This window comes from Cryptomeria japonica, chromosome 7 (genome assembly GCF_030272615.1).
Source record: "Cryptomeria japonica chromosome 7, Sugi_1.0, whole genome shotgun sequence".
Lineage (NCBI taxonomy): Eukaryota > Viridiplantae > Streptophyta > Pinopsida > Cupressales > Cupressaceae > Cryptomeria > Cryptomeria japonica.
The window spans coordinates 831,576,236-831,714,170 of NC_081411.1; the positions used below are offsets into that span (position 1 = coordinate 831,576,236).

Sequence of the window (137,935 nt, forward strand, 5' to 3'; positions counted from 1 at the left end):
ATATAGGCAAGGTACGCGAGGCCCAAATCCATAGATGAAAGATAACAATGCCAAAAAATTGAGGAGAGACGATAATTCGATCTCCACCTTCACTTCCCAAAGTTATAAAGTTCTTTGGGGCTTAACCAAGATTGACAAGATTCTACATCCAAGAGGGGTGTCTTTTGATTCACCCCACTCTTTATACTTCATCAAAACACAAAGGTTGAGATCATCCCTCGGGGTGATCAAATCCCCAAACATGCCTCCTAAAAAAAAGAAAACAAGACCACTTATTTCTGGTGCACTTGAGGTCACCCTAAGGCATGAGAGGAGAGCATACATAAGTGGGTATTGGTTTTAAAATATGCTTGTTCATTTTAGATCCAAATCCAAATGTGAGACGTTAAAATTTTAAGCCTAATTTTTAATGTGAGAAAAACACATAAAATAGATATTATAAATAAATGTTGGATAGTAAAAATGAATTCCTTACAATTTTCTAATAAATTTTTAAAAAAATCGTTGAAAAATGATTTCATATGACCAAGTTGTGTGTATTTTAAGTTTGCAAAGAGGCACTTATTATCTGGAATAGAATCTAGAAAGTTCATTTATACCAGTGCAATGTAGAGATCCAAGTCAAATTCCAACACATTTAAAAAATAAAAAATCTAAGTTGATGTGCAAAATATATGTTCATTTTAGTAAAATAGCTACTTTATGGCTTGCAAAGGAAGGAGAGGACTAATTTGATCCTCTAAGCACCTAGATTTGGCCCCCACATGACTAGAAGATGGTAGAGGAAGTTGGGTGTTGATTTAGGTCTGCCCTTGATCCTCCATATGACTAGGGGCTTACTCATGAGGTTTTGTTTGTGATTTGGTGCTACTATAAAAAGTTGACCTCTGAGACCTTCCTCAAAGAGGCATTTATCCTGCATGATTAAACTCTAAAAAACTCAAAAACACACATGTTAGAAGTATCAATTCACGTTGGGTTCACCAAAATGAATGCATGCAAATGTAATAAACGAAATATGCATATAAACTTAGCCCGCTCAAATAAACACATGCAAACCTTAAAATGATAAGTAGGTTGATATGTTGATTGGTTGGATGTAGTTTCTCATTTATCCAGTAGGATGACAATGTTATGAAGGTGATTAACTGGTGAAATGGACAACATAATGATAACATATGAAGAGATGATTAAAATGAGAGGACCTCAATTTATAGATATTTCAAGAGGGCAATCAATGACCAAGGTTAAAAGGTAATTAGATGGCTAGGATTAAATGGGAGTGTCACAAGGAGAAGTGATGTGTAAGGGATAAGTGTTCTCACACATGGAGAAGCTCATGAAAGGGACATGTTTATGCCATGTGTGGGAGGTAGGGTGGCTTGTGAAACTCACATGTGTAAGAGGTAGGGAGGTATGCATTGACCTTTCATGCTCACACATGTGTGAGAAAGAGGAGGGTAGGGACACTTGTCACATGATGGAAAGTTTAGATCTTGATCATTGTAGATGGATTCAGAGGCTAGGATCAAGTGTCATCTAGAATTAAATAGGAAACAAAATGGTAATGAGGGTTAATTAGCCTAAATCAATTAATTAAGTATGTAGTAATTAATTAATTTAATTGGAGGGTATGTGGGATAAGGTTTAGACTTAATTAAATAAATGCAAATTTATTTAATTAATGGTGAATGATAAGGTTGAAGGTTTAACTTAATTAAATAAGTAAAGATAAAGTATTAATTGAATAAATAGCAAATATGTATTTAATTGGCTAGAATGAGATAAGGTCAAGTGTGATCAAGTATGGACAAATTTGGGTGTGTACAATAGGGTCTCATGTGTCTCTTATTATACCAAAGCCTTAGGATACTTAGTTTAATATTATTGGTCATCATATTGGTGTTGCTATGCCTATGGTGTTGGTTCATATGGTGGATACAAGTCCTACAATTGATCCTCTATTTGGTAATACTATTCCAAGCATTAACGTCTCTTAGACTCCCTTGGGGTATACTGGTCCTACTTCTAGTTTTGTTGCTGCTATTTTAAAATTGAAGAAGAAGGCCAAAGTTCTAAGTGCAACCAATGACCCACTCTTGCTATTCCTCTAGGGGTATTTCAAAACCTACAAGAAAGTTAGAGTGATTCAATTGGAAATGGATCAAAGGATTTTTGTCAAACATGTTATGGAATGTTTCATTTTCTAGCAAAACATGACAAAGCGATCATTCTAAACACAAAAAATGTGTGTGTGTGTGTGTGTGTGTGTATGCACACACATGTGTAGAATAACACACCAAGTATGCACTGTTGAACACATAGTACCACAGAGAGGGGGAGTGAATCAGTGGTTCCTAAAGCTCTTTTCCTTTTTAAAGCAACTTCAGAATACCAGTTGTTATCTTAAGCACTAAACAGTCAAATCGATAAAGCAAATGTGGAGACCAAAGAAGACAATCAAACAAATGCACTCTACAACACCAGATGTACGAGGAAAACCCAATATGGGAAAAACCTCTGTGAGAAATGTTGCTAGAGACTACTGGTTCAATCCAGCCTCACAAATGAAACATTGAATTACAAAGATTTAGGGCACCAACCCAAGGAGCACCAACCCCTACTGATTTAGGGCCAATTTGGTGATGTATATTGAAAATTAAATTTTGATACAGTTATGGCTTCTTGTTGCAAATGAATTATACAACACTTGGTCAAATAACTTACTATCGGTTGACAATCTTTTCTTCTCCACAGGATCTCACACTATCAGTTGTGAGATCTCTCTCTCTCTCTCTCCCCCAACTTACTGTGTTACGCTTGGATGTTGTCTTGCTCTAACACACCCCACCGGTTTGCTTAACTGTTGGACCTGCTACGGTTATACCGATACTCAATCACTGTCGGTTAAACCCTCTCACCAGTTTGCTTCCTCACTCACTCTGCAACTTTCTTAGAATAAATTCTAAGGCAAAAATATCCTTCTCTGCACTTAAGCTCTCTTTTCTCCTTTTCTTCTCTACAACGATCGACCCTTTATGCTTTGAGCTCATGTATTTATATTTATGGTTTCCCGCCAAGAATGCATTTAAACATTGTCGTATTAGGTTTTCCTCTTCCAACTCAATCTGAATCCCCTCTGATATGATCTTCTTTTCAAGGATATGATCTTTATGACAACGTTCAATCACTAACTGAACTCCACATTCCAATGTGCATTTTCTAAATCTGGAGTTCTGCACCATGCTTTTCTGCTTTCCTCTGTCACTTGCCATTAATGAATTTGTTGTTTCCTTCACCTAACGGGTACGAAGATCAAATATTCTTGCAAGATCAATGTGATTTCTTTTCCAGCTTACCTTCCTCGAGCTGTAATCTTTTGGCATCCTCTGTGACTTGCGAGTTTCTCATAAAAACCGACCTGCCTGCAGATTTGTTACCTCGATGCACACTCCACCGACCTGTGCGGTACCTCCACCTAGCATCCAGCTGTCATGCTTGTCAACATCCACCTTTGCTTGAATTCCTATGTTGGTTTGACATATTTTGTCGACCCAGGTCGATTACCAGTATGACCATCAACCTCTTCTATGTTTTGTATACCGGTTTTTGCGCCTTCATAATACACACACAACCATCATCCCAGTTTATGCCTTATCAATAAGCCTTCATTTTGTCTGCTCACTCTCATGTGTATTGCCATCATATCAGTCACCACTTTGTCAGTAACCTTTCAAACCAATTGACATCAATGACAACTTAATGCCAAATTGCCAACAATCTCCCCCTTTGACATTGATGTCAACTTACCGCATGACACTTCATACCGTTATATTTCTCCCCCTTGACACAATGACAAAGGGAGTATATTGTACACTCCCCCTTTGATCCATACCGAGCTCCCCCTTTGACTGCTATGAACTCCCCCTAAACCATATAAATGCTTCCATGTTCAAGTGCATAAGGCAGATGACACAACTCCCAACTCGTGTCAGAGGTACTCAAAGGTGCTTACCAGTAATGGTTTGGTGAAAATGTCTGCTACTTATTCTTTGATAGGGACATAATCCATCCTTACCTCTTGTCCTTCAACCTTCTCTCTAAGAAAATGATACTTGATAGCAATGTGCTTTGTTCTGGAATGCATCACAAGATTCTTTGCTATGTTGATTGCACTCAAGTCATCACATTGGATGAGGATAGGATCAGTGATGTCCACTTGGATGTCCTTGAGGGTCTGCTTCATCTAAAGTACTTGAGAGCAACATGTAGCATCAACAATGTATTCTGCTTCAATAGTTGATAGAGAGACTGAGTCTTGTTTCTTTCTATGCCATGAGACCAACCGGTCACCTAGGAATAATGCACCACCACTTGTTCTCTTCCGATCATCAATACAACCTGCCCAATCACCATCAATGTATGCTTCCAAGATGAATTCCCCTTGTTTAGGGTACCACAATCCACAACTAAGTGTCCCTTGTAGGTACCTAAAGATTCTGCTTACAACATTCATATGTGACTTCTTAGGTGCAGCTTGGAATCTGTCCACCATGCATATTGCCTATACTACATCTGATCTAGAAGCGGTTAGATACAATAGACTGTCTATCATGGATCTATACAAAGTTTGATCCACCACCGGTGATTCATCATTCTTGCTCAATTTACTTCCGATCACCATGGGGGTACTTACCGGTTTACAATCCTCCAGTTAGAATTTCTTCAACATTTCCTTTGCATACTTGATTTGTGAGATAAAGATTCCCTTATCTTGGTGTAATATCTGCAAACCAAGGAAGTATGTCAATTCACCAAGCATTGACATCTCAAATTCTGACAACATCTGATTAGCAAATTCCTTGCAAAGGTTGTCCTTGTTTCCTCCAAATATAATGTCATCTACATACATAACCACAATGATCACGTGGTTCCCATATTTTTTTATGTACAACTTGTTGTCAACACTCCCCTTTTTGAATCCTTGCTTCTTTGGGTACTGATATAATCTTGAATACCATGCTCTAGGAGTTTTTTTTAGATCATACATGGCCTTCTTCAATCGGCACACAAATGTTTCATCATCATGCAACATAAATCCTTTCGGTTGCTCCATGTACACTTCTTCTTCCAAATTTCCATTTAGGAAGGCAAATTTTACATCCATTTGATATCCTTTATAACCCTTGTAGGCAGAGAAGGCTAGAAACATTCTAATTGCTTATAATCTAGCTACCAGTGCAAATGTTTCTTCAAAGTCAATTCCCTCTATCTGAGAGTATCCTTTGCACACTAGTCTAGCTTTATGCCTAACAATTTTACCTTCTTCATTCATCTTATTTTGGTAGACCCATTTTGTGCCAATGATGTTCTTGTCTTCCGGTCTAGGGACTAATTCCCAAGTCTTGTTCTTCTCAATCTGTTGTAGTTCTTCTTCCATGGCATCCATCCATTCTTGTCTTTTGCTGGCCTCATTGAATGTTTTAGGTTCAACTTCAGTCATGAGGCAAAAGTTGACTTGTTCATCATTTCGGGCAAGTCTTCTTCTAGTCTGCACACCATCATTCTTATTTTTCCCAAAATTTGCTCTTCCGAATTATTCAATTGCACATACCGGTTGGGAGTCTTCTTGGATGCTTATTCTAGTTCATTTTTTGATTGAGCTTCATCATCTTCATCACCAGAATCATCATACCAGTTAACCTGAGGTTGACTTCCTTTGTGCATATCCTCATCAAATTTTACATGCACACTCTCAATGAATCTTCTTAGTCTTTTGTTGTAGCATTTGTCGGCCTTGTTGTTAGATGAGTAACCAAGGAAGATTCCTTCATCGCTTCTAGAGTCAAAACTTCCTAGACCATCCATATCTCTCTTGATAAAGCACTTGCTTCCAAATATTTTGAATTATTTGACTGATGGATTTTGGTCATACCACAACTCATAAGGTGTCATTCTGTTGTTTGTTCTTAATTAAACTTGGTTCAAAGTATATGTAGCAGTATGAACAACTTCCTTCCAATATGTGTTTGACAGACTGGCCTCATTTAACATGGTTATGTCCATCTCCTTAACTGTCGTGTTCTTTCTTTCTACCACACCATTCTGTTGTGGTGTCCTAGGGGCTAAATATTGCCTTCTAATTCCATGTTTTTCACAATAATCTTCAAACTCATTTGATGTGAACTTTCCACCCTGGCTTGATCTCAGACATTTTAACTTGCACCTACTTTCTTTCTCCACCATTTTCTTAAAGATCTTGAATATGTTAAATGCTCGTGACTTATCTTGCAGGAAGGTGACCCAAGTCATTCTTGAGTAATCATCAATAAAGAGCATAAAATATATTTCACCGGCAAGAGCTCTTGTCCAAGTTGGACCACACAGATCTATATGGACAATCTCAAGTGGTTTGGAGGTGTTGTGCTCTTTTGTCCTAAAACTCACTTTAGTTTGCTTCCCTTTCACACATTCATCACAAAATGTGCTTACCAGTTTGATGATGGGTGGAATATTCCAAACACAATCCTTTTCGTTCACTGCAACTAAGTTATCAAACTTCGTGTGGCCTAATCTTCGGTGCCATAGCCAACTTTCATCAACCTATCCTAACATGTATTGGGATTCATAACATTCCTTCAGATTGTAAACATTGCCATCTGTTCTCTTTCCTTCTGCCACAACCTGATCGGTGTTGTCTTTCTTTATTTGGCAATTGGTTGAGTCAAAGATGAATTTATAACCTTTGTCACACATCTGACTCACACTCAACTGTTTGTGTTTTAGGCCTTCCACATAATATACATCACGTGACTTCAATTTTCCATCGATACTTAGAGTACCTTTTCCCTTTATTTTGATGGATGAGTTGTCTCCAAATCTTACTGAACCACCATTCCAGTCTTCAAGTTTGATGAATTTCTTTTTGTCACCTGTCAAGTGGTTGGAGCAACCACTATCTACAACCCATAGATTTTTCCTTTCAACATGTAAGGCAGTCTGCACTATCAGACTTGATTCAACCTTTTCCTTTTCTTTCTCAACCCATACTAGTTTGGTTTCCTTCTTTTTGTCAGCTGCAATTTTGTGCTCAGATTCAACTACCAGTTTTTGATCAAGATTTGTCTTCTTTTGCTTGATTTTCTTGTTTTTACAAAGCCTTGCTATGTGTCCAAACTCTTGACAGTTATGGCATTTCACATTTTCATTTAAAGATAAATCCTTAACATTATTGTGGGGCACCAGTTTATTCTTCCTACATTCAAAACTCCTATGACCATATCCATTGCACTTATAACATACAACATTCATATCCCAGAGTGCATTAAATGGATTTCTACTTTCATAACTCATGGAGGGCTTATCGTTTAATCTACAGTTAGCTATTCTATGCCCCAAATTTGTTACACTGGCAACAATAACCATGAAAGTTAGAAACATACCGGTTAGGTTGCCCTGGTCCTGCAAAGGACCACCTCATCGAAGGTCTTCCCTTCATATTATTGACTCTGGTGAATCCTTCATGGTCAACTCTTGCGTTTCTCCTTAGATCTGCATGTCGGTATGATGAGTGAGGCCTCCGGTTCATTGCTTGTGTATACCGGTTTGTGTGGCGATTTCCAACAGCATCCGCATATGTATTTTTACCGGTATCCTTGCCTACAGTGAATGTCCTCTTTTCTTCACCTTTATTTGAGGAGGTGAACTTTATTTCTTTATCGGATGTGTCTTTGTTGTTTGAACTTTGACCTTCTTCAAAGCCTAAGCCACTGGTATCTTTGGATTGCTTCTGTTTGCTCAACATCTTGTCTAAGGCTTCAGTGTTGCCTTCATACTTGCTCCTTACTTTTATTTCTTCCTTACTTTCTTCAAGCTCCTTTTTGAGCTTTACTATTTCTTCTTCCAAATCTTGATGCTCCTTTTCCTTCTTCATCAGATTAGAGGATGTAACTTCACATATTCTCTTGGTTTCTTCCAGCTACAGTTTCAAGTCATATATGACTTGACTGGACTCATCTAGAGATTGCTTCAAGAGATCTTGTTCATCTACTGCTACGTGCTTGACCTTCTTGAGTTCTCTTCTTGTTTTACTTAGTTCCTCAAGAGCACTTATAAGTTCTCCTTCTAAATCCACTTCAGCCTCAATATCCTCTTCTTCCTCATCTTCACCAACTGGTTCATCAAGTGTCATAAGGAGGTTAACTTTTCTGTCATTCTCATGGCAGTCATCTTCTGATGCACTTTCTTCATCTGTGGCATCATCTTCAATAGTATAGAGGTTGTTTTTCTTCCGGTAGCCTCTCCTTCCTTGTTGGTAGGCATTTCTTTCTCTATCTTTCTCATCAGATTTGCTAAACTTTATTGACTCATCTCCACCGGTTTCATTGTAAGGACATTTTGCAGCAAAGTGTCCAACCTTACCACAGTTGAAACATTTGAGTGGTAGCTTTCCTTTATACTTTCCAGATCCTCTTTTAAGCTTTTTGACAAAGTTTGCTACATTTGCATCATATTCTTCACTGGATCCTTTATGAGGAACTACTTCTTTGCCCTTTTGGGTGGTGTTGAAAGCTGCTTCTTTTCTTAAGGAAGCATCACCGATTGTTCTCATCTCATAGGTTGTTAGTGAGCCAAATATTTCATCCATTGAAAAGATCTTCAGATCCCTGGCTTCTTCTATGGCAAACACCTTTGTATCGTACTTAGGTGTAAGAGACCTAAGTACCTTCTTTACAAGGATCTCATCTGCAATTTCTTCACCAAGCCCTTTGATGGTATTCATAGTTTCATCAAATCTGTGAAGATAATCTGCAATCTTTTCATCTTAATGCCTTCAAGTTGGCCCCTCAGTGCTTGCAACTTGGCCTCTTTGACTTTTGCATCTCCTTCAAATAATATATGTAATTTATCCCAAGTTTCCTTGGCTGATGCACAGTGCATGACTTTGACAAACTCATTATTAGTTCGCTCAAGATAGCATGTTTGGCCTTTACATTGTTTGCATACTCCTTCTTGGCATCTAGATCAGTGGGAGGAACACTAGGGACAACATACCCATTATTGACACACATCCACACATCAAAACCAAGGGAGGAAATATAGGTCTCCATTCTTCTGCTCCAGAAGGCATAGTTGGATCCATCAAACATGGGGGCTTTTGAGGAAGCAGAATCATTTCTTGCCATTATGTTCAAGTCCAGAAACTACCCAAGGTTTATAAACAACCGAGAACCTAGGCTCTGCTACCAATTGTTGAACACAAAGTACCATTGAGAGGGGGGGTGAATCAGTGGTTCCTAAAACTCTTTTCCTTTTTAAAACAACTTTAGAATGCCAGTTGTTATCTTAAGCACTAAAAAGTCAAACCGGTAAAGCAAATGGGGAGACCAAAGAAGACAATCACACAAATGCACTCCACAACACTAGATGTACGAGGAAAACCCAATATGGGAAAAACCTCGGTGAGAAATGCTGCTAGAGACTACTGCTCCAATCCAACCTCACAAATGAAACTCTGAATTACAAAGATTTAGGGCACCAACCCAAGGAGCACCAACCCCTACTGATTTAGGGCACCAAACCAAGGAGTAACAACCTCTGCACCAAGCTCCAACTTGGTGATGTATATTAAAAATATAATTTTGACACAATTATGGCTTCTTGTTGCAAATGAATTCTGCAACACTTGATCAAATAACATACTGTCGGTTGACAGTCTTTTCTTCTCCATAGGATCTCACACTACTGGTTGTGAGATCACTCTCTCTGATTCTTGGTCTCTCTCTCTCTCTTTCTCTCTCTCTCTCTCTCACACACACACACACACACACACACACACACACACACACACACAGTCTCACAACTTATTATGTCATGCTTGGATGCTGTCTTTCTCTAACACACCTCACCGGTTTGCTTAACTGTTGGACCTACTATAGTTATACTGGCACTCAATCACTGCCGGTTAAACCCTCTCACCGGTTTTCTTTCTCACTCACTCTACAACTTTCTTATAACAAATTCTAAGGCAAAAAGATCCTTCTTTGCACCTAAGCTATCTTTTCTCTTTTTCTTCTCCACAAGCATTGACCCTCTATGTTTCGAGCTCATATATTTATATTTATGGTTTCCCGCCAAGAATGCATTCAAACACTGTCGTGTTAGGTTTTCCTTTTCCAACTCAATCTAAATCTCCTTTGATATGATCTGCTTTTCAGGGATATAATCTTCATGACAACATTCAATCACCAACTGAACTTCACATTCCAATGTGCATTTTCTAAATTCGGAGTTCTGCACCAGGCTTTTCTGCTTTCCTCTGTCACTCACCATTAATGAATTTGCTATTTCCTTCACCTTACAGGTACGAAGATCAAATCTTCTTGCAAGATCAGTGCGATTGCTTTTCTAGCTTGCCTTCCTCGAGCTGTAATCTTCTGGCATCCTCCATGACTTGCAGGTTTCTCATAAAAACCGACCTGCCTACAGATTTGTTACCTTGATGCACCCTCCACCGACCTGTGCGGTACCTCCACCTAGAATGTAGCTGTCATGCTTGTCAACATCCACCTTTGCTTGAATTCCTATGTCTGTTTGACATATTTTGTTGACCCAGGTCGATTACTGGTTTGGTTTATGATATTAGTATGACCATCAACCTCTTCTATGTTATGTATATTGGTTTTTGTGCCTTCATAATACACACACAACCTTCATCCCTGTTTATGCCTTACTATTAAGCCTTCCTTCTGCCTGCTCACTCTCATGTGTATTGCCATCATATCGGTCACCACTTCTGTCGGTAACCTTTCAAACTAGTTGACATCAATGACAACTTAATACCAACTTTCCAATATGCACACTTCTTTAGTGTTTCCTTAGATTATAAGGTGCCACAATTTGTTGAAGTATTTTTCAAGGAAGTGTTTAGGCTTCATGAATTGCCTAAGCGAATTATGAGTGATAAGAACAATTAATTCTTAATACTATTCTAGCAAGAGCTCTTCCAAAATAGTAGGAATAAAAACTCATGCCCAACACTAGCTACCAAGCCCAAACTAATAGACAAAACTAGATAATAAATAAATGGATGAGTAAGAAACTACTTACTTGACAATAGAAATACTCATCATATGTTTATTGGGATGACACCCTTCCTGGCATTGCATTGGTATGAAGCATATTGTGTGCTCTGAACCTTAAGTGTGTCTAAGATTCTAATGAGCATAAATGCATAAACATAAATAAGAGCCCTACTAAAGTGTTTTAGACTGAACCTTGGATGAGATAACCAAAGGTGATGCATATATAAACTCAAGGAATGCATAAATCACATAAATGAACATAGATCAATGATAAAAATTAGATCCAAAGCTAAATTGTAGAAATGTACGAATGACATGAAATCATACCAAACCCTTAGGGCAAGGTACACGCCAATCACCGACCAATAATTCCCTATCATCCTCCAACGTTCCTTGAAGCTTCCATCGTGATGAGAAATGGTTGATGAAGACTTGATGTTGCTAATTATTCCTCAAAATTGCAGACTTGTAGACTCTCTTTTAGCAGTAATTTCACATCATAAGGATATCATATGTGCTAGATAATAGATATCACAAATGAGGAAGTTAACTTGCTTATATTTGAGTTACAAGCTTAGAATTGACAAAAGACCGACTTACAACAATCATATCTCAATTTTGAGACCAGATCCGAAAATGTCAAGTCCAACACGTTCCTCTCCCAAAATTTGAGCCAAAAAGTGTTGGTCACTTTGACAAAATAGGCCCCAATTTTTAGGGAAGCGAGATAATAGGTTGCTAATATTGAATCTAGACTTTAAATTTGGATTAATTCTAAAATTTTATTTAGATCAAAATAAAATTTGTAATCCAATTTTTTTTTAATAAATTTTATAATAAACAAATTATATATTTTATACAATTAACATTACGAACAAGATTAAGACATCTTTTCTAAAATTGAAATTTAAAAAAATTTAATTTTTGACTTGTTATTACATAAGATAAACTCACATACAATAAAATAAAAGAAGATAAATATTATAATTAAAAAGATAAACTAAATGTTTTAAAGATATCATAGAATCCTTAAAGAAGATCCTAATGTGATCTTTTGATATGATCTACCAATCTAATATTTAATTCTTCATTTTAATCTCCCAATCTAATATTTAATTCTTCATTTTAATCTCCCGATCTAATATCTAGATACACCTTGCATTAACGACTCTCATTAATACAATCACGAAATATTTAAAAAATAATAATAAAAATCCCCCCTTTAATTTTGCTTATCAAGCATGAACTCATTCTAAGCTGTATATTAATAAAATTTTAACTTTGGCGACTTTCCCCAGGTAGATTTTTCCCTTTCACAATCTCGAAGTGTAACGAAATAAGTTCCATTTTATACCCTTGGTCGGTTTTTAAAATTACCCCAAAAAAACAAAAAAAAAACAGGAAGTATGCGTATTGGTCCTCTCTCGCCCGCAATTCTGAAGCATTTAAGGAAAACAAAGCAAAACCAGCGGAAAAAGAAAGCGGACGAGATGACGTGGCACATGAGTGCACAAAATATGCGTGAACAGCAGGTTCTTGTATGGCTGCACTCCGGTCCAGTAGCGGACGTTCCTAGGGTCAGCCCGACAGGTGTCTTGACTCCTTTTTGGTTGACTCGCTCTGCCGGTCGGATGGCTAGCGAGGGCGGCTCCGTCAAAAATTCTGCGGAATGTAGGTAGGTAGTCACCATAGAAGTAGAAGTAGAAGTAGAAGTAGAAGTTGAAGTAGAAGCAGAATAAATAATGATAAATGATAATCATAATTAAAGACCTCCGCTGTAAGCCAGGAAGAAAAAGGATAATCCAACACGATGCTCGATAACCGCTATAATTGAAGGCGCTTGCTGCAAAGCTTTCCTTTCCCAGGGTTTGGTAAAAAACTGAACTTATCCCTGCCTTTAAATTTAACTTTTCAATTCAACCAAAAGCACTTTGACATGTATTCAACGGCCAGCTTAAACTTTATTTCCAGCGCAAAGACGTGTAGACAATGAGTATCTGTTTTGAAATAAATGAAATTCGGCTGTCTCTGGAGCTGAAATTCAGTTGTTTTTCTGGTTTGATTTTTTGATGCTGTAAGGAAGGGGGTAGAAGTGAGGAAAGAGAGGAGGGATGGGATCGGCGGCGGTCCTTGTAGATAAGGCCACCAGTGACCTGCTCGTTGGCCCTGATTGGACTATGAACCTTCAAATATGTGACCTTATTAATACCGATCACGGGTAAGCGGAGGTTAAAAGAATTTTAGATTGTTTTTGGCTTTGTTTCTTCAGCTGAAGATAATAAATTGTTTCGTTTTGGCTTTATTCTGTTTTTTCTAAAGAGAACTGTTCATTATTGTTGTGTCCTGTGCTTCTGTGTTACGTGGTTAGGCTCTGATTGCAGAGAATTGTTCACTTGCTCATTCTTGTCGTCCTGTGCTGCTGAGTTAGTTAGTTAGGCTTCGATTATTGAGACTAACGGTGTGGCGGCGTATGGCAAGTTATTTTGAATATTGTTTTTCAATTATGTAATTTAAGTTGACAAATAACAATTATAATTATAATTTTTTTAATGGGTAAATGAGGGTAAAATGAACCCTTGGTCGGAGGTACGGATGGCCCTGTTATTTGGGCGTGGAAGCCCCAGACATATAATACATGCACTTCGCTATTTCTGGATTAACAGTCTACGTCTTTACCACTCAATCTTCCATGCTGGATTGTTATTAGTCTTTTTTGAAAATTGGACGGACATTTTTTACCTTTGAAATTCTTTTTACTTCCGCTGCTTACTCCACCATGACTCCCTATGAAATTATTTTCACTTGTACTGCTTGCTCTCATTGTTTCTCCCATTAAAATTATTTTCACTTCTCTTGCCAGCTTTCACGGTTTCTCCCTTAGAAATTCTTTACACTTCCATTATGCTCATACCGTTTCTTCCTTTCAATTTATTTCCACTTATGCCGCTGTCTCGCACTGCATCTCCCTTTGAAATTCTTTCCACTTCCTTTTTTGAAATTCTTTACACGCATGCTGGTTTCCGCTGTCTCCCTTGTCACCCTTTGAATTCTTTTCATTTCTTCTGCTGGTTTGCACTGTATCTGGCGCCTTCACCCTTTTTTCTACTGTCCAGCAGACACGATGGGGGTATCTGCAGGGTTTTAATCGACCGTTTTTCCATATTGAGGCAGCGCGTTAACCACTGCATCCCTGGCATGAACTTGTATTGTTGTCACAACTTATTATTATGGTCAATAATTAGGTAAATTATTATTTACTTATTAAGATTTATTTGGCTCTTGTTTTACCCATCAATTTTGTTGCTAACAAGTCTGCTATATCTGGTTGCGGCCAGTTAAATTTGGTAAGTTAATTAATATTTCTCTTTAACTGATTTTGTTAATCTAAATCATGTATACAGTTTACTATTATTTTATTGAGAATTTAGCTTCTTTTAATTTATTTTTTATACATCAAATCGTATTTCTCACTTGTGAATTTAGCTTTGGCTTAGATGCCACAACTGAGAGGTATTTATTCTGTCAAAGTCAACCAAGATTATCAACAGATGCCATTTTGTTGGGGCACGTCACACCAGCTGATTGCTTTGGAAACTCCAATTTTTTAAGGGCTTGAGCTCACCCTGTTTGACAATTGTTTACACATTATTTTAACTTATTGTTATCAGTTTGCCCTTTTGAGTTAGTAGCTATCTGAATGACGAGTAGAATGCTTTGTCTCGCTATGGAATTTTAAAAAACAATATTTTCTCTTCTATTAAGCTTGTCAATCTAGATTATTTATTTTGCTTATTCTCATTATATTTTAACTAAATTATTATTTACTTATTATTTCATTTGTTTGTCCTCAAGATTTGCCTTGCTGAGTTAGCAGGGCCTTGATTATCGAGCAGAATGCTATGTCAGTTTATGGCAATATAATTTCAAAATCATTGTTCATCAATTGAGTATTTTAAGCTAAATTAGTTCTTTTAATCATTATTATGCCTGGTGATTACAAAATTCCAATACAAGGTCCTGAAGATCCTGTCTGTCCGCAAACCCATATCTTCTGGCAAACCTATTGATATATAATATTGCATTGTTCTCATTCATTTATTAGTGTATCCTGCATTGAAATGGTGTTCTCATTTTTGCATCCCTACACTCATGTCTGCAAGTGACTATGTTATTATTGTGTTCAGAATCTAGCTTAATTGTTGTTTCTTTCTTATTACTTATTTATGTCCTATTTTTCCATTTTGAGATGCTAGGTATCTGATCGTTGAGTTAAATGTAATGTCTGGTTATTGAAAGCTAAGCTTGGAAAAACATATTTTCTATGATATGCTAAGTGAAATTCAGTAGTCCGGACTCAAATGCTTTCCAATTATTCATGTTAAAGGTGGAATGCACTACAACATGATTCAGCACTGCTGGTTATGTTAAAACTAAATTTCGATTTTAGTTTGTGTTGTAGAACAATTGCTCATGAACATTAATTATGAGCAATTAGTCATTTTTTAAATTTGTGTTGAACTGAACTTGAATGCTAGGTGCCTTGATTCACATGTAAGGCCCAACATAACCAATCTGTAAGCCTTATTTGCGATAACAAGATAAAATTCAAATTCACAGCATGCCCTTATGTGCAGGCTATGGCATATGCGAGCCTTTAAATATCATTCTGGTTTAGCCCATGTGATGGAAAGTGCAGATGATTTTGTTAAACTGAATTTCAGAAATAGACTGGTTGTCTCTTGTTTTCCAAACCAGTGGCTCATTGTCTAGTTTCAAGGCAGGAGAGATTCACATGATGATGAACCCAGTTGAAACTCTACCACATTTGTTATCCTGCTGATTGTATGGCTTTGCTGCATTGCTAGATGAATTTTAATGGAGTAGAAACCCCTCAGACTGCAGCTTCATATCAGAAAGGTTATTCAAGTTTGACATTTAATGCACATAAGAGTGAAGGCAGGTGTACACAAATAAGTTTTAATAACATACTAAAATCTGTAGGCATATTTTACTAGTTTCTTCTGGGAGTGTCTTGTTTCCTCCGAGGATTGTACATCTGGGCCCCATTAGCCCTGGCCATTCTGTTGTACACATTATCAGCTCTTGCATTGTTTATTTCCTATTGGTCAGCAATGATGCCTTTGGTTCTTGTGTCCCAAAGCATGCTGAAATGTTGCAAACATGTGACAACATTGTTTTAAATCATTGGTCGCACGTTTTGATCTTATCCAATTCCATGCTTCACTGGGGGTCCTTCCCTCACTTGGTTAACTGTACTTAGATATTGTGGTTCAAAGATTTTAAATATTTTTGGTTTGCCTTTTCTTGCTTTGTTTCTTTCCTTTCACTTTTTGTATTTTTGGGTTTATTACTTGGATACCTAGGGTATCTGCACCCTAGTTCTCCTCTACTATTTTAGTTATAATTTCTCATTACATTGACCTACTTTTGTCTTTTGTGGACATCGATATAATTTCTTGATTTTTTTCTTCTTTTATATTTAGAATTAATTAATTCTATTCTCAAGTCGATTGCTATGCCTGTACATTGTAAGCTTATTTTAGTAGGACTTTTTATTCTTGAATTTGGCATGTTTAGCCAATTTATTGCTGAAATTCAATTATATCACGTTTCAGCACTGCTGGTTATGGAAAAGCTAAATTTATATGATTCTGTCTGGTTATGTCAATTTCAAACATTGGTGTTGACGAGATATAAATTTCAATTTTATTGTGCTCTGTTCTGCAGACTATTCTAACCTAACTTTCAGGTTTAACTTTGCTTCACCGTCTGGCTATATGCTTAAACTTGATTGTACTATAAATGGTTGAATAGTGAAATTTTTTAAAATAATTTTTTTGAAATAGATTAATAGTCTCTGGTTTCCTTGTTGTTTAAGATTTTAATTTTGAGCTAGTGAAGTACCTGGATCAAGTGCCAATCTGTGCACACGAATATGTCTAAATTCCAAGCTTAGTTGCTGAGTAGTTTGTTAAAATGCACTGGACGCTGACAATCCAAAATGATTACACCTAATATTAAGAGGAAATGCCCCAATCCTGTGATTAAGTTAAGGGTCACTTAATAATGAATTTGATACCCAGAAGAATTATTTTATGCGGGATTTAGCAAAGTGTATATAAATTGCTTCTCAAAGGCTTTAAGGAATTTACTGGAATAACTGGAAATCAATCAATCAAATCCTTTACACAGTAGCTTGACAGAATCCTCATTTGCTAATTACTCAATAGAACATATCTATGTAATAATATGCTGTGACATAGCTGGTTATCCTTAGCCTAGGTTAAGAAATTACATGTTGTAGATGCTTATGTTAAATCCATAGTAGCTTGTGGTTTTCTGTATGGCGTTCTAAAATTAAACTTCAGTACTAGTTTCATGACTCAACTGCTTATGTCAAAATGATTTCAACTAATATCAAGATGGATGAAATATGACGTACTATTATGACATTCACTTCAACATAAACATCTGTTTAGTGCAATATACAGTAAAGAGATCCATCTCAGAAGAAGTCGGTGAAGTAATCTATATGAGCCAAAAGCACTGAAAGGTTCAGGGTAAACTTTGAGTGGAATAAGTGTGATATACATGGTGAATGGTCTAATTTTATAAAACATGAAATGCATTAAATATGCAGAAATATCTATTTAATGAAAATAGGTGTAATCTGTTACTAATCCTCAAAAATTTGCAAATACAGTAAGCTTAGATGTATTTTATTTTAAAACTGGCCAATCTTTTATGAAAGATGCCAGCTTTGAAGACTTATAGGCGCCAGTCCTGTTTTTGTGAGTTCAGACAGGGCTCTCAATTTGTAAGTGTGTAATTCACATTTTTTCACATGTTTTATTGCTGCCACATTATCATAGCAGCAGTTCTCAGGCAGGATTTGATTTTGGATCTCCACCACGGCAGTTGCTCCACCTCACCCCTTAGTCCCCTTAGTCAGGCAAGCTTTGCTTTTGCCATTTTTTGCCATACGAGTTTTCATCTTGTTGAACGGTCAAGGGTTTGCTTTGGGCAAGCCTACACTTCTATTCATTATGATCCAATTGTGACAGGTGAGGAAAGCTGAGACCATGCTTGATGAATTTTTCTGTTTAGTTCAAGCTCTTTTTTAACCTATTAATATTGCTTTTAACGTATAAAGTTGAGAGGCATCTGTAAAATCGGATGAATTATCTCATTTACAATGCCAGCACATCCCCATATATATCAGGGTCCTGTATTTTTGTCAAAAGATGGTGATTGAAATGTCTTTTACTCACACAATAATGCTTTTATTGTGTGGTTTCGGCTTGTTTTGGCTCTGTTGGGCTCCTTCTAGGGCTTTTTGCTCTCTGCTTTGTGGGCTCAGGCCCACATTAGGATCCCTTGAAGGCCTCTCTCTGCATGTGGTTTTTATCATGCATTGGTTGATCACCTCTTCTAAATGCATTTTCATTGATCAATGATCATGAATATGATCTGTGCATACTCGGTATATTTTGTTCATGCGGTAAACAGTAAAGTAGATATTCCTAAGTTAGCCTAAGTTTTCAACTAATCACCTTTACAAGAGAAGACTAGAGAAATGAAACGTATTTACTGTTTCTATAATAGAACTCTGCAATGTGTTTAGCCTTATCAAAGTGTGCTTTAACTATTAAAATGAGTTCAGTTAAGTAAAATACTAAGCTGGGAAATGGAAAAACTGGAATAATGGGAAAACATACAAACCGAAAGTAGATATAAAGAATATAAGAGTAAATTAGAAACTGCATAGAACTTGGACAATGAATTTGGAGGTAGTTTAAAGCAGGTGCTAATGTGCCTGCGTTGTCATTGGTGGTTGCACTGTTGTCCTTGTTTCACGCTATTGCCCCAAAATATCAGAAAATTAAAGTTTTCTGGTAGGACCTGTATGGTCTGCACAAGGAAATGAAAACACACAACAAAATGCGCTGGAAATATATGGAAAGGAACAAAATGACAGTAGATTGATCTTATTAACCAAATTTAACTAAAACACAAAATGACAAGAAGGGATTAGAGATATGATAATGAAAACTTCCTGCAATTTTTTAGCTACAACATACCTGTTATGGAACAAATATGAAGGCCTTGACTGCTTGCCAATTTGGCCAAGCCCCTAGTTTGGTCTTTTGACCTCCACAAGTAGTCAATGAAATGAGGAAATGGAATTTGTGTGTGCTCTTAAATTCTACATGTGCATAGAACTTTAAGTACAAAATGCAATAATCTATGAGTGTTGTGACCTCAGGTATACAAGGATTTAAGACCCTAGTGTGTGTATGGAGAGAAAAGGGGATATGGAATCCCAAGGTGCCATCAAATTACAAGAGAAATTGATAAATACAAGAAAGTTCACGAATCTCTCAAAAGAGTAGAAGTTATGAGAATAATAGTAATGTTATGACAATATCAAAATGTGCTATGAAATGACAATAAGATGAAGGGCTGGAAAGAGACAAGAGAATGAACAAATAACCTTATAGTATCACTTGGACAAAGGAGACTTGCAAGAAAAAAGGGTTCCTTAGGCTGATGAGTAGAAGCTGCAATGGCTGCGAGTAAAGTTTCTCCAATGCATATGCTTAAACATTGAACCAAGAAACAAAAATGCTGAAAAATGCCAATGTCCAAGCTCACTAAAGCTGTTTTCGGAATTTTCTCAAGTAAGCTACAAAAATGCTGTAGAATGCTTGTGTAATTCAAATTGCATGTAAGGATGGTAGAGATTACTTTTGTAGGGAGATCAAAATGCATGCAAGAAGCTAATGTGACCCTTGCAATGTGTTCGAATCACACTGTAATTTTACAAAAAATCTTGGAAGTTGGCTAGCAACCAATTTGGTAGGAAATGATTACCATATTATTGTACTATTGGAGGATGGTAGTGCATCCACATTGTCATCCAAGAACAATACAGTTAAAAACATGACAAAATGGAAAGGTGACATCATAGACACGAGGAACATATACGAACCCAAGGAAAAGACTTAGATACACAAGAACACAAAATTGAGTTGGCACCTAGGATATGGTAAAATCCAAGGTTAGGTTAAATGAACCCTAAAAACATGCTTTGGTGGATGGATGCTAAAAATGAGGTCAACATTGTTAGTGCCCAATTTGCGAGCCTCCTACAATGCATATTATACAAACCCAAGGAAAAGACTTAGACACACAAGAACACAAAATTGAGTTGGCACCTAGGATATGGTAAAATCCAATGTTAGGCCAAATGAACCCTAAAAACATGCTTTGGGGGATAGATGCTAAAAACGAGGTCAACATTGTTAGTGCCTAATTTGCGAGCCTCCTAAGTTGCACATTTGGCTATGTTTATGTTCCCTTGAGTTGTCCTTGCCACATTTACCCATTGTTGATAGTTATTTCATGTGGCTCGCCTTGTTGTGGTAAGGTGTTCAATAAAAGTTTCAAATATGTTGATGGTTTTGGGGCCTTTGTTCTTTACTAGGCTATGAGCTTGTGGGTGGATTTGGGATTTGTGCACTTCTTCGCTAGGTCTTAGGATTCTAGGTTCTCTTTGAAACCTGGACCCCACCTCTCTCCATGGCCTTATTCTTTTGTCTCCATAGGCTCTATGTCCATTGATAGACTTGGGACTGAAGGACTAGGTCCTAAGGTCATTGGTTCCCATGCACCTTCTTCCGTTACTTGGGGTTTCAAAACTCTTTAGAATTTGAGACCCTTGCTCCTCGTATTCCTTTGTCCTTGTCCCCCCAAAAGCTCAAATCTTCGGGAGCGTCTCAGAACTTGGCACCATGTCCTCAATGCTAGGTTTGCCTCATTCCTTGAACTTTGCATCCCTCTTGGTATCTCAACCTTGTCGGTCCTCTCTTCTCCATGACTCCCATAGCTCTTCTCAAACCTCAAACTTTTAGGGGTTTTGAGAGCCTTTGAACTTCCCTAGGTTCTAGGTACTTTTTATCTCCCAAACCTTGTAGTTTCTTCTTGCATCTTGACTTGGCTTTCCTTCTTTCTTCCTTGTCGAACCTCATGTTTGTGTGTAATCTGAGAGTCTATAGTTGGAAAACTTGACAAAAGCTTGCTAGGCCCAAAAAGCTCGACTTGGCAAAAATTCAGCAAAGAACTTGGCAACTTATTATTGACTAGCTCATAGAATGGTAGGGGGGTGGGTGGGAATAGATTTCATTAGAAACACATTTTTTTTGCAAAATTCAAGGATAATATGCATTCAATTAGTCCATAAATGAGTACAAAAGTGTTTTCTATTATATTTGATTGATTTGAATGCAAATTGAGTACAAAATGGAATCCTCATGTGGAATGTTGATGGCTGATAGATTGAAACAAAATGAAAATATTAAATTATATTTTTAAATCTAAAAGTAAATACAACGTTTTACATCTTATCAAAGTAATTATATAATGTTTCTATAATGGTCATTTGATTAGTTAGCTAGTTTAGGATATTTACTTTTCTTAGTTTGTTCTTATTTAGAATGTTTCTTTTCAGTCTTCCATTTCTGTTTTAGAAACTTTGCTTGTAATTGCTTATTTAAGGAGCCTTAGTATCTTTTGTTAATCCAGTATTGAATTATCATTTCATGGTATCAAAGCTTAGGTTCTTTTTTGGCGAATGTTTTTAGCAAAAAAATTCGTGAGTTTTCTGGTGTTTTTTCCACAAAAAATGATGGAATGGTTTTGCTTGATTTTTTCCACAAAAATTAGGGAGTTTTATTTCTGTTTACTACTCGTGATGGTTGCGAGTAAAGTTTTGAACAGACTGTTGGGTTTTATACGATTTTCTCCTCAAAAATTGCGGATGGGTGTTTTGATTTTTCTCCACAAAAAATCATGGATGGGTGTTTTGATTTTTCTCCACAAAAAATCATGGAGGGTTTTGCATGATTTTCTCTTTAAAAATCGTGTTTTCTCTGTTAGTTTTTTGTACGATTTTTTCACACAAAAATCGTGGGTTCTTTCTTTGCTAGAGGGTTTTTTGATTTTTTCCACAATAAATTATGCAAGGTGTTGTTGTTTTCTGGGTTTTCTGATTTTTTTCCAAAAAAATTATGATATGTTTTTTGCGCGAGTTTTGTGAAGCTAATATCAGTGTCTTTGGATAAAGGGAGGGATGGCTTTGTTACACGATATCATGTTGGAAGGATTAAGGTAAATTTGTTCATATCTAGAAATTCTGCAGAACCAAGGAGGGTCTCAGCAGCAGGCTCATGTCGCAGCCTTCTATGCATTCATGGCTAAATAACAATTGAGCCCAAGAGCGTCAAACAAACAACCAAGTCAATCTGATCCCTTGGCCCACAAGCAACCAACTCAACAGGGGGCCACAAGTAACCAACTCAATGGTTGTGTAGTCAATTGAGGGGACCCATACTCCAGCATCTCCCTATTATGTTTCCTTGCTTGTTTCTAATATGATTGCTTTATTAAATTCCAATGAATAATTACTAATCCTAAATCCTTGATGAAATGGTGCAATGTAATCCAATAATAAATAAATTAAAGACTTCATAGGAGATTCCATAATAAACAATAGACTTATCCCTATTGCATACCAATTACTTCAGAAATATAATAGTTTGCTAAATCTCACTGCTTCATAATTTCAGCTTATTACTGCTTAATAATCCTAATTACTCCTTCCCTTCTTATCTAGAACAGACCTCAATTATTGATCCCTTTTCTGCAGATCAGAACTGCCTTATATTTTAAATCAGAACTTATTCTATTTCCTTCCATACCCATCTCTATGAATAAACCCACCCTTTTTATTTTCTTCATGAAGGGATAAAGAGTCACCATTTTTCACAAAGGACACAATTCGCTCAAGTGACGTGTCCCTCAATGCAAATTGCTTTATTTGTCTTTTTCTCATTTTGGTGAGTGCGTTTTGCTGTTTTCCCAGGTGGAAACAATTTTATAAAAATTGAAAATAATCATGCTTAATGTTTTTTGTTGGTCAGCAATTTGAAGTTCATCCCAGATCATATTTCAGCAAATTTTGTACAAGTTCTAAAAGTATCTCTAAGATCAATTTCAGTTGTCTTTTTGATTGCATAAATTGAAAGTATTCAACCAGCTTTGCATCGTTTTTTCAGTATTAGAATTACCTTTCGGCAAAAAAATTAGGAATATGTTTGTGTAAAAAAGGGGAATTATATAATAAACTAAAAAAATAATTTCTATGGAACAGGCAAGCCAAAGATGTTATCAAAGCTGTCAAGAAACGTATGGGACATAAGAGTCCAAGGGTTCAACTACTTGCTTTGACGGTAAGACTGAAATTGCAAGTTTTAAATAAAGTAAACTCATTATAGACTTTTTTTATGGGGAATTTTATTTCTATCCATGGTTGACAAAAAAATAAATGCTCCTGCTGTTAGCTCATTTAAAAAAAAGAAGTAAATTTCATATCTCAAGATGAATCATAATATCTAACTTTTGATGCCAAAAGCTAAACAGTTTTCATGATCAGTCTACATGATAGTTTTTGCATAATTTATGTCCATCATTTTCAAGTTAATGTTTGTCTTTTTCAGTTTCTAAGTTTCCTTGAGTTTGCTTTGTCAAAAATATTTATGCTTATGATTCAAGTACTGTTTTATATTTTTTGATTGTTTGATGTTACTTGCAATACGCATTTTGGGGAAGTTATCATCACCATTAGTTTAATTTTTATTCAAATAGTTGTAAATTTTTAAGCTAGCTAAATAATTTGACAAATGTTGTGCTATAATCGTGGATGCCTAATGATGTTACAAACTTGCAATTACATGACAGCAATAATTTTCATACTGCTAGAAATTATCTTTTTTGGCTAGCTTTATGGATAAGGTAACAGTGGGATTTTACACAAAAGAGCTAAGTTTTATGTTAATATTAAGGAAAGTGTTCTCACTAGGACCAATGTACATAGGTTTTCATCATGACCACCCTCTTATCCTCAATTGTTTGTTGGCTTGAAAGATGAACATTTAACTGTCCACATGCTCAATAGAAATTTCAGGGAACCTTGTGAGCTGCCTGTTGCTGAATTTAATCACTCTGATGCCCTTTAATTTGTTAGTGGGTTTTTGAAACTGAACTAAATGTTTTGAAGGACTGTTACAAGTTCAATCCAGTTACTCGCATTCTTATTTGAAGACTCTTGGTTACTTGAGATTTAACAACTTTTATTAAAAGTTGTAGTCTGTAAGCTCTGTGCTGTAATTTATGTCAAAGGTATTTCGCTGGAGCAGGGTAGTTTTTACACCTGAAAGGACCTCTCACGTCCTCCTTTCCAATAAGTTCTCATGATGTTCTGAAGTTCCATTTCCCATTTCCTGTGGGCTTGGGAAAATAATACTAGAGAAGTGATTTAATAACCTTTAAGTGATTTATGCTTTTTATGTTTTCATAAGTGATCATATGTGTTTTTATAAAGTGGGGTCTTTGTAATTAAAACAAAACTTTATTCAGTACTCCTTAGTAGGATTGGAAGAGGCATTTTGAGAATTTGAAAGGATTTTGTTTTTGGAGGGAAAACTTGGGCGCTCAAGGGTTTATATAAGCAAGGCTTTTGGCCAAAGGATGTATGCTTGTTTATTATCTCGCTCCTTCAAATGGATTGGACATCTTGTTCATCTATTACTGGAGATTGGAGGATGGAGATCCCCTGATTTTTATAGCTGGATTTGTAGATGGAAACTCTTAATTCAGAATTGAGCAATCCTATTTAAAGATTGAGTTTGAGATTCAAAGTTGCAGATTGAAATGAAGTTTATTCATGGCAAAAATAATTGTTTGTAGCCGCTCACATAGGTGCCAATTTCTGATTTTTTTGTGCGGATTTTAGCACCAGATTTCTGAGTTTTAACACATGAAATTAAACATCTATATTAATTTCTTTATTGTATTTTCAGTTTGTCTTGTAATTGTGTAGTCGATATTTTGAATCTTGATTATTAGGGCATGTTTTTGTAATGCACAATGTAAATGAAGGATTCTACACATTTATCTTGTTTGGGAACCCGATTCGTAAATTTGTGTATTGCTTTTATTGAAAAATTGTGATTAAATCTAGTTTATTAATTCTGTTAAATATATTTAAAGCTGCAGTTTATCTTTAATGGTGAACGTGACTTAGGGAAAAATGTTATTTGCACAAATGCGAGGGAAACTTTTTGGGTTTGCTAAAGTCATGTGGAAATTGAGTAGAGTTTGTCATTTCAGGGTAAGGTAGTGAAGGCTAAAGCATAACATGGGGACAATATTGCTGTTGTGTAAACATTAATCTAATCTTGGGTTTTATAAGGTTTTGGTTAAATATTTAGTTTGAAATATATTTGTCCAAGGCAAAGTATATTTGTTGAAGGATTTAAAGGAATATTACCAATGTTTGGCTTGGGACATCACAGTGGTATTAAAGCATATCACTTAAACTATATATCTATAGAGGGCTTTAAGTAATATTTGTGTAAGATATTATTGGGGACATTGTAGTGGCATTAGTGCTGGTTTTCCTAACAGCATGTGAATCATGGGATCATGGTATGTGTAAGATATTATTGGGGACATTGTAGTGGCATTAGTGCTGGTTTTCCTACCAGCATGTGAATCATGGGATCATGGTATGATTTCCTATTGCCAGATTTTCTTTGGAACTACCTACGCGAGCATTCTAGAGCTATGACCATTCTGGAGCATCTTATGAGATATAAGCATCCATTTCCACTTCCTTTGGAATCTCTTTAATGAGTGGAAGTGATTCTAATCCATTTATATTCAATTTGGTCCTGTAGTTGATGCCTTGCAATAACTCACAGTGGTTGTATACTCAGCATTGCAATCCAGGGGGCCCTTATCACCAAGTTTCGCTAAAGAAGATTCACTCATCCTGATATGATGTGGGCATTTTGGCCACAAAAAGACATCACATCACCTTTGGCATTACTTGTGGTGGCCTTTTGTTTAGAACCAAGTTGAGGATTTCATCTGTTAGTGCTCTCTTTGTAGCTAGTCTAAGCTTTCCAATTGAATGCATGGATTATATCAACTGTTACTGGTACTTTTTTGCAGAAGCATTGATGCCCAAGTTGGAAAAGTAGCTATATGATTATCGAGAAATAAAATCCTGGGAGTAAAGAAAGCATGTTGATTCCTGAATATGGAAACCACAGGAGCAAGTCTAGATTTGAAGAGCTCATAAATCATCAATCAAAGACATATGCAAACGAATGAGTCTTCCAAAGTGGAACTTAATCACAGTTTTTGAAATGAAACGATCCTGATGTTCTCATTACATTTTATATTTATTTTAAGCAACAATGAAGAGAGGCCTGACTTTGTTATTGACAGACATAATATCAAGGCACATTTGATATTGAGATCTCATTATTTATAAAACACAAGAACAAAATGTCATCACGTCAAGCTAGGGCTAATACTGATCACATATCTAATAATCCTTGTGTACTTGTACTGTTGTATGTAAATGAGGCACTGTAATGAAAGATTACCATGATGGAGCTCGTTTATTTGACAAAATAATTTTCTTTTGTCCTTGCAAATGTTTTTTTCCTTTCCGAGGTTCTTTGGCAGAAAAGTTTCAATTTGCAAACAATTTCTAGTTTTATTAAGCTCTACATGATTTACTATTTAATCTAACCTAAATACAACGTGTCTATAGGTTTCCATATCATTGTCTTCAGCAGATACTCTTATTATGAATGTAATATGTAACTAACAATATATTTAAAGAATAACTGACATAATAAAATTTCAAATATTATGATATGGTTATTCATTAGAATTTGTTACATAGTTGGATCAAATTTTAGGCACTGTTCATCATGTCTCCTTTTCTTCTTGCAGCTCTTGGAGACAATGATAAAAAATTGTGGGGAAATTGTACATTACCAAGTTGCTGAAAGAAACATTCTTCAAGAGATGGTTAAAATTGTGAGAAAAAAGGTTTGTGTATGATGTAAACCTTTTTTTTGCAATTTTTCTATTATTATGAAGTATATTAAGAAAGACAGAGAGAAGAAATTATATTAATTTCTACAGATGACCTAAGCAGGTCTCCGAAAATTCAAATTACAATAGCTAATCATTTATGCTAAAAGTGAAGTACTTCAAATTAAACTATGGAGTTATTTGCTTTTGTATGTTCTAGCATAAGTATACACATTGGTTCATTGATAAGGCAACATGATAAAGGTTTGAGATATATGTGAGACCGAGCACTACTTTTTGATTCTTATTCATTTTTTAATTGACTCTAAGATTAGGAGAGGTGCATTTTACTTATAATAGCGTACACTTAATCTGTTTTAAACTTATAAGCTGAACTTTGACAGGCAGTTTCAAATCATGAAATAAGTTCTAAGCAATGCATACACAGCTAATTGAGGACAGAAAATAAATTAATGATGATTAATCTATCAAGTTTATTAACTCCTATTAGTGCAACTGCATAAATTTGTGGTACACATCCTTTTGCAGGACACTTCTTTCACTCATGCAAGAAACAGGGTATCCATATCTAAGATGACTGAAATGGTTAGGTTCACTTTGTTAAGTTGAGGACTCACATTATCTCTCATTAAGACACAAAGAATAAAATAATAATTCAAAAACTTCCCCTCACTGTTTTCTTGGTTGAACCGTACCCAGCAACACCTCTGGCATATTCAAATGTTTCACAGTCAAGATGCTTGATGGAAGTATCTTTCATTTATTCTAATATTGGTGCAAAGATCAACTCAATTTGACAGTAGCCCATTGAACCATCTTGTGGTCATGGAACACAATAATTTAGGCAATCTTTAGAATGTTTTTCATTATCACAACAACTGTTGACAACCGAGATACCTTAGAAACTGTCTGAACCAGATAGCTTCAGTCATGGTAGAAGAACACAAATGAGTTATTTGTATTGTCACTCAAGACAATATGTGTCAGACTGTTAACGTGACTTGGTGGTTAAAACGTAAAACTCAGCAATTAATGCTACTGTTGGTTTGACTTGTGAGTCAAAGCAACAGTTTCAGAGATCTCAATGGCCAATAAAATAATCAAGAAAAATAACTGTTCTTTTGTAGATTTCAAAATATTTTCTACTTTCTTTTGATAAATTGAGCTTTTTATGAGTATTACCCAAAATTTCCCCTAGTACTATGATTGTTGTAGGCTGTAGCTATGGTATTATGTGCTATATCAATTGTAGTGTTCGACTCTGTTCAATCAATGAAAGAGTGGCATTGAGTTGCTTTCAACTGCTTCAAGCCCTAAATGTTGAATCAAGTCAAGCAATATCTTGAAGTGGACCTTTTTTATGTCTGCTGCTGGTCAATCTTTGTCTGAAAATCCTTCAAGTCTAGAGTTTTTCTTGTGGACATCTAAAGGTCACATTGCAGTGTGCCTTGCAAGTATTTCAACATGAGGGGATTGGCCATTTATGTGGAAAATATGCCGACAGAATATAATATTCAATCTAGTTGCAGGCATATAAATCAAATTACACCTAGTTATCATTACAAAATGCCATCCGCTATATTATTTCCACATTACGTGACAAAGTAGTGCTTATATCAAATGGGGTAGTTTTGTCTTGTGCTCCTTCATTTTGATCTTGTTAATAATTTTGCATATGCACTTGGGCTGAGAATAAAGACTTTGTAATGAACAAATAATGAACATACAAAACATGTAAATTTGTAATCACTTGGTTTTTCCGAACCTTGATATACTGGTATGAACTTTTTTAAGACTTCTCAAAATCATCCAGAATGAAATATTCATCAATCTTAAGATACCATGCTCTAGAGGCATGCGTCAACTTGCATGTTGTCTTTTTGGGATGACACAAGATGTGCTTGGCTTTATTTAGCATGGCATATAACTGCTTGGTACACCTTTCCTCAATCAAATTTCCCTTGAAGAAAGTATTTTCACATCAAATTGATGGAGATTCCATCTAAATTAGGCACCCAAAACAATGGTGTATTTTGTAGTTGCACTTCTGGCAACAGATGCAAAAGTTTGTTTATGATCCATGTATTCTTTGTGCTTACACCATCTGGCTACCAATATAACTTTTAGCCAGTAAATACCTCATGTAGTTTCTACTCAGTCTTGTTAGACCCATTTGTACCCATTAGCTTCTTTTCCTCCTGTTAACTTTGATAAATGTAGATCTTTCATATGAATGATATTGATTTATTTTTCCTTTGAATCATAGGAGCAAAAATCGTTTGGGGGAAAAATCGGCAAATAAGATTTTTTGAAAAAATTGGATTGTAAAAAATTGTAGAAAAATAGAAAAAATGTACTTTCATTTTTAAAAACTTGAGGGCATTTCCATAGCATAGAGATATAGAGAGCAAATAAAATAGTGTAACCCATGAATTGTAGAAAATAGATTTTTGTTGTTTATATTCATATTGCTGACTACATTGGCAAATATTCAGTTAACTTTATAAAAGGGCAGTCACCAAATACACCAAATAATTGTCCAAGTCTGAGACCAAATATTAGCTAAGTCTATGAAGTAACTGAGATCAAATTTATCAGCCAACAATCCAGCTACTGTTGAGAATTTAGTAAAAGTGGAAGCTATTTTGAAGTGATCCAAGATCTTCATTGTGATTGGAGCAAGGAGTTTTCTAGGGGTAGTTCAATATTCAAGAAAGCTTTTCAAATCATATTCCACAATTGCAATGCTTTATATTCCCTAGTGGCAATTGGTAAGTCCTTTATATGGGGTAGAATTCAACAAAAGGCTTTTATTTAGTTGAAGTAAAAGATTAGCAAGCCATTGGTTTTGGCAATACCTAGCTTGCAACCACTATTGTAGGTGGAGACAAATGTTAATGATTATGTTTTGGAGGCTGTGTTATTACAAGTATGTAAGCTTGTTTGTTGTCATTCAGATTTGTTTCCTGGAGCACTTTGGATATATTGCTCATATAATGAATTGTATGTCTTTGTCTGAGTAAAAATTACTATATCAGTTATAAATTAAAAATCCTATATCCTATATCTATATCTATATATATTATATATGTCTTTGGATGTTTAGTGTTGTGGTAGAAACACTTCATTGGTGAGGTGGCCAGCAAGGTTCAAACACCTGCTGGGCCATTGAGCTTGCAAGCCTTGTGCCTTTGTTGGGCTATTGAGCTTGTGGGTTTGAACAAGTGAAGTGTAAATGATGGCTTCGCAGAAATGGCCTCGTTAGAGGAGATCCTTTGTAAATGGTTTCTTTGGGCTCAGACCAAGCTAAAAATCCGAGTTTCCTCAATCAAAAAAATATGTATTATATATTATATTGAAAAATAAATATATACATTATTTTTAATTTATAGTCTATTATATAACCATTAATACATATTAATAGTCTATAATAGTTTAAATTTTAAAACTATGTTATAGTATTATAATCTAGCTTACCTAGTGATGTGTCTTCGTCCCCTAGCCATTTGAGGGATGGGGGGACGCCCCCTTGCTGTCCCAGCTACACCAAAAAACCTAGGAATCGCTAGGAAATGCTAGGAAACATCCCCAGCTGTTTGGGGATGGCTTGCCTGCTCGGTTTCCTCCATCCCCAAAATAGCTAGCTGTCCCTCGGGCTTGGAATGATTCTAGGCTTTACCGAAAAAAAGAAAGTTTTTTCTTAGTTTTCTTTGCTCCACTGGTCTGTGGATGGTCTGTGGGGGGGCCACAAGAACTTCTAAACCACAAAAGAACCCTAAAATGACATAAACCAAACCAAAACACCAACCCAACAATTATAGCTAGCTGGGCTACCATTGGATGATCCACTTCTGCTAGAGGGTGATAGTGACTCAGATAGCTCGAATGAGGCTTAGTTTCATAGACTATTGTATTTTGATGTTTGAAACTTTTAGATATTGATAGACCATGGTTTTTTGATGTTTGAGACTCCTGTTATAGCATCCCCAAAACACCGTTGAATGTAGATTATAAACTATAGGGGTTTGCTCCTTCCTTGTCAAAGTGCCATCTATAAAAGTGCATATTAGTTATAATTTTAGAGTTAGTGCATGGTATGAATTATATAATTGTTCACATCAGAATTCATGGGGCGAGGGGTGTGCAGAGAGCTGGAGTCATATCAAAGCCGCTATTTAGAGCAGATTTGCCAGCTGCTTCGACCCTATCTCATATGCCCCCCACGATTTAGGATGATTGAGGCCCTTTCAAATTCGGTTGCTGACCGCCATTGCTCCTTCTGCTCTCTCTATTTAGGGATTTTCAGAGGTCGGAAAGAAAACTAAGGGACAAAATAACAATCTATTTTCACGTTGATTCTACTTGGACTTTGATTCCATCTCGGATTGGCCCTATTTTTGATCAATTCAGTAATTTCACAAGTTATTCTAGGGTTTTGCGGGTTTTGGCAAGAACTTTTTTTGCCTTTTTTTTGTTTTTTAACATGATTTAAATGTGAAAAATTGTTGAAAATTGGGTTAACGATTTTTTTTGCGAATCAAGATTTTTTCAGGGAAGAAATCGGCTTGCTACACGATTCGCGATTAATCAATCATAATTGCATTTTTTTGCAGATTATTGCTTCTTTGCTTTGAAGTACTCTACTTTTACTCCTCATCTCAAAAGTGGACTCTTTTGTGCATAATTTATCAAATTCCCATCTTAGACTGCTAGGTCCCTTCATGACCAAGGACTTGTTTCCACACTAAATTTTGGACATTTCAGATTTGTCATTCTCTAATCAAATTTTATTGAACCACTATGGTCAGAAGGCCCCAAAACCCCAAGAACAATTTCCTTTCATTGAAAGCAGACTTCAGATCCAAGCATTTTCATGTTTTGAAGTTGTATGGGTTATATTTTTGGATTTGAAGCCTTGCATCATAAAATATTATTATTATTATTTTTTCCCTATAAGGTTTGTCACTGTATTTTGGTGCAAACATTTAAAAAATAAATAATGGTAATAATATCCATGTTGTATTAGATTGATAGTTGCACTCAAATATCAAAGCAATAACCATGACTAATCACCACATAATGTTAATCAAAATATCACATCATCTCAAGGAGACCAAGAATGGGGGATGTTATAGAAATCCTTTTGGGAAGATCAATGACATAAGAGCTCATTAGTTTAAGAACGATCTCGTTGCCTTGTTTCCTAGTTATTTTCCAAGCATTGAGGATTATCTTTCAAAGGTCAAGTTTCTAAGATTGCAATTATAGGATTTGGAAGCAAATAGAAGGTAAATAGATGATCCATTCTATTCTAGCCAAGATGGAGAGACCTTTTTATGTTATTGTATTCACCTTTTACCCCACCTGAAATGTTTAATGAGCAAAATTCATAATGCCATCTTTTGATAAATTTTGTGAGTTATTTTTGAGGGCTTAGGATAGGCTCATTCAAGTTGTGGCAATTTCTACAAAGCTCTTTAAGAGCCAAGCATTGGTTGCAAATCATTTTGAGGATCCAAAGAATAGTAAGCAATTATTTAAAGGTTGATAAGGACCTCGTTCCAAACCTAGTTAAGATTCTTTTCTGTCCAAGCCTTCGAAATAAAGAATTCTACTAAGCATTGATCATTTTGTGGAAAAGATGGTTTCTTGGATTCAAATTGTTGGGACAAGGTAATAGTTTTGGAAGAAGTGATGAAGAAGGACAAGATTTAGATTGGCAAGCCTTGTCATTTCCATCAATTTCTTCAAAAGATAGAACAAAAGCAATCTTTAAAAATGCTTATACCTTAACACTTAAACAACATTAATCAAGGAGGAGTAAATTCTAATCTCTGAGATTTTAGTTACAGCCAATTCAATAGATGAGTTTTCTAGCATTAATGAATGTAACATGTCACAATGTTTTGTGAGAATTTCTTGTCTTTTAGAAGTCTTAGGATCAAATACAACCGACATGAAAGATGTAATGAGTAGAATGATGTTTTATATTTTCTTGCCTTTTCAACCTAAGTTATCGATTCGGGTACGGATTTAGGTACGGATTCGTGGATTTGGCAAAATTTTTTTTGGTATGGGTACGGGTACGAGTACATTCGTACATATATATATTTTTTAATTTTATATATACATATATATATGTTTCCATGCATTTCATGCATCATAAGGGGCAAAATTAGGGTTTAGATTAAAAAATACTGGAGAAGGTGTTTTTTAATTGTTTTTTGTGTTTTTATGACCCGTGGGCCTTGTTTTTGGGAACCCACGGGCCTTGGTTCTCCCGAGTCTGCTCAAGTTCTCCCTAGGTTCCACTTGGGTCCTGCCCAGGTGGTTGGGTTCTCTATGCCATAGAGAACCCACAGATAACTCAACCACTTGGGCAAGACCTGGGTGGAACCTATAGAGAACCCGGGGAGAACTAGGACCAGGCAAGAACTAGGACCCGGACCTAGCCTATTTTGCCAAGAACCGGTATCTTAATTTTCAACAAATCATGTCACCATCCATCGTATATCTCATATTGATGGAGGTAGGTCTAATGATTTTTTCCCACATAGTGCATTTGATAGAAAATTGCAAGACCTTGAATTGGTTGTTACTTCTAAAAGGGTGACAAAGCTTCTTAATTGTGTAAAGTTTGGTACTTTTGATCTCTCACTCTTCCAATGCAATTATTGCTTATGTTGATGGATTGAGCAAGTTAAAGCACGAGCATAATGGGCATTTTAACTTTTGATACCTATAGCATTTGAGCGCATATAAAATGGTCAAAGATCTTCCTAGAATTTCTTGTTGTGGAAGAGCTTGTCAAGGTTATGTATGTGGGAAAATCACATGGAAGTGTTTCAGGAAGGAAAGGAATGGAGACTCAACTCCACTTCAATTGGTTCGAGGATAATTTTTACTTAAGGGTATCATTTTCAGGAGAAAAGCATGCACTCACTTTTATTGACGAATTCTCAAAGTAAACTTTGTAGTGTAAAAATGAAATCTTTGAGGATAACTTTGTTGTCTTTAAGGCCGTTGGTGAAAAGAAATATGGAATTCTTATTTAGTTGCTCATGAGAGACAATGGATGCATATGTGAACAATACCTTCAAAGATTTTTGCACCACACATGGGAAACAATTGCGACATATAGCTATCAATGTTTCTTTGTAGAATGATGCTATAGAACAAAAGAATCACTCATTGAAAGAAATGACAAATTACATGATTTGGGTCAAAAGATGGCTCCACGTTATTAGGTGAAGGCCATTAATTGTACAAACCATAGTTGAAAAACTTGGACTCAACAATAACTCGGCAAGCCCAAAATTTTTAAAAACTCGGTACTCAGCAAAAGCTCGAGGAAAAACTGGGCAATAACTTAGCAAATTTATCAAACATTTGAAAATATAATTTATGTTTTAAATATTCTTCAAAAACACACATATATGTTGAATTTGTATAACATATTGAAGAGCATAGGATTATATTGAGAATCAGTATAATACGATTCTTTACTTTTTCAAACTTAATACCATAATTATACCAATTGCACAATATCATTCATAAGAACACACGATTTTATGTGGAAACCCTAATGGGAGAAAACCACAGAAAAATATTTTTTTATATAAACTTGTCTTACAAACTTTTTAGGCACCAATCCACAGGAGACACCAATTCCCTCAATTCGTAGGCACCAACCCCCACAGCTAAGCACCAACTTAGCGAGAGACGCCAATCTCCTTTAGGAAGCACCATCTTCCAAATCTTCAATGGATGATAGTCAATTCAATGTCCTTTATAAGAATCTTAATCACATGCGCAAATACTTCCCTTTTAAATCTGCATAAACTCTCTTATCAAATTTGATTATCTTTTTTCACAAATTTGATGCAATCTCTTTCATTTACTTTTCTTCTTTAAATCTGCATGCACGCTATTCCTAATTCTGCTATGAATGATGCTAAAAATCTGCTCTTGAATCTCCTTGAAAGGTTTGCTATAAATCTGTTTTAGGTCTGTTTCAGGTCTGCTATAGATCCTCCATAAATCTTCTGCTCTTACTTTCACCGATTTATCATCTCTTCTGCTTCATGAATCTGCTATGTTCTTCTTAATTTTTTTTTTGCAAATCGTTCACATATCTGCTCAGAGCCCTTTGCACATTTACCTTATTAATTCTGTTTTTAAATGATGTTCATTTATGTTTCTCTTCAAATCTGCATTAGCTGTCATGTTCAAGGTCTGCTCTCAAATGGATTGCATTTACTTACATGTGTCTTGATGATTTTCCTTCTATTTCACACAAACTCTGCTCCAAGTTTGTTGTATATCTGCTTTAAATTCTCATTACAAAACTTCACTATTCCTCCACCTCTCAAATGCATACATATATTATCTTCTTCAGAAATTTGTTATATCATACTTAACACAATTTTTTTTCCTTAATAAAATCTGCTTGCAGCTAAATCGTTTTTGCTCTGAATTTGAATGACTGCTTTTTTTTCCATGCCTGCAACTTCATCTGTTTTGCTTTGAATAATATTACATTTATATCCTTATGTCTCTATGAAGAGAGACAGCCTTTTGAATAGATATAACTCTTTAAAAAGACATCCCTTTTTGTTAACATATGATTGCTGCTTTTTCAAAACTAATTCCCAATCCCTTTTAATCTCTATTCAAATGCTGACTTTTTCTTTGTCTTATTCTATTTCGTCTTGTTCTATTTTTGTCTTAGTTACAAAAAAAGGTGGTCAGCCAAATCTAATTTAAATGTTTATTTTATTCCAGCGCTGACCTTGTATACATATATATGTATGTTACTTGGCCTTTATAAATAATCATGAAGTCAGCCAACATAGGAACTTTGTCTTGCATATGATGAAGGCACTGGCATGAACAGGTTGGCTAGCATTGATAAGGAGTTTAAGTGTTGCCTGTTGTGACGTTTTCACACATCGGCCCATTGCAAATGGGGACCCCCACTTTTTTGCTTGTAGGTTAGTTCTTTTTCTTAGTTTGCTTAGCTGGGCAGTAGTTACTTTATTTGTTAAACTTAACCTTTTGCTTGTGAGGATACGGTGCCTTGTCGTCAGCATGTCATCAAGTCAGCATTTCCATGTCTTGGACTAAGATGAGTAATCAACCTCCATGTTCCCTTCAGTCAAAAAATGCTGAAGTGTGGGATAAGAGTTAGGATTCTCGAGAGGCTAGTTTAGAGCTCAAATAGCTTTTAGTGCTCAAGTGTTAGATGAGAGTCAAGAGCTTCATTGAGCAAGGATTCACCATGCAACCCATAGGTTTAGTCATGAGACAGGTTTTATGAATGATGGGCAACTCTCAAGTAAGTGGAATTGCCTCAAGGGTTGGGTGAGATCGAGATAATTCGATCAAGACTTGATGATGAAGGGTGAATATCAAATTTTTTTTTTATACAAGTGTGGAAGAAAGCAAAAGTGCTCATTTTCCTTGACCTCAAGGAACCCACGACCTCATTTCTCATTTTCCTTGACCTCAAGGAATCCACGACCTCACTTCTCATTTTCCTTGACCCCAAGGAATCCACGACTTTAGGCTCTTGAGTTGCCCAAATCCATGATGATCAATCTTCCAAGTGTTAGGCGAAAGACATATTTTGTTGAAGCTTTAAATGATTTCAACAAGGGAGATCATCTCCTATTAAACTTGCAACAACTACCTTTTACTTGGTGAAATCAATGTTGAAGAAAGAAGTGATCTTGAAGAAAATGAGTAAAGGCGTCCTTGAGTGCTCAAATTCCTTGACCTCAAGGAATCCACTATGTCACTTCTCAATTTCCTTGATCCCAAGGAATCCACGATTTGGGGAGTCTTGAAAGATATGTGAGACGAAAGTTGCCTTGATTGAATCTATCCTTGGATTTTCAAAATTTGCAATCAAAGTGATCTCAAAGATGAAAACAATTTAATGCCTCAATGAAGCAAAATCAAAAAAGATGAAAGTGAAGAATGATTGAAGGAGATGAAGGGCTCATTTTAATTGACCTCAAGGAATCCACAATGCTACTTCTCATTTTCCTTGACCTCAAGGATTTTCAAAAATTGCAAACAAAATATCTTTGATGGAAATAAGAGGAAGCTGGAATTATCATCGAAGTTGAAGGAGGAAGTTGAGTGTTATGCTCAAATTCCTTGACCCCAAGGAATCCACGATCTTAGGGTGGAAGAAGAACATTTTTCCTTGGAGTCAAGGAATCCAAGAAATTGGGAGTGAAAATCAATCTTGCCTTTTCCTTGGCTGAATCAACAACATGAAAATGAAGTGATCAAGTTTATCCATGAATTGTTGGAATCCACAACCAGCAAGCGAGGATTCCTTAACCTTAAGGAATCCATGACCTAGGGCAGGCATGAAAAGTAATAAAATATGAAAGGGAGCAGACCTAATTCGCACAACAGTCCTAAAAGCAGAGCAGAACATTTGATTGAATGTGAATTGTGTGTTGGAAAATTGAAGCGCTTGACCTTTTACTTGTACCCCTAATACTCGCCAAGGTGGAGTTTAGGCCTAAAGTTGACCTTGAAAAAGAGAACTAAACCCTTTAAAACATCAAAGCAAAATCATTATTCTAGGTTGGCCCTAATTCAAGGATAATTCCAAATTTTAAAAAGGGGGCAAAGTAAATGATTTACAATGCAGGTCGGCCAAATAAGGAGGGGTTAATTTCAACGTTGGATTCCTATAAAGGGAGATATAATTTCATTCCAAGAACAACAATTACAATTCATTTCCCAGCTAATTAAAAGCAAAGCGAACATCAGGAGCAGACATCTTTCAGGCCAATTTTTGTCAGACTTTCCCAGCGACTTCCTTCCATATTCAAAGCAAATTCGATCTATAAAAGACCACATCAGAGGTGAATCAGAATTAGGAGCAGATCAGAGCAGCGAACCTAAGACAATTACCTTGCAACTTTAAAAAAGCGAATTTCATCAGCATTCATCAAGAATCAAGGAAAATTTGCAATTAGACCTGACTTTGGCAAATTTATCCAGCTACAACATTCTGATTTGAGCATAATTTGATCAGATTACAAGTCAAGCAATATCAGTTCCAGCTTTGAGATTAATGACCAGATTTGAAAAGATTTTAGGAAGTATAAATTTTGTGTAAAATTGTTTCCAGTTCTGGTGTTTTGATTTTAGGAATGATGAGGAAGGAGACATTGAGGAAGCAAATCAGAGATGAAAGACTTCACCCCCAAAGATGCAAGATCAAGCTATCCAAGGAATTAAATAGAGGAACTCAACATCAGCATGCTCAAAGCAAAGACAAGGAACACTTCAGGAAGGCAAGGAAGATCACCAATGTAAGAAGAGATTAATGAGGATTGCTTCACAAGGAGGGATTCTACATGCAAATACACCACATACATATGGAGATACTTCCCCACATCAAGGTGAGCTATCCAAGCACATCATAAACAAAGGGAGGATCCAACATAGATATCATAGAGTCTACATCGACATCATGAAGGAGAGAGAAGAAGAAGGATTCCCGAGTATGAAGGAGGATAAGTGAAAGTGATCAAATCAGATAAGATGATGCAATTTGCGGATATCTCTCACCATCATCACATTTATCAAGGAACAATTTGAAGTGTAGAGTATCAAGAAATATTGCCCAAACACAAACACTTGTGATGAGTTACAAGGAGTAGGCTGAGGTGGCACCTAGTCATCATCTACCCAATCACATCACTCCAAGTTAAAGTGTCCATATTCAATGTAGTTGACTCATCCAATGAGGAGGATAACTGCCACATGTGGAGGCACAAAGTTCAATGTATCTAACCTCATCACTCATTGGTCGGCATTCAAAGGACATGTGTCCTATCCATTGCAATTTCCTTATTGGTCAAGAAAGAGTTTGTTGTAACAAACCCTAATTAGGGTTTTACTGTTAAATCTTGGCCATTGATTTGAGAATTAATTTGAGCCTTCGAAATGTAAAGAGCTCTCTATATAAGGCTCAGTCTCTTCATTTGTAAAGGTTAATAGTTGATCAATAGATAATAGTTGGTAGTAGAAGCAATCAATAGTTAGCAATTAGTAGTAGAATAGAGTAGCAGAAAAGGGATTGTTGCCAAGACTTTGTTGCAAGAAACACATTATTTTCATTGAAGATATGGTGAATTTCATGTGTTGATTCAATATTTTGCATGGTCTCTACTTCACATTTGTTTTGATGTTGATCAAATGGATGGACGATCTTGTTGCTGATGAATGGTGAACCTATGTGCATACCACTTGGAGTTTGTTGATTGCAAATTGCAATGCATGGTCAAAGTGAACTTAATTAAAAGCTTAACTTCAATCATTGTATGCTCATTGTTCATAATGTTGGTGTGCATGGGTGATTGAAAATCCTTCTCTATCCTTAGAAGATTGCACCTTCTTTGTGTAGTTGTTCTCGTATGGTGAAGCAAACTTGGTTTGATTGCACCTAATCAACAGTCATTTCTTACATTCTTAGAGCAGCGTAGTCTTTCTCAACCCTTTATCCTTTAGCCTTTTTTCCAAGTTAGTTTGAGATTCCACGTTCTAGCAGAGTTCAAGTAAAATGTAAATCCCCTTTGTTTCCAGCAAAATCACATCATATATCAATGAGTCTATCCATGTATAAAGTCAAGACTTGACTATCAAAACCGTGGAGTCGTCTCGTTTGATCACATAGTTTAGCATCTGAGAGGTCTTTGTTCTAGAGAGGATAAGATACTTTGTATTTTATTTTATGTCGCATGAGGTCATAAAAAACACATCAACACTGCCATTTGTAGATATCTTCACACACCTAAATATAGGTGATTAATATATATATACATGCCTTAGTCTTAGGCATCAATAATAGTGGGTTCGTATAGAGTTCATCCCCTTCATAATTGGTTAAATGTTTTTCTATTTGAATGCTGATAAAAGGAGGTTGGCCAGCATGCTTGAGTAATGATTAGTAGCCTTTGGCCAATCCGTTTGACATCCATGACTCCATTCAACTATCTTGTCTATTCACTTTGGCATCCATGACATCAATGACAACATCTTGACATTCTCTCATATTCCTTCGACATCAATGACAATCAATTTCAACACATATTACTAATTTCTATCATATGTAAATCAAAATTTGAATTTAATAAATATGTACCATAGAAAAAAACAAGTTCAACCTTTGAATACATATTAATTCAAGTTTTGATAAATTATAAATTGTCAATTTCATCTACCACTAAAGCTCAATCTGATGGATTTTGGATGTTATGAGTTCCAACTAATTTATTGTTTTGTCTTATCCATTTTTTGGGCTTGGAACGACCTACAAATTTTCCATTTATTTATATTTACCTTGAAACCCTAACAACTAACATAGACAATCCATGGTGTTTTAAATTTGCATGTTCAATATCAGGTAAAGTAAGGGTTAAAAGGTTTAAAAACCTTTGTAATCAACCTTGTAATTGTGTGTGCTGTTGAGACCTAAGTCGTGTTGAAAATGTTAGGATTCGTGAAATGTGAATTCCACAAGCCCAATGATCTTCTGCAAGAATACCTGTCACACATAAAGAGAGAATTGAACAACAAAAAAATGAAGACAAATAACAATAATTGAATTGCTTAAGTTACAATGAAGGATATGAAATCCTTATAAAGAAATCTAACTCTAAAGATAGAAACCCTAAATGGTGGAGTCTACAAGATAGATTGAGAGTTTGAAACACAATGCATGAATCAGTCATGCATGCACAAATAGCATAATAGACTAATTAATGCATGAAACTCTCAAAAATCTAAACATAGTTTGCTTTTCCTAGTTTGCATTATGCATGGAGATAAATATTAATTAATAATTCGTAATAAATTAATTAACTAAATAATAAATTATTTAGTGAATTAATGCAATTAAGTGAATAATTAATATATAAATTATTTATTCCAACACCCCCCTGAATGCACAACTGGGGAGAGAGGCAAAAAAGATGAAGGAAAAAAGCATGCAAAGATGAATGCAAGATGGGTCCCGACATAAAGTCTGATGAGGTACCCATGAACAAACATGGAAGTTTCTCAAAAACGGAGCAAAGGAGAAAACCCTGAATGGGAACAAAACTCCTCTCCAAAAGAGAAATAAAAGAGGAGCATGAAGAAACATTGAAGCATGAAGATACCCATGAACAAACATGGAAGTTTCTCAAAAACGGAGCAAAGGAGAAAACCCTGAATGGGAACAAAACTCCTCTCCAAAAGAGAAATAAAAGAGGAGCATGAAGAAACATTGAAGCATGAAGAAGCTGCAAAACTCTGTCGTAGAATGATTGCTATGATGTTGAAAAAAGAACCTCCAGAAATAGGAATGCAAGAGTGTCGATATAGTAAGTGTTCCATCTCATCGAAATGCATGGGTAAATGGCCGCATCTCCTAGTACATAGGAACAAATATTGAATACATAGCTAACTCCAACGTGAAACCAAGGAAGCATTAGCACCAACAGTAGAACCCCCCCCATAATGTTGACAAGTGAGCAGTATGACAGGTACATTGAATTTGAATGCTATTCTCCATGATGCTAAAAAATGTAGAGATTTAAGACAAGAAAGATGGAGCTCAGATCACAGGAGGGCAGAATAGGACCAGAAAAAACACTGTTGACTTCGGAAGGAAGAGATAGTGGGCTGGTAATCTATCTGCAAAAATGGACCCGAGATTTGGATAGAGCTCTGAATCATCTTTCCAACGATATCTTGTTTGCAAAAACCAGAGTTCGGATGCACAAGATATGCCCCCGGGAGTGCAAACAACAACTTCTGACTTCAACTGGCAAAAAAACTTGCGAAATGAAAAAATCAGAAAAAAGTACTTCCATATCTAGATAGAGCTCGGAAAGAGCTTTCCAACGATATATGGTTTGCCAAAAAACGCCTCCGTATGCTCAAGTTATGGCCAAAACAAAAAACACCTCTTTTAAGCCACAAAGAAGGTTCAAAGGGCCATGCATGCTGACTATACTGCCGACTGTACCGTTGACATCAGCATGACGTCAAGCTGATGTCAGAGCTGATGCAATGTACTTTTTCTGCAAAGGGTTGACTTTTTTTAAAATCTAAGTTAGCGGTTCGGGTTCGAAGAACCTGGTACGCTGGTAAGGCAAAATTTTGAAAAGGGGTTTGGGTTCGTTAGTACAAAAACATGTAAATTTGTTTTATATATTTTGATATTTGTGGAGCCTATAAGCATGAATTAAAATTTGCATGTCACATAGCATCATATAAACAACAAAACAAACATAAGCTTGTAATCATAGCACCATGATGATACCATAATAGCATCATGTACATCAAGTTTAATATCAAAATGACAAAATATTCAAGTATTATTGTTTCAACTTTCAACAATATAAAGTTTAATCATCAAATGGATCATCTAATTCATCCTCCTTGTCCTGCTCTTCCTCTTCTTCCTCCTCCTCCCCATTGACATTGACATTGACATTGACATTGACATTGACATTGACATTGACATTGACATTGACATTGACATTGACATTGACATTGACATTAGATGAGCCAATGCCACTTGCACTTGCACTATAAGTTGGCTCGATATCCGAGTCATCATGCAAGAAGTTGAGAAGCGGGAGCATCCAAATTAGTATGCTCTGGCTTTATATTGTAGTCACGTTGTTTGTGTTAAAGAAGACGTAGGTTGGAATGCACATATACTAAACCACCTCTGGACGAACCACCCGGGTTCGACTTGGGTTCGACTGGGTTCGACCAGGGACGAACCACCTCTGGGTTTTTTGAACCCTGGTCAAACCCAGTCTGAACCGGACCCGAACCAGGAACCCATTCGAACCAGGATCGGTACCAGGGGGGTCCAAGGGCGAACTTGTAACAACATGCACCAGGAATCTTTTTGTAACAACATACACCAACTTGATTTTTTTTAAATTTCTTTTTTTTTATAAACCTAGCAATCAAATTATTTTTTTACCAGCTAGTTGAATTTTTGTTTTTGAAAATATTTCTAATGTAGGTGCAGGTACGACTGTACGGGTTTTCGTGCCTCAAAAAACGTGCCAATAAAAAATATGCCCTAGATGCCCCTGTCACTGAAAATAGGCAAATTATATATCAAAATTCATGGAATCAGCCTTCTGAATCCAACTGTGAGGTCCTTTTGGGGCCAAAAAGCTCCAAATTTTAAGGTACTCTTTGGAACAAAGAAAACCCTTGAACTTTGAACCCTTGCAAAATGGACTTCGTGTATCCGTTTTCAGCGAAACAAAAGGTGATCCTGACTTTCTCGAGCCTTCTGGAACTGATTGTGTAGTCTAAATTAACCCAATATGAACAATTTGCTGTGCATGCAAATAATCTCCAAAAAAAGCGAGCAGGAATCTTCAAATTTGGAGCTCTGATACCATGTTAGGATTCATGAAATGCGAATCCCACAAGCCCAGTGATCTTCTACAAGAATACCTATCACACATAAGAGAGAATTGAACAGCAAAAAAATTGAAGACAAATAACAATTTTTTAATTGCTTGTATTGCTTATTGTTTAAGTTACAATGAAGGATATGAAATCCTTATAAAGAATTCTAACTCTAAAGATAGAAACCCTAAATGGTGGAGTCTACAAGATAGACTGAGAGTTTGAAACACAATGCATGAATCAGTCATGTATGCACAAATAGCATAATAGACTAATTAATGCATGAAACTCCCAAAAATCTAAACATAGTTTGCTTTTCCTAGTTTGTATTATGCATGGAGATAAATATTAATTAATTATTTGTAATTAATTAATTAATTAAATAATAAATTATTTAGTGAAATAATGCAATCAAGTGAATAATTAATATAGAAATTATTTATTCCAATAGAAAATCCTTAAATTGTGTTCCAAAAATGTAAACAAGACTCTTAAAAAATTATGTTTGGCGACACTTGGTTTTTATAAGAATTTTGGTCAGGTTTTTCTCGATTTTTGGTGAAAAAAATGTGTTTTGGAGAGTTATCAAGGCAGAATCTCAATGAGTTGCAAAAAAAATTGGTGCCGAGTTTTACTACAAGTAACTTGCTATCGATTTAGGTGTGTGAGTACTTAGAGTTTTACAAGCATGGTACAAACCATATTGGACAACTTTGGTGAACTTAAGACCTTTGGTGAAGAGCAATATGGATTTCTTATTTAGTCGCTAATGAGAGATAATGGATGCATATGCAAACACTACCTTCCAAAGATTTTTTTCACCAATCATGGGAAATTATTGCAGCATATAGTTTTGTACTCTACTTTGTAGAATTACATAGAATAAAAGAATCACATATTGAAAGAAATGGCAAATTGCATGATTTAGGTCAAAAACAACTCCACAATATTATTAGGCAAAGGCCATCAATTTTGTAAGTTATATCGAAAGCACAATCATTACTAGCTAAAGCAAAACATAAGAACAAAAGAAGCTATGAAAATTGATGTGTCTTTGCTCTTCTTTGTGGGCTTTTGTGAGGATGTAAAGGCCTATTGTATTTTTTGTATGAAGTATTGTTGAAGTATATTACAGGTGGGATGCTTAGGTTGATGAATACATTTCAATTGATGAGCCAACATCGTCACCTTCAATTTTCTTGCAGATGCTTCTACCTTGTCTTCTTTTGAATATGATGACTTATTGCAAGATGAAGTGGAAGGACAACATGTTTCACCACTTTCCTTGCCAGCTCCTATTGTATTGCGTTTTCTAAGAAAGAACCAAAATTACTTAACAAGGATGTAGTCAACAAACTAGAATATGATGAAGCTATGGTAGACAAATATCATTTACCAATGAAGAATGATAATTGGGACTTAAGATTTCTTCTAAAAGGATATAAATTGGTTGATGTAAGTAGGTATATTCAATTGGACCATAGTTACAAGATTCAAACTTGTCTAAAGACTCGACACATTGATTTTTGTCCCAGATTTTTACTTCACCTTCATATTCGATCTAGATTTGACAAATAGAGAAAATGTGAAATATAGAGATTTTTAAGGATCTGAAACTTTAATCATTTACCCTTCAATGAGTAAACTTTAAAGACACTACAAACTAATCAAACAAAAACTACATCGATCACATACACAAGTATACATTGATCACATAAGTATAAAAGCAGATTTTAGTTGAAGGGATCAGCATTTTTAAATATATAAATATTGTCAAATGTATACAAAACTCAATGATTATGAAACCCATGGCATCAAAACAAACATCAAACTAAAAGTTTATGGCATCTAAGACAGGTCCTCAATGATTATGCGGCCATGATATCTACTTGTGTATCAGTGACATCAACATCTATTCTCCTCTGCCATAGCTACTACTTTTGCCACTAGATCAGCTTGATCAACCCATCCAAGTTCCTCTTTGCTGAAGTCAAGATCCTCAATCTTGGTGATTCAATTTGATTGTTAATCAATCTTTTCTAAAGTGATGGGAGATAAGTCAATGCCCATGATTTGTTTGAGATAAAGGTAAATGGTTGTAATGAACATAAACAAAATCATTCAACCTTTGCAATGACAATATGTTGTTCTTCTTGGAGTGTATATGCTCAAATATACTCAAATTGCATTCGTGCATTCACATCGTTTAACGATTGCAATGTACTTATGTGTCTCATATGGGACAATGTTTATCCTTAACATCAACATAAATGGACTTAACAGCTTCTTTGGTCCAATCCCTAATGGCTTCTTTGCTCCAATCCCTAATGGCTTCCGTGGACCAATCTATTCTCATATTTATAATCCATTGCATGCTAAGAACAACTAAAGACTCCTTGAATTGCAATATTATTAAATATGAACATAAATAAGTGTGAAACAAAATAAACAAATAGAATGCAAATATGAACATACCCCTACAATCTCCTTCATCAGAAGCTAGAAGTGGTGCTTATTGACAGCCTAGTCAACCACGTAAACTCTTGCATTGGTCTTTAGGGTCTTAGCATCTAAAGATGTAGATCACCTCTTGCTAACAAACATGTGACTAAAGCAAAGATTGCAACCTGATAAAGTTTGTTGCAAATCGAGTTATTTTGGGGAGAGTCAACTCCTTGTTGTCTGTGTATTTTCTCATTGGGTTGAGAACCTAAGCATGGTTATATATGTATTTGGAAATGTTCTTTCTATGCTCCACACATGCTTGGTCCATGGGATTTTGCCAAGATCCTCCAACATAAGGTCGAGGCAATGGATAACACAAGGAATCCAAATTAATGATGGGTGCCTATCCATGAGAAGACTACTTGTAGAAACATATTTTCCTACATTATTTGTAACTATTTGTGCAACATTCTCTTCACCCACTTGGGCCAAGACTTGTAGGAACATATTTTTCTACATTATTGTAACTATTTGTGCAACATTCTCTTCACCAAAAGTCTTCAATTGCACTCCTTGTCGCATCTTGCTTGTCCTTTTTCCAACTCATGCTCCTAAGTGATGGTTGGAACCTATAGTAGTGCATGGTACAATATATGAATCTAATTTAGATCCATGAACTCTAGCTACCACTATCATTGTGACTACTCAAAGATCGAGAAAATGGAGGAATCAAAGAAGAGTCTCCATGAATGGCTGCCATCTTATTTTTCCATCTTTTTTAGTTCTTTCTATTGGTCAAAGGTTTTTAGTTGGCTTTGTGCTATGCACACAACTTCAAGAGGCTCAAGTGTATCTTGGCATGGTATTTGTATGAGGTGATATTTCAATCAGTTAATGCCTCCCCATTTTTTTGTCTTGCAATGTATACAAACTGACTCCACTTTTGTTTACCTAGGGATGGCATGTTTCCAATAAGGGTCCTTTCTAATTGGGGACAATATTTGAATAATTTATAAATATTAAGTATGCTGCAATAGCAAATAAATGGAAATCAAATTAACATTTAGGGTTTCTAGCTAAATTTAGATAAAAAGAATAAAATCAAAACAGTTAGGGTTCACAGCTATAAAATAGGGAAAACCAAAAAAATAGCTAGGGTTTGTACTTTTTTCCATGAATCTAAAACGAAAAAAAGATGCAGAAGCATGAAATACAAAAAAATTCAAAATATCAAAATACCTCTTCAATTTTGCTTCCACTTGATGATAGGCTGCTCCAAATAAATGGTGGGCTCTTTAAATGCACTAAGGGCTGCTGCAAATTTTCCCAACTATTATTCAATCAATGTTTGTTGCTCAACTTGTCCACAATTTTTTTCTTCTATGACATGTTATTTTGGCACTAGTACTTTTTCTTTTTTTTTCTCTTCCATGTGCTTGCAAATGAAATGAGTGTGCTTTTAGAGGTCATTTTAAGTGATAGGTGTTACCTTTTTTATTTATTTTTCCTCATTTTCTTGTTTTTTTGGCCTGTTATGACCAAGTCTAGCTAGCAAGATTCGCTAGGTTTGGCAAGTCTAGTAGACTGAACAAGTTTAACAAGACTGCTGGGCACCCAGGTCATGAGTCCTTGGGCCTTGTTTGATCCTATTCGACTGCCTTGGGACCTGCTGAGTCTCTACGAGTCCACACATGTCCTACAACTGTGTATTGGACCAACTATGGGGCTGATGGAATTATTGAAAAGTACCATTAGCTTTAGCCACTATATGAGACCAAGGCTTGCCCAGAAGCAAAAAGACTCTGTATACATTCCTTTGTTGCTTCACATGATTGGGTAATTCACCAGATGAACATAGCAAGTGCCTTTTGCTTGAAGATTTGTAGGATCACTGGGGTATGTTTAGGACTCTTCACTTATTTGTAGGCTTTGGAGGTTATTCTATGGCTCCAACCTTACCCTCAATGTTGGTGTCAGAAGATGGACATGATTTTACTTGAGTTAGAATTTTCTTGATGTCATTTAGACACAACAATGTACACAAAGAAGACTTATAGTGAAACACTTGTACTTTATGTTGATGATTTGATCATCAATGGGAGTTATTCCTCTTTGATTCAGGATTTCAAGTCAAGCTCCATGGAGCGTTTATTATGAGAAACTTGGGCCTTCTTCACCACCTGGTCTTCAAGGGATTCAATATGAGATTGGGACTACTATTGCTCAAACTGAGTGCACTTTGGATCTACTCAAATGTTTTTAGATGCTTGATTGTGAGCCAATCCTGATTCCCTTTTAGTGTGGAGTCATAATTTCTACCAAGTTTACTACACCTTAAGTTGATGTCACTTTTTAAAGGAAATTTGTAGGCTACCCTTTTTATTTGAGTCATGGATGCCTTAATTTATCCTTTTTTATTGGACTTGTCCCTTGAATCATGTAAGATCCACAAATTTTTTTTTACCTCACTATATTTGGGGTAAATTCAATATGGCATTGAGTATACTTCCTCTTCATTGGCATGGTTGGTTAGACATGGATTGTGCTGTAGATGTAGATGTTGATTGATCAAGAAGCAAACCAATATTTCATAATCTTCCTGCAGGTCAAAGTTTTGTGGAGCTGTCAGTAGCCAGAAAGCCCTTTGGGCACACCAGAATTTTGACATAGTTTGACATTCCACAAGAACAGCATACTAATCTTTGTGGTGAAAACCAGAGTGATATCCATATTGGTTGCAGTCCAATGGTGCACTAACACACTAAGTATATTAAGATCTATATGCACTTCATAAAATAGCTGATTCAGGATCATGCGATCGACATGCAGTATTATCTCATTAAGCATTTAGTTATGGGTGAATCTGTTTACAGTGACAAAGTATCCTCATCTTTGGATATAAGTGCAGAAGGAAGTGAATATAGATTATTCATTAATTATATTTATCTTTAGACAGGCTAGAAATAGTCTTAGCTGACTTCTATCCTATCTATATCACTTGTCTAGGTGGTTAAGTTCACTAAGCTTATTTGGGTTAATCTTTCTCTTCTGGAAGAAACATGTTGATACTTCCAGTTTTTCTTGAATGTTATTGTATTTATATAGACGATTGCTGGTAAAGATTGTGACATATTAAAATCATCTGTTATTGTGTGTGTGGTGATTGGTTGTGTGTGAGACTGTTTTTTGTGTGTTAGATTTGTTTGGGCGATAGTTGCCCTGGTCAATTAAGGGTTGTCTGTAAAATTTTTCAAAGTTTGCTACATGACAATTTTCACGAAGTTAACTACATGTGAATTTCCAGGCGTTATATGTCACTTCAAAACTCTGCATTTATGCTTAAGGAAGCAGCAGATATATTTTGTTTTGGGGTGTCGGTGATCTTGCTAAACTTAAATAAATAAAAATAGAAGTCCATCCATCTCAATTAAGTCTTAACATTATCCATAAGAATTAGTCATGATTCTTATATTGTGCATGGTTTCACAGCAAACTTTTATTTTTATTTGATTTTATCAACTATCCCATGGTTTAACTTAAATTATTGAACTTGGATTGGAAAGTTGAGCTTCCAAATTTTGTGTATCCCACTTTATTGTTTTTTAAAGGACTTTGTGATAAATTCTTCTCATGTTTGATTCAGGCAGACATGTATGTGAGAGACAAGATCCTGGTACTGTTAGATTCCTGGCAGGAAGCTTTTGGTGGTCCCAGAGGAAAATATCCACAATACTTCTGGGCGTATGATGAACTTAGGGTAAGACTCAAGAGCAAGTTCTACTTACAGTATGTAAAATTTTCTCTGTTTAAACAATTTATAATATTATTGTTATGAATGCACTCCATTATAATAATTCTTTCAGGTGCAACATAAAGTAATTGTTTTGCTTGATTTTCTTCCTCTTAGAAATGTAGAATGTGATATGCTGTTCAATTTTTAAGATTTTGTGGGTTAGCTTCTAAATTTTCCAGTTTTATTTACTGTTGGAATATCAGTCAAAATTAGCCAGCTTACATTTCAATTGATTGCATTTAATAGGCAGTGGTTTTTACTTAATTAATCGTAGCGTATTTGCTTCTGTACTTTTAAAATTTTCTATTGAACAAATTTTTAGTTTTCTTCTTATAATGTTCACAAATCTTAGTTTAAGTTGTCAAATGAGGGTTCTCCTTTGCATTTTTTAACTCGTTATAATATTTGTTTGACACATAAACATTTCCTCTTGTTTCTTCTAGAAATTGATTTGTGAGGCTCTTTGCAAACTATTGCTTTGAGGAAAGAATATCACTATAAATTTTTCTTTTCCTTAGCATATATTGCAAATGGAAAACCATCCTGATTCCTATCCTGTCCTTGTGCAATCGTGTATTATCACCCATGTGTCTCATACTCTCTGGGGAGTATGCCTGTACTATGATACTAAATATGATGGGTTCTTTCCTCCAAAGTTCCATACACTTGAGTCATTATATCCGTTAATGGTAGATTGTGCCATGAATTTCAGTGTTGTTGTTGTCATTATCAAACTGTGAAAGAGTTTTGACTTTGTCTGATTGACTGATAGAAGCCTAGAGATATTTGGATGCCTTTTGGGGTTACTAATATTAATAATCCAAATATTGAATGTATATAGAAAGGAGCAAAACCGTGGAAAACCTTGTAGCTCTCTGGCACACAGCATTGCTGATGCCTCCTTGGTGTCTGACTACCATGATCAACCATTGATACTACACTGATGTCACCCTGCTTGATCCTGGAGTGTTTCTGAGATGTGTTGATAACTGAAGAATGCTAAATACTAAGGAAGAAAGATTCAAATATGTTCATAACGTATAGATATTACATGGATACTATTGTCTATTCCATTAATCATGAATTGGGATATGCAGTAGTGTTTCAGCCTTGAGGTGTGAGATTGAGAAACTATGCATGCTTTAGTTTTAAAAGTGTGAATCTTGTAGTGTATGTAGCACAGTAGCATGAACACTGACTGATAAAGTATATAAGAAAGAAGAGTATGATAATGTAGTTTTGCAATTACTTAAAGAAACAATTATAAAGACTTTTCAGTTTTTATCTTCTCACTTGTGGTTTGCACAAACTGGATCTGTGTGGTGGAACTCTTCACATGTTAGAGTTTGTAGGTGAATATGCACAAATATGTTGAGATACTAAATGTGGCAAGTTGTTGACAGAACAACCGAGGATACATGTCATAAGATTGGGCAATGTCTTCCATGCTCGTGTTCATTAGTAGCACTTAAGAGTTTCTTTTTTAGTGTGAAAGGACTTAATGATGTAAATAGGAAAAACATAAATTGGTTTATGTTTCTTGCGTATGTTGCAAGACAGAAATAGATACTGAGGTACTCACATATACTGATTGTCTTCTTTATGATTGAACTATATAGGAAAGACCAAACTTGGTTCCTTTTATTTGTTAACACAATTAGAAGCAGTTCAGAAGTTTTCTTCTTGCACGTTTGGTATTTATATGCTTAAAATGCAGCAGCTTTATTACAGTTTTCAGATGTATGATAAGTAAATATGTCAAATGCAGCGTACAGGAGTTGAGTTCCCAGATAGGGTTGAACAAAGCGTACCTATATTTACTCCACCTCCAACACACTCAAGAACAGAGCTGTCCCAACCAGGTTATGGTATGCCAAGCCACATTGCATCAAGGCTTGATGAAGCAATGGCCTCTGATGTGCCACAGTTAAGGTAATTCATCTATGCAGTTTTTTATTTTCAAATATGTCAAATTTCATAGTATGAGCATTGGATGTCTTGTTCAATTCTTTGCTCAGAATCAAAGATATAGGTTGTTTTAGTTTGCTCTTTTTATTTGATATTCATTTTTCTTTCCTTTTCATATATTTCCTGGCCTTAAGGTTACTTCGTTTCTGACTTCAACACAATAAACTTGGCAGTTTGTCTGAGATAGAGTCTGCCCGTGGTGGAATGGAGGTTTTAGCTGAAATGCTCCATGCAGTGGATCCAAAAGATAAGAATGTAAAGTATTTCCAACCTACATATGTGGCATAAATATATACAAGTTACCATACATCATGAGGGAAACAAATCACATTATATGCTATTTGTCTCAATTTTCACACATGCACACACACAAACTCACTCACATTCACATACACAAACTCACACACAAGAACAAACATGCTCACACACTTGTACACTTAGTCACCGTGTTCGCCGAATTTTCGGCTTCAAGTTCGAAATTCGCAAAAATTCCTCCAAAAATTCGTAGGATAACAGGCAGAAGTTTTTGCCATTGCCGAATGACCAGTTCAAAGTTGCCGTCGAGAGGTATGAGGGCTGCGGAGGGGCCGTAGGTCAACGTGATGCCTGCCACCCTCGGTAGGGTTTGTAGACAGCTGTGTCAGGAGTCAAGGGATATAGAAGTTGCCCAATATAAACACTTTATCGTGCTTCTTCTCCAAAAGACTTTATAGTTTTATAAACCATACTTTATTGGGATGTAAAAGTTGGGGATATAAAGACTTTATAAAGTTGCCTAATATAAATATTAACTAAAATTAAAAAATTTAAGCAGAACTTAACAGATATAAAATTTAATATATTAACATTTACTATAAAAGGTGTCAGATTTAACATTTAATATATTAAAAATTAAATATTTTAGAATATTTAATTCAAATTTTTAATTATTTATATATAAACTTTGACAAATTAAAACTAAAATATATAAATTAAATTAAACAAATTTAATATTGTTTTTTCTGATATTTTTTAGATATATTATTTATATTTTCTAAAAATTCAAATTTTTATAAAGCTAATTTAATGACGAATTTTTTCCTCTTGCCGAATTTCATCCAAATTTGATTGTTGGCGAATTCGAATTCAAACTTGAACGCGGTGAGTTACCTTGTACACATGCATGCACACACACTTGGACACATACACATAGTCCATATTTGTTTGTAAAGTGCACCCTATATGTATGTTGATACACGTTCATTTCTACTTGTGTGTGCACTTGGACATAATAACATGTAGGGGTGAAATGTTTTGGAAAGAGTATAGATTGTGACATGCGATTGATGGAAGAAGATGGAGTGTGTCAAGATTTGCCGAAATGAGAGGGGGACAGTTATGAGTTTCTTAATGTAGGATGGGTGGTTGGTTTGGAACATTTGAAATTTTGATGCTATAAAATTTGTCATTGTTTTGAAAAAAATCCAAACTTCTAAGAATATTTTTAGAAATATGGGTCTCACTTTCTAGTTGTAGAAATTATCTCACCACCCAACCTTTATGTACGATATTCTTTGGGCTGTTAAATTTGAGTTAGATACAACATTTTTATATATGGCTCAGCATCCAGAATTTAAGATTCCAATGTTTGTACTCCTTAAATTGAAAAAACACTATATTTATTTGCAGACATTATTTCCACAGCCCATAATGTTATTATGCATTGCTTCTGGTTTTGGCTGTGTAAGTTTTTTTCCATGATGTTTAGGATCAAACTCCATGATCCATCATTAGGAAGTAAAGAGCAAGACAAGAGAAGACAAATGGATCATGTTTTGCTCTCTACTTCCTGATGATGAATCATGGAGTTTGATCCTAAATGTCAAGGAAAAAATGCAGAGTCGAATCAGAAGCAATGCACAATGACTTTATTTTCCAATGATGGGAAATATTTGCTGTGATAGTTCTGATGAATCATGAGAACACAAATAGAGTATAATAGTAGCCTTTAGGACAACATGGAGTTGATTAGGTGGAGAGAACTGTGGGACCATGTTATTGATTGGTGGAGGCAGGATGTGAGTATTGGTTGTGTAGGATTTGGAGATGAAGAATTATAAGATAATTGGTTTAATATCTTAATTTTTTAATAAGTTCTGTTATTACCCTTTTGTTGTTAACTAATCTACACAACTTGTCAACTAAATATTTAAGATGATAAATTTCCACACATACCAAGGTGCAAGGATTGTAAATATAGGATAGAGAAACCTCTAGAAAGCTTCCAGCATTCAGTGGCACCAGAAAATTTTAGTGTAAGTTGCAACAGAAACTTCCAAAATAATCGTTCAAGAAGTTTCTAAAAAATGAATTTACATTTCCAGTAATTGCTGATTGTTGACGCATTTGTGACTTGTCTGTTCATACACTCTGAATACTGTGCATAAAAAACATTACGAACTTCATTCATCCATACCAGATTAGGTTATTACAACTCAGTTGACTCTCTTGCTGAATGATCCTGTGTGTCATTATCAATCAAAACCACATATAAAAGTAGATTTTTGTTGCTTAGGCTACACACGTGGAAATAATGTTTTGTAGTCTACTGTCCCCAGCTCTGATCCCACATTCCTGCCCACCCACCCCCTTTTGTGTTCCTGTATCTTCACATCCCCCTTTACAAAGGATTTGATGGTAAAGAAATTTCTGATGTGCTCTTTTTTAAAAGAGCGTGGTAATTGTTTTTGTTTAATTGTCATTCTAGAGCTAAAAACTCTATCTCCATTTCCTCTAGACCTTCAATTGGCTACTTGACCTTTGCAATGGGAAGATCTTCCCTTAAAAGAAAACTTTCAATTAGACTGTGGAAGTGAGCGAACGATCAAGCTGCATTATTCTCATGGTCAAATCAGTAAAATGCATTTGGAAAACAATAGAATCTCCTTTTCAGACGATCTATCTAGATAACATTTAAGTGGATTGAACATAGTGGTATCCATATAGATGGCACAAGATTTAATTCCTGTGGAGATAATCTAAAAAATGTAAACAAATGAATCTATTCTTATCGGCAAGTCAATGATCAAGAACCAATCAATAGTGGTACATTCTGGTAGGGTTTGATCGTCAATTTAGATTCTACCTTCTGGTATAAAGAGATAAACTTTTTGTAGGTTGTCTGATGTCATCAACAATCAAGCCAACTTAGCCATGCAGACTGTCATTTATTTTAGGTTTTACTTTTATACTAAATTATCACTGCTTGATGGAAAGAGAAATCTTTGATTAAAATTTAAATGATGCATATACTTTTGTGCACTATATTAATACAGTGCGAAAACACGCAATGGATTTCAAAGAATTGATTGATTTAACAGGATGAGCAAAACGCTCATAAATAATACAAGTTATTTACAAGAATAGCAAGTTTCTAAAAAGAAACTGCTGAGAAGATCGAAGACGATCTTTCTAAAATAGAATGTACACTGAATGAGCATTAATACTAAAATTAACATATTTTAATATTCTATTACCCTCCCTTAATGCTCAATCTATTAACTACGCCTATAGACCCCCTGAATTTTACAAATTTATCAGGACCAAGGGGCTTGGTGAATATGTCTGCTGGCTGCTCCGAGGTAGGAACATACAGCAACTGGATGGATCCGTCTTCAACCAGCTGTCGAATATAGTGACAATGCGTTTCCACATGCTTGGTTCTTTCATGGAAGACTGGATTCTTGGCGAGTTTGAGCACTCCCTGATTATCACAGAACAAGGGAGTAGGACCTGCCTGGGAGACATGCATATCCGCAAGCATTCGCCGAAGCCAAACCGCCTCACAAGATGCCTTAACTGCTCCCCGATACTCTGCTTCCGTCGAGGAGAGAGCCACTGCCTGCTGCTTCTTACTAGTCCATGTGACAGCACCAGATCCCAAACTAAACACATACCCTGCTGTAGACTTACGGTCATCAACCGAACCTGCCTAGTCAGAATCTGTGTAACCACTGAGTATAGGATTAGAACTCCGAGTGTACAGAAGTCCATAATCAAAAGTGCCACTCACATAATGCAGCACACGCTTCGCTGCTAACCAATGATCAGCCTTGGGAGCTGTCATGAAGCGTGAAATGTAGCTCACTGCAAAACTGATGTCAGGTCTAGTAGCAGTAAGATAGATGAGACTGCCCACTAGTTGCCTGAACAGAGATTCATCCACAACTGGTGAGGATGATTGAGCTGAAAGTTTGAGCCCGGGTTCCATAGGAGTAGAGGCAGGTTTGCAATCCTGCATTCTGAACCTGTCCACAAGACTTCTGGCATACTTGGACTGAGAGAGAAAGATACTGGTCTCAGTCTGCCAAACTTCAACTCCTAAGCAGTAATGTAGAAGTCCCAAATCTGTCATATCAAAAGTGCGGCACAAATCCTGTTTGATCCCAATGATCAAATGTGCTGAACTGCCAGTAATAATTAAGTCATCCACATAGACAACTATAAACAGAATATCATTACTAGTATGCTTGATATACAGGTTTGCATCAGGTGGACTCCGCTAAAAGCCATGATCTGTCAGGTACTTATCAATTTTCATGTACCAAGCTCGAGGAGCTTGTTTCAGACCATAGAGTGCTTTGACTAGTCTACAGACCTTCTGTTCTTGACCAGCAACCTTGAATCCTGGGGGTTGCGTCATGTAGACTTCTTCTTGTAAGTCACCATTCAAAAAAGCACTCTTTACGTCCATCTGATGGACTTTCCAACTGAACTGGGCTGCCAAGGCAAGAACGAGCCGTATGGTACTCATTTTGGCTGTAGGAGCAAAAGTCTCCTCGTAGTCAATGCCTTCTTTCTGTGAAAACCCACGAGCAACAAGACGAGCCTTATACTTGTCTAAGGTTCCATCAACTTTGTATTTTACTTTGTACACCCATTTGCAGCTAATGGGCTTCTTCCCTGAAGGAAGATCAGAAAGGGCCCAAGTGTGATTCTTCTGAAGACTTTGGAACTCAGCTTCCATAGCCTGTTCCCACTCAGGTATACCTTTAGCCTCTGAATATGTCTGAGGTTCAAAAACACTGTGTATGTTAGCCATGAGAGCAAAATTGACTGTATGCTGCTGTTTGCTCTTATTACGGGAGGTTCTACCCTCAATGAGCTCAGTATCCCTGAGATCACCAATCGTTTTGGCCCACCATTTAGGCCGGAGAGTAGAAGTGCTAACATCTGAAGGAGCTGGAAGAGGCTCAGGATCAGGAACAGGAGCAGCAAGAGGAGGATTATTCTCCGGAGGGAACTCAGGTAGTGCATCATCGAAAATAGATTCTGCATCATCCCTCCCATCAGGCGAACCTAATGGGATAAGAACACGGTGAGGCTGATCCTCAGAATTCTGCTCAGAAGAAGGGGACTGAAAGAATCCTCTGTCTTCATCAAATACAACATCACGATTGAAGATAAGACGTTCAGTGTCTATATCTATCAGTCTGTAGGCCTTATGGTGATCACTGTATCCTGTCATCATGAGTTTCTGACTTTTGGAATCCAACTTGGAGCGCTTAGCATCTGGAATCCAAACATAGGCAACAGAGCCAAAAACCTTCAGGTGGCTGATCCGAGGCTTCCGACCAGACCAAACCTCTTCTGGAGTCTTCCCCTTAACAACCTGAGTAGGAGAGCGGTTAAGAAGATAGACAGCAGTAAATACCGCTTCAGCCCAATACTTATTCGGAACACTCCTGTGTTGTAACATAGAACGAGCCATCTCAACAACCGTACGGTTGCGACGCTCGACAACACTGTTTTGCTGAGGAGTGTAGGGTGTAGTCAACTGGCGTTTGATGCCATGGGTATCACAGAAGTTGGAGAATGCAGAAGAACAAAATTCCCCCCCGTTATCTGTCCTAAGAGTAATGATACTTTGTCCAGACTCTTTTTCAACAAAGGACTTAAACTTCTGAAAGATACTAAATACATCTGATTTATGTTTAAGAAAGTACACCCACATCTTTCTACTAAAATCATCTACAATAAGCAAAAAATATTTGCAACCAGTAACAGAAGATGTATTCATAGGACCACAAATATCAGCATGAAGTAATTGAAGTACCTTAGATGCGCGCCAAGACTTTCCATGTGGGAATGAAGTCCGATGCTGTTTGCCAGCTTGACAGGCGCTGCATACTCCAAGATGTTGAGTCTGAATATCAGGTAACCCTGAAACAAGTCCCTCCCAAGACAGCTGAGAGAGATACTGAATGTTGAGATGTCCATATCTCTGATGCCACAAAGTGCTAAGAGGAGAAACACGAGCTGCCGGAGCCACTTCAGGAGAATCACCAGTGTCAAGGAGCCTATATAAGCCATGATCCTCTAGACCAACAGCAACAGTAAGACGAGTCTCCCGATCAATGATGGAGCACTTGTGAGCACTGAACACCACATCTAGTTGAGGAGAATTCCTCATAATCTGGCTGACAGAGAGCAGATTAAGTTCCATTCCAGGAACATAATACACATTCAAAAAAAGGAGAGTCCTGCCACCAGACTGTATCTGAACAGTGCCTCTGCCAACAACTGTATACTCCTCACCTCCGCCAAATACAACGGAATCACTGAAAGGTGAGAAGTCTGTAAACCAGTCACGCCGATGAGAAAAGTGACGTGATGCACCAGAATCGATGTACCAAGCAGAAGACCTGGCATGATCTGAAGACCTCTTAGCCATAAAAGCATAAAAGGCGGACTCCTTCTGCTCGGAATGTTCTGCAACATGCGCCTTCTGGTGTGACCCTCCCTGCTTCTTTTGTTCAGAAGCGAGCCTCTGACGGCAATCTTTCTTCATATGGCCGTACTTGTGACAGTAATTGCACTGCACATTTTTCTTCTTAGCTCCATCCTGAGAAGAGCCTTTCTGCTGAGAAGACTGAGAGGACTGAAATTTGCCTTTATCCTTCTGAAAGGATTGAGCTGTGAAGGCATTTTCCGAGGAGGCTGATGTAGTACTACTACCAAATTGCTGTTTCCAGCGATCCTGCTGTAGAAGTTTGGTGCACAGTTCTGAAAACTTCAGATCAACATTAGTGGAAGTAATATTGAGGGTTTCAATGAAGTGTTCATACGATTTCGGAAGACTTTTCAAAGTGATTACAACCATGTCTTCTTCCTCCATAGTCCGACCAATAGCTTCGAGTTGATCTCGAATGTCTCCATAGTCCGACCAATAGCTTCGAGTTGATCTCGAATGTCCTTAATCCTCGTGAGGTGCTCCTGTAAGGACATACGTTCGTCCATCATAATGGAGAACAACTGATTCTTCAGAAAGAATGCTCGGCTCTTGTCGGATGTCTCATGCAATTCCTTCAGATGCTTCCAGATGTCAGAAGCTGTCTTGCCGGAAGGAATCTGCGGTAACTGATCATCAGTTACTGAGAGTTTGAGAAGCATGACTGCCTCCCGATTGCGTTCATCAAACTTATCTTGATCTGCACCAGGTGTACCAGGACTGAGTTCTTTGCCCAAAACAAGCTGGTCAAGACGCCTATATTCAAAAATGGTCAACATACGCTGTTTCCAGATGTTGTAGTTGTGACCATTAAAGCGTTGACTGCCTTCTAGCATCAGATTGGTGAGAGAAGCCATTTGCACGGTTCCCAAGAAAAATTCCTGGCTGACCCAGAAAAATCCAAGGACAACCCAAAAAAGCGTACAAAAAACCCAGAAGGATTCTCCTGTCAGAATTTGGATTCGCGGGCTCGAAAAATGAGGCACGAAAATCGAGGCACCCAGAAAAAAAGAACAACAACCCAGATTAGGGTTTGAAAAACCCACCACGAATCTGCAAGAAAAAAATATTGTCGATAAAAAAATGGAGGTAAACACCTCAGTCGAAAAATGTAGAATCCGTGGGCAGTTGCAGGTGACTGAAGAAACCTTGGCCCGGAGAAAGAAGGCACCGTCGCGTCACTAGAACCGAGCCCAGAGCTGAAGTCGCGACGCTGTGTGTAGAGAGGTGCAGGTCGTGATCAAAAGTTGCAGGTGCCGAAGCGACGCAGGTCGCGACGCCAGAGGTCACGAACAGTGGAGGTTGCAGGCGGAGGTCACGGGAGCCGAACAGGCATGACGCGAACAGAGCGCGCGAACAGGTGGCGTTGCAGGCGGAGGTCGCGGGAGCCGAAGTCAAAAACTCGCCCAGGTGTTGCACAGAGCCGCGAACACCAAAATTCGACGATTCCACCGCTAATCACAATGCGAACGCCAAACAAATCGATGAAAAAAAATCGACGATTCCGCCCCAGCCAAGAAAAACAATGATAAATTTTTCAAACAAATAATTTCGAAAATTTCCACTAGGATAAAATTTTTTTTCGAAAAAATTCCTGTAGCTCTGATACCATAATACAGTGCGAAAACACGCAATGGATTTCAAAGAATTGATTGATTTAACAGGATGAGCAAAATGCTCATAAATAATACAAGTTATTTACAAGAATAGCAAGTTTCTAAAAAGAAACTGCTGAGAAGATCGAAGACGATCTTTCTAAAATAGAATGTACACTGAATGAGCATTAATACTAAAATTAACATATTTTAATATTCTATTATATATTAGGGTTTTGAGGCTTCATATGTAATGAGTCACACTAATCAATGATACTTTGTAATAAATGATATTATTCATGCCAGGTCAACCAGGACATAAAAATAAGGCATATTTATGTTCAAGTTCTCAAAATCTCAGATGTAATGTTGTAATGGTACATTGAGAATTATAAACAGTAAATGATGAATGTCATCCATTGATTTGGAGTAAATCTTGGGTCGGCCAAGTGGCAGTCCCTGACAGAATTTTTAAAATTTATGAAAATTTATTTTCTATATATTTTATGTATTTGTATTTACAGTTTTGGGCCCCTCTGGAGTACAACTTGGTCCTGATACTTTGCTTGGTTGCCTTGATGGATCGCTTTAGGATTTAATTATTTCTTGAAGACCTTTGTATTAGTTCATGACCGAAGCTCTATTAGCACATACAAAACTGCCACCAAACATTTTCACTTTGTTAATAAGTTTGTTCCTATCAAACTGCCATTTTAATTTCCAAGGAGACAGTTCATTACCAAATGTGGTTGCTATTTAGTTCTAATTGGGAACCCTAATTTACTACTCTTAGTGAGTTTTCAAAACTATAGGATAGTTGAATTTGAAGTATGAAAGCGGTGTAGCAGGCATACATCTCTCTTACAGAGTATGCCCCTTTTGTATACTCTCTTAGTTGAAATAAAATCTATTTTGTCTACCATTGATGCCGCACAATACATACAGCTCCACAACTACTAGTGTTCCCTGATTTATCAACCTTTTTTAAATCGTTCACTTTGTCTTGCTTAAATTTGTATCTTGTATAATTTTAAGTATTAGGTTTTTCTACAGTGGTCTGCTTAGGTCCCCAGAGCTCATTTTGATAGAGCGTGAATGCCCTTCAACATATAAGCAGATTCTTTGGTAATTTTCAATTGCACAACTCTCACTGGTTTTGAGTTCTATCTGTAAGTATTTTCTCTTATATGAATATTTTGTATTAAAGATGAGGCGAATGTGTCTTTTAATATCTGACTTTGTACATATTTCTTCAAATTCCATTTGGTAGGGTTTGAGCAGTGTCATTGGATACTTTTCCTCCCCTATCTAGATACACATATCCAAATATTGGATAATATATATAGAAACAATACTCTTGTATACGGCATGGATATTGTATCCAGACATCCTTATATGAGCCTATATTTGGACTATATCTCATGCGTGTGGATTTAGTACCACATCATGGTGCTGTATCTGGTTTAAAACAATATTCAAAAGCTGCAAAAACAACAGAATCAAAATAATTGATCATATGCACACACACACACACACACACACACACATTTACATCATTAAAGATACATAATAATTTATAAAACAAAATAAATATTATAAACGAAAATATAAAAACTAAAAGAATTATGAATAAATATTATAAAAGTTATTTTCTATATCTTTAGATGTCAAATAATGGATTGCCATATGTGTATTAGAGGATATTGAAAATTTGCTGTATCTGCATCTGATACCATACCCATATTCGACACAGTATTTGTTTCCATGCAACTCTGCATTTGTGGAATGACTCTCCATGCCTTATTAGTGCTCTTATATTTGTTTCGTTTACTTTATTTTGGTTTTGTTTTTGACAACTATTAAAAGGGTGACTATTCATGGAATTTATATAGTTGATTCACTTTGCATGGTTGATTAACATCTCATAGAAAGTTGTTAAGTTGCTCAACTATCATGCCTCCACTATTTTCTTAATTCTATGCCAAACAACATATTGAAGTGTTTGATATCTTATTTTTGTTCCTTTGTAGGTTAGCAATTATGACATTTTAGCTAAATTCATTTCTAAATGTTATTTGGGTGTTTTTTTATGCAGGCTGTCAAAGATGAAGTTATTGTAGATCTTGTTGAACAATGTCGTTCCAGTCAGAGAAGAGTTTTGCAGCTTGTAAATACAACATCGTGAGTATATGCTGAGTAGGATTTTTTTTCAAGATGCTCTCCCGACCTTTCAGCCATTGCATTTACATAAATAAAAGGACACAGAGCATTTAACATATTTGCTAATTATGTCATGCCCCGTCAGGATTACATCCTTCACTTTCATGACCCAGGCCATAATACATCCATCATCATTAAATAAACTCAGAAAATTGTCTTACTCCATAAGACTTCACAATTTTCTGATCAGACCAAGACTAAGAGCTAAGGAAGAAGTCAATCATCATTAATTTGTTTCTAATCTATAAAGAAGCAACTTCATACAGATTCTTAGATCAGCAATCTAAGTATAAACTATATATCTGACAACGACTACATGATATATGACATGACAGCAACTATATATATATCTGATATATGACAGGCCTGCAATCCAGATAGCAGCAACTAGTCATCAATCTGTTCAGCAAACACAAGCAAGTGGTTTATTATGAAGTAAGCTGATACAAAGAAACGACACGATCTTGAGGAGTAACATGATTTTAGTTAGTAATGATTCTCTAAATGATGATATTTGGGATGAGATGTGAATTAGTGAACAAACAAATAGTTCTGAAGAGGCACATCCACTCTCTCAAGGGACATTTCTCTCCCTACTTGACATAAAGTTATAAAATGAAAGACTACAATGGGGAGAGGGAAAATGAAGGAATACGTTTGATAATGATCAGTTGCAGATTTATATACTGACTAGTATTGGGTATGATGCATAAAGCATAGTTGCAAACTTAAGAAGAATAGTTGCAGATTTATATATTGACTATTATTGGGTATGATGCATAAAGCATAGACGCTGATGTTACTGATTTTCTATTTGGTCTTCCTAGTAGGAATGTATGCAGATATTCTATGGCTTATAATATGCATAGATATGCATAATTAATGATAATTCAGATTCCTTTAAAGCTTCAGCCAATCTGCCATCCCATTATGGAGGGAAGATATGTGCATATAAGGAATGCGAGCCATTCCATGCTCTTGGGCTGGATGGAACAGCTCGAGGCGCCTTTTATGATCTCCCAAGTGGTGCTCCATAATGATGATGGGTTGTTGGGTAGAACCTTTAAGGAATCCCACATGTATATTATGTAATTTACAATAATGATTAAGATAATGTCCCTAACCCTAGTAGGAATGATTTATTTTTATATCTAATATGATTGAGGGGTCTTAATTAGGATATAATTGGTAAAGGATATCTCTGTTTCATTCCTTACTTTACTTGAGAATTGTGATTTTAGGGCAAAAACTAGGATATTGGAAAAGGGGACATTACAAATAACCAATGAATATGTTGTGGGAAAGCCATTATAAGGTAAGGGAGTGTGTTGAATCAAAAGAAAAGTAACTGAAATTAGATAAGAAACAAAAGAGCAAGAGATTAAAAATTATGAATGAAAGAGAGTAAGAGGATGATGAAGACTAAAATGAAGTTGTGCGAATAATTTGTCACTATCCACTTCTTAACTCCATGGATGAGTAGAGCTTGTTAATAAGTTTAACATACTATGGTGCTTGCTAACAAACTAATCTAATCATTAGGACCCTTGTATCTGAAAGCTCTTAAAAGCTGAAACTTTGATTAAAAGAAGTAATTATAAGATCCATGAGTGGAACCTTTTGTTTAGTGCTGGTGAAATTTATGTAATTTTGTAATATTTACTCATTTTACTTTTGGATTGCAATTGGTGTGGCAAACCATTTAGAATTAACATCTCAACCCTCTTTTGTTGCCTTTTCAACCTTACGTTTTATATACTGTTTTGGTTGAGTAGGTGAAACCGTGAATGGTTTGAGTTTCCTTTGCTAACATCCAATTCTCTTGATATTTTTTTATTTCTGTGCTTTTCTTCAAATTCTTCCATATGACCTTCAAATTTTGCTTTTTGTTCTTCATTAAGTTCATTCTTGTGCTCCTCTTCAGATTATTCCTTGTGCTTTTCATCAAAATCCTCCTTATCCAAGAAAGTGTCTTGTGTGTTTATTTGTTCGTGCAAGGCAATCTTCTTTATCATTTACTAAAGCTTCATGAGCTTCTCTAGTACATGTTTAAATTATTTTAATTGTTCCCACAGCTTCTTGTGGAGGATATCCAAGATTAATATCCAAATCATTGATAGTTTAGCATAGAAATCATGTTGCAAAACATGTTTATCTATAGTGAGCTTCATATTTTCAAAAATCCCGAGCCTTGTCACCATAGACATGTGCCTGCTTTAATTTTTTTGTAAATTGAAGCTATTCAATTTGTCTATTCTGCATAATTTATTCATCAAACAATAACATGAAATTAAACATTGTGGATTGTGCCTCGCAATCTGAGCTGAGTTGGATTGCCACTTTTTTCCTTTGATTGCTGACAGAATTCCTGAGGCCTGCCTTATCACAAATAAACTGTGTTTTAAAATTTTTTCCAAGCATTGTGATTAACTTGGATTTTTTTGAAAAAAACTGCAATTTATTCACAATTAAACTGGTTCATTTAATTTTCCTATTAAATACTTGTTTGAATTTTTAGTCAAAACGTCATTTTTACTTTGCAGATTTGGATCTTACTTAAGTAACCAAACGTTGGATCAATTTTAGGGCACATTCGAGGGCATTCATTTTTCAGCAAATACCCATTCCATTCTTTCTTACTTAGGGCCTAATTATTGCCATATGGCCTTGACACCCATATTTTTTGAAAGGTTTGGAGCTTGGTTTTAAATGGCAGAAACTTTTTTGGACTGCACTGGATGGGAAAGTAGCCTTTTAAGTCCTTGATTTGGCTTGAAATAACAGAGATGGTATTTCCCCATTTAAATTCTTTTTTCTAGCAATTTTTAATTTTCCAGACTTTTTGTTTTTGCAAATTTTGCCTTCAGTAATTCTTGAGCAATTGAATTACAATTATACATTTGGTTTGCAGAGTCAATCCTAATCCCAATTAATGCTACTATGATATGAAAGCTTCTTTAGTTGAAAACAAAATATTTGGATCTCCTCCTTGCTTTTCTTTGCTCGAGGTTATGGTTTTCTCCTTTTTTTTGGCTTCTTCTCATTGTTCTTTCAATTTATTTATTTTTTCAACAAGGGATTGAAAGCCATCCTTCATTCTGTATGTCTCTGCTGTTTTGCTCAACTCTCTTTACTAGACTTCTTGATCTCTTCTCGGCTTAAAAAATTCTCATGTTCTATATCTAACCAAGAAACTTTGAACAGTTTCTTCCCAAAGTAAATCCTTTCTTCCCGTAAAGCCTTTATACCAATGCCATGGTTTATTCATAAAGGACAAAATATAAGCACTCACCAATTCATATTCTGGTAATGACAAGTGATAAATATATGCTACAATTTTCTAGCATCTCTTTTTAGAAATATTGATTTCCCTGGTGATGAAATATTGATTTGCATGTTCGTCTCTAAAAGTTACTGCTAAATGGACCTTCCTATTATAAATCTGAAAATGAGAACATAGGGGGGTATTGGATCTTGAAATTTGTTTCAAATTCAAAATTCCGAACAATGGCAGATATGGTTATCTTAGTCAAAAAATATGAATACTTTTCTTTCTGCTAGAGTTGCTACTACTATTGAAATTGAAAATGCAACATTCTTGAAAAACTACTTACCATGGGCATAGCTCCCTCAACATTGCTTGGAGTTTTTTATGTTTGTCACCTGTTGGAAAGTTCTTGCAGAGTTATTTTAGATGGTGCAGGAATTATTTTAATTGAATATTTTTCCTAAGAGAAATTCACAGTTTAAGATGAGGTGTCTGTAAACATTGTTGGCAAAATATCTCCATATCTGTAGAAAACTTCTTCCACTTGCCCAAATCATTACTCTTATTCTACATGCAAAAAGCAAACATCCAACATACTGGAAATACAGCATGTGTGGTGGGTACCAGTGCACCCTAATATTTAGTAACTCCAAAAAGAATTTGAGATAGTGTTACACTGTAGAATGCTCCAGGAAAAGATCACTGCACATGATCTTTCTTATGTTCCCCAATTTATGTTATCTCATTATCTCATACTGAAAGTGGTAATTTACAATAATACGATTACTGTTAATCTAATAATAATGGGAGGTAGCAAGCCCTTAACCAAAATGTTACACAATTGATTGATACCTTGGCCAATATTAGTTAAACTACAAGCTACCCATTAGACCTAGTGTAACTAACTAAGCATTATGCATGCTGCAAATTGGCTGCTTGTAACCCCATGTATATCAGTATAGCTTGGGCCTAGGTGTATATCATGCCACTCCCCTTATTGCATAACACTGTTGTTTTAACTAAGTTAAAGTCACCTCTCAGGATAATGATGTTCTAGTTGTTGGGATGTAGAAAGAGAGAATTTTTTCTTTACCTGTGTTGTTGGAGAAGAACACACCCACCGATGCCCAAAAAGAAAACTGGATTGATTTTATTAGAAAATTAAGCAGATTCCATATCATCACAATGTTTCCTGCTCTTTTTATTGGTTCCCTGTATGCTTTCGGTGCTCTTCTACATTACCATTTCTTATTTAGTAACTTAGTTTTACCAATCCTTGTTTCTTGTTAAAGAAACTGCCTACTTCGCAAGTGCTAATTTCTTTCAAAGAATTTTTTGTGTGTTCTCCATTAACCTCACCTTACATTTTTTAGATTAAAGCTTCAATAGGATGAGCTTTCTTCTATCCATCAGGGTATAGTGATGGGGGTAATTTGCTGCTAAATAGTTTCTTCTTCTTATTTAGCTTCTTGGGATTGAATAAGGCCAAGGTTCTCTTTTTCGGTATTTTTTTCCATCCCTCTTTTTTCTTCATATCTACCTCATTCTGACCATTTTCAAAGCTTTAGGTTTATTTGAGATGGAGAAGCATTCCTGTCATGGGAGTCAATATTTGAGACGAACGAGTATCTCAGAATTATGGAGGATTTAGCTCTAGCACCATATTCACATATCAATAAGCTTATTTTTGACTGCATGTTCATTGAATTGTTTGTTAATTTTGTTTTGTCTGATTCTTAACTACATCTGCATTTTAACCTTATTTCAAAGTCTTAAATCCTTGGACTTTATTGTTTCCTCAAACCCTTTAAGCTTTGTTGTTCACGTTTCATTTGATTAAAATTTTATTGAAATATTTCGGGTACATAGAAATGCTAGTAAAATGGAAGGTGAAAGCTAGAGATGCAAGAACTATGGTTAACAACCACATAATATGCTCTTCAAATGCTTTTTCAATTTGAGTTCTATTTTATTTCTGGAAATGTTAGCTCATGTCTTGGTCATTGTGATTACAGGGATGAGGAGCTTCTTCGACAAGGTCTTGTATTAAATGACGACTTACAAAATGTACTTGCAAAGCACGATGCTATAGCATCGGGATCTCCTTTACCACAGGAACCAATAACTTTCAGTTCTAATGCACCGTCTGCCAGTGCTCCCTATGAGGAGGATGAAGCAGAAGATGACTTCACCAAATTGGCCCGCAGGTAATGAAGATATTTTATTTATTAAACTGTTAGAAGTAATGAAAACATTATTTCAGTACCATGCTGGAATAAGGGTTGATAGTGAGTGATTTTTAATTTTTTATTGACATTTTAATGAGTTTCTGACACTTCCTCATGTATGTTTTGTCTTCTAGAATGTCTTTCATGTCATGCACGCCTTCAAACCCCAGAACACCAAGTTTATAGAGTGTTTTCTTTTTGAGTCTGAAGCTGACCCTTGGACCCATATATCAGTATGTGATATGGCAAAGGTCATTTCATATGTCGAGTTTAGTTTGTACCAGAGAGTAATGTTGGGCAGCTGTTGATTATATGAAGGGGAATGTTTCCCTTAGAAGGGGAATGTTTTTCAGTTGGCCCCTGATGGGGTGGTTGAGGGAATGCCAGCACATCCCCAAGACCTTGAGGATACTCGACCTCATACCTCAGAATTTTTGGAAACCTGTGCCTGTTCCCTACTCTAGAATTGGAAAAAAAAGAGAGTTTTTTTAAAGGATTTGTTCTGGAAAAGTGAGCAACTAACCCTAACCCAAAACGTTCTATTGGTCCCACCCACACCCTTCAACCTTCAAAAACTTATATAAAGACATCGCACCTTCAATCCAAATCACTATCAAGTTTTCATTGCATTGAACAAGAGTGAACCATGAGAGAGCAAGGCTGCAAGAGTGAGAAAAAGGAAGAACAAGTCTTCATTTATCAATTGTTCAATGCATTCATCAAGTCTTCAAGGTAAGCCTTTGGTCTTCATCTTTGACAAATAGACCAGCCATTTGCCCTTTGGTTCTAGGGAATGCCAGCACATCCCCAAGACCTTGAGGATACTCGACCGCATACCTCAGAATTTTTGGAAACCTGTGCCTGTCCCCTACTCTAGAATTGTTAAAAAAAGAGAGTTTTTTTAAAGGATTTGTTCTGGAAAAGTGAGCAACTAACCCTAACCCTAAAAGTTCTATTGGTCCCACCCACACCCTTCAAAAACTTATAAAAAGACATTGCACCCTCAATCCAAATCACTATCAAGTTTTCATTGCATTGAACAAGAGTGAACCATAAGAGAGCAAGGCTGCAAGAGTGAGAAAAAGGAAGAACAAGTCTTCATTTATCAATTGTTCAATGCATTCATCAAGTCTTCAAGGTAAGCCTTTGGTCTTCATCTTTGACAAATAGACCAGCCATTTGCCCTAGGTTTTTAGTTCTACTGCTACTGAGAGCAGCTGATTTGCTTATTGCCTCATCCATTTTATTAAGAGGAACGAGCTTACCATTAGGATGGCAGACAAGCTTGTAGTTGTACATAGCACCATGTGTCTCATTGACCAAATTATGCTCTAGGAGGGTAGAGAAGCTTGTAGTTGTACATAGCACCATGTGTTTCATTGACCACAATATGTTCTAGAAGAGCAGAGAAGCTTGTAGTTGTGCATAATACCATGTGTCTCATTGACCACAATCTATTTATGTACAAGGAGATTCTAACAGTTTGATGGGATGTGTAGAGCCAAAGGAGTAAGAACCGGTTGATGATGATGTGACAGAGATAGGGTTGGTTGGTATTGGTTTAGAGGATCTTGGCATCAAGAAGTTCAACAGTTTGAGTGATGAGGAGTTTGGCATGGACTTTGGGGATGATGATTAGAAGCATCAGGCCATTGACCAATTGTATTTTGTGATTTGAATAATATATTTGATACAAGTATTTGGCATTGCTATTTTCATTTTTCAATGCAATGTGTTTAGTTGCTGGTATTTCAAAGTTTCAATTGTTCTTCCTTACACATTTTTTGATAACTAACTTTTCAAGTACCAGATATATTTGCACCACCATCCCCCCCGCTTTCACCAAACCTAGGCCCTTTTGTCCCCCATCCCCACCTTCTGAGACTCTGCGGAACTATGGTAAAATGCTTTTTTGATTCCAAAACAAGGAAGATTTGGTTTCTATTGAAATATTTTTTCTTGATGGGGTGTTTATTTATGGTTACCACTTAAAATATTTCTAGCTTCCTCTACTAACCATTTATGGGCTTATTCATCTCCCTAGTTTGTCTGACATCATTATAGAAGATGTTTAGCATTGTTCTCATGTGAATTAATATAAGGTGTATGTTATTGAAGAACTTTAATAGATTTGTTATTTTAACTTTACAATTGCAATCGGAGTGTTTCACATTTGAGCATACCTATATAACTCCATTCCGTTTGTGAGCAAGTTTTGCATTCATCTTCATTAGTGTTATTTGCTTCTAATGCTTTGTTGACGTGCAGGCCTTCACGTCTTCAAGCCATCGATCACCAGGATACTAGTTCTCAAAATAGCTTAACTGGTCAGTTGGCTTTGCCTGCCCCTGAAGATGTGGCTGAAGATAGTAGCAAAAGGGATGATCAGTTGGATTTGCCAGAGCCTCCACAACCGATTAAAACATCAAATGTTTCTAATCATGAACAACAGTTGATTGATCTTTTCAGTGGTGATTTAACTGGTGACATGTCACCTCAGGGTCCAGTGACCCCACCTCCTGTTACTCCTAGCAATGGGCATCCAGTATCGCCCTTAGCACCACAGCAAGATATACCAGGGAGTTCATATGCTTCTAATGGTTTTCAGCAGCAGCAGGTTTACCCTAATGGAAGTACGTTTCAGCAGCAGCCATATTACTCCCAAGGAAGCATGCCTAGCACACCGCAGTTTTCCTCTCAACAAGGCTATCAGAATTTACAACAGTACTCACCTTATTTAGGTCCACAATATCAGAACTATTCCTGGAATCCAGGACATTTTGTTCAAAATAGTTATGTTGTGCCTTGGGCATCTGGATTCAAGCAAGAACAGAGTCCTAATGCGAATGTAGGGACATATGGGTCAAGGCTTTATAACGCACCATCTCAGGTCTCACCAGTGTCATCCAGTTATCCACCTCCTCCCTGGACTTCTAGTAGTCTAGAATCTGTACCACAATCTATAAGCCCTCAGCAGAGAGCCATGCTTTATGGAAATAATACTGTTCCTGCCTCATCATCTCCATCAAATGTGGTACTTCCTTTGCAGCAACAAAGATCATTCAGTTCTCCAAGTGAGAGACCTGCATTAGCTGGAGAACAGCAGAGGGATTTAATAGGAAACATGCAAAACATGTCACTGCGTGGGAACATGGCAAGGCAAGCTTCATCTATAACCATACAGCCTCCTCCAAAACCTTATACTACTCCAGATCGACTGTTTGGGGATCTGATTGATTTGAGAAGTGCGAGTACAAACATCAAGACATCTAGGCTGTCACAAAACCTGTCAAAAGAGAGCAGTAGCTGAGAGGGAACAATTTAGTATTACAAGAAAATAACAAACCTATTCATATTCTTTTCATAGATTGGCTGGCATCTGCTGGCATCTGCAATTATAACACCATTTGATCAATTGCTATAGAAATGTTTGTCTATAATGTAGAATATTAGGGTCCCAGTAATATCCGTGGTTTTTTGTGGGAGTGTATTTTATTATGACATTTTGATTTATCATTGAGCTGCAGGCCCTTGGGGATACTCGGTTTATCATATCCTGAGAGGTATTCCACATTTGAATTTTTAGAATTAGATTCATTTTCCACAAATTTTAGACAGCATGATCGTTATCGGGATTTGCTGTATCACTTGATTTGTGCCTATGAGATATAATCTGCCTTTGCAGAGAAGGATTATTATCCACCATATTTAGTCAGAAAACTTCTGGAGGAGTGTTGTACAGAGACTGATTATATGCAGTTATTTTCCTGTGATGTAAATACCTTTGTATCAGGTGAAGTAATAAATTACGTTGATATTACAACTCGTAGGAATGCATTACAAATAAATTTTTTAACAGTACAATTTCTAGATATATCCTTTGGCATCTAAATGCACCGGTTAATTTTAATTTTTTTGTATTTTTGGGACTTGACCTATGTGTTTATAAGAAATCTCAAGAGGACCTTTAGTAGTCATATACTTAAGTATAGACTAATGACATTTTCCATCATGTATGTTGGTAATAATTACAAGGCAATAAGGGGCCACTTGGCACACAAGCATGACCTTTAGTAGTCATATACTTCAGTATACACTAATGACATTTTCCATCATGTATGTTGGTAATAATTACAAGGCAATAAGGGGCCACTTGGCGCACAAGCATTTGTTAGTAGGGGTACAGACGGTGAATTGCAATCCACTAGTTTTGGCGTTTTCACCCCACCTTTCAAGCATGCACCTCTGAGCCATTTTAGAAAAACAAATGTTTATGCACAAGTCAATAGTTATATGATGGCATGTTATTGATGTTACAGCTCCAGCTCTATGGTTCAATTGTACAATCATCTTTGAAATAAAATATACATTGTCTATGAGCATCCCCATATATTCTGATCACCGCGTTAAAACCATATTTTTTCAGTATTGGAGAAGAGCGAAATCTACTGTGCCAAGAGTGATGTAGGAACACCCTTTTTTTTCAATTGTACATCTCTTAATTGATTTGTATTATATTTTACATTTGAATGCATTGTAGAACAGTTGTACCTATACTATCACATTTAGAACACTAAAACTCATTGTGGAAACCGAAATATATGAGCCAATCCGTAATAGACACAATATATTTTAAGAGTTATATTAAACTAGAGTGTTTCATAATCTTGTACTGGAGGTGCAAATTGACTGGCATACCAAGTTTAATGTGGATACAACTCGATGTAAATCTTGGAACTTTGGGGTGTTGCCTGATAATTTTGATTTAAGGGATTATCTTAAATTTTTTTTCTAGGGATGCTTTGATATCTCACTTGAAACTTTAAGCAATGGGTTGATATTTACCATCTCAACGCTTGTTTGTTTCGCTTGGTTATTTGAAAGGTTGCTTTGTGGGTTTCAAAGATTAATTGTGAATTTTGTGGCGGAGACATTCCTATACTGAGATTGAAGATTAGATATTAGAAATAGTTAATTGTTGAACTTAGCACTAGTTATACTATTTCTTCATAAGATGCGTATTCTGCAAACATTTCCATTCGGTGGCCTTTATTGTCAATAAGCACTGCAGATGAGAGTCGCAAAAGCTTAAAATTCTAAAAAATCTCAAACCTTTGCTACATCGAGCCACTTGCCAACTATAGCAAGTAAATGAGCTGTCAAGTATAAATGTTGGATAGCAAATCAATTTTCCTTTCCTGAATAAAAATTCAATAGATAATTCAGTATATAGGATTGTGCCTTTCACATGTAAGGCATATACCAAAAAGCTTGGCATTCTATATTGTGCAGAGTCAGAGGCAGTTTGTACAGATAATTACGCTTGGGCTCATATACACGTAATTAATAATGTTACATTCCCCTGGACTCTATACCAGTTATTCATAATGTTACATGAGTTGGGTTTCTCTACAAGTTTCTCGTAACTTGTCATACCTAGAGAATAAATCTACGTACAACTCCTTAAAGAGCAATGACTACTATATTTGAAGAGCGTGCTGGGTAGTTTCTTAGCATTATTTGGATGTTATCTATAGTTGAAAACATACATTTATAGAACAATTTTATGGTACATGATTTAGATATAGATATACGATACTAGGTAGACCTACTTGTGTATGTTAAATTGGATGACATGCTCGTTCCAATTTAACCATGGATAAAGAATTATGATAATTTAAAGTCTTCTAAAAGAATCTCATTTCTAAGCTAAATCTCACTTGCATTACTTGTTTCTTCATGCGTGTTAGTGCTTCATCCTTGACTATACCCCATTGTACCATCCAAGGGCTATTGGGCACAAGGGTTTTTTTTTTTTTGTGGCCTCTAAAATTCTTATCAATAAGAAAGACAAGGTCAAAACCATAAGAATAGTTAGATTAGCAAGCATGTCTCTTAGTCTTTATCTAGGGTCTCCATTAAGTCCTTTATTAACCCAAAGACCATGTTTGGTGGTTGGCAGGGATAACTTTAAGAAACCATCCTCCGGACAAAAATGTAAAATCCTGGTGAATAATTTTCATATTGATGGCGAATTTTTTTTCAAAGTAAGAAAAAAATTATTTTGTATTGACGATTTTTTTTCCAAGGTACAAAAATTACATAAAATTCTGACGAATAATACCTTGTTATGTGGGAAAAATGTATATTGTAGGAGGTGAATATTTTTCGTTTAAAGGAAAAAATATATAATTGTATGGCCGAAATTTTTTTGTCTTAAAGGGAAAATTATTTAAGCATATTGACGATTTTTATCTACTGCTTGAAAATTATTTAATTTGTTTGACTAATATTTTGTTATTTATGGAAACATATATATTTTATTGACGAATTCATGAATTCATTGCCTTTAGTAGACAATGCACATCACATCACCTCAGTACATCACATTGAGTTTGGACTCTGCACGATGTATCGATAAGCGCAATCTCTGACATGTAAAGAGTGACGTACCTAAAATCCATCAATGATTTTAAACTGTTCGATGATCGTAGATCAATGGTTGAAGTTTTATTTCGGCCCAAATTTTTGAAGAAAACGTGCCCGGAATGGAATTAGATTCAATAGACATGTATCAATTGTCATAGTCAATAATGTTGGTTATTTAATATGTCTAGTCACTAATTGCAATGCACTCTGTCCCCACGACTTTCAATGTGGTACTTGGTATTGGTTTATAGTTGTTTCCAATTTTACACACTAGTGCATTTATGAGAAATATTTGCAGAGATATACGAAAGATTTAAAATTTTTTAAAGGAGTTAATACAGTTAGAAAATGAATTATTAAAATCAAGAGCTTCAACTATTTATATACGATCTCTGTTTCTTTCATCTTCAATTAGCCTTTGGTAGATAAATCGTTGGAGCTCATGGTATTCAAATTTTGCCTCTAGTTTTGGTCTATAAGCTCAGGTTGTTTAATTTGGTAATCTAATTTTTCAAGATGGATACTCCTATCCGCTTGAGAAACATTTCTATGGAGGACCAGAGGGTCTTTTTGGGTTCCGTTAGAGACCCAACCCTCCAATCAGTCTGCAAGGAGGTTGGGATGTTCACTAATGAGGTTGTGAGGATGGTGTTGGGTAGAGACTTTCTGTGTAATGAAAATAGATACCGTGTTAACACAGACGTTACGTCTCGGTTCTTGGCGTCTCTTCTGGACTTCAGAGGAGATAAGGTGGATATGTTGATGTTGTTAAGGAAGGTGTTTAAAGAAGACTTGGAGACGCCATTACTGTTGTCGTCTTTGTCGAAGTAGGGGTGGGGATCCCTTGGGCGAATGAATTAACCAAACTTCTCCTACCTGACCAAACAATGCTAGTGGCTAGGCAACCATTTCTTTTGAATTTGAATGTGGAGTAGTTGACACGTCATAGGAAATGGATGCGGATTGGTAGGGACTTTCTCCGAAAATGGTTCTTTTTGGACGACTTTCCAAACTACAGTTGGCTTGAAGAATTCTCACAACTTATAATGTCTGAAGAATTCTACATAGAGGGAGGACGATATTCTTAGGGTAAACCATGAATGTGTCCACTACCTGTGCCCTAGCCTTGACCCCCTAGTAGTTTTGTTTTTTTAGCTATTTTCTCGTAACCTCACAGGGTCACTCATTTTGACTTTCAAGTTTTTGAGGGACTTGGACATGTAAAAATTGTAAATTTGCGAAACATATATATTAATGATAATTTTGCAAATTCCAGTTTGTTTCAGTTTGCTTCTTATGGATATAAAAATGCTTTCTTTTTCATTTTATTATTTTTGCTGCCATCATGCCATGGCATGATACTTAACATAATCATTATGTTTTGAAATAGCTTAAATAGTTATTAATTTGTGTTTCACCATAAAAAAATAACAAGTCTATTCTAATTTCTCCTTTAAAGTTAAAAAACAAACTTAGTGTCACTTCTGAGACGACCTTTTCTAAAAGATATTTGAAGTGCTTGACAAAGAAGTATTTGAAAAAAAAAACATAATGTCAGAGATTGGCTGAAGTGATAGCATCCAATAAGGATCGCAATGTCTATGAGCTATGTTTTTTTTTGTTGTTGTTGTTGTACGTTATTTCAATATTTTGTTAAACAATGGAAACAAATTTAATACTGTGATCTTTTTTATGTAATGTTTCTTCTTCTATATTTAATATATAAAAAAAAAATCCAGTTCATTCCATTAATTATTTGTACAGTGATTATCATTGATTATAATTTTATAAATATAAAAAAAAGATGTTTATCTCGTGGAAAACAAGTGAATTAAAAGTCCAACTTGTAATTTTTTCTACATAATTTCAATATAAAAAAAAGTCCAACTAATTAGATACATGTACATTGAGCACCGACACGAAACAAAGGCTATGGCCAATGGGACGATGAAGCGTCAGGTGACGTGGTGTTTGGGTGGCAGAAATCGTATGTATAATGGGACCCACAGGAACTGACAACAGATATGCAATGATATTGCCTTATGGACCTATGGTATGTAGATCACTGTCATGAAAGTGAATGGTTAACATTTAGCCTTTATGCGGCTTTAATGCCGACTTGTGCGTACGAATTATGCAGTTGAAGTTTTGAACTAGTGCATGAGGAGGAATGATGACAAAGTTTGTGATTAATGCTGACGACCGCTGCCGTTGGATGTCAAAAATTAGAATTGAGTGAGGTGTTTAAATCTTGGGTGGATTGGAAGTCTTAGTATCATACTGTTTGCACTTGCAACATTTGCCATTATCTTGGATTCCTTAAGCAACACGGAAGCCAATTTCTCCTTTCATACTGATAAGAAATTAGTCCCATTTCTCAGACGATTTACGGACAAGAGGCTGAAAGGTTTGTTCTTGTTTAAGGATGAGTGGCTGTACGACAGTGTTAAAATGTTGTTGGGAGAAGAAATTGTCCATGTAGGTCATCGCTACAAGACAAACATGGAGGCATATTCATTGATTGCCGCTTGGGGTTTCCAATTTGATGACAAGGTGGACAAGGTAAAAAATGCCCCGAGTTATAATTGATGGGCACTACCTGTTAAATCTGGATAGCGTGTGTTCGTGTGGTCTTGAAGGTGGGCATTGTTCCTGAGGCAAGGGTGGCTGGTTCGGTGGCACTGCTACCACTTATTCGATGCGCTGCTGATGATTTGAAGGCAAGATGCAGAGCTCTTGCTTGGCGTGGGTAGAAGGCCTTCAAATTGTTTGCAAGGTTGATGCAGTGTGATGAGGTTTTAACGGTCCTTCATAAAGTGGCACGTGCAGAGGTGGGTCAAGAGTTGCGACCAAGACCTGAGACTACCCAAGCAATGAAGCGACTCTCAAAATTCTATGATGACCCGGAGTACAGGCCATTTCTGGGTTAATCTGTTTGTATCTTTTTGTTCCATGTCCATTTTTTCCCCAGGCCCAACTTTGTATGTATGGGGGGATGTCTGCTACAAATTTTGGTTCGTCGAATTAGAATTCTGGGGTTTTTGCATGTAGTATGGTTTTATTTTTTGTTGAGAATGGTGGTTTTGGCCCATGGGGGTGTTTTTTGCGGTGGCAGAACTCTGGTGGTTGTACTATACCACCTATACTTGCATATTTGTAATATTTTATTTCCAAGTAATACAATACAAAAATTATCGATAAAAGAAAATGAAATATCATGCAAGTTTTGACATTACATATTTAAATTGTATATTTAATTCATTATAAAGTTACATACTGTCGTCTGTTGGATGAGCACATATCAACGACGTGAGGTGTATTTCGGGCCGAATGTGGGAACGATAAACATTTTTTGCAAACTTTTAATGGAAGACTTCCATAAACAATAAACATTTTTTGCAAACTTTTAACAGAAGACTTCCATAAACGATAAACATTTAATTAAGTATAGTTAAATTCTAAATTTGCAATTGTATACTTAATTAAATTTAATAAGCTCTATTTCGACAGAAGTTGAAAAGGATTAAAAAGTCTTCAAAACCATTCTCAAAAAGTGACTCGTGTCTGTTGACGTGGCTGAAAAATTGCAAAAGTCCTAGGATCCACGACAACTGACAATAGATACCATCGTCTGTTGGATGAGCACAAATCAACGACTTAAGGTGGATTTCGGCCCGAATGTGGGAAGTAAACACATTTGTGAGAACTTCGCCCATAATTGAACGTTTTACATTTAATTAACTATAATTAAGTCTATAAAGCTCTCTTTCAGGCGAAAGTTGAAAATGATTAAAATGACTTCAAAAATAGTCCAAAAAAGTGACTCGAGTATGATGACGTGCTCGAAAAATGGCAAAAGTCATGGGACCCACAACAACTGACAACGGATACCATCGTCTGTTGGATGAGCACAGATCAATGATGTAGGGTGGATTTCGGCCCGAATGTGGGAAGTAAATACATTTTTGAGAACTTGACTCGGAATTGAACGCTTTACATTTAATAATCTATAATCAAGCTCCATTTCGGGCGGAAGTTGAAAAGGATTAAAAAGACTTCAAAAACAGTCCGAAAAAGTGTCTTGTCACTTGAGTATGGTGACGTGTCTACTATCCTAAGAATTTAGACTGAAGCAATGAATGTTTTGTCCTTCGACGACGAATAGATATTAATAATAATTTATAAAATTACAACAAGATTCTAGAAATTTTGCCCTTTAGGTATTACTTTTGTACTTTTCAGTGTTTTCAAAATAAGTGACTCATAAATTATAATCGTATTTTATTACATGGACAAATCAGTAAATCGAGGGAGATTCATAGACTACTAGATTGAGGAATGCAAGTTGCAACAGAGTCTGTCTGCGCCAATCTAGTGAAATAAAATTTTTGGGTAAAATCTAGAACACCTACATCCCGCGTTTTTAACTTTTTTTGATCTCGTGGTTCAATTTGAGGGTTAGCATTTTTAGGGTTGTATCTAACATTATTTTGAATTATTAACAATAACAATGATGGGGAAACCGGGAAGCAATAGTTCAACATGAAGCCAAGTGAAAAAAATAGACCTAACTGGACTAGTTAAAACACCAGGTTTCACTGATGAATACCATAATATTTATGACCTTGCTATTCATAGTGAAAAACGTATCATATATATTAGATATGCATTTTCTAATAAGGCGACATATCCAAGTAGAGCAAAATTTACCGTTTTCAGTACAATGTTAAAACAAAGAACAAATAAAATCGCATCGTGGGATGCTGGATTGGGAAGCATGGTGTTACTTGAAGTATAACCTTACCCTGAATTTGTCATGGTCTGTGCCGAAAATTATGAAGATAAAAAAAAAAAATTGTCAATAAAAATACAAAAGAAGAAATTCTATCCATAAACGTGGGAGAATTTGCTCGTTTGTTGAACCTAGGGTTTGAAGCACAAAACTCAAATGTCCACATTGACCTAGGAAAGATGGCAGAGAATTACGAGAGTCTCGATCCAAGTCATAGAGATTCATTTATCAGAGCTCTAATAATGCGTGGTACTCCTTTGGATCAGAATCATAAGCCTCCTTTGGATCAACTGCACACTTGGATCTCCCAAAGCTGGGAACTGATCATAAAAGGTTCAGTTAACATTTTTCCCTCAGCCAAGGGTTTTTTCATTGCTAAATTTGAATTTGCAGAGGACAGATCAAAAATCTTAGGGATTAATCCTTTCAGTTGGGAGGACAAATATGTTTTGATGGTTAAACCCTGGTTCTCAAGCTTTAATCCATCTACTGATTCATTTAATGAGATTCCTATTTGGGTTAGGCTCCCCAACCTTCCCCTTCATCTTTGGATGGATTCTCTGCTAGAGGAAGTGGGGGAGGCTTTAGGTGAATTCCTAATGATTGATAAGGAATCTTACCAAATTTATCATTCTACTTATGCTCGTATTTTGGTTAACATTGATGTCTCTAAAGGGCTTCTAGCTAAGTTAGAGATTGAATCTTCCTTGGGATCTTGGGTCCAACCACTCGACATTGAAGGTATCCCCTTTAGATGTCGAAAGTGCTTTCAGACTGGACATATTGCTGCAGGGTGTGAAACAGATAAAAAGAAAAAAAGATCTGCTTCTTGGTGGAAAGGTGCATCCTTTGAACGCTATTTTGTTAAAAAGAAAAGCTTCTCCCAGGTGGTGGCACAGGTTCCTCAGACTGAGGGTATGCCTCTTGTTTCTAGTGTTGCTGTGCCTCAAGAATGAGTGAATGCCTGTGGTGGCACCCCGAGTGAGAAAAATGATTCGATGGATGACCCTCTCGCATGTCAGATTGCTGTTGGATCTTCTGCTGTCTCTGCCTCTATGGATGCTGGCTCTACTCCTCCTGATGATGGGAGGTCCTCTATTTTGGACCCTTCCTCTTGGCAAAAGGCTGCTGCTAGGGTTGAGGAGGGATGGATTACTGTTAAAAGTAAAAAAACTAAATTGTCCCAGTCCTCTTTTGATATGACCCTTCGATCCCATAAGGGTAGGTCAAATTCTTGATCTTTCTTGGTGGGGGTAGGGTTGCTGGTTTTTGGCAGTTTGTTGGTTTTTGGTGGGGGTTAATGCTGTTCCCCTTCTTTTGATTGGCTAGGCCAATTCTCTCTTGTGTTCTGTTTCTTTGAGTGGTCTTTCAAGTTTATCTTCCGATTTGGGTTGCATGTTCTTCTAAAACCTGTCTTGTATAGGGTTTCTGGTCCCTTTAAAACTTGCTTTTACTTAATCAAAAACATTTTTGTTCCATGGGTTCAGGATACTATTTCCTTGCTGATATTTTGCTTGGGATTGGAAAATGATAGGGAAGTGGGTGCTAGCTTTCTTGAAATGATTTTTAATATCCATTGTGTAAGTCAACCAGTAAGATATAATTTTGTTGAGCATGTTGTTCATTCCATGCAAAAACAATTACTAATGATCAAAAAAGGTTCCTGTAAGACATTTAGGTTCTCATCCTACTTGTGCTATCTTCTTCTATCCAAGTATCGTGCAATATTCGAGACCAACAATCTTCACATCGTGGACTATAAGATTGATGAGAAGACTCGGAACAAAACATAGTGTCCAATATATGAATGGACACCAAAGAGAAGGATGCATGATAACCGAAAGAACTGCAACCATTTTGTAGACTTCTTTTTGGTACCAATGTATAATGAAATTACAAGCACTCCAATGCCTAGATTGCCTATGCCTTGTAGAGATTGCATTCATCTTGGAAGTCAAATACAATTGGTTGACTGGTTCTTCATGGAAGAATACATTGTGTTAAGGTTTTATGGATCAACAGTAAAACCCTATAGACTTCCAATACATGTGACAAAGAGGGTATTTGTATTGGAATATGTATGTCAGTTGGAGAGCACAGATAGACACTTTCATGGTCAGCAAAAGAAGAGCATATTTCCTTCCTTGCCTTTCTCATGTGGAGGGTTCACATTTGAGAGAAAAACATTCAATGTGGCACATGATTTTTTGACAGTTTTTAGCTTTGGTGATGAGGGTCTCTGGCAGTATGATCCAATCGGTGTAGTTTAAGCAAGGCTTAATAAAAATGGGAACTCTTCAACGTCATGTGAACATGAAAGTAAACCATTGCTAGAAAAGCTTAGAAACATGGACTCCTGGGATGAGGTAAAAAAAGAGATGCAGAAAATTGCCGTTGACAATAACATTTCAATAGAAGAATTGTCATCACAAATTATGACATTGCACACACAGAGGACAACAAAGGAGGGCATCCAAAATAGGTCCTACAATTTCTACAAAAAATCTGCTAATCCATCTAACAAATCTATTCCCAAAACAATTCTACAAGAATGTAAAGACAGTTATTGGACTTAAACCAAAATAGATTTTTGGACTATGAAGAAGAATCTCGGTGAACGAAAGACCAGTGCAGAATTTGAGTCCATCGACGAGGATGTAGAGTTTAGAAAATTGTGGAATATGGAGCATCCCACAACATCATATGACAGGAGTGATGATGAAAATGAGTATGAGGTTGAGTCCACTCCAAAAACTACTACAATCCCTAAAATATTAGGTGGAGTCAATGAGTCCATGAAAGAAAAATATAGCAAAGGGGCAAACATTGTGGAAAAAATGGGTTTTGAAGGTGGTGGTCTAGGTCCTAGAGGAGAAGGCATTTGGTATCCATTTGAGGTACAACTTCCATCAGGTTCAAAATCAAAAGCTCCTGTTAAACCAGTCATTGGACTCGATTCGTTAGATTCATCACAGAAAGGTACTACTCATTACCCTCAGGGTCCACCTGCATTTGTTACAGGTTCAAATCCACAACCACCACCACATCATGGTATTCCGATTCGCGGTGAATCAAGTGCCACTGCCACTGGTGGGGAATCTGGGGATAGTATTCCTATTAGTGTTCAGTCAAGTGCCACTACGATTGGTGGGGTTGGCATGGGTACTACTACTGATACTAGTTGTCTTGGTGTTGGGCAAGTGCAACAACAAAATATCTCTCGCAAGAGGCCACTAGTGGTAGATATTCATACTATTCAGAATCCTTTATCAAGTGCCACTGCCACTACAAATCTATCATTTGCAGCTTCCTCATGCATGCAAACTCGAATCCTCTAGCCTGATCGAAGACTAGAGAGTGCTCGACTTGTGAAAACTACTTCTTCCTTGGCCTCAACCTCACTCTATCCACACTCTACCTTGGAGAAAGGGGCAGGACAGGGGCATGGTGCCCCTCTCCCCCCTTGGACAGGGGCGTGGCACCCTTGTCCTCCTAGGACAGGGGCGTGGTGCCCCTATCCCTACCCTATTTTGGGGCAGGACCTTTCTAGAGAATGTCTTGTGGGTTATGCAGTGAGTGAGAAATCTCTCCGATGTCGGCCCGTGACGAATTTTAAATCCTTCAAACACGTATTTAAGGGGAATTCATCCTCTCATTTGCATAAGTTGGCTAAGTGGCAAATTCACAAGCGATCAAGCATTCAAGCATTGTTTTGTAGCATTGAGCATTCTCAAGTCTCCTTTCAAGGCTAGGTGTTGCATTCAAGTCAAGGATTCAACCATTGAAGAGGAGATTGATTCCAACATTCAATTCCACACAAACATTTCTATCAACATTGCTACTACAACCTCCCTTGAGGTGATTTACAATTCAGCCTTTCATTTACATTTACTTGCAAGTACTTTCTTTCATTACTTGGTTAATTCCAAAATTGGGGTTTGACCTAAAGGCAAACCCCCAATCCCAACACATTTCCCTCTCTTTTTTGTGTGTAGGTTGTGGGTGTGCAGTTGTACTTTCGAATTCGGATTTCATTTATAGAGGCGAAAAAACCCTTTTTGTTTCACGGATTTTTCAGAGGACCGTGTATATTCCTGCCACGGTCCAGACAAATTTTTGTCAAATTTCCAAGGCGATTTCGTCTCAACATTTTACTGCCAAATCCAGGCACACAACTTCATCCCATATTCAGATCTCAAGTTATAATCGATTCTTTGTCACTTTTGCACCACATAATTTAATCAATTTCCTTTCTAAATCAAACAAAGTAATAAGGGGATCATCATAACATTCTTAATTCATTCGAATTCAATCTATCACCTTTGTGAGGAGATTGAATCTAGTGAGTTGCCCCTTATCTCCCTAATGTAATGGTGAAAAGTGCTTGAAGGATAATCAATAATAAAACTCTCATCTCTCTTTGAGGGAAAGGGTTAGTTTTCCTCTTGATCTACCACTCATCATTTTCCCACCATTACATTTTTGTGAACCCGACGTCTTGCATGCTATCCTTTGAACAACATTGCATATTTCTCATTTACAAGTTTCAACTTTCTACGAGCTTAATGGTTAATTCATTAAAAACCCTAGTTTGTAAATTAAAATTGAACTTGTGATTTGTAAAAATTGTTTGTGGTTATTTTAGATCTGAAAAAATTGCTTTGATTGTAAAATTCATTTTCTTCATTGTCTTGTTCAATTTGCAAATTAAAATTTACAAAATTGAGAGGTTACTTGTTAAAACCCTAATTTTCAAAAATCATATTGAACTTGTGCAAAAAATTGGATTTCCATTTAATTTTGAGATTCCTGATTGTTCTCAGATTCGTTTTCATTTCTACAAATTGAATTTTCAATCCCTCCCCCTTTTTAAATTTTTTTTTTCCCAAAATTCAAAATTCAAAATTAAGTGGTTAGGTCACCAAACCCTAATTTTTAAAATTAATTGGATTTTGTGTGAATTTCAAATCAATTTTAGTTACATTCAGATTCTTAAACATTTTCCAAGGTGTCCCTATCCATTAGGTTTGACCCTTTTCAAATTGCACTTCAATTCCTCTTTTTCTTCAAAACCCTAACAAGGTCCTATTTTCACCTTTGTGCCTTCATTTCGCCGATCTAGAGATCATAAAATTTGCCAATTTTTTGGGGTTAGCTTTAAAATCATCATAATATCCATCCCTGAAAAATTTCGAAAAAAGTTGGTCGCACCATGTGCGTTCTTGCCACGGTCCTCAACTTTTTTCTCGAAATTTCGGGAGACTGTTATGACTGTAGTTATTAGCCTAAATTCGAAATATTGGCTAATTTTATCGATTTTTGAACCCTCTAGAATCAGAAATACCTTCAAAATTCAACATTACAACTTTCAAGAAATTTTTTAAAATTAAGAGGTTAATTATTGTCTGCCCTGATTTAAAAAAAATAAATTCTAATTTTAAAATTAAGTGGTATTCCCTTGGCCCTAATTTTAAAATTCCGATTTCCTTTTATTTTTGGAAATTGTCATTTCCTTCCTCCAACAAAGTTCAAATTGTGTAATCATTATTGTCTTAAATTTTGCATTACTCAATTTTTGCAAGCTTTGCCCTACAATTCAAAATTGAAATTTTTCCTCTAGTGCATGAGTTTTACCACTATTAGTCTTACCTATCCTATCCCCGTTAGACAAAGTATTAGAATTAAGGCTTCCCAAGATTTAATTACCAAGGAGATGGAGCCTAATTTGGGTGACTTCTTTAATGAGGATCATGTTGTTTCTTCCCATCCTAATCATGTGCTTATTCACCCCATTGATGGATCCCATGATGAAGAAGACATTTTAACTAGGGTTTCTTTAGATCAACTTTCTACATTGGACAATCAATTTGATAGCTTTCAACAATGGATGTCCCAAGAATACCCTAATAGTGAAGCTCTTCCATTAATTGAAGGTCTTAAGCGCATGCTTCAAAGTGATAAGAATGAAATTGATATATTGCGTGACATTGCACATATTGTTGATTCTAATGTCATGCCCATCAAGAGTTGTGTGGAAACCCTAGGTTACTCACAACCTTCAACACAAGTCAATTCCTCTATTCCTTTGACCAATCCTATGACTAGTATTCCTACTTTCACATCCAACATCATGGCTACTTCAACTCAAAATGTCATTCCTACAACCATAGTTCATGGGGGCAATCCTTATTCTTCATTTAATCCTCCATCGATACTTATGTCTTCCATAAGTATTCCTACTGTTCCTCAACCAATCGGTATGACACAAGGGGGCAATTCTTTCAACAACTTTATTCCTCCTTCAAGTGTCCCTTTTCCTACCCAATCATCACCAATTCCTACTTATCATAGTGTCCCACCACCTTATTCTCATTCCTTGCCTTCTTTCAACAACATCACACCACCTTCTCAATCACCTATGTCTAACATGAATTTTTCCATCGAAATGACAATCAACAATCTTGTCGAAACTGTGTCTTCCTTACAACAACAAATTGCTTCCATGAGTCAATCCAAGTTTAGTGTGCCCACCTTTGATGTTGTGAGCCCACTTCTCTTGATATTGTTAAAGCCGTGCCGCCTAAACATGTTGAGATCCCTCAATTGGAACTCTATAATGGAAAAAGGTGATCCTTTTATGCATGTCAAAACATTTCAAACCTTGTGTACTGATTTTGCTTATGATCAATGATTGCTTGCAAAACTGTTTACAAGAACACTAATAGATAAGGCTTTACAATGGTATTTCTCTCTGCCTTCTTATTCTATCACTTCCTTTCAACAATTAGCAAATGCTTTTATCCAACAGTTTCAAAACAACATTGGTCCTAAAATCACTTTGACTGATTTAATGCATTGTAAACAAGGTGTTAAAGAGAAAGTGACTAATTTCATTGGTAGATATAAGCATTTATGTGCTTAGATTTCTTTTCATGTTCCTGATAATGATATTCAAAGAATTTTCTTTTCTAATTTACAAAAAGATATTAGGGAAACACTTCTTTTGTCCGACTTTACTTCCTTTCCGCAGTTGTGCACAACACTCCACAATTATCAACTATCTAAGTCAAATGGAGCAATCCACTCCTATGGCTCCAAGTGATAAGGGGAAGAGTGTTCAAAAATCGTTTGCAAAGTTAAAACCAACAAAAAGCTCCATCAAGTTCAATGATCCAATTAACAATAACCATGTGAATGCTACAATAGGTGTGCCTCCTATTTCTAATTTTTTCCAAAGAGAACGACAGTTTACTCCTTTGAATGAATCTTTGCATAGTATTATGCCTCAGTTATTGCATAGAAATGTTATCAAACTTCCTCCCATAAAACAAGTTGATCCTTCCTTACTTGCATCTCCTCACTTTGCTAATGATTCCTTTTGCCAATTTAATCGTCAACCTAGTCATGATACTGAGAAATGTTTTGCATTGAAACATAAGGTTCAAGACTTGATTGATAATAATACTATACCTGTGGCAGGTGTGAATGATAAAGGGAATAAATCAATTGCTCCTCCTAATCAAAATCTTAAGATTTTTACTGATCCCTTGTCATCTCATACCTCTAATGTTATTGAGATTGTGCCTAATTCTCTCTCTTTTGAAACACTCATTTGTATGGCTCCAAACTTGGTTAATATGGTAGAGACACAAGATACGCCTAAGGATACGCCTAAGGATCTGTGTATTACATTTGACCCTAGTGAGACCATTAGAGCACCCAATGGCCCTTTATACATAGCTGCAAAAGTTAAGGATATCCCTTGCCATGGTGCCCTGACTGATCCCTCTTGTATAGTTAATGTCATAACTGAAGAGTATCTTTTCACTTTACGATTGCATAAACCACTATATGATGCTTCTGATGTAGAGGTGAAGTTATTTGATGGCTTCTCTTGTCCTACCATTGGTATTATCACCCTTCCTGTCGAAATTCATGCTAAATCCATGGATGTTGACTTTGTTGTCATACCTTCCTTTGAGCAATTCCATGTGAAGTTGGGCTATCCTTGGCTATCTTCCATGAAGGCTATTGCTTCTCCAATCCATAAGTGTCTTAAATATCCTCACAATGGAGAAGTCATAACCATGAACCATAGCTTAATTTGTCCATCCGAAAGAAGCCCTAGTGTTCCTATTGATCTCTTTTGGCCTAAACAATTTCAATCTCTTCCATGAAGGAGCGATGCTCTTTTTCAATCTTATTAGAAATGTAAGAAAGATACGATCTTATCTTTAAGTCAACCTAGATCGCCAACACTTGAAATTCCTATTATTCTTCAAGATGAGGTTCTTCCCCTCTTGGATGGAACTAATCTCCCTCCTAAGGAAAATTGTCCACCTACTCCTATGGATGTGACTTTACCTTCTCTTAAGGAGAACTCCAATATTATTCCTAATGTTAGACCTATACCTCCTCCTCATAATGGACTTGGTCTCCTCCCTACACCTAATATTCTTCCTTTCTATGGTGTAGTTCCACCTCCTTCCTTTTATCGAGAGAAGAGGCCTGCCTCTCCTATTGTTCAACCAAAAGTACCTCAACCTAAACCTTCCACTAAAAAGGAGAAAATCGTTCCTCCTTCTTCAAATGTTTCTCCTCCTTCTCAACCTTCCACTAAGACTCAATGAAATCATTGTACAAGAGAACGTCGACGAAGACGACGTGTTTGAGCTCGTGAAGCTATCTCCCAAAATACGCAGTCTCCTTAGACTCCAACAATTGACATGATTCCATTTTCTCCTAAGCAAGTTGTTTAACCAACATCTCCAAATCATAAGTTGCATAAAACATGTTGTGGTTTTACTCCTATTCGTGTTCTTGCTCCACTTGCTTTAAACTTTGATAAAGAAATGGTTGAAAATGTTATTCATAATGGTAATACAACTCCTAATGCTTCTGATAGTGAGCATGAATATATTAATGTGGACAAACATTTATCGGATGAGTTTTCACAAACCACCCTAACTAGCTCCTAGAATCGAACAAAGTGACTTACAACATGAGCATAGTCCTTGTATGGATCTTGTGATAGCTCCATCTGCTATGCTCGATATTGCTCCTCTGGTGTGTTTCTTGCCTTCCCAAAATAGTGATCAGCAAGATCGGGAGGAAGATGTCGTGCTATATTAGCACTATTAACACTGTAGATCTTTCTCTCATTTCTTTCTCTTTTGTGACCATTCTTCTATATGTATCCTTGTTCTTCTATTGTTCCCTTAATGTCTACTTGGGGATGATACAAAGCATTGAGATATTTTCTTGGTCTCTTTCATGTTGACTCAAAGAACATCCTGTCTTCCCTTTCTTCTAAGGTAGTGTCCTTCTTTGTGGAATGAAGACTATTATATGCATATACATACATGATATACATGAGTTATCATACAACATACTAACCCTGAGGAAAGCGACAATACCTCATGTTTTGTGTTTATTATCCTTGGGTATATACCTCAATTGGGGGCAAAATCCTTGAGATAACATGCTCCTTCTCTTCTCCTTCTCTTGGGTGTATCCTACCTTAAAGAAATCACTCCTGATAAAGCGCGTGCGACCGCTTTAACGTGGGGGCATACACTCCGCTCATACTTTCCTTCTTGTGATACTTAGAATTACTTAAGTGAACTTTTCTTTTCTTTGTAATCTTTTGTATCCTTGCTTTCATGACTCATAGTGAAGGGAACTTTGCTACTTGTAGTCATGGTTCTCCCCTTCTCAATCTTCCCTTTTACTTTGTCAATTGAATTCGTAGGATGCTAAGTTTTTCAATCTTGTTTCCTTGTACTTTATGGGTAGTATTGGCATACACTTATACTCCTGCTAAAGTGGGGGCTAAATGTAGTGTCATAAAATTATGACCCTGACAATTTATGATTGCATTAGGGTCCTCACGCATGCAAACTCGAATCCTCTATCCTGATCGGAGACCGAAGAGTGCTCGGCTTGTGAAAAATGCTTCGTCCTTGGCCTCCGCATCACTCTATCCACACTCTGCTCTGGAGAAAGGGGTAGGACAAGGGCATGGCACCCTTGTCCTCCCAGGAAAAGGGCATGGCACCCCTGTCCTTGCCCTATTTTGGGGCATGACCTTTCTAGAGAATGTCTTGTGGGTTGTGCAGTGAGCGGGAATCTCCCCGATGTTGGCCCGTGATGAAATTCAAATCCTTCAAATATTTATTTAAGGGGCATTCATCCTCTCATTTGCATAAGTTAGATAAGTGGGAAATTCACAAGCAATCAAGCATTCAAGCATTCAAGCATTCAAGCATTCTTTTCCAGCATTGAGCATTCTCAAGTCTACCTTTAAGGCTAGGTGTTGCATTCAAGTCAAGGATTCAACCATTGAAGAGGAGATTGATTCCAACATTCAATTCCACACAAACATTTCTATTAACATTTCTACTACAACCTCCCTTGAGGTGATTTACAATTCAGTCTTTCATTTACATCTACTTGCAAGTACTTTCTTTCATTACTTGGTTAATTCTAAAATTGGGGTTTGACCTAAAGGCAAACCCCCAATACCAACACATTTCCCTCTTTTCTATGTGTAGGTTGTAGGTGCGCAGTTGTACTTTCAGCTTCGGATTTTATTTGTAGAGACGAAAAAACCCTTTTCGTTTCACGGATTTTTCGGAGGACCATGTACATTCCCGCCACGGTCCGGACAACTTTTCGTCAAATTTGCAGGGCGACTTCGTCTCGACATTTTACTGCCAAATCTAGGTGCACAACTTCATCCCATAATTATATCTCAATTTATAATCGATTCTTTGTCACTTTTACACCACATAATTTAATCGATTTCCTTTCTAAATCAAACAAAGGAATAAGGGGATCATCCTAACATTCTTAATTCATTCAGAATTCAATCTATCACCTTTGTGAGGAGATTGAATCCAGTGAGTTACCCCTTATCTCCCTAATGTAATGGTGAAAAGTGCTTGAAGGATAATCAATAGTGAAACTCTCATCTCTCTTTGAGGGAAAGGGTTAGTTTTCCTCTTGATCTATCACTCATCATTTTCCCACCATTATAGGTTGTTATGCCCCCAAATAAAGATAAAAATTCACCACACAGTTAGATAGATCCCTTTGAATTTTAAGTTATCACCCTCCAAATGGATTTTTCCAAAGTACAAAATATGGAAAAAAAAAGTGTGTCAAAAAGGACTAATGAATTGGTCTACACTTCACTGCTAAAGGTGGAGAGAGAAAAAAATTAATTGGAGAAACAAATAGAAAAGTTACAAGCAGACTTGGCAAACGAAAAAATCAAAGAGGAAAGAAACAGATAACAAGTGCGATGATTTATAGAAAATGATAAAAAATTTAGGCTCTGCAGTAGAAATTGCAAAGTAAGAAAAGATGGATGCAAAATTGAAGGACCTGAGTGAAAAACTGGCTAAAAGAAGTAAAAAAATTGATGATGAAAGAGCCAACTTTCAAAAATTATACAAAAGTTATGAGTCTGCTACTGCTGAAATAATAAAAATACAAGACCTATTGGATCATGAGAAGGAAAAAGCAAAACATTTGGAAGAGAAAGTAGAGGAAGAAAGAAAAAAAATGTGCACAAATGAAAGAAGACATGCATAATGCAAATGATAAAATTAAAACTTCGGAGGACAGATTGAAAGATAATATGAAAAATACAACGAAGTATATACAAGAAAACATTTGGAGGAAAATAATGTAGAGAAGTGACAAGTTGTGTGAATGGTTTGAATTGAATGAAAGTCTGAGATTAATTTATATGAAAATCAAAGCACACATTGAGAAGATCATACATGTTTATTCAAAAGAGGATATGGCAAAACAAATTTTGCAAGTAGTCTACAGTACCAGTGACAACTATTTGGCATCCAAGGGAATTAATAGCCGGATTGATGCGACAGTTAAGACATCATCTATCCTTCAAAAATGCCAGAAACTAAGGGAAACATTAAAGTTATGGATAAATGTGGCAAAAAGATATTGAAGCTGCAAGAAAAGACAACTAATTTGATTAAACTTGGTTTGCCTAAGACCGTTGACCCATCAAATAAATTCATTGGAAAAGAAGCTTACAAAAAAAACATGGAGATAAAAATGAAGTCTGATTTAGACTTGCTTCCTAAGAACACAACTCCCCAAAACTTTCTGGAATTCATCAAACCATTTACAACTCTGAATGCGGTATTGGGTGAAACTGTGATGTCAAGTCACTCTTCTAAATATGGATTGTTGGAAAAGTTGTTGTTGACTTTCGATAGTTTAAAGAATATTGACCTTCCATCAAACGAAGATTGGAGCACCCTACAAAAACTGACACAAAAATCTCAAGAATCATAGTATGTATTGCACAATTTTCTACTTTTACTCTTCATTTCAAGGTTTTATGTTTTATGTTTGGAATTTGGCATCGCTTGAAATAACTCTGTTTTATGAACAAGAAAAAACCAGCACTCGCTATTGCTAATCCAACCTATGAATCTATGATGCATAGTGCAAACCTTCAACTTGCACATTTGTATTCTCAAATTCTCCCAAGTTTTAACATTTTTGAATTTCTCTATTTCTGATTTCTAGGTTTTGGGCACTTCTATTATCTATATTTAATTTGTCATGGCTTGAATTAATATTTAATTTTGAACTTTGTTTTTTGAACAGGAGACATGTAGTAGTTGTTAAATTGCTAAATTGCTAATCCGGCCTGTGATGGCCATGTAAATTTGTGCTGAGTTTGTGATACTGATGGTAGTCGGGATGATATATTCAATGTTTAGTGCCTTAGTAATTGATTTTGATGTCGAGTCTTCACATGTTGCAAATCGACCTGAAGCCGTTGTTGCTCCCTTGTTTCTAGAAAAGGGAATTCAAGGTCATTTGCAAAGGGTTCTAAAACTTTGTATTGACTTTTGCATGGAGAATCACATAGAGTGGTGTATTGAATGAATTGTATCATATGGATATATTTTGAAAGAATTAATGAAAATCTAAGTTCTCAACATGTCTAAATAAACATCTTTGTATCAATAAACACATTATGGTATTTTATTATGCTATTTTAAATCTGGAAATAGAAAGTTGAAAAATACAATTACAAATCAATATTAAATTCTAATTACAAAAAGTTGAAAAATACAAAGTTCTCAACATGTCTAAATAAACATCTTTGTATCAATAAACACATTATGGTATTTTATTATGCTATTTTAAATCTGGAAATAGAAAGTTGAAAAATACAATTACAAATCAATATTAAATTCTAATTACAAAAAGTTGACAGACTCATAAAATATCATCAAGTTATCAACCATAATAATATGATTTTTTAATATGAATGATGAGATACAGTAATAAGATTAATAAATACCAATCTCTTATAGATGCCATTCATCCTCATCAAATTCAGAGCTTTCTTGATTCTTGTTTGTGTTTTCTTCACTTCGAGTCTGCATATCTTCGTTGAACTACATCTCAATGCTACCAGTAGGTCCAGTACACGAGTCAATAGTCCCACTGATGCTTTGGTTTGAAGTGTTTCCCAAACCTCTTCTTTCACATTTAGACCTCCAGATTTACAGTGCCCTATCGTAAGGAAAAGTCTGGACATCATACCTAGATGTATAGAGCCTCAAGCAATTTTCCAAATTTTTGTCTAGTTTGTTTCTTAGCTTTGATTTTAGGAACCCCAAAGCACTGAAAACTCTCTTATCTTCCATCTAACCCAATATCATGGTAAGACATAAATCAGCAAGCTTCAAATATTCTCGCATTGAATCATGCAATGCTTTGTTCTCAACTATATATTTCCAAAGCCTTGTTACTGATCCCTCTTCGTGGAGGTTGTCCATTCTACCATATTGTTCCCTCATAGTGTATGCAAAATGAGATGATTTCTCTCTAAGATGATTTTCATCTAATATTCCATTTATAGTTACTCCATTCAATTCTCTAGATATGCAAAATTGTTTTATCCAAGTTAGTAGCTTACTTCGAAAATCAACTGCACTATTGAGACTCCAATATTGAGGAAACATAATAGACATGGCTTCGAGTAGGTTGTCAGGAGGGAATCTGCTTCTAATCTGTGAGGAAAGATCATAGGCAATTTTCTTCACATAAGTAGTTACAGACTCAACAATCTTGTCAAAATCTTCCCTTGTAACTCTTGCTAGTTGCTTCCTGGGGCGCTTTCCTGGTTCCTCGGGGTTGACCGTGACATAGAAGTGCATTGGTATCTCAACTCCCCGTACATTGGCACATACCTCCCCATTTGCATCGATTTGTAAAAAATTATCAGGATTATTCAAATCTGTGAGTGTCCGCCACTTAACAAATTTTTCATTAGATAGTGTTGGTTGATTTCGATAGAGATTGTCAAGGGTCATGCATGTCATCTTATGCAGCGTAGCATATTCTGCAATATACAAAACTCTTTTTTGGGAAGCCTTCATAATATTCCTCATTTCCTCTAGCATGGGAAGAAGAGTTGCTAAAGTTAAGAGTGTCTCTAGATAACCTCCGAAGAAGGTCAGGAAATTTTGGTTGTTCTGATTCATCATGAGTTGTGTGAAATAGTCCAATCAAGGATGGATATTCTTAAAAAACTCGATGCGCTGGACCATCTAAATAGATCCATCTGGTATCATCCTTGAGAAGCTTGTTTCCATCAGTTATTCCATCAACAAAGTGTTGAAATTCCATAAATCGCTTGGGACTTCGACAAAAGTGTGAGTAGAGCTCTCTAATTAAAATTTCAATTTTATTTACCAAACCATACTTGCTCACAATTCCAAAAGATAGATTCATTCTGTGAGCCATGCAGTGAATTGCAGTAATGTACGGTGCAAATGAAGTTTCAATATTTGTACAAAGACCGGTCCTATGACTTTGAATTACTGAAGCTCCATCTGCTCCAACACACACCAATTTTTTGGAAACCATCATGTCATCCATACCTCCATATTCAATTAAAATTCTCTTTACTAGTTGAAATAAATTTTTTGTTGTCGCACTCTCCTTCATTTTAGCAAGAGATAGCAGATGAGGTTGGAGGACATGATTCCGTACAATATAAACATGCATGCATACCCATGAAGTATTGTCTAATATCGTAACTTCGTCTAAAGAAAATGCAATAAAGATTGACTCTCTTATTTTTTCCTTTACATCTTCTTTTTCAACCTCAGCAAGACAACTTGCCCATTCGCATGCCCTCTGCTCAAAATATAAAAAACAACACCTAACTGAACACATTTTCCCAGGTGTTCTATTTGCATCGCTTTTCCAAAACTAGCTTCAATAGAACCTTTAACTTCAACAGGCTTCGTTTGTATTTTTTCATGAAAGTAATAATCTTCGACATTCCTCACATGCTTACTTTCCTCCTTTGTTTTCCATCTTATCACTGATTTTTCAACTCCGTCTATCATTTATTTTTCATAAACTTTAGCCATATGCTTTTCTATGGTGTCAAATTTTAGTTGCAACCTAATTTCCTTGTTATGTTTCCAAGTGCAAATCTTACACCTGCATTCTATTGGAGGCTCGCCTTCAATTGGATTCTCCACTGGTTCAATGAATGGATACTTTGATGCCCAATTAGTTTCAAAATTCCTCACTGACATATCCCACTCTCGATCCTTTTTTGATTGTGGTTGATCCTTTTTTGATTTGGCTTTTCTTTTCCCCTTCTGTGCATTATCATCAATGACATTATCACCCAAGTCGATTACATTATTCCGGTTAACTTGGGCATCTACTAGATAATCTTCTTCAAGATCATCCTGATCTAAGATATCACGTTTGCCATCGTCTTCAACATGTTGTGTAGGTTGTGAATTTTTGTACTTGTACTTGTGATGATGTACCTTCCTGATTTTCACCACAATCTTTTGCAAAGACAAAGTATGAAGACAACGTTCTGCATTTTGTTGGCCTCTCATGGCCTTCCCCACATTCAGGTTTCCTACCCTTCTTCCTGTTCAACATCTCCAATGAAATAAAGGCTACCAAAAAAATATCAATTTGTTGAAGAAGCGATAATAGACTATAAAGTATAATATATGTTTCATTGGCCCTACGACCTACAATCTAGATGTCTGAGGTCTGAATCTCCCAGTTGACCACTTGGCACTGACAGGTCCCCACTGAAGAAGAATGAACTCAACAGTGCAAACAAATATAGATAAATTCAAAATAATATTATAACACTTCAAAAATATGATCGCTCACCTTTAGGTTACTAGTAGTCGCGAATGCAGTTAACAACAATGATTTTCCTTGGTCTGAAACTTTGCTATTGATCCAAATTTAGAGCCTAGAACCCACCAAATTGTGTAGAGATATATTTGATCTTTGAATGTATTTATACCAATCCTTATATGGTGAATTCCACAGGAATTTTATATGGTATACAAATATTTGGCGAATCCCGCATAACTATAACATGACTTATGTAATTTTTGAGGCGATTATGGTTCGTCCAAATAGTTGGCAAATACAATATAGGTGGCAAAAGTTGGGTGAATGGAGACACACGTCGGCAAAATGCCGGGCAAATTGGGTCCTCCTAGTTAATAAATCTTCATATGCCTATAGGCAAATTATGGTCGTCTATTAAGGCAACCTCAGAGAGTGTAGGCAAATAGATTAAATTTACCGTGTGTCCACTGTATATTGTATTGGAAAAATCCTTGCATAGAAATATTTAATTACATAAAACATATGGTGATTGGGCCGTGAATTTGACGGAAATTGATGATGTTCTGGCGACATGGGCAACCCCAGTCAGTACAAAATATTCACCATTTCCTAGGTCACCGACATGAAAAATTCGCCATTGGCGAATATTCACCACTAAAGTAATCTCTGGTGGTTGGGCTCTAACTTGATTTCCATTGGTCACATAAATCATCTTATTTTCAAATATACCAGATTATATACATTTTTCAGGTAATACTTTTGCCTCTACCATGCCACAATAGGTTTGTTGGTTAAGCTCTACCCTAATTTCAAACACGGATGCAAGTTACTTCTCATTTGTAATCTAATAAAGATTTTTTTTTGTGTTTGAGCATAAAGTGATCATGACCTTGTAAATGAGGAAGTGATATTATTGTAGTGCTGAAAAAAATGCATGCCCTAACACCTTTTTAGTACAATTTTATGTTTCTTTGGAGAAATGCTTTGATTGCATGATTTTAACACATGATTTGACTATTGTGGTACACTCATTGATCCAATAATTGTTCCACCATTTTGACATGACACACCCTAGTTATAACCATGATGATCCAATTCCTAATAGTATGTTGTACTTAATCAGGATATCTTCACTCATGTCATCTCATTTGTTACTTTCCTAAATTCAAATTCTTACATTACAAGGCCAACATTTTTGAGATTAGATTACTTGTTATCATGGGCCATAATTTCAATTTTATGCCTTTAGGGTTGAGTATTTAAAGAAATCATCCTAAGGATCATTTTCTCATAAGATGGTATTGAATAACCACTCATAAGAGCATATATTTCTTTCTTTTTAGGTAAATTAATCCTATATCATAAATCGACAACAATCAGTTCTCTCTATAAGAAAAACTATTGAAATTCATTGTCAAGGCATACATTAAAATGACACTATTGGTATCCTCACACATTGTCTTCTATCATTGAAATCAAAAACTAATGATCAAAGCAATGATATTGTCACCAACATATTAATTTTTGTTGCCAAACCATCATCTATATTTTATCATTATTGTTACTTCCACTGGGTTTGACTACAAGGAAGTACTAAACTTTAATCCTCGCATAACAGTCTCAGTGGTGTTTTTTAGCTCTATCATCATGTTTCCTTAGTTCAAATAGCACCAAGTAAACAATTCTTGTAATTACCAAAGACACATTTGTTTAGAAGTTAGGATACATGAATTTTGGAAGGGATTGATGATATGAAAATGTATCTCACTATTACAAATCTATTTGCAAATTCTAAACATTAGATTTTAGTCACTCCTAATTGTGCATACATCCTTCAAATTTAAAATCTTAATAATCAATCTGGTAATAAAATGTGTCTTTCGGTAAGTTTACATTCCAAGGTATGTCAACCTTCCGTATTTTAATTTTGGCAATGCTCAATTATATTTTCTATAATATTAAATAAATTAATTAATCATTATAGTTTTTTAGACTCAACTCCTATATCTAAAGTGTCACATTTATTTGATTCCATTTATTTCACTTTAGATATATTTGTAGCATGTTATTTTTCCTACATTTTGGTGAATTTGTAAGTGCCATGCCTACCTTACATTTTATTTTTTCTTTTTCTTTTTGAGTTAGACCTAATTTTATAAAATTGGGTATCACATACCTTCAAGCATATAAAGGGTTCCCTAGTTAAGCCTTATAACAACCTAGTTTGGAGAACCTTTCATCTGTTTTGTCTTTATAGTGCACTAATAAGTAGTTAGTCTAAGGAAGTACGTTGTGCTTCCAAAAATGGGATAGTAGGTCACACATTCTCTCCTATCATGCCTTAGAGTGATTTGTAGGATCAAAAGTGGTTAGTTTCTTGAGATCAATTAGCCATACTATTCATGACTAGGCCCAAATATATTTGTGAGCCTTCAAAACAAAACATTCCCATTTGAATAAAATATGTTGTTGTTGTATTCACTTTTTCTTTTTGTTTGTGCCAAACCTATATAGAAACCTAACACATTGAGACAAAATACCCTCAAACTAAAAGAAAAAGTCCAAAAACTAGCTTTTATTTTGAAATATACAGCTCAAATCAAAACAAACAATCTTGAAGCCAAGGTGAAAAAAATTCAAGTCCTTAAAACAAAACAAAATCTAACAAGCCAAACCAAAATCTCTCTCCATCAAAACAAAAAAAATCACACCTTGCTAAAATTAAATACAACCCATTTCCTAAAACTCCATTTTAAATTCCATCCTTATAAGGGTCAAAACATATTATGACAAAGCTAGTTCACATCTAAAATAATGAACCCAAAACTCAATTTTTTAATTTGGAATCAAATCCCAAATTTTTAATGCTTATTCATAAGTTCACATAAAAAATCCATATCAAACTCAAATCCAAAGATCCAAATGCCCAATCTTACAAAAAACACCCCTCAAGAAATTCAAAACTTGGAAAAATCTAGAAATCATCTAAGTTCCATCCAAATTTGTTGGTGTAATTATTTATTCATCTTAGATGTAATTACACTTTACTTAAGTTTACTTAGGTAGATGCACCACATTGTAGTTTGCATATAAGATACTTAGGGAGATGTGCATGCATTGGGAGTGTGTATGTAGGAGAATTTCCACCTTTTATGGTATGATCTTATTATTACTTTATCATGTCCACTTATTGTGGAATGATAATTCCACCTTCGGTGGGAGATCCACCTCATGTGAAATATTTTACTATTTCTCCTACTTACCCCTACCTACCCTTGCATCTCATTGAGCCACATGTCATCATTGTGTGCTCTCTTGTCTCTTAGCCTTGCCTTTATAAGAAGTCTCATCATACATTGTATGTAATTCTTGATGATCTAGTTGATCTCTTTTGCATCTTGATAGGAATACAATTTATTCTTATCATATTTTATCTCTCTTGTCATTGTGCTATCTATTGGTCTCCTTGATCTTGGTTGTTTCAAGCATAATCTGACATGGTATCAGAGCAGTTGGAGTGCCATTGCATAACCTTGGAGAGATTTTATTGCATCTTTGAAGGAGGTCAAGAGGCAGATCTGAGGAGCAACATCTTATAGAGGCGTCCTAGACTAGATCCAACCTCACCATTGTGTCTGGGTGACCATTTCCATAAATTTTGAGTATAAATTCACCTATATTGGGTGAAAATTAAATTTGGGGCTTTGGAGGAAAAATTTAGCCTATTACGCTGTACGGTACGATTTTTCAAAAAAATAAAATTATTTTTTATTTTTCTGCGAAAAAAATATTTTCAATTTTTATTATAAATCATAGTTTTTTATTTTATATATGTAAAAATTCTTTTTAAAAATAAAAAATTATTGTATATTTCGACGGGTACTCCCCCCGACCATTGTACTGTGCCTTTAATTTTTTGCAGAGGGTACATTTTTTTTTTTCTTTTTTTTTTGGGGGGGGGGGGGGCGCCAGCCCTCGTCCTCCGCGCCACCTCTTCGATCAACCTCACATCACTCATGTCGTGCATGCTGGCGCTGCTTCCCAACCGATGCCGTCTGCTCTGACCTCCACCAACACTTCTTTCTCCTGGCCTCCTGCCGACCCGTGGCTTCCTGTTGACAACTTTTCTAGTTACTGTCCCCGGTTTTCTCCTCCCACCGACAACAGCCCTCCCATTGGCCGTCTTCTCTCGCTGGTTTTCTTCACACTATGGCCGCTCTGCCTAGTCCTCAACCTTGACGATGACTCCTCAGCGCCACACGACCTTCTCTTGTTGCCCAGACTATCAAGCAGAGCCACCTAAGCGCCCAACAAATGCCACCAAGAAGGATACATGGCAGAAGTGTATTCACTGGACCCGATCCACTCACCATACAAACTACCTCATCATTTGCCCTGTTAGCAGCCGGGTTAGCGCCACCTGTTCTGCCACGCAAGCATACTGATCCTAGTCACAAGCCACATCATCGGGTACAGTTGACAGACAACTCACCTTCCGTATATTCCTCGTCATCTGCCGCGTCAACTTGCCATACTGACAAGTCATTTCACGTCATCCATACAAGCCAATCACCATTAGAAACGTGTTCATCCATACACATAGCACATCAACAATCCGTACGACACATCATCCGCCATGCAGTTGCCACGTCATCCTTTGTACACCATGTGTCATCTTGCAATTTGGCCACATCATAGTCTGAACTGTATGAATGACCAGTCAACAGGGGAGGTGAAGTTTTTCGAGGACTAGATGACCATCAAATTTAACCTCGTGTTTTGATGATGTCATCTTTTTTCAAATTTTTTTAGGCCCCTCTCATTGAGCTTTTCAGTTTTGCAGTTCAACTTTAGAAGGCCATATCTTGCTCATTTTGGTTCCCTTTTTAGTGCAATTTAATTTTCAAATGGGCTAATTTTCCGTGCACTTTCACGTGGTGGTGTTATTTTTTGATTTGGGTGGACAAATTATTTAGAAATTCAATTTTTGGTGACTGTACCTATCTAATCCCTGTTTTTGCAACTTCCAGGACTCCGTTTGGGCTCATACGAACTCCTTTTCAGATGCCGTTTTTTTTTAAAGTACATAATTTTTCGTCTACTTTCATAATCTACTATTAATTTGTAGTGATTTTGAGTGCAAATTGTACTTTTATCATATGATCATTTTTGGTCAATTTGACACTTGTATTGCATAGATCTATCTTTTTGGTCTTTTGCATTGTAGTTATTAGCCTATTGGGTCAAGTTGTAAAACAAAATCAGAAGTCCACTTTACCATTATTTGCAAGTGGCCTATTGTACACACACTACATATAAAGTGCCAAAATCATCATTTTGTGGGGGGGGGTACTTTGATTGATTGAATTTGGGGGCGTGTCTCTTGTGCTCTTTCTCTCTTGTGTTATTTCATTTTGTTGCTATGGTTTCTCCTAATTTTCCTCTCTTAACTCCACATAATTAGTCTACTTGGAAAATTGATGCATGGAGTAAACTAATGGAAAAAGGATTAACTCATTACATTGATGGAACTATTGTTGCTCCCGCTGATCCTAAGGATGATCCCAATGGTCACTTGGATTGGCTCACAAAGAACATCATGGCAATTGGTACCTTAAGAAAGTATGTATCAAAAGATCTCATCTTTCATATTGAGAAATGTATTACAATTAAGGATGCTTGGCAAAAGTTTCAAGACTTGTATGGTCAAGTTGATGAGAATAGGGGATATCAAATTGATAGTGATATCACCATGTTAGATCCCAAGAACTTTGATACAATACAAGATTATGTCACTAAGGCAAAAGAGTCAAGGGTACAACTCAAGGATTGTGGCATTGATAAGAAGGATACGCAATTGATCTTCAGTTTGATGGGCAAGATTCCACAAGAATATGCAGTATTTGTTTCTAGTTTCCAAACCCATAGGATGACAATGGGTTCAAGCTACACAATGCCTACATTTGATGCTTTCACTAACATGTTGATGACATAACAAACTAAGTTGATAATCATGGGCATTGTTAAGACTACGTTTCAAGCATATGTGGTAACTCAAAGGAACAAAGGAAATCAAGGAAAGGACAACTCAAACAAGAAGGAATGACAATCAAAGCCTAAGGAAAAAGCACCACCTTCTCCACAACAAGGATATTCATCCTCTTCCAAGAAGGACAAGTCACCAAAGAAGGAGATACCTACTTGTGCCTATTGTATAAAGGTTGGTCATGAGGAGTGTCGTTGCCATTCTAAGAAGATTGATGAGCTCCTCCATATCCTCAAAAAGCACAACATCGATTTTCCTAATGCCTATTGTTGGCATTATGGATGAATTGATTATCTGTTACATTGATGTTTTGTCATTGATGTCAACACTAGCTATTATAGTTGGTTACCGACATATAGGTTTTGGTTACCGGTAGAAGATCTAGTGTTATCGACAAAAGGGACTATCTGTTGGACACTTCCAGCATGTTTGGATCAATGGAGTATGTTTGATTTTATGTGTTACATGTTCCTGGAGTATGTTTTGGTCAGTTGGTATTGATTTGGTGATCGATGCTATCATACACTCTTGTAAACCCTTATTGGCATGGGTCTAAGGTTGTACCGACAGAGCTTTTATTGAGAATATTGGATAGGATGCATAAGTGGTGTTTGTGTGGCTTCTAGATGGATTTCAAGACGCTGAAGATGTTCTTTGATCATGCCTCAACTGATTTAAGACATTGCTTTGGTGTGGTGGACCCAAATTAGGTTTGGTACCTATCTAGGTTATGAATCGATATCATGTTAACGTGTTCTCTACACATTACCAGGATGATTTTTGGATTGGTTATTGTTGTTTTGGTCTCAAGCCGACATGACATATCATTGTAATATGGATGTATGTAATGATCTTATTGTAATATCTTTTTGGTGGCTGACCTAATCGGTTTCGGCCTTAGGGTTGGTATAAATTAATGTAAGATCTCATTATAGATCATGGTATGGAATGGAAATGTAATATCATATGTGAAGGAGTTTTAGTCGATCGTTGAGGATCGAATTGGGTTTAAAGGAGAGGTCAAAGGCCTCCAGTATTGAGCTTAACCAAGACTATAATCAGGAATGGTAGATGCTATCTCTGGCAGTTCATTCTTTTGGATTGTTGTCCAATTATCTCAAGGTGGTTATAATCTCTCTATTGTCAGTGAGACTCTTTTGTAATGAGCAGTACGCTCTAGCCAGTGTGCCTTCTTGCATGTGAAAGCCCCTCATTGTATCACATACTTTTTGTGGAAGTATCATCTGACTGTGGGTAGGCTTCCCACCGTGGTTTTTCCCTTTTCGGGTTTTCCACGTACAAATCATGGTGTTATGTGGTATGGTTGCATTGTGTTGATTATCTGTTTTATTGTTAAGTTGTATTGTCTACCGGTATCTGTTTCTGCTATTTCGGTACTTAATGTTTATATGCTCCGGTTAAAGGTTATTAAGTGGTTTGATTGATATAATCTTTTAACAACTGATTCACCCCCCCTCTCAGTTGTTCACTGGTTATCCTAACACCTACAAGAAGGAGGATTCATCACCTTCCACTTCCTCACAATCAAAAGGGAAAGGACAAGCATTTATGGCAACATCAAATGGGAAGACTCAATCTTTTGGGACAAGAAAAGGACAAGCTCTTTGTGCTACAACAAGTCATGATTCAGGGAGATGGATTCTAGATTCAGGAGCTTCTCATCATATGGCATCTTCGTAGTCTACGTTTTCTACATTTGAGCCTTGCACCATGCCGTAGATTTTGATGGGCAATCTTACATATATAGATGTGATTGGGAAAGGTTCTATTGCCATTGGGGATAACTCCTTCAATGATGTGTTGTGTGTACCCCATTTGACAAACAATCTTCTTTCCATATATCAAATCACACATGGCACAATAAAGAAAACCGTGGAGTTCACACCTCAGTCAATTTTCATTAGAGACTTGGAGAGTAGAGATATCATTGCGACTGGGGTTATGGATCATGCATCTTGGTTATATTCCTTTTCAAATTTTGTTCCTATTGATGAGGATGATTTTACATATGATGATCACACTTATTGTGATGATTCATATTTTGAGGAGAACTTTGGGTACTTGAACTTGGGGATTCTCACATGTGACCCTGTTCTTGAGCCTTGCATTTCATCTCCTCCAGTTGATATCACATCACCTATTTCACTTGACGATGCAGATGATGCGACAATTTTGCCTTCTTGTGATTCAGTGTAGCAAGATATATCTTGTCTTCCAACTTCAGTTTCTTGGGATGACTACTTGATAGACATTCTAGGTTTGTTTGTGGAGTCCTACATTGCAGATTTGGGAGGCATCATTGATGATATCATCTTCTCTCTGATGAAGATGATCCTTCTTCATTTGATGCGAGGGAACACTCTAACCCTCTTGTTCATTCTCTACATGATCATTCTTTTGAGGTTGACATGATTGTGGATTCTTATGTACAACAGTTGGAGGAGGTCTCTTTATCTTTAGAGGAGACATGCGAGTCTTTGGATCATGTTCTACATTATTCTCCACTAGATCTTGGAGTTCCTTTTTTAGTGGTATGGATCAGTACACCATCTTTGGAGGGGGTAACTTTCAACATTGACATGGGGACACTTGAGCTGTTTTTAGAGACTTCATTCATTATGAGTTTTTTTCCTACATCTTCCCTTCATGATTTGGGAGACTTCATGGATACACCTTTGATTTTGTTTCTTCCTAAGGGGAGGAATGTTGTTTGCCATTCATGGAGCAGTTTCTTCATTCAGTTTCGAGCTTCTACCATTGGTACAGGTTCTACATTGAAGGGTGTTTACTTTGTCTCTCTTCTTCTTCTCTCATATGGGGGGGACTTTATCCTCAGATGGGGTTTTGTCCTTGACATGCTTATTTGGGAGTTCTTTGTATAGTTTTCATCTCTCTTTTGGGGGATGGTTTTTTCCCATTGGGATTTTCTCTCTTTCCTCGCTTTATGGGAGATTGCATTTGCATTTGTACATGGGTACCTAACATGGCCTTGTAGTCGGTACCCATCTTGCATGGCTTAGTTGCATTGTAGACTTAAATGCATTCCCCTAAGTTGCACTTAAGGGGGGTGGTTGGTGTAATTATTTATTCATCTTGGATATAATTACACTTTACTTAAGTTTACTTAGGTACATGCACCACATTGTATTTTGCATGTGAGATAATTAGGGAGATGTGCATACATTGGGAGTGTGTATGTAGGAGAATTTCCACCTTTTATGGTGTGATCTTGTTATTACTTTATCATATCCACTTATTGTGGAATGATAATTCTACCTTCGGTGGGTGATCCACCTCATGCGGAATATTTTACTATTTATCCTACATACCCCTACCTACCCTTGCATCTCATTGAGCCACATGTCATCATTGTGTGCTCTCTTGTCTCTAGAATTGCCTTTATAAGCAAGCTCATCATACATTGTATGCAATTCTTGATGATCCAGTTGATCTCTTTTGCATTGTGATAGGAACACAATTTATTCTTGTCATATTTTATCTCTCTTTTCATTGTGCTATCTATTGGTCTCTTAGATCTTGGTTGCTTCAAGCATAATATCACAAAATTAAATTCAATCCATCCCTCATTCTAAATCAACCCTAAAAATCCCTAAATTCAACCTCTATCACCTTTCTAATAAAAATTAATAAATCCAACATGAATCTAAGCTACCAATAATCCTTTGAATAAAAAAAATTAAGACCCAAAATCACTCCCCATCTTTTAAAAATTAACCCAAAACCTAAGATCCAACATCTCCATCATTTTGGATGAAAAATCTCAATAAAATTTAAGGTTTAACACCAAAGGGAAATGTTAAAGTAATCATCCAAAATATACACTCTATAACACTAAATAGGCTCTACAAGAAAAGAGAGAAGCATCGAAAAAAGATGCTATTCCACCAAATGGATAATATAATATGATGAACAAGATTGGATATACCCGTTCCAATCCCAGAGGCACCTTTCTTATATATAGGAAAGGTAAGGGCATAAGATTAGACAAAATCATGACACGTGTCTTCATCTTATGGTGTGAGATAGCTAAAATAACAAATATTAATTGACCTACGTAGCTAGAATTAAATAAAATCTATAAAGATAAGATATGATTAATCTTATCTAGACAACTAAGACTTATAGAATGACACCTAGGGCTTAAGTAAACTCAAGTAATGTAAATAAGTTTTCTGCTAGGAATTAGCTAGGTACAATAACTTATTCACACCAACAACCCCCCTTAAGTGAAACTTAGGGAGGAACAAAAACCAATGCAAAGGTACAAAAGATGGGTCCCAAAACATGTTTGATAAGGTACCCATGTACAAAGAGTACAATCTTTGACAAATGGAGAAAATGAGAAAAACCCTATTGGAGAAAACTCCTCTCCAAAAGAGAGTAAATAAGATAAAAGACTAAAAAGCCTCCCAAAATAATTGTCCCAACAATAATAGGAGCATGGAGAACATCATTGAAGCACAAAGAAGATACATACAAATGTTAAAAGGTGACTAATATAGTGTTATAAATGAAGAACCTCCCCTGAAAGCAAGATGATGATTATGATCAAGAAGACAAAAATTTGTATGAGTGCCCCCAACAAAATTACTGGAACAACGGTCAAATGAAAAAATGGCAATTACCTCTTTCAATTGAAAATACAAATGACACATGAATTTGCATGAGTGACCAAAACATTACTAGTCAAGCAATGTAAGTTGTAAACATAGATGTTAATTGTATGAAGAACTAAGATCAACTGAGGATATAAGGCTTTTTCCACAAAATAGGAATGCACGATGTCTCATAGCTCACTCCAAGTGAAACCAAGGGAGTATTAACACATATAGTATAAGAACCTCCATAATAATGACTAGGGAGAGGCATACCATATTCACTAAAATTGTGTCACCAAGTAGTGCATGAAGGAGAAGATACAATATCTGAAAGTGAGCAAGAGAGTACCTACTATTTATGCTGGAATTGGATTGCTAAAATGTTGTAAAATCTTATAGATTCAACCACTAAACCTTAGTCCTACAATGAAATCCTACATAAAATCAATGAAGAATCAAAGATCATGCAAATATCAAATAAAAAACATTATACCATTCACATGCTCCAAGGGCTTGTCTTCATTGTCCTCCTATCTCCATTGATCTTGCTTGATGTAGTTGCTCTTAGATTTTGTATGTGCACAAGAGCTCAATAGAGAATGGATAGTGGTTAGATTTTATATGCACACAAGAGCTCAATAGAGAATGGATAGTGGTTGTGTATGCAATTCGACAGAGTTTAGGTACTTGATTAGTTTCTTCACATGGAAAGAGAGAAGAAAATATCTCTTTTAATAAAGAGCACCATAGAAATGGAGGACTAGGATTAAGAGGTGGAATGATAAATGATCGACTCAGATTAGAGGGTAGGTATAGGAAATAGGAAAATATTAGAGAGGTGGTTAAAGGTGGATTAAGGGATGAATGAAACTTGACATGGAGGAAAAAATATAATGAATTAATTAAATAGATAAAGATTTATTTAATTAATAGAAGAGGTGGGGACAATCAAATAAATAAAATATTTATTTAATTTAGGAAAATAAATAAAAATATTTATATAAATGAGGAAAGGCTAGAAGAGGATTAGTGAATTAATTAAATAAATAAAAATCTATTTAATTAATAGAAGCTTTAGGATAAAATAATTAAATAAATAAAATTGTAGCATCGTAAATTGTATATCCCTAATTAGGGTTGTCCAATTCCATGCTTAGGTTAGCACCCACCTTAGTGTGTCCCATTGCATCTATAAGGCTCTTTTAGGCATTTAATTATTAGATAAATCTAAAGTACTCTCTCAACAATTCACATATAATAAAATTGGGCCCTTAACCCTAAGCATGCCCCTTTTTATTTTATTTAAATTTTTCTTAATAATATCCCAATTTCAATCTTCAAAGCACATTTTCGCATATCTAAACACCTTGGATTTGAAAGGAAACTTGCAGTCAACTTTATGACAATTTCCACATAACCCATTTAAGATCTTAATCAAATCAACACATAGAAACCACATGCAAAGAATAGACAACATACCCATAAAAATGTGACACAAGATATATCCTGGGATAATCCTCATGAGGGAAAAACCCAACCTCCAACAACATCATCTACCATGTATTATCAACAATGCGTCCATTACAATACAACTATGGAAAGCTTTTGAAAACCCATCCATAACAAGCTATCAACAAGTACTCCTTGTGACCAAGCATGAATCCACACATCCCATGCCATGCTTCCTTCTTCACAAATGCTAACCTGGCTAATTGACCAACCCAAACAACTACCCTTGTAGTTGCTTTTATAAACACAAACTCCCACAAAACCACCAAGTACATCAAAACCATGTGCCCAAAACCACGTGACAACAAAATCTAATATTTCTCCTACCTACCCTTGACCCACATTTAATATTGGGTACTTCATAACAATTACATTCCCCAATATTAAATAAATACAATATAATAATACCAATGTGTCAATACAACCCATCAAGTGGTTACAAGAATATTCCAAGGGAAAGACTACATGTTGCATGTCCATCTAGGTGCTCCTAGGTGCAACAATACAATATGATATTACAGTATAATTCTATGTCCACCTCACACAATAATAAAATAATGGGTGAACTCACAATGCTGGTTCCCACTTTTTGGTACATCCTGATTTTTGGTGAAATCATACATTTTTTAGACAATATAATGATTTCATCTTTAAGAGGTCCTATTTGAAGTAATTAATTGAAGAGAGTTAGATCAAAGGCTCATAGATCAAAATCTCTTGGATATAACCTCTCTACTTCTAAATCATACTTGCAATGGAGTCTCCTTTGCATCTATCAAATGTCGATAAAAAACCAATTTTACATTAGCTTTTGGGGGGTCAAATGAACTCATTTCGAACTTTTATTTTTTTAAGTATTTAGTCCTCATTATAAGATTTCCAAATAGTATAATTTTTAATATATTTAATTTTATCAAAATATTTTTATTTTATTTTTATGAATGTAAGTTTTTCATCGAACATGAACTTCTTTGTTCAATACATTGGAAAAGATAGTAAACTAATTCAAAAAAATTTTGAAAATATCTATGCACTAGGTATTGATGTATTCTTTCTAACAAAAAAAATATATTGAATTTTGATATATATAGAACAAGTTATGTGTTCAAACGTACATCTATATCTAAATTATAATTAGTCAGACTTCAAAACTTAATAAAATGAAAAATATTCAACATATCATTATCAAACTAACTGCATGCCCTAGGTATTCATGTTACAAACCAAAATTCAAAAGAATTAAGTTTTATATCATTTATAGAAAAATAGTTATGCGTTTTAGGATGCACATCACTTTTTAAAAATGTTGTTTGCTGTAAAAAAGTACTTTTTGAGGGAGATGGAAAAATCAATAAAATTTTATTCAAAAAAAATTGAAAAAAAAAAAATTTAGAATCTACAAACAAGATGTTACAAATCACTAGTTTACATCATCTTCAAATTCTTAACGGTTTAAAAGTTATAGGTGTCGGAAAGTGAAGGTTTTTTTCAAAATGTTTATCTAAGTGTCAAAGTTGGTCAAAAAGTGGGAACCAATATTGTGAGTCCACCCTAATACAACAATGAAACATTATTATGCAAGGTGTACAACACCATTTTCCCAACATTATCCCACTTGTTGTATACGTTGCATAAGGGCCAAGAAGTAATCCATCACATGAATAAGAGACCAATCTCTCCACGCACATATACCATCATGGAATCCAAGTGCTCTAACTGCTCCATCAAGATACTTACAACAAGAAACAAATTGATCACCATCTCATACATGAATGCTCCCACCCTCCATCATGCAATTGCCACTGGACATGAAAAAGGCCATCCAAAGAGAAAGCCACACAATCTGTTGCACCAAATGATGTCCTACACTAACTGATGTCCGAAACAAACACTAATCCAAAGGTATCCAATGCAAAGGTAGTTGTTTACATAGCTGAAATAACACCCACAACAAGTGCTAACATATCAACTATACATGCCTCCAAGGCATACAAACCAAGTGAATAACATCTTATCAACATATGCAACATGTAACATGCAACCATAAGCCCCAAGTAAAATACCTTCCACGTATTTACACCAAGGAACTCCCACAACGTAGGTAAAATCAATATCAGAAATGAATCCACTAACAACATATCATAGAAGTGTAACTATGTAGTATCAAGAACATCCACATCAATATGAATATCATGTAAACTGATAACCTGCAAGTACCACTCTCACACTATGTCTCCAACATTCTCCCATGTTCTCCACACCAACAAAAGAAAGAGATAAAGGAACCTCTATGCCATCTCCCATATGAAAACACATGAACACAAAACCAGTGAACACATAGCTCCAAACAATCTCCAACCAATGTAATGTGAATACGAACATCCAGGAAGATACCGAAACAAAGAGAGAAACACTACAAATCGAATCCTGTAGTATGTCCTTCTACACACACCTGTAAATGCCAAACTGTGTCAAGTATGATCTCCTCCATAAAACCCCACATGAAAAGCATAACAACACTCAAACACCGTTCAATCCCTTGGACCAAACCAACATATATAACATATAATCAACATGGATGTAAGCCTCTCATAACCAAGAAGATCAAACTAAATATCCATTCCCAATCCCAAGGGAATATTCCCAATAAACTATCTCCCAGACTAATATCAATGATTGCCACCATCATAATAATAACTCAAATGCAAAAGGAGATAACCAATGCCATACATCTCTCAAATTGATTCATCCAGAACTAACCATCTACATAGCTCAAGATCCATATCTATGAAAGATAAGCATAATATAATGCACTTGAAAGGAAACAATGGGCAATACCTCTCAAGTAGTAAACCGTCGAGTAGACCAAGAGTGGGGAATGATAATGCTCATCAAGATATCCAAGACATCATGACCCACACTAAGAACAATCTCCTCTCAATTCCATACCAGGTGAATGCTTCTCTGTCTTCCAGCTAAAACAATAACCAGCCTCAACACATGCCTCTAATCACAAGAGACTACTAGTATCACCAACATCCTCCAAGTATCCATGAGCACCTGTAATCGATCAATCCATGCCAAAATCCAAATGCAACCCAACAATATCATGAAGTATCAAACAAAATATCATGTACTCAATACAAATAGTGTAGACACCCAAAATTGTCCAGTCTAATTAAATAAATATTTTATTTATTTAATTATCTAAGCCTAATTCTTCTATTAATTAAATAAATCTTTATTTATTTAATTAATTCATTTATCCTCTTCTAGCCTTATTTCTCATTTAAATAAATACATTTATTTATTTAAATTATCCCTTTCCTAAATTAAATAAATATTTTTATTTATTTAATTGATCCTACTTCTTCTATTTATTAAATAAATCTTTATTTATTTAATTAATTCATTAGCTTTTTCTACACATGACACATGTCATTCATCTCTTAATTCCTACACTATCTACCTCTTTCATTATTTTGGTATTTCTTTTACCTACCCTCTAATCATAGCCGACCTCCTTTTTTACACCTCTCAATCTTATCCCTCCATTTCTTATAGTGTCTTCTATTTAAGGAGATGCCTTCTTCATTATCAAACCCTAACAACTTGATCAATTGACTACACTACGATCCTACTTGCAACCACATTCCATTCTTTGTTGAGCTCTTGTGCATATAAAAATCTGAGAGCAAATATATCAAGCAAGATCAATGGAGATAGGAAGAATGGAGATCAAAACCCTATTGGACATGTGATGGTATAATCTTTGTGATTTCATGTGATTTGCATTGTCTTAGGTAATCTTCATATGTTATGGTGGATCTTTGTTGTTGTTAGGCTAGGGTTTTGTGGTTGGATTCATTTAGCCTTTCAATTTTGTTATTATTGTTATCCATTTTCACCATATACATTTTGGCACGCCCGGTGGGACTCTTGTCCCTTTGCATTTAACCCTTTTGTTGCAGATTTTGTGTTTTTGAAGTTGCAGATCGGACATTTTTTCGACGACATTTTAGGTTTTTTCCGCATCTACGAACTTTTGGATCGCGTCTCTGATTTTCAGGAGTGTTTGCGGAATCTGGAGTAGCGTCTGTGTTTTTGACAAGTTTTATTTTGCAGGTCTCAGACAGGAGCGTCTGTGTTTCATAAGCGCGTCTGTGTTGTTTCTGCTCGCATCTGTGTCCGATAAGGGTGTCTGTGGTTTTTGGCTGCGTCTGTGAGTCACAGAACCACGTCTATGTCATACAGACGCGTCTGTGTCATGGGTAACAGCGTCTGTGTTTTTACTGTTTCGAAATTTTAAAATTTTCATTGATTCGGTTTTCGGATTTCGCACTTAGGGTTTCAGATCTGGTATATTTTTGGACTAACCCTTTCAGATCTAACTAACTAAGTTTGTGCAGCTTGGTTTGGAAGCAAAATGTTTTTGTTGAAGGCCCCTCTTTCACAAAGTCTTTTGGGTTTTTAAAATTTACCTAACTTGTGTGATTGCAGGAAGGGGTGATCATTTGAAACAACCCAAACTACTAACAAATTTTGTTGCAGGTCCTTGGCTAGGGTTTTGAAATTTTGTTGTGTGCCTTGTTTTCATAGATTAGCAAACACTTCCATTGGTGCACTAAAATTGAATCATTGTCTTTTGTGTCTTGAGCAATAGGCTCTTTTTGTTTAATCTTTAGAGGGCCTGTCTTCCCGTGTGGTCATTAGGACTACTAGTGAGAAGAGAACGACCCAAGTGGTAGCAAAAGAAAAGCCATCTTCTTCCAAACCACTATAAATAATTGTATTCATGGTGAAAACTATGAATAACGTGTGCTGATTAGTTCATACCGACACTATGTCTCCCCATAAACCCGTTTGATCAAATTTATTTGATCATTTGTAGGGCGTAACCCCTACCGGCTGGGAGCCTTCTGTATTTACAGAGCTGAAAGTGCCGCATGTATGGCCACACGAGCGGATGCCCTTACTAGCACCTTTTTGTTTTAGAAGCCCAAATCCTTCTAGTTGTTGAGGCAGGAGGTCGGACCTCTGGTAGTGGCCCGCACACATACGGTTCTTAGTAGAGATACAAAGTTCGCCATGGGGAGTTTTCATGGGGACTGATGCTTGGCTGACCCGAGAAGTGAGTGCCGAGGGTGGAGCCAGTGAGGTCAAGCATCTAAGTATCCGCTCTGAATAGCGTAGCCTCGGGGGTAAAACCCTATGTGGGATCAACAACTATTGTCTTGGCCAGCCATAAGAATTGTGCTTGTCTTATGTTAAACATTCAAACATTCAAGACCAAACAGCAAAACATTGTGTCTTTTGTGTCTTCAAGTGTATGTAAAACATTTTACATCAAACAACACACTTTTGGAGTCTAAACACTTGCAAACATTGAGTCCTGATCAACATTGTGTCCTCTTGTCACGAAAAACAGTCAAACAGTCAGATTTGGTCATAACAAAACAACTTCACAGATTGGAAAAATTGCACGAAGTTTACAGAAATGCGTCTGTGTCTGTTTTAACCACATCTGAGTCATCTAAGAGCGTCTGTGAAGGGTATAATAGCGTCTGTGTGTCTAGAAGCGTCTATGTCGAACAGAGACACGTCTGTATCTGGTAATCGCGTCTGTGAAGCATACAGAAGCGTCTGTGTCCAGAATTGAAAATTTTTACAGTCCAGCAAACAAAATAAATCAGTTTCAGAATACTTGAGCTTCCTAGGTTGTTTCTTCAGGTTTTCATCTAGCATTCAACCTATCTTTGGGTCTCATATAGTCCATCATTGCTTCACATCTCATTTTACATTCATACTTGTCTAAACTTGGGTCAAAAGGTCACTTGCTTGTCCTCATCATACTTTGTCAACATACTACATACAACTACACTTTGCTAAGTGGTCCCTCATCAAGGTTTCTTACCTTTGGGTCTCATTTGGTCTTACTTAGAGTCAAGGTCAGCTTACCTCATCAAGAGAAACAATCCTCTCTTTGGAAGTCACACCTACTCTACTACATACATACTTGGTCTTACACTTTGGACATTGCAAGTACACCTCAGATTCATTTACACTCCATCCAACTCTTGGTCTTCCATACTCTTTTCATTTTTCATCTAGTCTCTCACATCTTGGTCAAACACCTAGTTCATGGTTGAAACCCGCCTTCAAAAATCTAGGAGAAAAGCTAGAGAAGCTCAAGAATCCGCAAACATGAGTTCTTATGAATATGACAATGATTTATTTTTCAATCTTGAGCACACTACATTGCCTGACATGGATGTTTATAGAAACATTCCCAATGTGGAAAATGCAAACACTACAAACAACAATGCTACACACAATGACAATGTGGACAACTTTTCAATACAATCAGCAGATGTAGAAGAATCCATTATGAATCCCCATTTCAATAAGTTGGTGGAAGAAATAATGAGGAGGGATCGACAATACTTCTTACACATGATGGCACAAAGTGGAGCTAAAATACCTCATGACTTTGACATGTCTCAACTTATGGAAAACCGACCCTCGCAACAAACTCACTCCAACATGGATCAAAGTAGACCCAATAGTGGAGGAAATAGAGGACCGCATATGGTACCTGAATCACCATCAGCTTTGCTTCAAAAACCAGAAATCCCACATACACATGGTCAAACATATGATACTTACCTTCGAAGACCATTATGGAAGCCTTATGTAGATAGATATGCTCAATCACATGCTCAAGCTATGGATCAATCAAAACAATTGGACATTCAAAGGCATGCTCAAAATTTGGACACAAGGAAACCTCATGTCAAATTTGGGGGCAACACAATAGAACATGACATGCCTATAGAATATGGTATACATGCACAAAATAGATATGGGGTTCCTCAACATGAAGCTATACCAAGTGCTCCCTATATGCCGCATCAATATAGACCTCCTCCATATGAACATTTCTATGATCAATATCATCCATACATGCAACAAGCTCCTCCTCAAATTGGTGTCTCAAACATGGGGTATGCTACAAGAAATCGATCGCCACCTAAGAGCAATTTGGAGCAACAAATCAGAGATTTACAAAAGAAAATGGAGGACATGAGTACATCAAAACCAACATACACTATGAGAGACATATGTCCTTATCCATTTGATAAGAGCATTCCAATGCCTCCATTTCCTGCACACTTTGTGACGCCAAAATTTGACAAGTATAGAGGAAAAGGGGACCCCAAGGAACACATAAGACAATTTTTCACAGCTTGCATTGAGGTAGCGGCAGAAGAAACATATTTGATGAGGTTGTTCCCACAAAGCTTAGGCGATCAAGCTATGGAATGGTTCTCTCAATTATCACCTGGTATTAAGTCATGGGGTGACTTAGCCGAGGCATTTATTCAGCATTTCTCCTACAATATTGAGACAGATATCTCAGTCACTACTTTGTGCAATACTAAGCAAAATGAGGGAGAATCTTTTGCATCATTTTTACAAAGATGGAGAAATCTAGCTAGCAGACGCTCTTGTGAAATTCCACAGAAACAAATGGTAGAAATGTTCACTCAAAACGTTAACAAGGATATTGGCTATGATCTAAGGAAAGCTTGTTTGTCCACCTTCAAGGATGTTATTGAAAAGGGCTTAGCAATAGAAAAGGTCTTAATTGAACAAGGAGTCATTAAGATATTCAAGGAAAACAAAGATGACTTTAAAGGAAAAGACAAGCCAAGATTTTGGAATAAAAACAAAAACACAGTCAATGATGGTGTTGTTGATGACAACACAGTGCGACCCAAATTCATCTTTTCGGGATCAAGTTCTACAAACAATCAAGTGAATACTCAAACAACTTCTAGACCACGAAGGAAGTACACCCCATTGGGAGAACCACTTGAATCAGTCTTCAAAAAGCTTGTGGCCAATAAAGTGATCACAGTTCCAGATTTTCCTCCATATGAACCAAAGGTCAAACCAAATTGGTGGAATGATGATGAGTATTGTGAATTTCATAAGAGCAAGGGTCACAAGACAGGTAATTGTCATCGACTGAAGAACATTGTGCAAGATCTCATTGATAGAGGTGATATTGAGATTGAGGGACACTCATCCAATCAAGAACATGAGATGTTTAAGGAACCATTCCCAAAGCATGACAAGGGAAAAGCCAAAGTCACAGATGATCAGGCCAACTATACTAGAGCACCTTACAACTATGACTCAACTATCAATCACATCTCGATGGACAATCATATCTCTACTATTACCATCAAGAACAAAAATCCTGAGAATCCTCCTTAGAGACCCAAGATTGTTCTAAGAGGTGTTGGATCTTCTTCCGAACATACCTCTGAATGTCATGTTACAACTCGTCAAGGTAAAATTACTTTGCCAGGTGCTTCCACTAAAAATACTGCTTCTTCCTCAACCAGGCCTGAGTATGACCTTGTAGAACAGTTAGGGAAGACACCCGCACTCATCTCCATCCTTGAGCTCTTACGCATATCCCCTGCTCATAAAGCTATTCTTGACAAAATCTTGAGAGACACTGCCGTTCCTACTGATCTGAATGTGGACCAGTTTCAAGCCATGGTGGGATACCTTTCCATTCCACATTCCCTTACATTCACAGAAGCCGATGACGCCTTCGTAAGTCAGCCACATAATGCACCTTTACATGTTGAAGCCTTCATTCACAAACATCGAATAAAGCGAGTCCTGATAGATGGAGGAGCTAGTCTAAACATTTGTACATTGAGCACTATTAAACAATTGGGATATTCTGATAAAGCTGTGAATTCAACAAATCAAATCACCATCAAGGCATATGATGATGAAGAGCACTCATCCAAGGGCACAGTCACCTTACCTCTAAGAATTGGGCCAGTCACAAAGGATGTGGTTTGTCAGGTCCTAGATCTGGATCTCACATACAATATATTGCTAGGACGTCCTTGGATTCATGAAATGAGGGCAGTCCCATCGACATATCATCAATGCATTAAGTTTCCTCATAATGGAGTCGAGGTAACAGTTAACGGTGATCCTAATCCGTTCATATATTGCAATAACCTGAGATCACATACTGAAACCATCATTCCCAGTAATCGTGAGGCTGCTCCTTCTTCGGCATACATTGACCCTGAGTCATTGAAACCTTCGACATCAAAACAAGGTGAACTTAAAGGCAATTTTCAAGACAAAGGCATGGGAGAATACACTTTAAATCAGACAATGTATTTACGACAAGTCATGAGCTCTCCAAAAGAATATGGAAGGCCACATCCTAACAAGCAAATATCCATCATGATACTCAAATGGGATCCTACTATCTTTCAAAGATGGGGCGAACTAGAAGAGGAAGATTTATACAAAATGCTTTACAAAGACATTGAAGAGGGCACACATGATCAGATCAATATACCTTGTGAGAAATATGGCAAAGGCTTCAAGATTCTACAAAAATTCGGGTATGATGGAAAAAGCCCTCTTGGGTTACGCAAAGAAGGCGTTATGGAGCCCTTACAACCTGAATTGACTGTAAAAAGGGAACGCTCAAAGGGACTTGGTTTTCTGACTTCCAAGATCCACACTAAAAGGACAGAAGAGGCATCACAAATCAAAGTTGCCAAAGTTCAACAAGAGGATTACTATTCCACAGATTCCAATGAATGGGAATGGGGTTCAGACAAATCCTCCAGTGACTATGAGCTCACCGAGACATTCAGAGAGCTAGATGAACCCACAGAAGAAGAGGAATTTTATAAAAAGTTCAGAGTTGGTCAAGAAACAACCCATAAGGATTGCACACAGTCTTCGTTTCAAGGTTCTAGGTCAAAATCACATAGGATGAGGACACCTGTCCCGGAAGGCGCTACTAGTAACGACAATTTGGATTCGCTTGCAATCGAAACTGATGAGGAGAGTGCCATTGATGACCTCGACGATTGCCTTGATATACCCGAATATAACCACATCTTCACTCTTAACCCCACAAACTCCGAAGACATTAAAGGCCTTCCCCTTGTTCACCACCAACTCATTGACTGGGATTATGAAGGACCAGCACAATTTGACACATTTCAAAATGACGAAGCTATTATTGACTATCTTGGCATACGAGATGATCTTCCCCCTGGGGACCACAAGCAGGATACACCATAGAACTCAACAACATGGCATATTTTGGTGAGGGTGTCGGACCTTCCAATCGCAAAAATGTGAAAATAAGAACAAATCAAGGGTCTTATGGCGAAAACCACACTGTGGCGCTATTTGATTTCAAAAAAGTAAAAAGAAAGGACGTATCTGAGGGCGAAAACCTCTCTGAGGCACCCGAAGATGGAAGGCTCGACATTCTCCCAGCATCATATGAGGAAAAATCATCCATGTTGGTAGAGGAGACTATCAAAACAAACATTGGTACAGAAGAGGTTCCACACAATATATTCCTGGCTCAATCATTGACAGAGTCCGAAAGGTCAAAATTCATAAGCTTCTTCAAAGAACGACAAATCAACTTTGAATGGTCATACGCTGATATGCCTGGACTAGATCCGGATTTGGTAATGCATCATTTGACAGTCAAACCGGGGGCAAAGCCAGTGAAACAGAAATTAAGGAAAATGCATCCACAAGTGGCATTACTAGTCAAAGCAGAGATGGAGAAATTATTGGATGTCGGATTCATACGCCCAATTGATTATCCCGAATGGATCTCCAATTTAGTACCTGTCAGTAAACCAGATAGCAGCATCAGAATATGTACAGATTTCAGAGACATCAACAAAGCTTGTCCGAAAGATGACTTCCCATTACCAAATATCAACTTGATCGTTGATCTCACAGCAGGTCACGAAATGTTATCTTTAATGGATGGGTTTTCTGGTTATAATCAAATCAGGATTGCACTCGAGGATCAACACAAAACATCATTCACTTGTCCGTGGGGAACTTTCTGTTGGAATGTCATGCCCTTTGGGCTGAAAAATGCAGGCGCTACATATCAAAGAGCAATGACCACTATCTTTCACGATCTCCTGCACCTAACCGTGGAAGATTATGTTGACGATCTCTTGGGAAAATCAATAGATAGAGATACACATTTGGACATACTTTCAGTCGTCTTTGATCGGTTGGAAAAATACAAAGTAAGATTAAACCCCAAGAAATGTGTCTTTGGAGTAACCTTTGGGAAACTTCTAGGATTCATTGTGTCTAAAAGAGGAATCGAAGCCGATCTAGCAAAAGTCAAGGCTATCTTGGACATGCCGCCACCCAGAAATATCAGTCAACTCCTATCCTTACAAGGGAGACTCCAGTCTATACGAAGATTCATAGCACAACTTGCAGATAAGTGTAATCCTTTTTAGCACCTGCTACATAAAAATATCAAGTTCAAATGGGATGATAACTGTCAACAAGCTTTTCAGACGCTCAAATATTATCTTTTGAATCCGCCAGTTTTGATGCCACCAATTCCAGATCAGCCTTTGCTACTATACATATCAGCTACTCTAACAGCACTGGGGGCACTCCTAGCACAAGAAATTGCTGACGGCAAGGAAAAAATAGTATACTATATCAGTCGCACATTGGTGGTATATGAGCTAAACTACACACCAATCGAGCGTGCATGTCTCGCTGTGGTCTTTGCTTCACAGAAATTACGACATTATATGCTCACTCATAAGACTAAGTTGATTGCAAGAATTGATCCATTAAAATACCTTCTCAACAAAGCTACACTTATTGGGCGACTGGCCAAATGGGTAATGATCTTGAGTGAATTCGACATCGAGTATGTAGACAGAAAAGCAATAAAAGGACAAGCAATCGCGGATCAATTAGCAGATGCTCCCATGATAGATGATGTTCCTCTAAATTCTAAATTTCCAGATGAATCCATTTTAACAATATCACAGGCAAGGCCATGGCAACTGTACTTTGACGGTTCATACACACAACATGGGGCAGGAGCTGGTATTCTCTTTATAACTCCTCAAGGCGATTCTATACCAAAATCATACCGCTTATCATTTCCTTGCACTAACAATATAGCGGAATATGAGGCATTAACAACTGGATTACGAATGGCAGTTCAGTGGAAGATCCAAGAACTTCGTGTTTTTGGGGATTCTCAACTTGTCATCCGTCAAGCAACTAATGATTACCAAACAAAAGATGAAAAATTAATGCCTTACAAGCAACTGGTAGATGATTTGAAACAACACTTCACAAAGATAGATTTTGAGCAGATACCAAGAGAGCAGAATCGTGCTGCAGATGCCATGGCTACAATTGCTTCACTAATTGATCTGCCTCAAAATGAGACCTGCTATGAGTTCTTGGTAGACAACCTGTTGGTTCCTTCATATGAGATCACTCCTACTAAAATGATATGCGTTGTTGGTCCCGAATCCCAGTTATATGGTTCCATATTCACATATCTTCGCAACAATATCCTACCTCCTGATCTATCGAATAACCAACGCCGCACTTTCATTCGCCAATCCTCTCGATATGTCATTCTAGCTGATATCCTATACCGATGAGGTCTAGATGGCACTCTTCTTAGATGTTTAGAAAGCGATGAAACTCAGATTGCGTTACGTGAAGTGCATGAGGGGATATGTGGTCCGCATGCTAGTGGTCCTACCTTGGCCAAGAAACTCATCAGGACGGGATATTACTGGCCCAATATGGAAAAAGACTCATATCAGTTTGTCAAGAAATGTAAGCAATGTCAAATTCATGGAGACCTCATACATGCACTAGCACAAGAACTACAACCACTTGCGTCTCCTTGGCCCTTTTGTCAGTGGGGACTCAATCTCATAGGCAAGATTCACCCTCCTTCTTCCAATGGTCATAAATTCATTATCACAGCCACAAAGTATTTCACAAAGTGGATTGAAGCCGTGCCTCTCACACAAGTCACTGGGAAACAAATTGCTACTTTCATCCTTAACTATATCATTTGCCGATATGGTATTCCTAATTCCATTATTACTGATAACGGGCGTCCCTTCAAAAATCAGGATGTTCGTGAACTCTGTGACTGCTTCCATATTTCCCATCGTTTCTCCACACCATATTACCCCCAGGGTAATGGCCAAGCTGAGGCGTCTAATAAAAAAATTCTTAGAATCCTCAAAAAGACAGTCGACGATGCTGGCCGTAACTGGCATATCCAACTCAATCCTGTACTTTGGGCCTACCGCACAAGTGTCCGCACACCTACAAGAGCTACACCTTACTCACTTGTCTATGGCGCTGAAGCCATCTTGCCTATTGAGGTCGAGTTACCTTCTTTACGGGTCTCTTTGCAAAACATCATCAACGATGAAGATTACAGGGTCTCTCCCTTACAAGAATTAGAACTGCTGGATGAACGGAGACAAACTGCTTTTAATCACCTCAAGGCTTACCAACAACGAATGAGTCGCAGCTACAATCACAAAGTCAAGCCTCGCACATTTGAAGTAGGTGACTTGGTTCTCAGAGAAAATCCCAAGAATCAGCAAGACAGAGAGAAGAAGGGCAAGTTCGAACCAAACTGGCTTGGTCCTTACATCGTTACAGCAGCATATGGATCTGGTGCATATCAGCTCTCAACTACAGAAGGTGAACCTTTGGAGGATCCTATCAACAGCATGCACCTTCGCAGGTTCTACACATAGCTCTTCGGAATATCCTAATTTCAAAAATACAAAAAAAATAAAATAAAATTCAAAAATACAAAAAAATAAAATTATAAAACAAAAAATCGTTACTTGGTGAAAACCTGGCAAACAGGCGCCTTGTGACACAAAAAAATTGAAAAATCGAAAAAAGTAAAGAGAAATAATTTCGTCCAACAGTGAAAACCACTTCGGTGGCGCCCTGGACAAGTACCATGGTGAAAACTGGGTCACCAGCGCCATGCGTAGAGACATTGCTCCTCCCTCCTTCAGGATTCACTTTCATCACTTCACATTGCACACACTCACAACCTATTCACTCACAATAAAACTTACCCATTCCCATCATGGCTTGTTATTGATCTACCCAAGATTGGTTAGCCGTTCATAATAAGCCTCCCTTTCCATCCATAATAAATCAGATCCTATCTGTGGCTAAGGAAAATCCTACGTCTAGTGATGGGTACGGAACTGAGAACATCACATGTTTTGAGGAGTACGGTTTCTTCCAACTTTCTTCAGTCTATTCGCTCACAATCCGCAATAAAGCAATATTTGCATCACAGATCCGCAATAAAGTTTCATCTTCTCCACAATAAAGTATTAGTTTCATGGATTCAGTCAGTTTCAGATGAGACATCAGCAACAATGGGCTTCAACCAAATCAAATCTTTCAACAGACTCAGACAACATATGGTTCAGTGCTATCTATCCCTTTTTTGTGAAAGTTAACATTGTGACCACAATCAAATAAGACTTAAACAAGTGACAAGAGACACTAAACTTGAGGAATACAGTGGATGTGGGTGTTGAGTCTTGGTTTTCTTTTGATGTTATCTTTTGGTGACATGTCTTTTAGCTTTTCTAGGATGTCTTTGACTAGAGATTCTATGTCCAGGATGTCTTTGACTAGAAAGGCGAGGATGGGGTATCGTCACCGATTTGTATTTGCTGTCTGTGGATTGTCTCTTAGTAATGCTAGGACTTGTCCAAGGATATGAGGACACTGTGAGTCTAGTGTGAACTGGGGCATTCCTTGTTTGTGACTGTCTTATCTCTATGCAAACAGGTACAATGACTTTCTGGGTCGAACATATGCCTCGATTGTCATAACTTATTTTTCCATAATAAAGCTCAATGATGATAATGCACGAGAGGCTCTTTCACTTTCATATCTTCTGTCTTTCATCCCCCTTTCTTGATTGACTTCCATCATCCTTCTCGAGTCCGCGTAGCCTGCTATCCCATGACTGAGTATAATGACACACCAAAAACATTTGCATTTCATGTAGTTTGCACCTGCATTTCCACATATAAGCATTTCACATATACATATAGATATCACAACTGCATCACATCCTGCACACAACACCTGTTAGCACAATTTACATCTGCATTATCATATTCATCTGTATTTCATACATTCACATTTGCATCATGCATCACATATAAAACATAAAAGAACAAAAAAATATATATTGCATTGCATCATGTATATATTTGCATCCATATCATAAGCATCACATAAGAACATCTCATCACATAGGTACACATGCATATAGCTGCCGCAAAAACGAATCATCTCATATATATATATATAAAGTGTCATGATACAATGATGTCAAAAAATCATATGGCTACAATCACCCGCAAGTGTCTAGAATACAAAAAAATGGTACAAATACTGATACAAGGGAGCCCTCTATGGCTATGATGAACTCCCTCCCTCGGAGCTGCCTGGCCTCGACGGAATCTGAGCTCTAGAAGGACCCGCTCCAGGATCACCCCCACCGTCATCATCATCATCTCCTCCTCCATCTCCCTCCAACAGCTCTCCTGGATCTGTCAAGCAAGGGAATGGATGCTCGGCCCAATATGCTGAATAATCTGCATCCATCCCGACGTCCTCGATCTCTGGCCACATATCCCAGGGCAGGGGCACCATCTCTGCCAGTTGTGTTAGCGCCTGATCATATGACAATAAAGGCCCGAACTGCACCTGATCCCTCACTGTACGAGCATACATACCCGAGCCTCGTGGCATCCTCTGGATCCTGCCATACTGCCTGCATACTCTATCCACCAACTGTCTCTCCAGTATATAGGGCGTCCGCTCAATCAGATACCTGCTCCGGAAGGTGTAAGGCAGCTCCACTGCATCATCCTCCCACTCCTCGCATCCCAGATACGGCCTCCAGATGACTATGTCAATATCATCTATCACTCGCCGCCAATGCTCTAACCTGCCAATTCGCGGCTGTGAAGTGATCATGTCATACAGATGAACAAAACTCCGTCCATGACCTCTCCCTCTGAAATGTATCGACCGCGTGATAGGCAGATGCTCGTACGCCCAAACTTGCAATAGTGTCACTCCACAGCCCAATCCCACTGATCCATGGTATACAAACTGGTGAAGCTCATAATATAGGTGGGCCAACACACATGGACCCCACACATATCTGGTGTGCTGCGTCACCAATGTCTCCAGTGCTCCTCCCCAGCCCACTGCCAACCCCCCTGTCGCCCTGTCCAGACACAGGAACCCACTGATAGCTCCTCCGATCACAGCTGGCAAAGCTAACCTTGTCGTGGTCATGGTGTCCCATGCCACATGTCCTACTCTCATCTCTAGGCCGGGATCCTGAAACACCCGTCTCAAAGCCTCTCTGTCTCCGTCGCGATCATATGGAATCAGATCTCCATCAATCGGTATGTGTAGAATCCTATAAACATCCTCAAGGGTGACTGTCATCTCACCCATCGGCAAATGAAATGTGCAAGTCTCTGAATGCCATCTCTTGGCTAGCGCAGTCAGCAAACCCATGTTTGCCCGAAACTCAGGCACATACAGCACGTGTCTCAATCCCATCTCCTCGATGGTAGCTCTATCCTGAAATGGCAACTCCGGTCGCAACCTCTGTGTCGACGGGAATCTCTCCTGTGACTCTAACATAGGCAAATACTCCTGCAGTCAAACAAATCAATCATGTCAGTCATGGTGGCATTCACTGTTCATCACAAAATGCTACTCGCTATCTAAATGCATATGGTTATCTATCTTAGTGACACTCACTGTTCATCACAAAGTGTTGCTATCTATCTTAGTAGTGCTCCCTGTTCATCACAAAGTACTACGTGTGTGACACTCCCTGTTCATCACAAAGTGTTACTCACATTTGCACTCCCTGTTCATCACAAAGTGCTGCTCATACTTTGGGTACTCCCTGTTCATCACAAAGTACTCTATCTTGGTGCTCCCTGTTCATCACAAAGTGCCTTGATCTATCCTAGTCTTCCTAGAGGACCTGCTTGAGTGTATCCTCTTAGCAGCTTATTCAATCGACAGCGTATGTTCATCACAGAACTGTCGATTTGACCTAGAAGACAAAACCTTGCATTTTTCAGACATAAACGCGTTTCTAACTCACAAACGCGCCTATTGACTACACAAGCGTGCCTAAACAACACAGACGCGCCTTTTTGACGTAAACGTGCCTATATTGTTCACAAACGCGACTTTGCATCATAAACGCCCTTGGAGGACGTAGACACGCCCGCATTTTGCACAAACGCAGCTCCAGACACAGATGTGCCTAGCATCGACACAGACGTGCCTAGCACCGACACAGACGCGCCTGTTGGACACAGACGCGCCTGACACCGACGCAGACGCGGTTTCCCAGTTTTTGCATTTTTTGCACCCTACTTCTAAGCGCATTTATTGCTGTATTCGACATGCATTAATGACAAAAGCAAATGCGTCAAAGTACGAGGAGGTTTGGTGGTACTTACCGGCTCTCCTGCCTCTGCTGGTCTCTGAAATCGGCGAACGCGGTCGAATCTGTGTACGAAAGCCATCGCCGCTGACTGCTGCTGCTCTTTTTCTCGCTCTACGCTGTGATCTCGTGAGGGTGTAGATGACAATGAGGATGTCTTTTGCCCATGGTCTATCTTATAGCCTACCCTAGCCTTGGCCTTCGTTTCTCGAGTCAGTCTTCTTTATCCCGTGACTTTGTCACTTTATCCGGTCAATCCATTCTAGCCTTTCTTTATTATCGAGAGATTGTCTGCAATCTTTTCAGACATTTTCATCCAATCTCTCGAGGGGGCATATCATTCCCATTCTGGGGCAACTCTGTATCAGTTCATCTTATCTTCTTTGAAACAACGCGACAAGCCGCATTGTCTCAAAGAGGGGCAAAATGTAGACACCCAAAATTGTCCAGTCTAATTAAATAAATATTTTATTTATTTAATTATCTAAGCCTAATTCTTCTATTAATTAAATAAATCTTTATTTATTTAATTAATTCATTTATCCTCTTCTAGCCTTATTTCTCATTTAAATAAATACATTTATTTATTTAAATTATCCCTTTCCTAAATTAAATAAATATTTTTATTTATTTAATTGATCCTACTTCTTCTATTTATTAAATAAATCTTTATTTATTTAATTAATTCATTAGCTTTTTCTACACATGACACATGTCATTCATCTCTTAATTCCTACACTACCTACCTCTTTCATTATTTTGGTATTTCTTTTACCTACCCTCTAATCATAGCCGACCTCCTTTTTTACACCTCTCAATCTTATCCCTCCATTTCTTATAGTGTCTTCTATTTAAGGAGATGCCTTCTTCATTATCAAACCCTAACAACTTGATCAATTGACTACACTACGATCCTACTTGCAACCACATTCCATTCTTTGTTGAGCTCTTGTGCATATAAAAATCTGAGAGCAAATATATCAAGCAAGATCAATGGAGATAGGAAGAATGGAGATCAAAACCCTATTGGACATGTGATGGTATAATCTTTGTGATTTCATGTGATTTGCATTGTCTTAGGTAATCTTCATATGTTATGGTGGATCTTTGTTGTTGTTAGGCTAGGGTTTTGTGGTTGGATTCATTTAGCCTTTCAATTTTGTTATTATTGTTATCCATTTTCACCATATACAAATAGAATAATCAAAGATCAATTTCAAAACTCCAACCATGGAATCAAAAACATAAACATGACAAAATGATCTAATCCATCTCAAAGAGATAAAATGCCTCATATGAACATATCAAGTAACCATATCATGCCAAAACTCTAAGCATGCAATCAAGAGTTAGAGTGTACCATGACATAATATAATCCATCCAAACAATGAGGATAAACATGTCAAATGAAAGCATATAACCACATCTATACCAAGAACTCCGTGAGTCCTGAAGATGCAAACATCCTCAAATAACATGAAGATAACCATATCATAACAGTGTACCCACAAATGCAAGAGAACCCTTATGCAGCAACAGGATCTAAGACATCATCCAACATCTGCACACAAAGAAGATCATCCACCAACCAACATGGTGAATACACATCAATGCTACAAGCTCCCACTGAACTGTGATACCCAACTCTCCATAGCATCGCAATAAACCATCTCCTAAATGAAGAACATCCAGGTCTACACACAACAATTAAACCATGAACTCCATATCAAGAAGATACAACCACCACCAACAAACCACCAATCAGGAATAAATCCTACACCGCCAACTCATCATTGTCAAAAGCTTCCACTGAAAGTGTGATCAAATAAATAACAAAGCTATACAAGTCCCATACCAACTATCCAAGTGCTATAACATCATCCATCCTCTCATCTCAAACCAACCATGCCAATGCACAAATGACCATAGACAAGGTCAACTAAGGAGTATGCACCACAATGAAATCAAACCTGATGGATATAGACAGTCCACATCCGAGCCATCACACTGCAACTGAATAGGTGAGCTCAAACCTACCAATCACATAACTCGTAGATCCAATCACTGAACATGCAAACTCATCATTACATTAGTAAAATTCAAACTGATATATCAAAGAGAATAATCCATGTAGACAACCATGACTCAATCATCAAATCACCATCTGCTCTGATTTGCCAAACATGTCCACAAACTAGTACCATAGTCAAAGGAACAAAATAAACATCAAGGAGATAAGAACAACCTCCTAATATCAAACCAAATCACCAAAATCATGACTATGTTGTGTCAATGCAAAATATATATCAGCATACCCATGACACCATAATCATTACCTGCATCCAACTGTCACCCACGTAAAACTCCGAGTCTCAAACAGAGTCCAATCATGTCCTCAAACCATGAACAAACTGTTCACTTGTAACCATCAAAGTCCAACTCTGAAGCACATGTGTAAACCTCTTCATACTCATCAAAATGATACAATAAAAACACCAAACTGAAGTACACTGAACACCCTCTCCAACGCCCATTCGAAATTGAAAACCCGATTCCGTATGCAAAATATATGACCAAAAATGAATCAAAGAGAATATCAGGCTTCCAAGCTCCAAAAACATGTCAAAACAACAAAATCACTGAACCAAACCTGTACTAAATGGTAGTGCAAAGAATTACCTCTCCAACGAGTATAAGAAGTCAAAAAACAGACTCCCCAGGCGAAAGTTATGCCAGTTGGAAGAAAAAGTCCAATATCCTTATATGGCAATAATTTGTGGATTTTTAAAATTTCCTTATGAAAAGAGAGCCATTTTTTTTCAAAAAATTCAATTTTTTAATTTTTCAATATTTCATTTTTTGACCCGAAGTCATATTAATTCTAGTTTAATAAAGAGAAGTGGCAGATTTAATTTTGTTGTCAACAATTTCAAAAATTTTAAATGGTGGTTTAATAATAATTTTATTTTTAACGTGGGGTAATACCGCCATGGGCTGGTACACGGGATGCCCACCCGATTGGGGGTCGGTGGTAATCTCACTGGCCAGGGTCCCACCGGCTGCAGAGTACTTCCACAGTACTGCAGAGTACCTGCAGTCTGCAGGTACAACCGCAAACTGTCCGATGATGGGGGTGGGAGGTGGTGGTCCGCCCTCCATCAAATCACTTCCTTTTTAATTTTTTTCATGCATTCATGGATTCCAACTAGGGTTATAAACACTATTGAACCAATAGATCTGATACCACTTGAAAGGAAACTTGTAGTCAACTTTATGACAATTTCCACATAACCCATTTAAGATCTTAATCAAATCAACACATAAAAATCACATTCAAAGAATAAACAACATACCCATGAAAATGTGACACAAGATATATCTTGGGAAAACCCTCATGAGGGAAAAATCCAGCCCCCAAAAGCATCATCCACCATGTATTATCAACAATGCGTCCATTACAATACAACTATGGAAAGCTTTTGAAAACCCAACCATAACAAGCCATCAACAAGTACTCCATGTGACCAAGCATGAATCCACACATCCCATGCCATGCTTCCTCCTTCACAAATGCTAACCTGGCTAACTGACCAACCCAAACAACTACCCTTGTGGTTGGTTTTATAAACACAAGCACCCACAAAACCACCAAGTTGTATTACTTCAAAACCACCTGCCCAAAACCATGTGACAATAAAATATAAATTTTTCCTACCTACCCTTGACCCATATTTAATATTGGGTATTTCATAACAATTACATTCCCCAATGTTAAATAAATACAATATAATAATACCAATGTGTCAATACTCATCAAATGGTTACAAGAATATTCCAAGGGAACCTCTACATGTTGCACGTCCATCTAGGTGCTCCTAGGTGCAACAATACAATATGATATTACAATATAATTACATGTCCACCTCACATAAAATAAAATAATACAATAATGAAACATTATTATGAAAAGTGTACAACACCATTTTCCCAACAGGATTGACCCACCGAGATGGATTTGACTTTGTATTCACGATATCTTGCATCCCTAGAAATTTGGAAAAAAGTCAGCCGGACCGGTATGCCCACCATACTGGTCCCGACTTTTTCTCCCCAATTTTTGGGAGCTTAATTGGGAGATATTATATCTACCTTTGGGGAATTTTCTTTCGAAGAATCTTTCTTCTTAGGTGATTCCTCCTTTTTAACAACTTCCTTAGTGACTTCTTCCTTCTTGCGCTCTTCCTTTTTTAGGGGATGAGATAGAAGCAAAAGTTACGATCAAGGAAGAAAAGGTGGGTATATAATTTTGAAATGAAGGTGTAATAAAAGCCCGATCGACTGCGGCTATTTGACATAACTGCATAGCCTCAAGATCAGCCTTAACTGTGACAACTTGATTATTAGCCACAAACTTCACGGATCCATGAAGTGTAGATGAAACAACTCCCAAAGCATGTAGCCATGGTCTACCTAAAAGAAGATTGTATGATAAAGGGCCTGGCATAACGTGCGCAAGGGTTGGAATAGTGACTGATCCAACTTTCAAGGACAGTATGACATTCCCCACAGTGGTCTTACCACTATTATCGAAACCTCAGATAAACAAGGAGGAGGTTGCCAAAGAATTTTGGTCCACCTTGATCTTTGGTAACAAGTCTAAACCACAAACATTCAGTGCCGAACCTGTATCGATAAGCGTTCATCTAATACCAATTTCATTCACATGAACAATGATCATTAATGGATCTGCTAAATTCCTCACTTTAGGAGGTGGGAGTTCATGCAGATATAAGGTAATATTCGGCGAATCCGCATGAATATGATCCATCAGCACATTCACATCAGCCGGTCTCGCAGAGGAAGGTAGCAAAATCTTTTGCAAAGCTTCCTGTAGCATACCTTGATATGTCAGGGCGGTTTGAAGCAAATCCCAAAGTGAGATCTTAGCTGGAGTAACCTTAAGTTGCTTGATAAGATCATAATCACTTGGTCAATTGTCTGCCGATAAAGGTGCCTTACGAAGGACAAGTTGGGAAGGAGGTAGAGAAGTTCGAGGTGGTTCAGGAACTTGTTGGTTATTCCGAGTGTTATATGTGTGAGCAATAGTATTATAAGATGGTTGCTTGGATTGCATAAATCTAGTGTATAAATCAGAAGCTTCTCCTTTAAAAAGTTTTTCATTAATTGTCTTAACTCTCTTAGGAGAAGGACATGCCGTTGTCACATGGATGTAAGGTCTCTTAGGCCTTTGTGGGGCCGTAGAAACAACAATGACATTCATAGACCCTTCATTTTCGCATGAGGATGTCGTGGAAGATGACTCACCCTTTACGTCTCTTTTAGGAGAAGGTGCTTAAAGGAAGTCTTCCAAGACTTCATCCAACATATCAAAATCATCCTTTGAGAATGACCTATCAAAGGCATCGAACTCCAAAAGGAAGAGATCCGACATTAAGCATTCACGTCAGGTTCACCAAAATGTAGGGGAGAAGATTTGCCCCCCTCCAAGATGATGGAACTTAGGGGGCAAATCAGTCCGTTGCTACCTCTTTGAACATGCGCTAAGATGAGCCAGGGGATAATAAGTAACTACACTATTTAAAACGCAAAATTACAATACAGAAATGATAAATATATAAAAGCTGAATTCACATAACAATGCAATATCAAAAACAAGTTATACCTTCTAGATGGGGAGCTCTTAGGTTCTGGATGCTAGGGCGGGGCGCAGACACCAGTGCGACGCGCTGTAGTTCGTATGGCCCGTAGACAAGGAAAAGTTGAGAAAGTAGCCTGTAAATGGTTTTTTGCATGCAAAATCTTTTCGTCACCTGCACACACTGAGATAGGGAGAATTGTTGGGGCTGTATAGGGGCCTGCCTCAGTTAAACCCCCATTTAGGTGTTTCCATCGCCACATACAACCAGATAGATAGATTGGAAAAATAAATTGGAACTTGGAAAATTGGAAAGTAAATGTAAATAGAAACTAAACTTAGTTTAAAAGAAGCTAACTCCTATTGCATGCAATAAATATTGGAAGATATTGGAATATTGGAAATAAATATTTAACAATGCAAATGACTCATTGCATGTAAAAGAAATTGGTATAAGAGAGAGAATGAGCATGAAGCCAAACCCCTCATATTTGGATTTGTGAGTGTGACGAAGCCCACTTGATCACTTTGTTGGTAAGAAGCCACCACGAGATGATTATAGCTTGATATCGGTAGAGTGTATGTCCAAGAGCATGGAGAGATTAGTAAGATATCGAGAGCACAATGAGAGACAAGTGCCAAGAACCCAAGATTGGGAACACTTCTAAATGGGTTAGGAAGGGTTCTTAAACCCAAAAGGGGCACAAAGAGCCGTTACGGTGAAACACGAGCCAAAAGACACGCGTCAACCAGTGTCTGACTCTCTACCAGATTTGAGATTCGACCAACTTTTCAGGACGTTAGTGTGGTGCGAGGACGTCCCTGCGTCATGCTCCCATCCATCCAAACGGAGGCCCAAAGGGGCTTTCAAGGCATTTCAAGGCACTTTGCCTTTCGAGCCCATGATGCCAAAATAACATAATTTTGATCATGAATTTGTCATAAATGCACTAGGCGTCATGCATAAGTGTCATAAATGCACTAGGCGTATTTTAGGACACTACAAATTCCTTCAAGGGAAATGTACATTGAGAAATGAGAGATATTGGAAAATCAAATGAATGTTCTTGAGGTGCTTATCAAATATTTAAGAAAAGAACAAAAAGAATGTAATGAGAAGGGGAAAGACATCATCGAAAAGATTTCATCTCTTCCTTGCACTTTTCTTGATGAGAATCAAAGTCCCTCCATCAAGACGCTATTGTTAAAGAATTCAGTTTGTTGATCGATGAAGAGGTTGATAAACAAACTTTCTCAATGTCCTCAATATACAAGTTGGTGGATATCTAAGTTAATCTGGATGATGTGGCCTCACTTTTGAAGAATTACAAGAAATTCTATGTGAACCTCAGAGATTCAATCACCTGATTCAAAGCCATTACAAGTCACACAAAAGGACTTGATTGGGAATCAATGAAAGCATCTTTACAAAATTTAGAGGAATTTATGAAACAGGATCAGAATGGAGTGTCTGGTGAGACTTAGTAATTTTCATAGTAGATGCATTTTTGAATAAAACATTGACACCTTCAGTGTCAATTTTGTATTTACTTTTTGCACTTAGGCAATGCATGACTCCAAAGTCAATTAGGACTCTTCTTTGAATTAGTCATAGTTATTTCCTAGTTTCATGCTACACCTCTCTTCTATAAATATAAGGTTGCTCTTTGTAATAAGTATCTATTATCTTTAATCTATATGTCGAAACTTTTCCGAAGTGAAGAGCAAAAGTGAAACTTTGTGTTCCTCTTGTGATTATGTAAACTTGATAAAATAAGAAGAAAGATTTTGGCATCCAGACTTTGTGTTGGATTCATTTGTGTTTATGGTGAGAGTGTTCTTATGCCATTTTCATTATAAAGTCTTATTTACTCAAGTGAAGGTGTGTTGAGAGAATATTATTAAAGTGTAGAGGCAATTGTTAACTTATGAACTTTGTGTCATATCTTGACTATTGTTGTTAAAATTAGAAATTGGTGATCGTATTATCATTTTGAAGACTTTGTGCTTCATTTTGATATTTCAAGTAAACATAATTGATACATATATATTAAGGTTTCACTTTGAAGACTTTGCGCTTGATTGTGTTATCTTGGAAAAGGAAACAGTAACTTGAAGACTTTGAGCTTCATATTACTACTTCACAAAAGCATTATCAAAGGTGAAGCTAGGAATCATTTTAAAGACTTTGAGCTTTATTTTGATTTTCTTAGTTAACTCATTGGGTTGCATAGAAAAATTATTTGATGAAAGGTTGATAGGAGAGCAACGATTTTAAGACTTTGAGCTTAAGTACTCTTTCCCATCCCAGAGAAGCAACACAGGACTTTCAGCCCTTCATAGAAACTTTGCTTCTTTCCTTATCCATATTTTACTCATTCTTGCATTTAGAGTTAATTTGTAATATTGAAAACTTGTAAGAATTATCACTACTCTATATTGTAAATTCTTTCGTGAAGCAAGAGGAAAAGAATAGCATCTATCTTGGAAAAGAAGATAAGATGATGTTCCACCCATGCTTAGAATAGAAATTAAAAAATTGCATTTCATTTTAGTAAAATAGAGTAGCAAGTTAAAGGGGGAGCCTCCCCTTAGAAGAATAGGAGAGATTAAATCTCATGTTGTTGTGTTTAAAACCATAATTTTGTAAATTCACATAGTTTATAAAATTTTCAACCAACAAAACCCTTGTTTGTAAATGTTCTAAATAGTTGCCAAATGGAGTGAAAAAAACCCAAATTTGACTTTCTCAAGCCTCCTGAATAAAATGGGACAACCAAAATTATTTCCACTAGAGCCAAAAGTGTCGCAATCACTAGGTCTCTCCAAAAAATAAGCATGCAATATAAGATATAAAGATCTAAGTAAACCCCTTTTGATTTTTAAGAACATATGAAGACACAAGAAAAGACATATAGGTTTTCACAAGATCAAATTAGAAACACAAATCACAATGAAAAAAATTAATGATGGAAACTTTCTAAAAGGAAGGGGCTTGCCAGATTTAGAGCTCTAATACCATGTTGAGGTAATTGTCCAAGATCTTCAATCTGCAACACCAAATAACTTCCATAAGACAAGTTTGAAGCAATAAGAAAAGATGATATTTCATCAAATCAAGGATATCATATGATGTACAGGATTGGATAGATGATGTTACAATGTTAAAGGTGTCTTCCTCATATAGGAAAGGTAAGGGCATAATATTAGACAAGATCATGACATGTGTCTTAATCTTATGTCATGTCACAACTAACATAATAAATATTAAATGACCTGGGTAACTAGAACTAAATAAAAACCACAAAGATAAGATATGATAATATCTTTTCTAAACAACCTTGAGACTTCTATAATGACACCATGGACATATGTAAAATTAAGTCATGTGAATAAGTCCCCTACTAGGAACTAGCTAGGTGAAAGACCTTTACTAGGTACAAAACCTTATTCACACTGAGTGGAAAACTTCAATCCTCAAGTAACATTTCAAAAATAACAACCCCAAAATCCTAGCTTTAATTGAGTTAAATTCTCATTAATTAAAAAATAAATTCACATCAATCCAAAAATCAAAATCCAAGATCTAATCTAGTTTCAGGAAATAGGGATTTACGTGACCCCACCTCAACAAATATAGCAAGGCGCTGAGTAACCATAGAGGCTAGCCTCAAATTATCCACCACATTGATTGGGGTAGATAAAAGACAATGAACCAATTTCTTTACCTCAAGGAATCCATTTAAGTCAATCCAAAAACCAAATCCCAAATCCACTCCAAAAAGAAAATTAAAATATGACCCAAAAATTTAAACCCTAACATTAATTCTCCTAGATTATTGAACCTAGTCAAACTCAATTATTCTAAGATCATCCATTGATCCCCAAAATTAAATCAAACCATAATCAATCAAATACATTTTATCCTCCTAGGATTGATAAGAAGGAAATAATATCATGGACACCTTCAACAACTTGAAACTCTGAAAACATATATAACATAACAAAAAGACCTAACATTCTAAAAGGTCTTCGCCTTCTTTTGATATGACCCTTAGATCCCAAAAGAAGGGATCCAAAGGGAAATCCTAATATTGGTTGGTTGCTCATGGTTGGGGGTACTTGTTGTTCGAATTGCCTATAGACTTCCCATGCATATGTTCTTATTTGTCAGACAACTTTTCTTTTTGGAGGGGTCCGTCTGTTTAGATTCCCTTTTCTTGGCTTTGATCCACTTTATTTTGTGGATAATCCTGAATATTTTTAGTTATGGGTTTTAGGTCCTCCCTATTAAACTTGCTTTGTACAGGGTTTCGGGTTCCTTAAAAATCCGGTTTTAACTTAATTAAAAACAAAAAGACCTATTATAGCTTAAACACTTGGTTTTTTTCTATAATTTTATAGGCTATTGAACCACAACAAACACACAAGGGACACCATAATAGACTTGAGTAGAAATTTGATAAAATAAAAATCCATTAATACTTAGATCAATTATCACCAATAGATAAAATATAGGCATGCCACACAAATAAGTGAAATGACAAGAAAAATAGACATGGTTGTATTGACTGCCACCAATCTCAATCAGCCTACTGCCAAAGTCAACAATGACAACTCCACTATAAAATAGAAATAATAAATATTTCAACCAAGTCATGTAAACACACATTAGAGTGATTAACCAACTTGGGAAAACTAAAAAATTCCAAGTATCTCTTTAAACTAAATAGAATATAGAATCAATATTTAATAAAATGTGAAATTAAAATATATAAATAATGGGAAATCAAGTTCCAAAATTCTAAAAGAATGATTTAAATCGCTAAGTTAATTTTCCACCCCATTACAACAAGTGAAACCCATTCAAGAAGTGTGCAAAACATCACAAACTCATTGAAAATATACAAAATTATGGAGATATGACCACAAACACTCACAAGGGTCACTAGGTTCCATGTGACCAAATTGAAAAGCAATTCTAGTAAAACATAAGTAGAGGTCCTATTAATCTATACAATGATGTGATATCAGTAGATAATGATCCATGTACCTATCTTCTCCACACACATTTTGTTGGCCAATACTTGTAAAAACCCTACACACTCAATGGGCACATAAATTTCATCTTGGAATTAATAGTTCAAGAACATGGTAGACCAATACATATCCAAATAATCTCATATGTGAAAATGAAGGCACGCACAACATTAGATAACAAATGAGTTGATATATAATTTCACTATAGATCACGGTGATGAATCACTCATCAACATCCTACATTATCCTAGTTATGTTTAACAAAATACACCTCATAATTAATCTCATATAGTCAAAGATTAAATGATTCTTGTTAGTGTAATTAAGTTATTTTCCCTTGGTTATTTCTCACCTAGGTCCTAATTACACGCCACTTAAGCTTACTTAAGGAATTGCATAAGAGTTGTTAGAGCATTTACACCTTAGGTGGACTTATCATGTTAGCTCTTTATCATATCCACTTATAGTGGTTGCACTTTTCCACCTTTGGTGGGTGATCCAACTTTTGTGGCGTTATCACATTATCACCTATCCAATTTAGGTTGTGTTGGGACCTCAAAAGTTTTGCATTATTTTGAGGGCCCATGTAAAATTTTGTTCAAATGCACTGCACTCAGTTTTGCTCTTGTAGAATAAGCCTGAGTTGTTCAGTTTGACAACTTACAATTTTGAACTTATTGAGTTTCATGAGAAATCCCTTTTGGGATGTTTTAGGCATCTTGTAGAGATGCTATGATTCCATTTGTAGCTTCCCTGGACCATATTTGATGTGCTTTAGAAGTCTCCTTTAGAGGTCTTGAAGTTTGGTTTGCTGTTTGCACATGTTTCACTTTTCTGAGTAGCCCTCTTTGAGGCATTATATCTTTTTTCTGCAAAAAGTTCAGTTTTGCAAAATGGACTGTGTCAAACAGTAGTTTGGAGCCCTCTTTGTGAATTTGTATTTCACAACCAGTTGACCCGCACATAAAGGTGGTTGTACCCCATGATTTCTAGAAAATTATCTACCAAATTCCCAGTTTGTGGCCCCCCAGTTCCTCATTTGATCAGTTTTCAAGGCCCATTCCAAACGAACGTTTTCAAGGTTTAGAATCAACATGTTCAATTTTTTCTGAGTGGGCATCTTTGCTGATTAAAATATTTTGCCTCGAAATTCGTAATAAAGATCCATTTCATACCCTGGATTCTTCATATTACAATCTATCATTGTGCCAGTCTGCATGCCTTAATCAAGTGTTTTGATAAGTTTTTGAAGCTGATTCTGGAAGCTACTCAGGTGTATTTGGCCACATTTCAAAGTGGCAAAAACGTCAAGTTTGATGATCCCTAACTCAGTTTCTCGGATCCAGAACATCTCAAGTCACTGTTTCGAAGCATTCTCAACATGTTGGTTGTCTCAAAACAATTTTTTTTTAGTTGGGCCCACCATGGACCCCACTAAACTGTGACCCAACAAGACAATTAGGCTTATTTTGAAAAAGATATGTTATTTTGAATCAGTTTGATTTAAATAATATTGTATTTGAGGTGATTTAAATAACGGGGTGACTAGCTCAAGAGGATTGAAGGTGAAAATTAAATAAATCACTTCATTATGATTTATGATGTTGGCCATAATAAACTTTTAAATCATTTTTAATGATTTGCTCTCTATTGTGTTATTATTTTAAGAATTGTGGGGGAGGGAGGGGCCATGAAAAATATAGCGGAGAAATAGAATTAAAAGACTTTAAAGTCTTATGATTTTAGCCCGAGAAAATAAATAGAACGAAGAGACTTTTATTGAAGTCTTAATATGTGCCTCATTTATCGTGATGTAGATGAAGGTAAATTTCACGACACCCAGTTCCAGTGATGGGATAGGTAGGGGAAAGGACCCAGTAGTTGTGCACCCTAACTTCGCGCTTCTCAAAATCCTACATGGAAATTTCAAATCACTCTGATTTTGTTACAACAACTTACTTGGCAAGTCCCCTGCTTATAACTAAGGTTTCAAAGCCACATCATCAAATATGATGCCACATCAGCATGCTTTTTGCCAAGGTATCCAAAACAGCCCAAAAAAAAAGTGAGACCAATAGGTGTGCAAAAGGGCTCCAATACTTGTGCAGCTGATGTGGCATCACATGATTGGTTACTTTTCACAACAAATGGTATATTTCATACAGCTATTGGTGCAATGTTATACAAAGGTTGGATATCAAATCAACAAGTATTGGGGTATTAAATCAACAACTTCTATCACAAGAATTGGAACATGCTCAACTACTGGATCCTTTCCCCCATATGGCCAATGCCACTGGAAATGTACAACGCACAAAAATGAAAAAAAGGGTCTAAAAGTAGGAGAAGAACATCAATA

At 36.6% G+C, this 137,935-nt stretch overlaps 1 protein-coding gene across 8 annotated transcripts; it reads left to right on the top strand.

Annotated features, from left to right (window-relative positions):
• The first annotated feature begins 12,471 nt into the window (after window positions 1-12,471).
• On the top strand, window positions 12,472-71,659 carry LOC131074297 (TOM1-like protein 4). 8 transcript variants are annotated; one of them, XM_058010890.2, is made up of 11 exons: window positions 12,651-12,759; window positions 12,871-12,955; window positions 13,164-13,302; window positions 23,317-23,395; window positions 26,976-27,074; window positions 49,633-49,746; window positions 51,551-51,714; window positions 51,924-52,005; window positions 62,210-62,295; window positions 67,618-67,809; window positions 70,099-71,659. In XM_058010890.2, the coding sequence occupies exons 3-11, from the start codon at window positions 13,196-13,198 to the stop codon at window positions 71,138-71,140; spliced, it is 1,965 nt and encodes a 654-aa protein (XP_057866873.1). In that variant the 5' UTR covers window positions 12,651-12,759; window positions 12,871-12,955; window positions 13,164-13,195; the 3' UTR covers window positions 71,141-71,659. The 8 variants fall into 8 exon arrangements, with proteins under 8 accessions (XP_059063821.1, XP_059063822.1, XP_057866873.1 ...); XM_058010891.2 differs by having other exon boundaries at window positions 13,168-13,302; XM_058010887.2 differs by lacking the exon at window positions 12,651-12,759 and having other exon boundaries at window positions 12,775-12,955.
• The last annotated feature ends 66,276 nt before the right edge of the window (window positions 71,660-137,935 follow it).

Bases quoted from the DNA above. Each gene is read 5' to 3' on its own strand.
- LOC131074297 (XM_059207838.1), top strand. From the start codon at position 12,491: ATGCGTATTGGTCCTCTCTCGCCCGCAATTCTGAAGCATTTAAGGAAA. The intron at 23,396-26,975 runs GTAAGACTGAAA...TTCTTCTTGCAG, and splicing joins TTCAACTACTTGCTTTGACG to CTCTTGGAGACAATGATAAA. The intron at 52,006-62,209 runs GTAAAGTATTTC...TTTTTTATGCAG, and splicing joins TGGATCCAAAAGATAAGAAT to GCTGTCAAAGATGAAGTTAT.